This window comes from Myxocyprinus asiaticus, chromosome 28, assembly GCF_019703515.2.
Source record: "Myxocyprinus asiaticus isolate MX2 ecotype Aquarium Trade chromosome 28, UBuf_Myxa_2, whole genome shotgun sequence".
Lineage (NCBI taxonomy): Eukaryota > Metazoa > Chordata > Actinopteri > Cypriniformes > Catostomidae > Myxocyprinus > Myxocyprinus asiaticus.
The window spans coordinates 35,871,832-36,016,010 of NC_059371.1; the positions used below are offsets into that span (position 1 = coordinate 35,871,832).

Consider the following 144,179-nt stretch of genomic DNA (forward strand, 5'->3'; position numbering starts at 1 on the left):
TACCAATTTGAGCCCAAGTCCTATAGTGATATATCGGAAGATCAACCTGAACCACCATCGCAAGTACGACGATAACAGTACATTTCTCTGTGGTAAGTTTATATGTAGTTTGATAGTAATGTGAGTTAGCTGGTTAGCAGAGGCTAACAGCAAACAGGCTAACAGCCTGCACTGGCTGTACATGTAAACAGACCATAGGCGGGTTTTTTGTTACCAAATTGCGTAGGTTAGTACAGGAAGTAACTACTAACGAATTACTAATGACTCATTTCAGGTGTTCAGAATCGGTTCTTTCTTTTGAGTGTCAATAACTCCATATTTCGTGCACTTTGATTTTTGAAACTTTGCAGACTTTTTTACATTCACAACAGCTATATAACACTACATGAAAGGTAATATTTGAAAAACCATAATAGGTGCTCTTTAATAATTGGTGATTCTCTTGTAAGGAACGTGGAAATAGAGACTCCAGCCACCATTGTTAAATGCATTTCCGGGGCTCGAGCATCTGACATCAGATCAAATTTAGAAAACGTAGATTTTCTAAAATTGTTATTCATGTCGGCACTAATGATGTCTGGCTTCGATCAGTCGGAGATCACTAAATATAATGTTAAATAGGTGTGTGAACTTGCAAAAATTATGTCAGACACTGTAATATGCTCGGGCCCCCTCCCTGCTTGTTGTGGTGATGAGGTTCATAGTAGATTAGTGTCACTGAACGGCTGGATGTCTGAGTGGTGTCTGGAATATAGCATAGGATTTATAGACAGTTGGAAGAGTTTTTGGAGGAGATCTGACCTGCTAAAGAGAGACGGACTCCATCCCTCCAGGGAAGGTGCCGCTTTCCTCTCTAATAGAGGTCGACCGATAGTGGATTTTACTGATACCAATAACTAAGTTGGGCAGTACCTGTCGATAACCGATTAATCAACCGATAGTTTTAAAAAATTGATACTGAATGAAAAAATAACACTCAAAGTAAAATAGTACTGACGGTATCATGAAAATGTATTGTACTTTTTTAAATGAAATAAATAAATATTAATATACAGTATATGAACTAATATTTTCATTTTAAAAGCTGATTTTTAAATTGTTGTTTCCTTAGTCCACAAGAGGGTGCAATAAATACATAAACCATACAGCACCATTATATTATTGCATAGAACATTCCTAACCTAGCTGTTAAAAAAGAGCATTTCATTTTCAACTAATGTGCATAAAATAAATAAATAAAAAGTTTTAGTTAGTCCATATTCTCAAATGTTAAGTCAAAAGTGGGGGGGCACGCTTTAATAGGCAGTTCACATGGTGTTACAATTGCAGTGATGACACAGTATACTACCGCAGACTTGAGCTTCATAATAACAGCGAAATACCAAATTGTTTTTTATTCAGTACAGTTGTATGTAGATTAGCAATATTCCCAGATAGCAGTGGTATTCGGCTGAACTCAGTGGTGAAGCGGCTCAGACTATGAGCCCAGACCAAGGGCTGTTCAAACAGACGGATCACAGCAGACTGGAACCAAACGCGAGGATCTCGAGATAGACACACATTTCCAAGTTGAACATCTTTCCTGACAAAGCATTTAAACAACTCATTGCTTAATCTGAGAAACGCTTATAAGAGAGCAAGACGCAATGGCCAAAGACCTCCACCAACTGTAAGGTCTGTTCACACTGAACGCTTTTGCAACCATCCATTTGTTTTTCTATGTAAACGCATGCTAGATGAATGTCTTTGTTTCCCTTTGTTTTGTTTATTCAGTGTCTCGTGCAGGAGTGCTGTTTTTTACATTTGGGTAGGACTTGCGTGTATTTTTGTCACATTGTTCTAACTGCTTGAGGTTAGCTTTACTGTTAGCGTCCTCTCAGCCTTGTCGGAAACATACTGCTGTTCTCTACAAATGCAGCATCTAGTCAACAAATGAATTACTTCATAATGATATGACAACGTGTACTGTAGTGTACTGTATGCATACCTTTTCTTTGCTGATGTTTTAAATCCGCATCTGAAGTTTATTCAGGTTTATTCAGGTAAAAATTCAGGTTATTGTTATAAACATGAGCCTCGTCTGAAGGGTCAAGGAGGTGGTGTTGGAAATTTACAGTGAAGTTTTTGGTGTTACTTAGAGGACAGGATATAAGTTTAAGTCTTTTGAACTAATAATGCTTAATGTGACACTGTCAGATATAAATAAAAAATCTCTGTCATCTTTTGCCCTTGCTGCAGTACTGTATATAGATCACCCAGGCCGTACTCAGATTTCCTTGTTGAATTTGAAACATTTTCTATCAGATCCAGTAGTTAATGTAGATAGAGCTTTAATTGTTGGTGACATTAACATTCACATAGATAATGAAAATGACAAAATTTGACCAACTAATTGCCATAATCATACGCTAGATTTAATTCTGTCATATGGAGTTGATGTTGATACTATAGAAATTCTACCACAGAGCGATGATATCTCAGATCATTACCTTGTCTCTTGTTTGCTGCGATCAGCTAATGTCACTCAGTCTTCACCACGCTATCGTTCAGGTAGAACTATTCTTTCACTAATAATCTTCCAGAATAGTCTCAGATACTCAGTAAGCCCAAAAGTCTAGAAGAACTTGATGTAATTACATAAAATATAAATACAGTCTTCTCTAGCCCTCTTGATAGTGTCGCCCCTGCCCCCCCCCCCCTTCGATTAAAGAAAATTCAAGAAAAAAAGCCCTGCACTATGGTACAATGATCACACTCATGCTCTCAAGAGAGCAGCTCTGAAAATGGAGCGCAAGTGGAAGAATACAAAATTAGAGGTATTTTGCAGTGCATGGAAGGATCATGTCTGTAGCTACAGAAAAGCTGCCAGGTCAGCATATTTTAGCAAACTCATAGAAAATAAGGAATAAAGCATCGACTCAACCAGATATTCTGTTGCAGCACAATAGTAATGAATTTCTTTACTGTTAAAATTGAAATAATCAGAAATAAAATTGGAACTATGCAATCAACTGTCATAGCATCTTAGAAAACAGTGTCTCATAATTTTCCTCACGAGCAACTTCAATCCTTCGCTGTCATAGGTCATGAAGAGCTAACAAAACTTATAAAAAAATCAAAAGCCTCAAATACCATCTAAGCTCTTAAGAGGTATTCCCTGTAATCTCAGAACCTCTTCTTAATATTATTAACTCCTTGCTATCCTTAGGACATGTCCAAAGAATCTTTAAAATGGCAGTTATCAAACCACTTATTAAGAAGCCACAGCTTGATCCTGGAGAACTGGCTAATAACAGACCGATTTCCCATTTATGTTGAAAATACTAGAAAAGGTAGTGTCCTCCACTATGTTAATTTCTACAGAGAAATGGAATATATGAACAATTTCAGTCAGGATTTAGGCCCCATCACAGTACAGAGACTGCACTAATCAGAGTTTCAAATGACTTGCTCTTATCATCTGATCGCGGCTGAATTTCTCTTCTAGTTCTTTTAGATCTGCTGATCTGCTGCCTTCGATATGATAAATCATGACATTCTCTTGAATAGGCTGGAGAATTATGTTGGCATTAGTGGACTTCCATTAGCATGGTTTAGGTCCTATTTATCAGACAGCTACAACTTTGTATGTGTAAACGTTGAATTGTCAAATCAAACAAAAGTTAAGTATGGAGTGCCACAGGGATCAGTTTTAGGGCCTCTGCTTTTCTCCTTATACATGCTTCCCCTGGGAGATATTATCCGGAATTATGGAATAAGTTTCCACTGTTATGCTGATGATACCCAATTTTATATTTCTTCTAAACCCAATGAAAATTCATAATTCTCCAAATTAGCAGAGTGTATCAGTGAAATCAAAGATTGGATGGCCAGAAATTTCCTTCTACTCAATTCCGACAATTCAGAGGTACTATTTATTGGACCAAAAACCTCTTAAAAAATGAAGCAGCTAAAATATAATTAGACTCTCGATGGATGTACTGTTACATTGTCTTCTACAGTGTAGAACTTGGGTGTTATATTTGATACCAATCGGTCCTTTGAAAATCAAATTTCCAATGTTTGTAGAACAACATTCTTCCACCTCAGAAATATTGCTAAATTACGACACATGCTCTTTGTTGCTGATGCCGAAAAACTAATTGATGCGTTCATAACCTCAAGACTAGATTATTGTAATGCATTACTGGGAGGATGTCCAGCAAATTCAATAAATAAACTTCAATTGGTTCGAAATGCAGCTGCCAGAGTGCTAACGAACCAAGAAATATGATCATATTAGCCCCTCTTTATTGTCGTTACATTGGCTACTTGTTAAATTTCTCATTCATTTTAAAATTCTGTTAACTACATACAAAGCTTTGAATGTTCTAGCTCCACAGTACTTAAGTGACCTTCTGACACGCTTTATTCCATCACGTTCATTACGATCACAAAATTCTGGCCTGTTAATAGTTCCTAGAATATCAGAATCCACAAAAGGAGGTAGATCCTTTTCCTATTTGGCTCCTAAACTATGGAATAATCTCCCTAACACTGTTCGGGACGCAGACACACTCACTCAGTTTAAGTCTAGACTAAAGACTCATCTATTTAGCCAGGCATATACCTAATTTATCCATCAACTCACAATTAGGCTGCTTTAGTTAGGTCTGCCAGAACCAGAAATATCTATCATGATCTATAACTTTGCATAAACTTCAGTAACATCTACGCTAATATTATTCTATTTGTGTCCATGTCTCAACCTTGGGATTCATATCCTGAGGTTACCAGAGCCGGCTAGATCAAGCTCCGTTCCTGCTTGGTGTCAGACTCCACGGCTATGTGTCTCTGAGTGATGATGACTAAATGCAGCCGGTGCTAGCCAGACATCACTTCAAACTTTTACGATGGACTTCAGAGAATGAACTGATGCCAACTCCAACTGGAAGACATCGGATACTTCATATGCCACTGCCTGAACCTTGGATTTAGGATGGACCCCACCGAACCTCACCGTAATGACCTGCTGGTTGAACTGCGATGCACCTCACTGATCTCTGCCTGCATCACCTTTGTCTATTGATGGACTACACTCTTGAAATGGAATACATAGACTATAATTTAATTGCCAGTAAAAGCCTTCATCAGCCAACTAACAAAGGACAATGCATCTATGCATTCTGCAGTTTATCCAGGATGGACTTCAAAGACATTAGTCATTAATCTTTTTTTTAACACTGGACCTTAACACTTACTTAGTTTACTAATCTTAAACCATGACCTGCACTGCACATAAATAAATAATATTGGCATTATATTCATGCTGGTTAGACAGGGGAACTGGCCCCCATAGTGAGCCTGGTTTCTCCCAAGGTTATTTTTCTCCATTAACCAACAACTTATGGAGTTTTGTGTTCCTTGCCTCAGTCGCCTTCAGCTTGCTCACAGGGGTTCTAAAAACAATTATTATTTATAAAAAATGTATACACAATTTACAATCATAAACTCAGCAAAAAAAAAAAAAAACATCCTCTCACTTTCAACTGCTTTTATTTTCAGCAAACTTAACATGTGTAAATATTTGTATGGGGGGGGGGGTGTCAAAATCAAAAGTGGTGTGGCCACCAGCTGCATTAAGTACTGCAGTGCATCTCCTCCTCATGGACTGCACCAGATTTGCCAGTTCTTGCTGTGAGATGTTACCCCACTCTTCCATCAAGGCACTTGCAAGTTCCCGGACATTTCTGGGGGGAATGGCCCTAGCCCTCACCCTCCGATCCAACAGGTCCCAGACGTGCTCAATGGGATTGAGATCCGGGCTCTTCGCTGGCCATGGCAGAACACTGACATTCCTGTCTTGCAGGAAATCGCGCACAGAACGAGCAGTATGGGTGGTGGCATTGTCATGCTGGAGGGTCATGTCAAGATGAGCCTGCAGGAAGGGTACCACATGAGGGAGGAAGATGTCTTCCTTTTAACGCACAGCGTTGAGATTGCCTGCAGTGACAACAAGTTCAGTCTGATGATGCTGTGACCCACTGCCCCAGACCATGACGGACCCTCCACCTCCAAATCGATCCCGCTCCAGTGTACAGGCCTCGGTGTAATACTCATTCCTTCGACGATAAACGCGAGTCCGACCATCACCCTTGGTGAGACAAAACCACGACTCATCAGTGAAGAGCACTTTTTGCCAGTCCTGTCTGGTCCAGCGAAGGTGGGTTTGTGCCCATAGGCGATGTTGTTTCCGGTGATGTCTGGTAAGGACCTGCCTAACAACAGGCCTACAAGCCCTCAGTCCAGCCTCTCTCAGCCTATTGCGGACAGTCTGAGCACTAATGGAGGGATTGTGTGTTCCTGGTGTAACTCGGGCAGTTGTTGTTGCCATCCTGTACCTGTCCCGCAGGTGTGATATTCGGATGTACCGATCCTTTGCAGGTGTTTTTACACGTGGTCTGCCACTGTGAGGACGATCAGCTGTCATTCCTGTCTCCCTGTAGCCCTGTCTTAGGCGTCTCACAGTACGGACATTGCAATTTATTGCCCTGGCCACATCTGCAGTCCTCATGCCTCTATGCAGCATGCCTAAGGCACGTTCACACAGATGAGCAGGGAGAGTCAGTAGAAAGGTCTCTTTAGTGTCCCACATTTTTATAACTGTGACCTTAATTGCCTACCATCTGTAAGCTGTTAGTGTCTTAATGACCGTTCCACAGGTGCATGTTCATTAATTGTTTATGGTTCACTGAACAAGCATGGAAAACATTGTTTAAACCATTTACAATAAAGATCTGTAAAGTTTGATTTTTACCTAATTATCTTTAAAATACAGTGTCCTGAAAAAGGGACGTTTCTTTTTTGCTGAGTTTATTTAATCAAACTACACAATGATCACTCAAAGACTTTATAGATATTACAGTCTTATTTTTTTGTTAATGCATGATTTTCTGTAAAGCTGCTTTGAAACTGTTTTGTGAAAAGCGCTGAACAAATAAAAATGACTTGACTTATAAATCTGCTAGTTTAATATTAAATAGTTAAATGGGTAGTTCACTCAGAAATGAAAGTGGTCATCAGTTACTCATCCACATGCTGTTTCAAACCTGAAAGACTTTCTTTTTTCCATGGAGCATAAAAGGAAATGTTTTGAAAACTGTTCATGCTGCTCTTTTCTATACTAAGAAAGTAATTTTGTTTTATTTTATATTATTTTATGCTTCGGAAGTATACCAGGGCTCAAGGAAATAACAATGAATTTTGGTCTGTTCCTCACAGAAATCTATCATGTAGCTTCAGAAAACTTGTAATATAGCATGCAAGTTATATGGACTACTTTTATGGTGCTTTTATGATACTTTTTGGAGCTTGACAGTCCGTGGTCACTACAGTATATGCTTTTATTATATGGAATGCAAACATTCTTCAAAACATCTATTGCTGTATTTAACAGAAGAAGTATTGGTGTGAGAGTGAATAAATGACATCATTTTTATTTATGGATGAACTAACCCTTTTAATGCATGTTTACACATAGTTTGGTGCCAATACATTGTCTAAAGCATTTAATGTCTTTAAAATGCTTTGTCCGAATTTTAATGTCATTGCACCGATGTAATGTGAGGATGTATGTTTTGGGCGGGTAATAAAATTATCTTGAATGTGTCACCAAATCTGTTTGATGTGAGTCTTGTGAGGGCGTACTGCAGGTGCATCCAGCAGACAGTATTAAAGTGTGTGTGTTTTTACTGATTATGTGTGTGTTCTCTCTTAGGGAGGGTGACTGGTGGCTGGCACGCTCGCTGACGACAGGAGAGAGTGGCTACATCCCCAGCAATTACGTGGCACCGTCTGACTCCATCCAGGCTGAAGAGTAAATCCTCTTCCTCCTCGCTGTTCTTTTCTTATCTTTGCTGTTCTCCTTTCCATATCTCCTCTGGTTTTGCACTCTTTCCCTCTTTGGGATCTCAGAACTCTCCTCTCAGACTCTCGTCCAATTAGATCACTCGATTAAGCCTAGCATGTGTGACGTGACCAATAGAACGATTCATATTCCTCCCTCCCTCTCTCTCCGTCCTGATCTGAGTACATATTTTTTCATGGTTCATCCTTCATGGTTTTCTTTATTTCCCTCTTTCATATTCTGAAATGGTCTCTCCTTCATCATTAGTTAGACAGAAAAAGCCTTCCTCATGCCCTGAAGACCTTTAATTTCCTGAACAACTGTTAGTAAACGTTACTGTAATACTACTGTTTGCCCCAGGCCACTCCTCGCCTACTATTGTCGGTCTTGTTTTTTTTGTTTTTTATCATAGACAACTCGTAGTTTTTCCTGAGACACACACACACACACATGCTGTTGCTCAGTCTATTGCCACATTAAACATATATACACAGGCACTCCTTTGAAAACCTGTAATGACTCATTTTTCCACCCTTGCCTTGCCAGTCATCTCAGATTGACTCTGGAGAAAAGGTAAGATTCAGAGGGAGCTCTTTCCATGAGTGGCAAAGAACAAACCACACTCTTCCTGTTCTTGCAGAGACTATGTCAAGGGGTCAGTCATGAAATCCAAATACCACCCTTAAATGCAGCTTATGTTGTGCTGACAGTCAACATACTGCTATTCTACAGACATTGTTTAGGGTTTTTCCAAAATCCTTAAACCAAGACCAAAATTATCAATTGAAACTCCTAAAGATTTCAAGTTACATACATCAAACTTGGCACAGACCTTCAGACCGTTCTGCCTTAGTGTGCTATGTCTGTAGTGTCTGATCGGACTGAGTTTCACCCAGTGGACGATCAAAACTCTAAAAATCTCATTGACTTACATTGAGTGCATTTATGGTATTCGCAGTCATTTTTAATTGGAAGGGTCAGATTTATTTTTGATGATGATAATGACACCATTTCTCTTCTATGAAGTAAGAACAATAAAATTATGCATTTCTTTTGGGATTTTATGCTTATTTACATGTAAATTCCTAAATTTTACCATTAATTTGTATATACAAATTAGCACATTTTTGGAGAAAAAAAAATTCTGAACCTACATTGCTATAAGTTGAAACATGAAGAAAATATGAGAATGTGACATAAATTGGAGGTAGATTGCTGCCATCTGGTGAATAGAATATAAATAACTTGACTTGAAAACCATGTCATGACAGTAACAGCCAGTAGATGGCTGTAGCCACCTACTGTGTAGTCTGATGGCTTGTAACCTAATTCTATATTTTATCACAATATATGCATTTAGACATTATCACTATTGTTTGTCAAAGTTTAGCATTTTATAATTGATTTGTTTTTGCCGTTAATTTCATTATGCTTGCAATTAAACCTGACCATGGTGTTACAAAGAGAAGACACAAAATAACCATTTTTCACCAAAAATTTATTTCAAACAGAAATGTAATAACTCAAGTAAATGCAAAATAATGCAAAGAAAATGAACATCAAGAAACAGAAATGAATGCAAAATTCTGAAAATTCATAGTATAGTATAAAACAGAAGAGTAAACATTTTGCCATTTCAAACTTTCTATAGTAAAAATGTATTTTGCAAACGTGTGTGTGAGTGTGTGAATGTGTCAGATTCCTGTCATCAGCTAGAAAACAACAGATGATTTTCAATGCCAGTAATGACAAAAAAGATGGCTGTAGAGCCCTGGTTGTGTGTGTGTGTGTGTGTGTGTGTGTGTGTGTGTGTGTGTGTGTGTGTGTTGTGTGTGTTCTGCATTGTATGTTATAATCTCACCCTCTCATTTGTATGTGTTTAGCAATGTGAGTGATTTTTTTTTTACAGTCTCACCAGTTCATTTGTGTGTGTGTGAGAGGGTGTGTATGTTTTGCACTAAGGATGTTTTAGGGTCTTACCCTGTAATTTCTGTCTGTTTTTCTTTTTTTTTGTGTGTGTGTGTTTTTTTTTTTTCTGCATTGTGTCCAAATGTTGTACTGCTCAATTTTTTATTAAAAGAGTCAAATTTATTTCAGTCAAAAAATACCAAATACCATAGGAGGGTTACATCCGCACCAATATCTGTCAAAAATCAGCTTATTGAAATAATCTGTTTGTAACAAGATCCTTAGGTCCAGGGAATGAGGATGCGGGAGACGGTGAATCCAACTCAGGAAAGGCTTTTATTTTAAACAAAAACACGTTTGCTTGCAGCGACAACCAAAAAAAGCTCACACACAAATCAAAGTCTTAGAAACAAGGGAACGGCAACAGGCAACACATGAGCAGCTTGTCAGCTGGGCTCTTTCCCTCTACTGCCACTGTCTCCTCTCCTTAAAAGCCCCCGTCACTCGTCACTGAAACACAAGACAGGTGTTAAGCACAGGTGGAGATCATTCACCACTCGTCTCCCCTGCTTCACTCTCCACAGCACAGAGCTCGGCGACGCCCCTGCCTCCACTCTGTTTTACAGGTTTACATTTCAAATCAATAAACCGGCAACGCAAGAAAACGTGTTTAAATGAGACTTGAAAGCATTGGGTTATTCTCTGCTAAACAGGCATGTGCAACACTTACACACTTTGGATAACACACAAGTTTAAATGACCACACAAGGTGTCGGCTTATTAAGTATAATCGGTGTAAGAACGTGCTTGTAAACGCGATCATTGATAGAATGTTCAAATGGGCCAACTGTCATAAAATTCAAAAGTCTGCAGAACTTTTAAGCTTTTAAAACTAGTTTAAACTTTGTCAATGCTTTGTCTCGACATCTAGTTTGAATTATGAAACCTAAATCATTTTCAGCATCTCATACAGCATAAGTCAGATGAGGATATAGTAGCAAAGGTGGTGTGGTGTTATGATTGGCCAGCTGCATGGTCTCAGACATGCTGGTACATACATGTGATTTCTTCTTTTAAACCTCTTTCTCTGTCTCTGTCCAGGTGGTACTTTGGGAAGATTACAAGAAGGGACTCTGAGCGACTCCTCTTGAGTTTGGAGAACAGGAGAGGAACTTTCCTGGTCAGAGAGAGTGAGACCACCAAAGGTGAATGAATGTGAACAATATGTAAGAGCTCCAAACACCTATGGATGGATGATTGGATGGATGGATGGATGGGCATTTCTTATGTATAGTATCTAGACTGAGGAAGTTTGTGCCATGTGGTTGACTTCCCCTTTGCTCTCGATGTATGTCCTATTCCTCAACCGTTCCCTCGCTGTCATCCGTCTTTCCTCTCTCTCCAAACATTGTTATGATCTCTGCTCCTTGTTTAGATCAGTATAGCCTGTTGAGCTGATTCTGCATAAATGAAGTTTAAACCGATATTTGAGATGATATGCAAAGAGTAAGGGTCTGTTCCAAAACCTAGTAAACTGCCTTGCTGTCTACTGCCTATAGACTATTTCAAGGATGTAAACAATAACAATGGAATTAGAATGCTACTGTGCAAGCATGTCTTGCCCTGAAACATTTACAGTAGCGGCATTTTTATAGCCCAGAACCGTCAACTAGCGCGTACTTTTAAAGTCTAACCAAAACAGAACAAAATGCGATATTTGCAAAAACTGAAAATAAACAATGAAGTGTCATTACTGGATTCTTTAAATAAGACACTGAGTCAGCAGATTTTCTCAATGAACATCAAAAGTTTACCTGAAGTGACTTATCCAGACGTGTTGTTGATACCGAACATCTACGCGAGAGAGGAGATGAAAGTGCATCGTAGTTCAGATGCTCATAATTATTTCCTCAGCGGCAAGGCTGGGAATATTGAATCACTCCTATTTTAATCAATGAAGCTGTGGCTTTCAGACAAGGTAAGGTTTTTTATTATAAAAAAACTTTCTTTGAGTGTCCCTTCTGCACTTGCTTTTATACTACTCCAGCTACTCTGAGAACTCGGCAGTGCAATACTGCAGATATTGTTGACTTTTGTGAGACAAATTGCTTATGTTCCTCATTTGTAAGTCGCTTTGGATAAATGTAAATGACCTGCGCAGCATGGTTCATTATAATGGGAGCGATCTATAGTCTCTTTTAGAGCCAGCAAACAAATACTCCAACTTAGGTAGAGTTTAGCTGGCTACTTATCAAATTTACTATTAGTTGGCAAAAATGTCATTCACTTAAGAGAGATAAGACGTGTGCTGTTGCATTTCCTACACTTGTTAATACTGCATGTATCCAGCCGTCTCGCTTCACTGATGCGGTTTATGCATCCATTCGTTGTTGCTCTTTCTGTAAACACTTTAATTTCCGTTAGTTCCAGGCATCCATGGGGCATCCAGCCACCGAACAGCGTGGTCCAATTTGTAATAATGACATTCTATTGCAGTAGTAATTAGTAATATTAGTAACGTTAATCGTGTTAAAGGCACTATGTTTGAAGCGCCTCCCACTGTTGTTTTGAATGAGTTTGACAACTACAGTAGCTGAAAATATTCAAGGGACATAGACGTCACTTCCTTAAACCGACGAACAGTACTTGAAATGGTCTATATAGGCAGCTGCCTTCTTAAGGCCAAAGTATCATTTACATGCCAATTTCGTCATCAGCAGAGTAAGTGCTGACTGACCACCTGCAGCCCAGTTTTTCTAGACACTCCCATTCAATTTAAAACAAATGGTCTGTCTCGGGCTAAACAATCTCTGGCAATACTCTTAAAGGCATAAAAATACATAGCACACAGAAATATTGGTAAAATTGTAAATATTTTAAGGAATATTCTGGGTTCAATACAAGTTAAGCTCAATCGACAGCATTTGTGGCACAATGTTGATTTCCATAAAAATGGATTTTGACTTACTCCTACTTTATCAATTATAGTGAATTACATTTTTGACACTTTTCTGTATTATATTAAGAGTATGTTTATTGACATTTCTGTTACTTCATCCATGATTTGTTTTTTCACTGAGCTTCAGTTATGACATTGTCTTCATAGCGAACAATACACGCAATGCTGCTATTGGATTTGGTCTAAAGAAAAGTATCTTGGAAGGTAGCAGAATCATGCAGCCTATTGCAATCAACCTTTATGTCAGAAATAATGAATTTTTGGGTGAACTATCCCTTTAAAATACTGGCTACATAGGCAGCTCACTAGGTTTTGGAACAGAGCCTTAGAGTGAAAAAGGTTAGGTTGTGTGTGTCCCCTCTGGTTGAGTGGGAAACACAGGTCAGAGTACCGCTTGCAGGGATGTGAAGAGAGCGAAAAAAGAATTAGGTCATCCCGAAGCCGTGCCTATAACCTTGAGCCATATCTCACAGTTCATACAGTCAGCAAAGAGGTGGGCGGAGCTACTGGGCATGTGGAGGGGCCGAGATTGCCCAGGGAGAGAGAAAATGAGTACGATCGAGACTGAAGGATGAGTCAAACCCCAAAGAGACAGCACTGAGAGAGACTGCGGTGGGAATGAGGAAGCAAGTGACAGAGAGAGAGAGAATGAATGAATGAGCCTTGAGGAGCGCCCTCTGCTGACTGCTACCCCTATCTTTTCTCTCGATTTAAGCAGTTCAGTATATGAAATACAGGATTTTCCTAGTTCTTTTGACGTAAGAGTTTGATTTAGCCTACTGTGTAGAAATTATCTAATGATCGCAATGCAAAGCTTCCTTTCCAGTCGATCTGGACCATTTATTGAAACTTTAAGGAATGTTCCGGGTTCAGTACAAGTTAAGATGGCTATTTAGAAGTCTTCGTTTTTGCCTACATGAGCATAAACATTCTGTTTAATTCTAAGTATCAGAGAGAAGGTAGAAAATGGTGGTGACATGGTCGTGAAAAACATTATAAGTGGACCTTAGGGGGAAAAAATTATTTATAAAATGTTGCAAAATTGTAAAATATGGTTTCACCACAGTAACTGTGCAGTTTTAAAATCTGAAACATGTCAGAGTTTATTTTTCCATGTCGACCAGACCCATTGACTTATCTCAGTTCATTCCTCAAATCTGTCCTTTCTTTCTCTTTAGGTGCTTATTGTCTTTCCGTCCTGGACTATGACAATGTCAAAGGCCTAAATGTCAAACATTACAAGATCAGGAAGCTGGACAGCGGGGGATTTTACATCACATCACGCACACAGTTCAGTACGTTACAGCAGCTGGTGAATCACTATCGGCGTAAGTCTTTTTCTCACACAGAATCTGCTTTTGTTTGAACGTGTGAAAATGAGAAGTGATTTTCTCTTATTTTTGGAATTGGAAACTTGGGTTGTTGAAAAAAACTGTACCATATATGGAATTTAAAGCCATAAAGCCACTGCATGATGAAGTAACTTAATTACTCTCTTCTTCATATGATAATAAGCCAATAAGCCGGTAAGGCTGTGCATGAGTGACTTTACCATGGGAAAGGGGTGTACAGAAGCATGACACAAAGCAGAGTGCCTAAAAACCCCTTAGGCAAGGCAAGTTTATTTATATAGCATATTTTATACACAATGGCATTTCAAAGTGCTTTATATAAAAGGATAAAGAAAATACAAGATATATATAAAAAAAAAAATGAATTTAAAAACCAGTAAAGAACGAGAAATAAGAGTAAAAATGATTTAAAAGGAATAAAACAGAAAAAGAATACAGAAATAAAATGATGCAGTGCAGTCAGTGAGTGCAGCACAGTGCTCATTGAAGAAATGCACAGCTGAACAGATGTGTTTTCAGTTTGGATCGGAATGTGGCTACTGTTGGAGCACACCTGACTTCTTCAGGAGGCTGGCTCAAGCTGTGGGTGGCATAATAGCTAAACGCTGCTTCACCTTGTTTTGACAGAACCCTCTGTGTTTTTAACTGACTTGACCCTAATGATCTAGAGGTCTGTTGGGTTTATATTCAACAAGCATATCTGCAACATATTTAGGTCCTAAGCCATTGAGTGCTTTATAAATGAGTAATAGCACCTTAAAATCAATTCTAAATATTACTGGAAGCCAGTGTAAAGACCTGAGGACTGGAGTAATATGTTCAGATTTTTTTGTTCGGGTAAGAATCCTGGCAGCAGCTTTCTGAATGAGCTGTTGGTGTCTAATGGTATTTTTGGGAAGCCCGGTGAGAAGTCCATTGCAGTAGTCCACTCTACTGGTGATGAATGCATGAACATGTTTCTCTAAGTCTTGAGTGGATACAAAACATCTTATTCTGGCTATATTTTTTAGATGATAGTAGGCTGATTTAGTTATTTAGTTAGAGCTGCAGCAGCAATATCAGAAGACATCAAATGTTCAATAAATACTTAAATGTATAAATAAATAAAAAATGTGAATTTTTTTTTTTTTTTGTGCATATAGTGTATGCTGTTTACGGTTGCCAAGCAACTTGGCAAATATGCTGTCTATTTATTGTGCAATCACATGTTTGTGTTTATAAGCATTTTACAACTTTTTTGAGCAGCTCATCCAATCAGAATTCAGAGTTGGAACTAGCAGTTTTATTGTAAAGAAATAAGCCACAGTTAGAGGCCATGGTAAAATCACTATAATGGATACCCTCACATAGTTTATTGCTTTTAAATGTTTAATAAATAATGAACTATTATTATTATTACTGTTTAATATAACAACAACAACATTATTATTATTATTATTATTAACAAAATATTATTATTATTATTATTATTAATAATAATAATAATAATAATGTCTATTGTTTTATTATTAAAATTATTTAAAAATATTAATATTAATCACAACAAACATTTTTCAACCACACGTGCTTTTGTGATTAGTTCTAACATTTTTCCATGCTACAGATATTTTTTATTATGCTTATAAGATACTGTAACAGTTTGTTACCCTAACTCTTGGATGTTTACAGCTGCCAAACAACTTGGCGCATTAATATAGAATTAATTGCATATACTGTATGTTCACACTTAGCTGATATGGCTATTGTTCAGTTGCTAGCAAGTGGCTCATCCAGTCAGATTTTAAAGCTGGAATTATTCATTTTATAAAAACCGATTTAAAAAGCCTGCTGCAGTAACAGTAAAAGCCATTAACGGTGTCAACAAATATTAATGCATTGTCTCTCTCTCTCACTGTCCGTCTTTCTGTCACAGAACATGCAGACGGTCTGTGTCACTGTCTAACTGATGTGTGTCCAGTCCTGAAACCTCAGACTCAGGGTCTTGCTCGGGACGCCTGGGAGATTCCACGTGACTCTCTGAGACTGGACGTCAAACTGGGCCAGGGCTGTTTTGGAGAGGTCTGGATGGGTAAGACTTCTCTTTTCAACTTCATCTAATGAAAAATGTAAGCTTTGTCAGTTAATTGCATATTAACACATTGCTTGTGTAATCATGATGCAAGCAATGTGTTCACGTTATAGACAAAGCTTGTTTGCTAATGGACAAACTATACTGAACTTAGTCCACCCAAAATTAGAAATGGTCAAAAATGTAAAATCAATTTAGTCAACTCAAAACACATTGTCAATTTTTCTGCAGAACCCAAAATGAATTATGTAGCAGAATGTCCAGGCTTCTCTTTTCCAGACTTTCCATACAATTTAATTCGTTAGATGCTGAAAGTCTTTTCTCTGCCATAGATTATTTTGCATACGTTTCAAATTATGTTAATATTTCTGCATGTTCACACTTGGCACATTCGCGATATTTATGCGCAAACATTATTGGTTACACAGCTTGAAGCATTCCTTTTGTCCGAAATACCAATTGTGTTTTTGTTTTTTTACCCATCAGGTACGTGGAACGGTACGACACGCGTGGCTATCAAGACTTTGAAGCCTGGCACCATGTCTCCTGAGGCATTCCTACAGGAGGCACAAGTTATGAAGAAACTCCGTCACGAGAAGCTTGTGCAGCTTTATGCTGTCGTCTCAGAGGAGCCCATTTACATCGTTACTGAGTACATGGGACAAGGTCAGTAGTGCCGAAGTCGCTCTACTGAACAGAGATTCTTCTGCACTGTTCATGCACTGTTTGTTTTTTTTGTTTTTTTGTTTTTTACTGTTTCTGGACACCACATTTTTACTTGAAGTCCCAGAAAAAAAAAAAATGAATATGGCTTCAAACTCAGAAACTGAAAATATGCTCATCACAGAAAAGGTGTATTCAAGTTTTTATTTAATAGATCTGGACAAAAAAATGAGCGTCACTTCATTGCCCCTTACACATGGCCATAACATGCACCTGTTACCCTCTGTTATTGTATTTTTATGATTAATTTTGTGAAAACAATCCACGTTATGAAAAAGGTTTGCTCTAGATAGTTCATTCATAACCGAACTATAACGGAAGTTTGGGCTGTTTCTATGAAGGATGCTTAAACAGTGGTGCAAAAAGTTGTTCTACACACAAAAGCGATTTTTAGGTGAAACCCTGAAAATTAAAAAGTTTAAAACATGTTGGCTACTTGTTGTAACCTCACTAGTCATAGCAATATCTTACCTTCTGTTCTCTTCTTTTTAAAGAAAGACAAAATATTTCCTTATAGGCTACTGTTCTCTTGGCCATTTTTGAGACTTTTGAAAACTTTTGTACTCAACCCATCGCTAAACACCGACACACCTGTTTCTTTTTTGTGTTGAACAGAGAGCTTGCGCGCTCATGGTTGCCAGATTGCACAACTAAAGTGTCACACTGGCAGAATATTTCCAAACTGTGAAAGTGTAAAGATCTGATTGGAGGATTTCACCTCTTGAAATCTGGGAACCCCAAACATGTCAGTCTAATTGTGATCAGCTAACCGCCATTATTTAACTTGAATTGCATGATTAGTTCTAAGTAATACATTACACAATTACTGTTTTTGAAACAGTCATATACCAGTCAATCAGTCAATACGATTCAAGCTTTGCAAAGGAACTGTTATTGAAGGACGGTGCAGTTAAAAACACTTGAACTTGACCGCAAAAACGTGAGTAAACGGTTTCATTCCTGTTTGACAGTTATGGTGCTGATGTACTTGAGTAAACAGTATAATGAATTAGGATGCAATGTGTTGGATGTGTGTTATTTGTAAACTCTGAAATTTAGCTATGTGAAGTTGTGGAGCTTGTGTATTCGAGGGGCTGTACGATGTTAGCCAATCGGAACAGTGGGCGTTTACATTGAAGTTTAAAGGAGATGCTGAGGCCGAAATGGAGCGTTTCAGACAGAGGGCCAGAAACAGGGTGGAAAATTATCATTTATTACTAAACTATGACTGCTTTAGTGCTAAAAACTTTACTAACATTATCAGTAAACCTCAGGGAAGATAATTAAATTATAAAAAAAAAAAAAGCATTTTATGACCCCTTTAAATCCTACGAAACCGGTCCAAAACATGCCCAGGTCATATTTTAACCCGCAAATATTTTACATATTTATGATGTATTACTTGCATTATTTTCACAATTAAGCACATTTCCCCTCTCGTTAATGAAATGCTATTCTTTTTTTTTTCTTCTTTTTTTTTTCTTTTTCATTTTTCTCCCCAATTTAAAATGCCCAATTCCCAATGCGCTCTAAGTCCTCGTGGTGGCGTAGTGACTCGCCTCAATCCGGGTGGCGGAGGACGAACCTCAGTTGCCTCCATGTCTGAGACTGTCAACCCGCACATCTTATCACGTGGCTTGTTGAGCACATTACCGCAGAGACATAGCGCGTGTGGAGGCTTCACGCCATCCACCACGGCATTCATGCAAAACTCACCATGTGCCCCACCGAGAGTGAACCACATTGTAGCGACCACAAGGAGGTTACCCCATGTGACTCTACCCTCCCTAGCAACCGGGCCAATTTGGTTGCTTAGGAGACCTGGCTGGAGTCACTCAGCATGCAATGAAATGCTATTCTTATTACTATAGCACAATATATAGATCTATATGCTATATATATACAGGGTTGGGGAGTAACGAAATACATGTAATGGGATTACGTATTTAAAATACAAAATATAAGTAACTGTATTCCACTACAGTTACAATTTAAATGATTGGTAATTAGAATACAGTTACATTCAAAAAGTATTTTGATTACTGAAGAGATTACTTTGCATTTTATTGTCATTTGTTTCATTTAATATTTAGTCCTTTCAGATGGAAAACATTTATACATATAAATGATGCGATCCAAAGTGCATTTGAACAGCGGTGAAACACTTTCTTATGATGTGTTACATTCATACGAGCAGACAGAGAAGTAAGTTTGAAGTACGTTTGGAGCAGCAGAAATAGAAATAAACCTTGTGTAAATTGTCAGCTTTACACTAAGCTAAAATGCTATTTCTAGCCATTTTACATGCACGTTACCAGACATGATCATATTTTTTTATCAAGAAAATTCACATTAGATCATAATTTCTTTTTTTCTAGTAAGACCTTTGATATTAGGGCAAAAATCATATTCTTGATAATTTTTTTATTTTTCTCCTGTAAAAATATCTAAAAATCCTTAAAACAAGATCAATTTGATTTATCTCGTTTTAGAATCAACACTGCATAAGATATTTAGGTTTTTCAGAGAATCCTTGTATTTCAATAATTATTTAATTTTTATTTATATTGTAACAGTTAAAATCACTGGATTGCAGAACTGACATTCACCATTGAGAAGAATGGGAATTACATTTAAACTAAAGTACAATGTCCGCCCACATTGAGGGAAATGTGCTTAATTGTCATTAAAATGATGTCACAATACAAAATAATAATTATCGCCTTTGGTTTTGGGGTAAAAGGTAACCCAGAAATGTTTTTGTTTTTTTAGATTTTACTAAAGATGTCTGATAAACAAGAACTGGCAGAGAGGAGTGTAAAAACAGCGTAAAATCTATATATGTTTGTGTGGTCTGCCAAAAAAAGGTGTGAATTCTGATGCCATCGTGTGATTTCTATGTTCACAGGAAGTCTGTTAGATTTCCTAAAGGGTGACATGGGGAAAATGCTGCGGTTGCCTCAGCTTGTGGATATGGCCTCTCAGGTGCTATTTATTTTCCTTTTTATTACACTGCCATAAAATTAACTAGTTATATTTTACAGTTAGGAATTGTTATGCATTTACATTGTATTTTCAAGACAAGCATCAGCATTAAAAAAAAAAAAAAAAAAACTTGTGCACGATAAATCCAAACATTGATGGAGGGAACCGAGCCAAACTACTATATGGAACAGAATATCATAGAGATTTGGGGCTGGGCTCTTTTGACTTGGGCTAGTAAGCAGCTAATGTACCTAGCAACCATCCAGAACACCCTAACAACCAACCACATAGCAACACTCTAAAAACTCTCTGAACACCCTAGCACAGTGGCAGTGAGTTTAGCATGGGCAAGCGCCACTCACATTTTCTGAACAAATCTAGATATATGCTGAGGTTGCTTTAGAGAGCAGCGCTGAGGCCAGCAGGATTGCAATGTATGTGTTGTCCTCAGATTGCCTCTGGAATGGCGTACGTGGAGAGAATGAACTATGTGCACAGGGACCTCAGGGCTGCCAACATCCTGGTGGGTGATAACCTGGTGTGTAAAGTGGCTGACTTTGGCCTCGCCCGACTCATAGAGGACAATGAATACACGGCCAGGCAGGGTGAGGAACATAAAAAGGACTGATTTACATTTACGTTTATGCATTTGACAGATAAAGTGACTTACAGTGCATCCAAGCTGTACATTTGATCAGTATGTGCATTCTCTGGGATTTTTTTTTTTTTACGTCTTTTATTTTCTGAGGTTAAAATGTTTACTTTCAAGACTTAATGCTGTTGCCTTTTATACACTTTGGCCTTAATTAAATCAGTTTCATCGTTTTGACAGATCTCTATTCATCTTTATTACAACAGGAGCAAAATTTCCCATTAAGTGGACTGCGCCAGAGGCGGCACTGTATGGCCGCTTTACCATCAAATCTGATGTGTGGTCATTTGGGGTCTTAATTACTGAGCTGACGACGAAAGGCAGGGTGCCTTATCCAGGTAATACTGCTTTCCATGTCTCTAGTTCTAGTCATTTATTAGAAATAATCAGGATCCAAACAGAGTAACTGGTTTTAGCTTTTAATCTTTGAAATGCTAAAATGCTAAACTTAACAGGACAAGTATACATTATATGCAATCAATTTTCCACATAAAACCAATGCCGGATTTTCATTCAAGTTTGATGCGACTACACAATATTAAAGTATACATTTTTCATAAACAATTTTCCACATAAAACCAATGAAGTATGCTGTGACTAAATGAAATGAAATTACTATAATTCATCAACAAATTTTTCACATAAAATCAATGAAGTACATGCAACTAAATTAAACAAAATTACTAATTATTCGTAAACAATTTTCTGCATAAAACCAATGTCGGATTTTTATTCAGAGAATGACCAAGTTTGATGAGACTGAACAACATGAAAGTATAAAATATTTGTAAACAATTTATCACATAAATCCAAGGACGTATGGTGCTACTGAACGAAACAAAAGTACAAATTATTTGTAATCAAATCTCCATATAAAACCAATGAAATACAACTAAATTAATTAAATTACAATGTATTCATAAAAATGTTCTGCATAAAACCAATGATGGACACTGTAACTAAATAAAACGAAATACAATTATTCATAAACAATTTTCCATTTAAGAACAATGAAGTACCATGCAACTAAATTAAGCAAAATTACAAATTATTCGTAAATTATTTTCTGCATAAATCCAATGCCATGTTTTTTTTATTTAGAGAATGTCGAAGTTTGATACGACTAAACAATGTGAAATTAAATCCAAGGCCTAATAATGACTAAAAAAAATGGAATTAAAAATTATTTAACAATTTTCCACATTAAAACAATGAAGTACAATGCTACGAATTGAAATTACAAATTATTCGCAAATAATGTTCCACATAAAACCTACTAAGTAAGATGCGACTAAATTAAATTAAATTTAAATTTATTCACAAACAATTTTGTGCATAAAACCAACAAAGGACGATCATGCGACAAAAGGAAATGAAATCGCAAGTTATTTTTATTTTTTATTTTTTTTGCATAAAACCAATGCCAGATTTTCATTTAGTGAATGACGATGTTCAATGTGACTAAATGCAAAAGTAGAAATGAAACGTAAAAATGTTTCACATAAAACCAAGGACATATGATGTGACAAAATAAAACAAAAATAGAAATTATTTGTAAAAAAATTTTTTTACATAAAACCACTGAAGATGTGGTTAAACTGAACAAATTTTCTAATTATTCACATACAATTTTCCATGTTAAACCAATAAAGTACGATGCGACTAAAGGAAATTAATTTACACATTTTTTGTAAACAATTTTCAGCATAAATCCAATGCCAGATTTTCATTTAGAGAATGACTCAATGGGTCTAAAAAACAAGAGTATACATTTTTTATAAAGAAGTGTCCATAAAAGTAAATAAGCAAGAAAAAGAACCTGCACACTGCTGCTGTTTGTGAATATACAATTTAATTAATACAACGTTTCGGTCATGCGACCTTCGTTGGGTATTTAAAAGCCATGAGTGAATCATCTGCAAATTAAAAATATAAAGTGGCCAATCAAAAACAGTTACAAACATTCATGGCCAATGACAATCAAAAAAAAAAAGAGTGGCAACCTAACCTTTACATCGTGGAAAGACAAATGGAGAATATACCTCCTTGTTTTTTGGACATTCCAAAATACACTAAGTTCAAAAATACCATGTCGAGTGGATATCCGGAGAAATTAAACAAATCACTCAAATATAATATCTATCCAAAACCAAAAAATAATAAAATATACAGTATAATCCCTTTAATACAACAGTTCTTCATCCAGATAACAGTGCATAGAACATTAAAACTTAGTATACTATTACAGATACATTTATTAAAAGGAAGTTCAACATAAAGACCCATTGGGACAAACGTTTGGAGAGTATAAATCCAAAAGACCTCACGTCTGTAATATAAGATCTATGTCACCACCTTTAGGTGGCACCTTTACCTTTTTAATGCCAAAGAATCAAAGTGGAAACGTCATGATTAAAATGATTAAAGTGAACCACAACTGGATAATGAATATATTTTCATCTAATTGAACTTTTATGTTCAGTAACGCGGTGTTTAAATTGTCAAGATGTTTTTCCCCACATACCCCAGACCACAAGGGTAACAAATCAAGTAAACTACATGTGTCGAGGTACATGTGATAACACTGGATATTGAAAACCGTTTCCCAGTACAGGGATGGCAGAAATTGTTTGTTTTATAGATATTGTTACACTGGACACAATTACCACATCTAGAATTGCCATTAGGAATAGGGCTTAGCACGGTCTGGTAAGATATAGGCACACTTTTTCGAAGCCGTGCATAAACCAAAAGATCTTTTAAATTCAGTTAGAAGTGGGTGCTGAAATGTGTCTGCTAATTTTTTATACATTTTGAAACTGGGGAGTGAGTAGTAGTTAATGTATAAGAGAACGTATCATCTTTTTTCTTTCTGGCTTGCATTAATTCATTGCGTTTTTAAAAAAAAATGCTGCTTCATAGGCATCCTTAATCCACTTCGGTGGGTAACTGTGTTGAGCAAATGTATGCCTCAATATCTCCACTTTTCTATAAAATCCTTATCTGAGTGGCACAAATGCCTTATTCTAACTAAAAAATTGGTGAAAACTCAAGGCAAGAAGGAGTGAGTTTCTGTCAGTCTCCTTAGTGTAGAGTGTTGTAAAGAGGCTGCCCTCACTCTTTTGGACCTACATATCAAGGAAGTGGATACGTTCTGCGTTTAACTCCAAATTAAACTCCGAATTATTATCAAAACTAATCAAAAGCTTTACAAATTCATACACTTCATTCAAATTGCTCAAAATAAAAATACAGAAAACATCATCAATATTTCTATATCACTTGAAGATTTTGGAACAATTCAGGTTGAAATCATTGTTAAAGGGATAGTTCACCCAAAAATGAAAATTCTCTCATCATTTACTCATCCTCATGTCATCCCAGATGTGTATGACTTTCTTTCATCTACTGAACACAAGTGAAGATTTTTAGAAGAATATTTCAGCTTTGTAGGTCCATACAATGCAAGTGAATGGGTGCCAAAGATTTTAAGCTCCAAAATCCACATAAAGGAAACATAAAAGTACTCCAGATGACTCTGGTGGTTAAATCCTTATCTTCTGAAGCAATAGTTAAGTGCTTTTTACTATAAATTCTCCTCCTTGATCCACTTTCACATTCTCCTTCTTTTGTTTTTGGTCATTCACATGATTCGTGCATATCGCCCCCTATTGGGCATGGAGGAGAATTCATGATTAAAAATGACTTGATCTGATCAGTTTCTCACCCACACCTATTATATCATGTCTGAACACATGGATTTAACCACTGGAGTCAAATGGATTACTTTTATGCTACCTTTATGTGAATTTTGAAGCTGCAAAATATTGGCACCCATTCACTTGCATTGTATGGACCTACAGAGCTAAGAAATTCTTCTAAAAACCTTCACTTGTGCTCAGCAGATGAAAGAAAGTCATACACATCTGGGATGGCATGAGGGTGAGTAAATGATCTGAGAATTTTTATTTTTTGGTGAACTATCCCTTTAAACACAAAAAAAGATTGGCTTGGCATAGTTGGGAGCAAAAATAGAACCTATCACAGTCCTGCTCTTTCTATGGTTTAAAGGTTAGGTTTCTTTCCTCATTGTCATTGATTTAAATTTGCAGGTGATTGCAGGCTTTTAAATATCTGATGAAGTTCGCATGACCGAAACAATGTATTAATAGTATATTTGCAAGCAGCAGCAGCAGTGTGTGGGATCTCAGAACTAATAAAGATAGCTTAAAACCAATGCGAAATGTTTGTCATTCTCAGCAAACAGCTACTGGAGACTTGAATTAATGCTTTTTTTTTATTTCTTTTTTTTTATGTTTTAAGACAATATTTCGAACTCAGTGTGAAGGAGTTCATAGAAATTGCATTGTTTTGTTTTCAGATCTTGTCATGTACTTTTTACTTGAATTTTTGAAAATTTGCAAACTTAAATATTTCATGCCATATTAAAGAGCCCCGCTCCTCATAGGGCTCAGGACTAAATTCTAAGCTATCTCTCCCTCTCATCAGCCCAGGTCCTCTACCTGCTTAAAATGTGTAGTGCCTTGTTTAATGCCACTTTCTGCAACCTTGGGACCACCCTTTTAAACTTCTCTCATCTTCTCAGGCATGGTTAACAGGGAGGTGTTAGACCAGGTGGAGCGAGGTTACCGGATGCCCTGTCCCGCTGAGTGCCCGGACTCCCTGCACGAGCTCATGCTCACCTGCTGGCGTAAGGAGCCTGAAGAGAGGCCGACCTTCGAGTACCTCCAGGGCTTCCTGGAAGACTACTTCACCTCGACTGAACCACAATACCAACCAGGGGAGAACCTCTAGAGGAACCTTTAAGAAACAGCCCGGTGTGAAACCAGAGACACTTGGAGGCTTGGAAATAACTTCACATGGTTTATGTCTTGAAGGGACAGCACGGCAGTTTGTAACCGAAAACAATATTGATCCACAGAGGCACCCAGCTGTGGCTGCACATAGCAGCCTCCGTTCAATACAGCTGCATCAGTTTAAAGCAACTTACTGGTTTTCCAGTGATCTCACTTGCATCGCTCCCTGTAATTATTGTTGCATGTTTTTTTCCACGTGGACGGCGCTTTCATTGCTAACGAACGGTCACGCATCTATCACAAGAAAGGCAAATTGCGTCTCCAGCCATGCAACTCTGTTTTTGCAGATAATCATTACTAGCCGTAATTTCCGAGGCTCTGTAACCAGTACCGATTGATCTTTTGCTGTTTTTCCTTGACCTCATTGTACCGCCACCTCGCTCCGGCTTAACCCTTTGAGCGGATGGTCTAGATCTGTCACTCATTCTTTCTTCTCCTCCCCCTCAATCCATCACTTCTTTCCTCCCATCCCCCTTTATACCACCAATACTTCAAGCTCCTTTTGCTCTGTGGTTCTCCATAAAGTCTTTGACCTTGTTCACTGAGTGCAAAGCAGTCATCCGTATACCGTAAAGTCTGAAGAGACATCGAATGGACGGAACTTGGTTGACAACATCAAATGTCCAATAGGGGGCAACGGCACCTGTGTACATGATGGGAGAGAATTGTGGTTTTACAACTAAACGGTTTTGTTCACCACCCTTTTCTGATTAATTTAATCACGGATGTTCCGATTAATGTCTTCCAATAGATATCCAGGGTCTGTGTTATGATATTTATGCCTTTAACTGGTTCAAATGAAATTTTTGCTGTCCCACTATGTTTCATTCTTGTATGAACCTGGATCAACTGGAATAAAGAATGTGATTGGCTCGATCACTGTTCACATGACATCTTGGCTCTTGCAGATAAAAAACATTCAGACTGAAATATTCGAAATGAACCATTCTTGCTTTTGATATGGATATGTAATCAATTAGATAACTGTAAAGAATGCTGTTTTCATTTGCTATAATAATTATACTCGAAACAACTACTGATATATAGTTTATTTCATTTCAAGCAGAGGTGACTGTACAATCCTACTTTTTGTGCCAATGCAAATAAGAAAAAGAATTTTGTACCATTTATTATGTATAAAATGTATTTTTATTAATGTACTTTTTTGTATCAGAGGATTAGGAGGCTTTGTAACTAGAATTTAAAGAGATAGTTCACCCAAAAATGAACATTCTGTCAATTATTCATACATTTATGATTTTCTTTCTTTTGTTGAACACAAAATAAAGCTTCAAATAAGGACAAAAAAAGTAAAAATACCATTGGAGTAGTCTGCTATGTAATTTGCGTGCTATGTTTCAAATGTTCTAAAGCCATACAATTGCTTGGTGATGAACAGACCAAAATTTAAGTCATTATTCATTGAAAATCATCTGTTTCCTCCACTGCCATCAAATCTCATTCACGTTTCTGCATATTCAAACTTGGCGCATCACAATAGGTGACTAGGACACACTTCACTGACATCAAAAATCAATGTATGAGAACGCAAATGAGATTTTCACAAAAAAAAAAGAAAGTTATGCGGGTTTGGAGCAACATGAGGGTGAGTAAATGATGGCAGAATTTATTTTTGGGTGAACTATCCCTTAAATTATCACACACAAAAAAAAAAATTGTTCAAGATATGCTTGAACTGACTCCTTAAGTTAATTACTTGAATTTCAAATGTTTTTTTTTTTTTCTTTTTAAAATGTTTTGGCTTTTGGAGACAAAATCAGACACTCAAAGTGGAAGTCGCCAATATTTTATATGCAAAATTGCCATCGTTATAACTTATAAAAGTGGGAGCTGGGTAACTATCTCAAGTCTATTGCTACTACTTTATTATCAGATCTTTATAGAAATACACTGTAATGTCCCACAGAAAACCATCAACCTTATCTGTGAGGTGTTTCACATTTGAATCGTGTGTTAAATGATGGTTGTCAAGGCATGACTGTGTCAGGTTATACTGAATGCTTGGTGACGGTATAACTCGGTCACTTTTGACTGTGAAACATGCCCAAAAATAATATAATCACAGCCGAAGACAGTGTAGAATCAAATGGATTTGAGTTCTAATGTGACATTTTTACTGATATGATGATGATTGTATTGTTCATAATGGTTTGGAACAGTGAATAGTTGGTTAAGTCAGGTTCTAACAAGTTGTTTAGAATGGCATGCAATTGCAGTACTCTAGCTGGTAGATATGATCTCCACTGACGCCTGTCAATATTAGTGTAAATACTTTCTTATGCTTACTGTAAATATTCTTTTCATATTTGTTCCTATAGTCTCAGTTTATGATCAGCAGATTGTTTCTCACCTCAAGATCAACATTATGTGTAGACGATCATTCTTGTGTGGAAAAAAACTGAGTTGCATTGCAAATCCTGTTTTTCTAAGAAATGCAACTGATATTATTCTTTAATTAAACGCAGTTGCTTTTTTTAACACTGCATAGAGGCAACCAATCACGAGAAGCTGTCATGTGATCTAATTCGATCAATGTGGATGCCCATTTCTACCACATGAAAAAAGAATTGTGTTCATAATTTGGACTTCCTGTCTCATTTTTATGACTTTTTAATCTCAGAACTATCCCTTACTATCTCAGTTAACTTTTCTTTTTTTTTTATCTCAATTCATAATGACATAATTCATAATCTCATAATGACTTTTTTCATTTGGTGGAAATGGGCTTGCATAGATCTTTATTTTGCTGTATATTTTTCTTCACAGTTCTATCTTTAGCATAATCATTATGTCTTTAACTCTTTTAAATGTTATATACCTGCTGTTGATTTTGACAGGTATAGCGGTTACTGCAAAGTTTAACTGCACTGTATGCATCGCTCTAATTGTAATATGAGTGAAATAACTGACGAAAATTGACAACGGACTACGCCGTGTTGTTTCTTCTCGCGTAAAACCGGGTTGACATGACACATTACATGCGATGGAACTAGGGGAAAAAAAGAAATAAAGCAAATCATCACATGTAATAATAATTAAAAAAAACAAAAAAAAAAACATTCTTTCATCGTCAGATCTACAAGTAACCACAATATCAGTGCAACCCCATCTAATTTGAGGATACAAACTCTAAAGCTGTTTACTTATCTATATTTTAACCACAGCTGTTCCGAATTGAATTCCAGGTTCTTGTTCCCATCCCATTGTACAGTGTTCTGCAATTCCATGACCCGTTTCAAAATAAGAAATAACACTGAAATGAGCTTTGTACTTTAAAAACTTATGAAAAGGTGTTATCTTTTTTTTTTTTTCCAAGTGCAATAAACTGTTTCTAAAGCTTGGATTTAAGCAAAAGACTAATCTTCTTTGTGAGTGTGCCCTGATCTAATTTCCTTAAATATAGTGATTATAAACCTGACTGGTTCACCGACCTTGTTAATGGTTTACAGCTACTGCTGTAGTAAAATTTGGCCTCAAGTGCACGCTGTTTGAAGTTAAGTACATTTTATTACTGAGGAATGTTAAGTCATGATGTGAGGAATAACTTTTTTTTTTTTTAATGCAATGATATTCTTATGTGGCTTAAGTTTCCAAAAACTTTTTGGGTCCACTGTTCACCAAAATAAGCAGTACAATAATACAAATGTAAAAAAAAAAAAAAAATGGTAAAGGTAGACACCATTAATGGAACAAATGTATATATACCGTGTGTGTGTGTATGTATATATATATATATATATATATTATGTCCTCAGCGCACTATATCTAGGGGTTTTAGAGAAGTAACAGGAATGTGGTTATAAGAGCGATGTTCTGTACCCTGCCCCAGCACCACAGACAGTGTTATTTATAAGTTAAATATGAACATTTATTTGGCTCAGAAAACCAAAGTATTAAATAGCTTAAAATAGGAAACATCAAATTCAGGGTGTGGGAAAGGGCTAAATAACATACATAAGAGAGGTCTGCCTAGCGGGAGTAAAACTGTATTTAAACTGTTCAAAAAAAACAAAAAGTACACTAAATCCCTGACTGGCCAAAAAACAGGAGAAAACTAATACAAACAGAAATGGCTCCCCCTCCCTACAGCTTTCATAGAGAAGTTAAACATGAACAACTGAACAGTGTTTAAGCTGTGCAACAGGTTTAAATGTTGGGGGGGGATAAAATCACTAACAATAGTAAATAAAGGAAACAAATAAGCTTGTTGTAGCCTAAACGTGGCTTAAAAGTTGAAGTCACCATCAACAGTTATTAAAGTATTAATAATGCACAGCACAGGAGAACTATCTGAAGGAAGGGATCTCACTCTCTGTGAGTTTCCCCTCTGCTTTTAAGCTGCCTCCCTCCTGATTATAGAGCAGGCTCAGCTGGGAGCAATCAGCTACCTGTCCCAGAGAGTGTGAGACGAGCAAAAGAGGGAGAAAACACAGGGAAAATACACACCACAGTAACTCCAATCATAATTCCTAGACAATATCCACAACTAGTGACAGTGACAGCTATACACAATAACAACAATAAAAATAAACACGTCCCCCCCAAGTAGAAGGTTCAACAATCCCAAGTGATCAGACTTCATTATGTTTGATCTCATTGGACTTGTTAAGGCTCTCTAAACAAAGTAGGAGCTTGTAGGTAATTGACCTTTATGTTTGCCTATTGACCCAATACATGATCAGAAATGATCCAATTGCTTCACCTACTCTAAAAGTATGGAAACGTTACTTCTATTTTTGGAAATTGTACTGGCACTTTTGTAATTTGAACTCAAATAAGCCCTGTATGGCAACTGAAAGCACACCGTTTATCGTCCTCTAGCGCCACCTGCTGTTAAGTTGAAGTAAACTCCACTTTTACATTCGGTTTAATCACAAGCTTGAAAAAACCCCAAGGTTACAAAATCAGTCATTATCTGAATAATCTTGATTATTTCATAAATGAAGGGCGTCACGTCTTAAAAAGAAGAAGAAGAAGAAGAAGAAATAAAAAAGAAGAAGCACAATGGAAACAGTATGTTTGATCTCACTGGACTTGTTAAGGCATTGTTCTATCCAATCTAAAATACTTTTGATATCCCTTTGTATCTTATAATATGTTACTTAGAGATTTTGGGGACGGATCAGAATTTAATTTGGTGTTTAAAACAACTACAAGTACAAACTGAATAAAACTTGGATTTAGGCCCCAAAAGTGAGAGTAGCTGTCTGTGCAGGTGCTAGAAACCACACTTTTAATGCCGAAATAACCTGACAAAAAAACACATACTGTTTCGTTATAAGTTAAAAGTCAGTGTCTAAAAATAATGACGAATCCTGTAAGTGTTTTGGTTTATTTACCGGAAGAGTTGCCTAGTTACGTCCTTTTATTTTTCTTTTATTATTGTTTTTGTTGTTGCTGTATTCTGGCACCTATTTATTGTTTGCTTTTTTGACATTTGAATGAACATTTCTTTTTGTATTGTACTTGTATGCGGCAATTAATAACAGTTCATAAATATTTATTACGATATGTTGCAGCTGGAGCGGCCAGTCACGGACTGTAATTAATATTCATGAGACACGCCTTCGCCTTACAAGTATTCGTTAGCTTGCCAAAACAGCGAACGAGCGCCAACCATATTTTTGTCTGCCTCGCAGCAACGTCACGTCATATTATTAATATTCATGAGCCATCCATCCAGGTTTCGGAAATGCTCGTGCAAGTTCCACAGGTGAATCGAAAATCGCAGCAGTGACAACTGAGACACAGAACGGCGGAGAACATAGAGTGTTAGTGTTGGTGTACAGCTGGTTTTAAACGATTCTGGACTGCTTTAAAAGGTAATGTGCTGTTTTATGCGGTCATAATATCACGTGTCATCATGTCAAACACATGACTACTAAAGTAACATACTAACAGCAATTGTTGTACTTGTGTGATAGTCGTAACTGCTGGAAAATCCAGCTTAAACTGGTAGTTGTGTTTTGGAACATGGTAGCTGGATTTTAGCTGGTCCAAGCTGGTCTTTAGCTGGTCATGAGCTGGTCTTTAGCTGGTCCTGAGTTGGTCCAAGCTGGTCTTTAGCTGGTCCAAGCTGGTCATGAGCTGGTCCAATCTGGTCTTTAGCTGATCCAAGCTGGTCATGAGCTGGTCCAATCTGGTCTTTAGCTGATCCAAGCTGGTCATGAGCTGGTCCAATCTGGTATTTAGCTGGCACAAGTTGGTCTTTAGCTGGCCCAAGCTGGTCTTTAGCTGGTCTTTAGCTGGTCCAAGCTGGTCTTTAGCTGGTCCAAGCTGGTCATGAGCTGGTCCAGTCTGGTATTTAGCTGGCTCAAGCTGGTCCAAGCTGGTCTTTAGCTGGCCCAAGCTGGTCATGAGCTGGTCTTTAGCTGGCCCGAGCTGGTCCAAGCTGGTCATGAGCTGGTACAAGCTGGTCATGAGCTGGTTCAAGCTGGTCATGAGCTGGTCCAAGCTGGTCTTTAGCTGGCCCAAGCTGGTCTTTAGCTGGTCTTTAGCTGGTCCAAGCTGGTCTTTAGCTGGTCCAAGCTGGTCATGAGCTGGTCCAGTCTGGTATTTAGCTGGCTCAAGCTGGTCCAAGCTGGTCATGAGCTGGTCTTTAGCTGGCCCAAGCTGGTCATGAGCTGGTCATGAGCTGGTCTTTAGCTGGCCCAGGCTGGTCTTTAGCTGGCCCGAGCTGGTCCAAGCTGGTCATGAGCTGGTACAAGCTGGTCATGAGCTGGTTCAAGCTGGTCATGAGCTGGTCTTTAGCTGGCTCGAGCTGGTCCAAGCTGGTCATGAGCTGGTCCAAGCTGGGAGACCAGCTAAGACCAGCCACCTGCTTATCGTACCAGCTCAAATTGGTCAAGCTGGTTTTTGGAACATGGTAGCTGGTCGACCAGCTCATGATCAGCTTGGACCAGCTACCATGTTCCAAAACACAGCTACCAGCTTGAACTTGATTTTACAGCAGTTCAGCTCGAATGTGATGTCCAAAGCCAATGTGAAGTGCTCGAAGTTAAAAAAAAATAAATAAATAAATTGTATGAATGCAATGAAATAGTTGTTACTGGGATTATTAGGTTTTTCCAGTATTGCATAGATAATAATTTGTCTCGTTTCGTACATTTGAAACAGTTTTACGAACTGGAATCTTGCAAGACACAGTATTGCCATGAAATTACATTCAAATGAGTGTATTAATCAGAATTCTGGGTCTCTAAAATGATTTACTAGTTACATAAATTCATGAAAATAAGCACTCCTTTACTAACTAAAAAAGTACCATTGTATTTGCATGTATATCTGGACTTGTATCATGTTAGTGCCATGATTTTATTTATTATTATTATTATTATTATTTACATGTATTCTTTAAAGTTCCTTGGAGTGCTGCGTAAATAATATGAAGATGATAATCATGATCCAGCACTGTTACCACCACAGTAAGATTTTGCAAAGGTTCTCCTTCTCTCATTGCTTCTTATGTTTCACTTTTCTCAGTGAAAAGCTATAGAAATTACATGACTGTAGTAAGTTGTTTGGTTTCTCAAAAGGAGCAAGAAGCAATTTAACAAAGGTTTTGCAATCTTAAAAGGCTATATTTTATGTTTTATGGCAGATATGCTTGCTTAAGTTTATTGAAAAAGTGTTGCCTTTGTTTTTACTATTAAAAGCACAGTCTCCTCTGCAAGTGCATGAAAGTCACACTAAGACTGTTTCCTGTGATAAAGTGGGTGTTGCTGAAACTTGTACAGCTGATATGAAGTGCATATAGTGTTGGGTAACTAAAGTCAAAATCGATGATCGGGGAAATGTGCCTATGGGTGGGAAACCAGTATTTACAGTTGCGTGCAGATGAAAATGGAGATTACAGCGTTTGTTGATAATGTGTAGATATTTTGCCATACTTCCTATACTTCTCTGAATCTATCCTGATCGTGAGACTGAGTCACAGGAGTGGGAAATAGTTTTGCTCCCTTCCATGCTGAATCAATAAACCCTATCAAACTGTTAATATGCCCACGGGGACAGAATTTAACAGGAACAAATCCATAAAGGAGAACGCCGTATGCCTATCATACATTACGTGGCAGTCAACTAGTAATATCAACTGACATTTTAAAAACTCGTCCACGCACAAAAGCCAGAACTTGAAACGACACTTAATGCTCAAGCAAGCCTAATTTTAACTGCAGCATGACTGTTTTGTGAAATGAGCGTCTCCCGAACAGACATTCAAAAATCATAATTTTTCATATGAATCTACCAAGGAGGTCTATAACACCTGGAAAAATCGATCTAATAATATTTGCGATTTAAATGTTGCTTGCAATAAATTTCGTTTCGTCAGGGTACACGTTTATGCTGCGTTCCATTCAAGTTGGATGTGGGATATTCCTACTTGATATCTCCGATATTCGGAACTGCAACGCTCCCGTTAGCTTAGCAAGGGTTTGACTCTCATTAGAGATGTCTCCTAGCAACCCAACTGCAGCGCTAGCATTTGTTCTTCAGGTGTACGATTATCAAAAGAGATTATAATTTACCATGTTTTATACACCTGTTTGTTAAACAAGCTTTAATATAATGTAACGTGGAAATGAACTCATTTATCGATATTACTTAATAAAGTGAATGTTTATCACTTACTTTGTATCTCTCCCTGAGTGTCAGCATGTTTGTGTGACATCATGCCCCTGCATCTCGGTGAAATCAGAGTTGAGAGTTTCTGCACGAGCCTACAAGTTGTAATTCTGACTTCAAGATGCATTCCATTGCACTTTTCCTAGTAGGAAGTTGAAGTTGGAAAATCCGACTTTCTGAGTTGAATGGAACACAGCACTACTTTTCAAAACTTGATCTGACACTGAATGCTCAAGCAGCCTAATTTACACTTAGAAAACTCCTGATGTTGCTATAACAATGCAAAAAGCATTTACCAATTTACTTGAAGTGAAAATCAGTTCTCCTTTCCTGTTTAATAAATTAAGTAATCACACGGTCATGCAGAACATCTCATGTTTTTAAATCCATAAGGATCTCTTTCTCAATGGCGATAGCGGCAGTGATGATGATCTCGCGCTCTTCGCTTTCAAATTACGTACATCACTTAAAGCGTGATTGCATCACTCAAGGCCAGCTAGAAGGCCTCGACCGGGACATAGCCTATAGATCACACCCACCAAGAACAAATAAATCTATCTGATTGGCTGATGAATCTGACAGTCTGACTTTAGTTGCTCATTCATTTGCACTGTTGAGGGATTCTGTAGAAAATTCTGAAGGCCTGAGGGGGTGGAGCTCAGACTCACGTGCTGCTTCGGGCATGTGATTTGTGAAAAAGTTGTTACACTTTGCTTGTAAGCATCAAGGAATAAATTCTGACTGGATACATTTTTAGTTTTTCACTATTTGTTTGTAGATTAATTAAGAGTGGAAAGCGATTAAAATACATAGGCATAAAGGTGATTGAGAATGTAAGGATGAAAAATATTTATTTATTTGGCATGTTAGGCCAGCAGAGAAGGCTTTGCTGGCCCTGAGGATTCGCCACTGGGTTCATTACATGTAATGTGGCAGTTTTGAGGTGAAATGTCCACTGTGTGGCGCTAAAAGCGAGTTCAATGTTCTTTTGAGTTTAAAATCAAAACCAAATCAAAACCTACCTTCCTACCTTAAACCTAAACCTAACCTACAGTGTTGATATGATAAGGGATATGAAAAAGAAAACAATTGCTGAAGCATTTTTGGTGCTTTTATGTCACTTGTCTGCTCATGTCTTGACTCATGCTCTTCCGGACTCACACCCCGGTCTTTTACATCGCAAGTGCAATGCTCGATCAGTTGAGTTACCGCACAATTTGATTACACTTGAATAATGCAAACATTAAAATGTATCACCTTGCTTGTCTTGCGCTATAGTAAAAATGTTTAGATGTCATAATATAGCATTGAACGAGGAACAGAATGAAAGTAAGTATTTATGACCTGATAATCTGCAGTTTTACTCGTGATTTGTGTGAAAGGGAATAAAACATTGTTATTGAAGTGCCTCTAGTGTTCATTTCACCTGGAAACTGCTGCGTTTCGCACAACGAGCCACGCAAAAATCCATTTGCAAAAATGAAGTAATAGTAACATGTTTCGAGGAGACCATGTTGCAGAATTTATGGGGAAAATGTGCTTAATTATCATGGGAAAAAAAACAATAGTAACACTTCCAAGGGCGTAGATTCCAGGGGAGATGGGGGGGAGGTAACTCCCCCAATAATAAAAACAAGCAAGTACAACCTCCCCAATATTTACACCATGATCAATGGAAACGTGTCAATTCTTAACACTGTAACCCCCCCCAGTGTTCAAGCCAAATCTACGCCCTTGAACGCTTCCATTGGCTTCATTCCCTTTAACCAAAATTTCTTATTTCCTTGCTTTGATTTAGTTTTAAAACATGACCCAGACATGTTCTTGAAAGGTTTTGTGAGATTCACCCACTAGATCTGTATTTTCAAAGTAGACTGACCAGAGTTTTTGAAACCTGTGATGAATGGCATGTTGTACCTGTAAAGACCTAGATGTGGAGTTGAACGCCAGACAGCTGTTACACATATCAGCGGCTTTTATGTGCAAACACAGCAAGGCTAGTGTGCTGTCAAATAATGAGATTAAAACGTTTGTTAAACTTTGATGTGAACAAAACATGACTGTTTATTTCCAGGAAGTGATGTGTAAAGGATTATTGTCTGTGTTTCATGCTGTGTGACAGTAAAAGATCCAGGAAGTGTGGCAACAGTTGTTTGAAGCAATTTGTTGGCACACATGGGGCTGATTACAGGTTGCAAAGGAAACAAAACATCAAGACATGGGCTGGAGACTAGATATTTTGCATTGTCTACTCTTGGTGTAATCACATGGGAAGGTAGTAACGTGTCAAAACAACAACTCTCAAAGAAAAAGCTGAGTTAAGTTACAGAACTCAAGTAACCAGATTTTGACAATGCATGTTATAGGGTTTTATAGTCAGTGTTTTCTCAAATTACTAATTGTCGAAATACTTGTAATATGGCACAGAAGGTTCATAAAAGTTGTCCTTGCAACTTATGCATCATATTCGAAGTCCTCCAAAGGCATACAATAGATTTAGTTGAGAAACAATCCAAACTTGAAGTCAATTTTCTGCAAAAATTTTGAACTCTGTTTCATGTTCAAAGGGGCTCATGTCCATGCGATAGCTTGCGTTGTTTTAGACTGATCTCACAGTGAAAACGGAAACAGTAGGTTGACTTTTCTTTAGATAAAATCAGTCTGTATGTTCTGAAATTTTAAACACTGCCCCCATTGACCAAAGCGGTAAGTGTTGTTGGGTGAATGGGCATGTGTGAGCGCTAAAAGGAGGGGCGCTAAAACAAGTTGTGAAGTGAGTTGTTTTCAGCTGTAAAGGCTGTAATACACTGATACCCCCTAACCCAAACCCCAAACCTAAACCTAACCATCAATGGAGTAAAAATGTAATGTTAGAGGGAAAATGCAACCTCTGAACCGCGCTCGTCATCACTGATTATGTGGACACAATTATTTCCTGATTTCAACTGGATCTGAACTCGGGTGTCCCACGGTGCTGACACAACGCGCTTCTGCTCACACCACTGGGGAAGGTGACCGGCAGGAGCCCATGTAAAAATGTCTGATGGGAAATGACAGCATTATGTGGCTGATCCAAGGGTACCGCAACCCTCGTAAAAACAACATGCAGACTTTCTGTGTGATCGTGTTGGTTTTTCAGCACTAAAAACAACTCATTCTTGAATATGCTTTCGGAAGTCACATGAGCATACGGTCATAGTCTTGTAAGTAGTCTGCATAGCCTCATTAAGACCATATGTGCTGTTGAAATGCTTTGTGTTTTAGGGAAATGTTTACAGTAACTCAGCACCCTCAGAACTTAACATGATATTGAATGAAAGCTAAGCTCATCATTTCATCTTCCCTGTGCATTCAAGTTTAAACTAGACATTTTTATTTGAACGAGGGCAAATCTTAGGGACATTGTGTTGATAAAGTAAGCAAGTCACCCTTCGATAAAAGACATATATTCTATATCAAACAGAATGAACTAAAATTCAAACTGTTTATTGATCGCAGAAACGTTATGCTTAATCAGTTATTTAGCTTGCAAAGAATCAAAAGAAAATAATTTTAAGATTTACTCATTTCAATTTCTTAACAAAATTCCATCAAGTTTAATTGAGTGATCTTTAATACATTAAAACAAAAACAAAAAGGCACAAAAATAGGCTAAAATATTTTTTAGAGTGTTGGAATTTACGCCAATAGTGTTACTCAACCACCACAGTCACGTATTATAAAGTTCGATTTAATTTAGACCAAGGAAGAGAATACTTTTCAAATGTGATTGATTGATTTAAATGTGACCTTGCTTGTTGATTGAAATTGATTGGGATTTGGCTGTCCTCCAAAGATGATTAAAGTTTCTGTTGCATATAGAGTATAAGATGAATAAAAGTGAAAGAATGTAGAAAATTATTAAAAGGTCTCCCTTAACCTCTTAATGACGGATGGGTCAAAAATGACCCACTTGCGTATTTATTTAAATTTAATTTAAGTTTAATGCATGTTTAAACTGTGAAATTGTAAACTAATATTGACATCCAATACATCATTTGAAAGATCTGGGTCTCAAGATTTTATATTTTAAAGAGATTTTGACAATAGCAAAGTTACAACAATGAGATTTTATTAAATGTGTCAAGAGTGAAAATCAAAACATGGAAAATGAAACCAGAAGTTCTGACATTTATTGTCTTCCAGCCAAACACAGATGAGCACAATCTTCCAAACTTCGGTATGTTTTTCATTGCAAGAGTCCAATAAAAAAAATCCATTAGAGATTTTAGTCCAAAAATGTACAAATATGAAGAAATATTGATCAATCTCTCTTTGTTCAGGTTTTATATATTTAACACAAGTTATCATTCATATCCATTCTCTGTGAAATCTTGCACTCTGTGCAGAGTTTCAGTTGCAAAACACCCAAACATGATATTTGGGAGGGTCTTACGAACAAAATGAGCCCTCCCTCAAAATTTTCTGTGCAGTTGTGATAGTCATTCAAAATAGCCAAACAGGACAGTCGACGCGACATAAAGATTTGCGTCATCCGTGTTTGTTGTGATAAAGCCGGCTAATGAAAAGCTAGATCATTTTTGACTGATGGGTCGTGTAGCTAATGAAAAGATGATATGAGGGTTGTATATATCCCTGATGCCGATTCGCGAAGGTTCGGAGTGGAAATCCGTGTTACTGCCGTACTGTCAACAAAGAACTCTGCTTTTGGACCCGCGATCTGATCCACCCTCCTCGGCTTCAGTGACCATCACTGAGGGTTTGGAGAACACATGCACCTGACTGCATTTTTTCATCAAAACCCCTGTTCAACTGCACATCCAGGGGGCTTGGACATGTCATTCAAGCCGAGATGAGCCAACCTCCCCGGCTTCAGTCACCATCACCGAGGGCCTGCAGGAACCGCTCCTCCCGACTGCATTTTCACTCAAACCCCCTGTTCAACTGCACATCCAGGGGGCTCTTGCATGTCATTCAAGCCAAGATGAGCCACCCTCCCCGGCTTCACTCACCGTGAGTTAGACCCTATAGCACATGCGCTCCCAATGCATTGTCATTTTCTTCCGTTGCTTTTCATTCCATTTGCATTGGGAGCAGGTGTGCTTCAGGCTTCACTGGTGGTGAACGAAGCCGGGGAGAGCGAGGCTCCCTGGCTTGAGGGAGTGGCTAAAGACCCTGGGTGAACAGCAGAGCAAAAGTTCTGAAAAATGACTAGGTCAGTTTACATTTATATGGGGGAGAATTGAAAAGAAGCATCTTATTGTATGTAAAAGTTTATTTCCATTGCAACATTTCAAATTGCAATGTTATTTTCACATTAATACATTTATATGGAATGCATTATAATGCTGAATAAAAACCAAAATTATATCTTCATGTAGATTTTAATTTGTATGGGATTTTTTACATTGAAATATAAACAAATTGTGTGTTTTGAACCACTTTGATAATTGGTTTACGGAGTTTCTATAAGTGGTCTACTGGCACATCCTAGTGGCCTTTTTTATTTATTTTTTTTTTGGAAGTACACTTACATAAATCATTATGGAACAAAGAGTTTTGGTCACATCGACTTCAAAATTATGTCGGACCTTCATCAGACATTTGGCTTTGCGGTCACTAATCAAAATATTTGATAATTTTTTTATACTACAATGATACATTTTTACTCTTGAATAACAAATGTTTTAGTGTCTACTTTCAAACGAGCCCAAGTTTGTGTTTGTAGACCAAAGGGTTCAAGAACTGGAAGAGTTTTACTTTGGGTATGTTGCTCATGCACAAAAAGAGGCCAGATGTTAAGATAAAGTAGCTGCCATGGGTCCAAACAAGCCTGAACACAACACAGACATACATTTTATTTAAAGAACCCACAATTTGACATGCAGGTGACAGTGAGTCTTGTCTTAAAAAGTCCTCCAAGTATATTTGTGGGTTGCTAGTCTAAATTTGTTAACATGAGACACCAGCAACATTTTTCATCTTTTATTTGTACATGTACCCTTAAGCCTAGTGAGTTAGTGTTATCTCTTTCATTATAGTAGGATAATAGGATGAATTTGCTGGTAGTGTGCATGTTTTAGCATAAAACTAATTCTGTGACTCAAAGACAGTCATAACTGTACTTTTTCTCTATGGGAACTTACGAACTGAGTTTTACCACAGTGGCAAGTTCTTAAAGTCAGTAGCCTATTCATTGCTCACTGTTAAAAGTTGTGGAACATGAGTCCATAAAGCTTTGCATTCAGGCCATATATATTCCTTTTGTTCAAGTGCTCGACTGTGGAATTGAATCCTTTGGTTTGTTTTAAAGTGGGTTTGTGTTATACACTGCCTGCCCAAATTTTTTTTTTTTTTAAATTGCCGATTGGATTTAAATAAGCAGATACTTAAGAGCTTATGATTTGATCATTATTGCAGTGATTAATATGTTTCAGCCAGCAAAAATTATTTTAACCTTAACTGATGCAGTGTGTAGCTTCTCATTTCTCAAATAACCATGTCGGAAGGCATATCCCGTGGTCGTGGAAAAGATGTTTCCTGTGTTTCAGAATTGCCAAATTATTGGCCTGCATCAAGCAAAGAAAACAACTAAGGAGATTGCTGAAATCACTGGAATCTGGTTAAGAACTGTCCAACGCATTACTAAAACCTGGAAGTGTAGTGGTGAACCATCAGCTTTGCGACAGAAATGTGGTCGTATAAAATCTTAAATGATCGTGATCGGAGATCACTAAAACGCTTGGTGAAGTCACATAGTAAAACACCGACAGTAGAACTCACAACTATGTTTAATAGTGAAAGTAAGAGCATTTCCACACACACAATGTGACGAGAATTTACAGGATTGGGATGGCCACAAGAATGCCACTTGTTAGTGAGGCTAATCGGGGAAAAAAACTACTTCAGTTTGCTAGGGAGCATAAAGATTGGACTGTGGAGCAATGGAAAAAGGTCATGTGGTCTGAGTCCAGATTTACTCTATGGGTACTCTAGGGTAAGAAGGGAAGCGCATGAAGCGATGCACCCGGTTCGACTCTCCCATCATCAATACAAGATCTCGGCCAAAAATGAATGCAACTCTGGACGTAAATGAATGTTGTGACATTACATAAGGTTGTCGAAACAATGCCACGACGAATGCGCGCCGTAATCAAAGCTAAAAGGTGGTCCAATTAAATATTAGAGTATGCAACTTTTTTTTTTTTTTTTTTGGCCAGGCAGTGGATAATAACGATTGTTGGCTTGTGCTTTATTATTTTTGTCTGTACACGTTTACGACTGTATTAAGTAGCTAACACAATACATTATTTCTGTTGAAAGTATTGAAAAATTTTAGCTTTATCTCATTTGACTGCATGTGTTTCGGTTATGCTTTATGGATATGTTTATAAAAGTTTGACATGTTGAAGAAACTCATCCAATGAGTTTCCAAAGAATTCATCAGTGATAGTTTCGATAAAGTATCACACTTATATCAAAAAGAGCTAAATCTTTCTGAGGAAAATTTTGAGTGGTGCTTGCCTGTGCAAAACTTGTTACAGCAATGCTAGCAGGGTGCTTACTGTCAAGGAAAACCTGGAACTAGCAGGCAATTTGCACTTCTCTTTTTTTTTCTTTTAGATTTACGCATTTCAATTTCATATCAAAAGTCCATCAAATTGAATTGAGAAATCTTTAATAAAATAAAATGATAATAAAAAATAATTTAAGTTTTATTTAATCAATTTTCTTAAACATTACGCAGTTCAATTTGATGGAATTTTGTTATGAAATTGAAATGCGTGGGGGGCCTGGGTAGCTCAGCGAGTATTGATGCTGACTACTACCCCTGGAGTCGCAAGTTCAAATCCAGGGCGTGCTGAGTGACTCCAGCCAGGTCTCCTAAGCAACCAAATTAGCCCGGTTGCTAGGGTAGAGTCACATGGGGTCACCACCTCGTGGTCGCTATAATGTGGTTCTCGCTCTCGGTGGGGCGTGTGGTGAGTTGTGCATAGCGTGAAGCCTCCACACGCACTACGTCTCCGCGGTAACGCGCTCAACAAGCCACACGATAAGATGCGTGGATTGACGCAACTGAGGTTCGTCCTCACTACGCCACCACGAGGACTTGGAGCTCATTGGGAACTGGGCATTCCATATTGGGGAGAAAAAGGGGAGAAACTTTTTTTTTATTGAAATGCGTAAATCTTAAAAGTTTGGAAAAGTAATGGAATTTTATAAAATCTTAACAATTGTGGAAAAGTCATGGAAATTCTGTAGTGAGAAAATACCCTTTTCTAGTTTTCCTCCGCCTACATTATCTTAAACATTACACAGTTCAATTTGATGGAATTTTGTTCTGGAATTGAAATGTGTAAGTCTTAAAAATAGGCTAAAATATATTTTTTAAGTTTGGAAAAGTGATGGAATGTTATAAAACCTTTAAAATTGTGGAAAAGTCATGGAAATTTCTCTAGTGAGAATATACATTTTTTTTTTCTAGTTTTCCTCTGCCTAAAAATATCTCATCATTAGCTAAAAGTTGCTCACAAACCATAGTGATTTCTCATTTGTGAGTTACACATCACCTCAAGACACCCACGTTCGTGGTGCAGCATCTAGCTTTTTTTAGCACAAGGACACATTCGGTGTGCCAGGTGAAAAGTAAGCCTGATCACATAAGCCTGAAACGTTATAGCACACCTCTCAATATGCTATTTGTTTATCTAGAAGCCACAAGCAGTGAATAGTGGACTATTGTAACACTCATTCTGTTCAAAATCACTCTGTAAACTCTCTTTCTGTTTTTCTCTGCAGGTTATCTAGCAGGCTCTAGGCCTCTTCCATCACAATGGCTAGCCAGCCAGACCCTGCCAATCCCAGCCATGCTCTGTTTGACTGCTTTGTCAAGGCTCAGACGTGTAAAGAGGTGCAGCAGAACTTCAGCGAGCTCTGTAGCCACCTGGAGGTGGATCCCAGAGACTACAAACTCTTCTACAGCAAACTGAAGGAAAGACTCAACTACTGGAAGGCCAAAGAGCTCTGGCAGAAGATAGACAAGAGAGCCGCCCATCCGGACTATGAACAGGGCAAAGCATGTCACCAAAACAAGGTACCATAAATTACCTGATAAATGGCAGATATTAACATCAATAAAGTTGCTTATCACAGGGAAAGGGACAAGGGCTATGAAATAGACCCAATGACTACGATGTTTATAATCTGTCTGTTTCCTTCAGTGTTTAGTGTTGGGTGCGGGCCCATGTGGTTTGAGGACCGCTATAGAGTTGGCTCTACTGGGTGCTCAAGTAGTTGTACTTGAGAAAAGAAGCTCTTTCACCAGAAATAACGTTCTACACCTCTGGCCCTATACCATTCGAGACCTCCGTAACCTCGCCGCAAAGAAATTTTATGGCCGATTCTGCTCAGGCTCCCTTGATCACATCTGTAAGAATCTTCCAGCTGCATCATTTTTGTACAATCTGTGTGAATCTCTTGAAGAAAAAATGTCCAGGTCATATTTCACCCAAAAACAATTATTTATAGGCCTATATTTTGCTCAAAGATATGACCATTAAAAACAGTTTCCTGCAAAACTCTCATTACTATAATGCAAAAAAAATTTATTCTAAATGCTCTAATACAGTAATAAAAGTCATCTGTCCGGAGACAGTGATTTTTGATTTATAATGTTTTATGATTTGTTTTATTTTATGTTACAGCAGGGGTTTTCAAAGTTTTAGACAGTAAGCCCGCCCCTCAGACAAAATTGACGGGACGGCTCGTTCAAATTAATGACGAGTACACCGTTTGATTGCCGTCCAATTAAACCACCCGTTCTGGTATTTTTCTCCCTCACTAAACTATCCACAGAGGCAGAATTTTTGTACGAATTAACAGAAGCAGAGCTACTATGTATTAATCTGAAAAATATTAGCTATTAATATTATTCACATTCATTTATCTTTAAAATAGATTTTTATTCTATTCTTTTATCTTTTGTTTTTTCTTTTTTTATTTATCATCATTCTCCACGCCGCCTCTGACATGCTCTGGTTGAAAACTGTTGTATTACAGTAATGAGAATTTGGGTGAAAATTTGCTTAATTGTCATGAAAATAATGTCACTAAAAATAGACCCTTCTTCATGTGAAAAGTAGAGCTGTCAATCGATTACATTTTTTAATTAAATAAGTTACATGATATGCCGATTAATCGCATATAATAAAAAACTATAATTTCATATATAATTATTAATAATTATGAATGGTTAGGTTTAAATAATTATAAATATATATTATTAAAATATTTCATAAAATTAAAATACATTACATGATTGTGGCAGACAAATAAAGCATTGTTAAGACAATAAAAACGTGGCTTTAGAAGGCAATAGATTGTTTATTTCCATATTATTAAACAATAGCCTATTATTGGCCTACAGCAATCCAATTTGCAATTTAATTTGTCAATCTGTCCAAGATAGATTTATTATAAGGGCTTTTCTAAGGACGTGCCAATGTACACATGCATCAGACGTATGCTTTTGGAGCATCTCATTTTGGTTGCGTGGTGTCATAAACATAGTGCTCTTAGTCACTGTATCAAGTAAAACATCGTTTGAAACTTAGAAAAATACATCTTAAGATCCCTGCCTTCATAATTATGTGCCGTCCAGCTGTGTTTGAATGCAAGAACGTGTCCTCATCTTGTGCTGTCGCTAGTGTCAAGCAAGCCTGAGTGTGGTTTGTTCTCTGTACAGCTGTGTGTTGCCAATACAGCCGGAGTTCCGCTCACTGCCCCCTGCTGAAAACAGGTGGTACTTCAAGCTAGAATTGCTCCAAAAGTAGGAATATTATGGTATTGAACGGTCCGGGGACATGATTACATAATTTTTTTTTTTTACACATAATTTTTTAGATTATTAATCACACTGAATTAACACGTTAAATCAACAGCCCTAGTGAAAATATAATTTCTTATTTTTTCTTATGATTTTGGGGGTGAATTATGACCCAGACATGTTCTTGACAGGTTCTTAAAGAAAAACTTTTTTGTTGTCAAACTAGGGTACCCCCCCCACACACACACACACACACAAACTTATAAAACTGTAATTATGAGGTCTGTGTTTGACCAGGTATCCGTCAGCTGCAGCTGATTCTGCTGAAACTGGCTCTGATATTGGGAGTTGAGGTGCACACAGGTGTGAGCTTTAAAGGTCTGCTTGAACCATCAGGAAACACAGGTACAAATCAGCTCTGGTTGGTGATATTTATTCACATAGTGATATTGTTATTTGTGGTGTTACTGTCAAGATGTTGAACAGACAAGTTAGAAACTCTCAAAACTTTGCTGAAACTAGAGTTAGAGTTACTTATTATTCATTTCTCTCTCTCCTTCTCTCAGGATGGAGGGCAGAAGTATCACCTAAGTCCCACCCAGCTGCTTCTTTTCAGTTTGATGTCTTTATTTCAGCTGGAGGAGGAAGATATGTGCCAGATGGTAAAACATACATATACACACATTAATATCTGAGTAAATTTCATTAATTTATTCTACATTACAAAGTCACTTAGCTTTGAACTAAATACAGACATGTGAAAAAGAAAGTACACCCTCCTTGAATTCTATGGTTTTACGTATCAGGACATAATAAAAATCATCTAGTCCTTAGCAGGTCTTAAAATTAGGTAAACACAACCTCAGATGAACAACAACACATGACATATTACACCATGTCATGATTTATTTAACAAAAATAAAGCCAAAATGGAGAAGCCATGTGTGAAAAACTAAGTACACCCTTACTGCTTCCATAGGAATTAAGAGGCTAAGTAGTAGCCAGGTGCTGCTAATCAAATGCCCTTGATTAATTTAACATCAGCAAGTGTGACCACCTCTATAAAAGCCGAAGTTTTAGCAGTTTGCTGGTATGGAGCATTCATGTGTGTGTTAACGCAATGCCAAGGAGGAAAGACATCAGCAATGATCTTAGAGAAGCAATTGTTGCTGCCCATCAATCTGGGAAGGGTTATAAGGCCATTTCCAAACAATTTAAAGTCCATCATTCTACAGTGAGAAATATTACATCTCACACCCCACACCCACTCTGACCTTCACATCACACAAACACCAACACCTCCTGCAACCCCCCTCCTCCCCCCTCCTGCTACTCAACCTGCACTTAATATCTGTGAAGATGATGTGAGCCGCATTTTTCAGAAACAAAAGACAAGAAAGGCTTCAGGCCCAGATGGCGTTTCACCTGCGTGTCTTAGATCCTGTGCTAACCAGCTGGTCCCCATCTTCACACAGATCTTCAATAGATCACTGGAGCAGTGTGAAGTCCCATGCTGTTTCAAACGCTCAATCATTATTCCTGTCCCAAAGAAACCAAAAATCACAGGACTTAATGACTACAGACCTGTCGCCCTGACGTCTGTGGTCATGAAATCATTTGAGAGACTGGTGTTGGCCCACCCGAAGAACATCACTGGACCCTTTCTAGATCCCCTTCAATTTGCTTATCGAGCAAACAGGTCTGTGGATGATGCAGTCGACATAGGATTGCATCATATCCTGCAACATCTGGACAGACCAGGGACATATGCAAGGATCCTTTTTGTGGACTTCAGTTCAGCTTTCAACACCATCATCCCAGCTATACTCCAGAATAAATTACACCAACTCTCTGATCCCATGTCTATCTGTCAGTGGATTACCAGCTTTCTGAATGACAGGCAGCAGCTTGTGAGACAGGGGAAACTCACTTCTAGCACCTGTACAATCAGCACAGGTGCCCCCCAGGGATGTGTGCTCTCCCCACTACTCTCCTCCCTCTACACCAATGACTGCACCGCCAAGGACCCCTCTGTCAAGCTCCTGAAGTTTGCAGACGACACCACTGTCATCGGCCTCATCCGAGATGACGATGAGTCTGCATACAGAAGGGAGGTTGAACAGCTGGCTGTCTGGTGCAATCAAAACAACCTTGAGCTGAACACGCTCAAAACGGTGGAGATCATTGTGGACTTTTGGAGAAACACCCCAACACTGACCCCCCTCACCATTCTAAACAGCACTGTGGCAGCAGTAGAGTCATTCAGGTTCCTGGGCACTACCATCTCACAGGACCTGAAGTGGGAGACCCACATTGACTCCATTGTCAAAAAGGCCCAGCAAAGATTGTACTTCCTTCGCCAGCTGAGGAAATTCAACCTGCCACAGGAGCTGCTGATACAGTTTTACTCCGCAGTCATTGAGTCTGTCCTCTGCACTTCAATAACTGTCTGGTTTGGTTCAGCTACGAAATCAGACATCAGAAGACTACAAAGGACAGTTCGGACTACTGAGAGGATTATTGGTTGCCCCCTGCCCCCCCTTCAAGAACTATACACTTCCAGAGTGAGGAAAAAGGCTGGAAAAATCACTCTGGACCCCACTCACCCTGCCCACTACCTTTTCGAACTGTTGCCTTCTGGCCGACACTTCAGAGCTCTGAGCACCAGAACCGGCAGGCACAGGAACAGTTTTTTCCCTCAGGCTATCCATCTCATGAACAGTTAAATTGCCCCATTGAGCAATAACTATGTGCGATACACAGTTTAGTCTTTTTTTATATTTATCCAACACATCCAACCTCTTATGCCATTTCATTCCTCTGAAAAATAAAAATAAAAAATTTGCGCTGTACATAACAGATTGTATTAGATTTGCACTAACCGTGTGTATGTATGTATGTGTGTGTCTGTACGTATGTGTATGATTATTTTTTATTTTTTATTATTATCTATGTCTTGCTGCTGTTTTTGTATTGTTTTTGTATTGTTGTACACTGGAAGCTCCTGTCACCAAGACAAATTCCTTGTATGTGTGTAAGCATACTTGGCAATAAAGCTGATTCTGATTTTGATTCTGATTCTGATTATTCACAAGTGGAAAACATTCAAGACAGTTGCCAATCTTCCCAGGAGTGGACGTCCCAGCAAATTCACCCCAAGGTCAGACCGTGCAATGCTCAGAGAAATTGCAAAAAAACCCAAGAGTTAAATCTCAGACTCTACAGGCTGTTCATGACAGTACAATTAGAAAAAGACTGAACAAGTATGGTTTGTTTGAAGGGTTGCCAGGAGAAAGCCTCTTCTCTCTAAAAAGAACATGGCAGCACGGCTTAGGTTTGCAAAGTTGCATCTGAACAAACCACAAGACTTCTGGAACAATGTCCTTTGGACAGATGAGACTAAAGTGATGAAGTTTGGCCATAATGCACAGCGCCACGTTTGGCAAAAACCAAACGCAGCATATCAGCACAAACACCTCATACCAACTGTCAAGCACGGTGGTGGAGGGGTGATGATTTGGGCTTGTTTTGCAGCCACAGGACCTGGGCACCTTGCAGTCATCGAGTCGACCAGGAACTCCTCTGTATACCAAAGTATTCTAAAGTCAAATGTGGGGCCATCTGTCCGACAGCTATAGCTTGGCCGAAATTGGGTCATGCAACAGGACAATGATCCCAAGCACTCCTGCAAATCTGCAACAAAATGGCTGAAAAAGAAAAGAATCAAGGTGTTGCAATGGCCCAGTCAAAGTCCAGACCTCAACCCGATTGAAATGCTGTGCATAAACAAATGTCTGCAAACCTCAATGAACTGAAGCTACGTTGTAAAGAAGAGTGGGCCAAAATTCCTCCACAACGATGTGAGACTGATAAAGTCATACAGAAAATGATTACTTGAAGTTATTGCTGCTAAAGGTGGTTCTACAATCTACTGAATCATAAGATGTACTTAGTTTTTCCACATTTTGGCTTTATTTTTGTTAAATAAATCATGACGCGGTGTAATATGTCATGTGTTGTTGGTCATCTGAGGTTGTATTTACCTAAATTTAAGACCTGCTAAGGACCAGATGATTTTTATTAAGTCCTGATACGTAAAACCATAGAATTCAAGGAGAGTGTACTTTCTTTTTCACATGACTGTACATTGAGTACTTTAATATTGCCATATTATTTGAAAGAGCCAATAAAATGGTTTGAACACAGTTTGCTGTGACAACATATTTCTTATTGAAGCAAGAAGTTGGAGCACAACATATCGTAGGGTTTTTTTTTTTTTTTTATAGAGCTTTTTGTTTGACATGGACTAAAAGCCACAAGGCTCCAATTTTGATTTCACAGGGTCTTTTGGTTTAATTCAGTAATGCGTAACTTCACTTTAAAATTGAAGACATTTTTTCCCCTGCATGTCGTTAGGTTTTAAGATAAAGGAGCTAAGGGGGAAGTTGGCCATCGGGATTACAGCAAACTTTGTAAACCGTCACTCTAAAGAAGAAGCTCAGGTACCGGAAATCAGTGGAGTGGCCCGAATATACAATCAGCAATTCTTCCAACGACTGCAGTCTGAGACGGGTATACATGAGAACAGACCTACACACACAAGCACACACATTTATTTGTACCTATCTAAATGGAAAGGAAAACATTTTACATTTTTTGAATAAAAATGGATGAATCATTTTTCCAATTGATGATTTAGCTCAAGCAGTGAAGTAAATAGCTACAGATTAGTAAAAAAAAAAAAAAATTCCAATTGAATGCATCTCTAGATGTCCCCAAAAGCGGTTTTGTCCGATATACACTATATTGCCAAAAGTATTCGCTCATCTGCCTTTAGACGCATATGAACTTAAGTGACATCCCATTCTTAATCCATAGGGTTTAATATGACGTCGGCCCACCCTTTGCAGCTATAACAGCTTCAACTCTTCTGGGAAGGCTTTCCACAAGGTTTAGGAGTGTGTTTATGGGAATTTTTGACCATTCTTCCAGAAGTGCATTTGTGAGGTCAGACACTGATGTTGGACGAGAAGGCCTGGCTCGCAGTATTCGCTCTAATTCATTCCAAAGGTGCTCTATCGGGTTGAGGTCAGGACTCTGTGCAGGCCAGTCAAGTTCTTCCACACCAAACTCGCTCATCCATGTCTTTATGGACCTTGCTTTGTGCACTGGTGCGCAGTCATGTTGGAACAGGAAGGGGCCATCCCCAAACTGTTCCCACAAAGTTGGGAGCATGGAATTGTCCAAAATCTCTTGGTATGCTGAAGCATTCAGAGTTCCTTTCACTGGAACTAAGGGGCCAAGCCCAGCTCCTGAAAAACAACCCCACACCATAATCCCCCCTCCACCAAACTTCACAGTTGGCACAATGCAGTCAGACAAGTACCGTTCTCCTGGCAACCGCCAAACCCAGACTCGTCCATCAGATTGCCAAATGGAGAAGCGTGATTCGTCACGCCAGAGAACGCGTCTCCACTGCTCTAGAGTCCAGTGGCGGCGTGCTTTACACCACTGCATCCGATGCTTTGCATTGCACTTGGTGATGTATGGCTTGGATGCAGCTGCTCGGCCATGGAAACCCATTCCATGAAGCTCTCTATGCACTGTTATTGAGCTAATCTGAAGGCCACTTGAACTTTGGAGGTCTGTAGCGATTGACTCTGCAGAAAGTTGGCGACCTCTGCGCACTATGCGCCTCAGCATCCGCTGACCCCGCTCTGTCATTTTACGTGGCCTACCACTGCGTGGCTGAGTTGCCGTCATTCCCAATCACTTCCATGTTGTTATAATACCACTGACAGTTGACTGTGGAATATTTAGTAGCGAGGAAATTTCACGACTGGACTTGTTGCACAGGTGGCATCCTATCACAGTACCACGCTGGAATTCACTGAGCTCCTGAGAGCGGCCCATTCTTTCACAAATGTTTGTAGAAGCAGTCTGCATGCCTAGGTGCTTCATTTTATACACCTGTGGCCATGGAAGTGATTGGAACACCTGAATTCAATTATTTGGATGGGTGAGCGAATACTTTTAGCAATATAGTGTAGCTCACTTCTGGGGACAATTTTGTCCCCAAACTATACCGTGTACACATACATGCATGCAGTTCATTCTCATCCTCCTCTTTCAGAATTCTTCTATTTCTTTCTTTGCTCCTTCTGCAGGCATTGATCTAGAGAATATTGTCTACTACAAAGATGACACTCACTATTTTGTCATGACTGCCAAGAAGGCAAGTTTGTTAAAGAAAGGAGTTATAAAGCAGGTATGATACACACACTCAGAGACTCTACACTTCAAGAATATCTTGTATAAAAGCTAAACAGTGCTTTGAGCATGTAGAAGCAGTTGAAAAGAACTGGGGATATCAGCATGGGAGAATGATGGAGAAATTCAGACATGTTTCAACTCCGATGGTGGGCCGTGCATTTCAAGTCTAGGTGTGATTCATGCCATTAAGAAAACAGTTTCACAATGAATAAGACAGCCTAGATAAGATCTTGTGCTTTTCGCTCTTGAATTACGTACATCACTTAAAGCGTGATTGCGTCACTCAAGGCCAGCTAGAAGGCCTGGACTGGGAAATATCCTAACTAGGATCACACCCACCAAGAACACATAAATCAGTCTGATTGGCTGATGAATGAGTCTGACTTTAGTTGCTCATTCATTTGCACTGTTGAGGGATTCTGTAGAAAATTCTGAAGGCCCGAGAGGTGGGAGCTCAGACTCATGCGCTGCTTTGGGCATGCGATTTGTGAAACAGTTGTTACACTTTGCTTGTAAGCATCAAGGAATAAATTCTCACTGGATACATTTTTAGTTTTTCTCTATTAGTTTGTAGATTAATTAAGAGTGGAAAGCGATTAAAAATACATAGGCAAAAAGGTGATTGAGAATGAAAGGAAGAAAAATATGTATTTATTTGTCATGTTAGGCCAGCAGAGAAGGCTTTGCTGGCCCTGAGAAATCGTCACTGTTCAACTCGTATCCAGCTCACGTATACACTTACAAACACGCTTATCACACTACACACTGTTGTCCAGCTATTCTTTGCTTTCCCAGTCACTGTATTCTCACAGGAATAGCCAATACAACAATACAACCTGTATATTGTAGCTCAGACAGTGTAGAAATAGGATTAGACAGTATTAAAGTGCAACCTCCTGCTAATGGTTTTGATCCCACTTCAGTCCTGCGGGTCAAAACCCCTGGCCAAAGCAGTGAGCATATAGTGATCGCTCTCATATACACAAAAAAAGGTAAAAATAACATAAACATGAGAATACTGAATGCACCTTTATTAATGAAGTTAACAAGCTTATTTTTACCACAGACTCTCAGAAACTTCAGAAAGTTTACACGGCTCAATGTAAATAAGTAATCTGTTATACATTTCTGTATTGTTGTCTGTTTTGATCAAAAACTTCTCTGTTCCTCTTCAGGACTTCACTGATGCAGAACAGCTTCTCGCACCAGCAAACGTCAACCAAGAGGCCCTGCTGCAGTACGCCTATGACGCCGCTAACTTCTCCACTGAACACATGCTGCCAGATCCGGAGTTTGCACACAATCACGCGGGCCTGCCGGACGTGGCCATGTTTGATTTCACAAGCATGCATAGAGCAGAGAACGCCTCTCTCGTGAAGGAGAGGAAAGGAAAGAAACTGCTCATCGGACTGGTGGGAGACTGTCTGGTGGAGGTGTGTTTTAGTCACTGAATAGTAAACAAATGCACTTAGATACTTCACATGAACAATATGGACAACATTCATCTAACATGCAGTGTTTACATTAGTTTGTATGAGGGACATACTGTAATGTATCAGCCAATATTAGCATTATTTTAATCTACATTATTGACATTATTACAGTCTGATTAGGCCATTAATGGAAGCAAAAACCACATGGGCTTATTTTTTTTCCTATTCAAACAGTTAATTCTAAATATGCCTGGTTACAATAGTATTAAAAGTATTACAAAATAATTTCTACAGTATGCTAGTCTGCAGAAGGTCAGTTTTCTAGTATACGGTAAAATGTTTCGATGCTTGATTTCACTTGAAGCATGTTAAATTCGAGATAAGAGCTTTATTATAAACACTCTAAATTAAAAATTAATTAAGATGATATGACAGTGTAGATTTATAATACTGGCCAACTTATTGGTTATCGGCTATAACAAAAAGAACTAGATAGGTAAAGATTGGTAAGACAAACTTTGATGTTGGCTTGACAAAGCCAAAGTTTTAAAGTTTAAACTAGTTTTATTAATTTGATGGTTATACAGACGTTACAGAAAGACAAACAGTCAACTACCTACCTAGCTACATAGAGAGAGAGAGCGCGAGAGAGAGAGAGAGCACAACTTAAAGCAGATTAAAGGCCTGACAGTTAGAGTTTGAACTGATGAGCATTCTGTTGGTCCATTTGAATAAAAGGCCTTGTGTGGGTTTGTTTACATTTGAATTTTTTACATTTTCAGTTTGAATTAACGAGCATTCTGTTGGCCCGTTTGAATATAAGGCCTTGTGTGGGTTTGTTTACTTTAAAAGTTTTGACAGTTGGAGTTTGAATTAACGAGCATTCTGTTGGTCCATTTGAACATTCCACATATGTAAGTCTGAGATTTTTCAGATTTTTCATTGTCTGCTGTGTGAAAACCGTAAGTCTGATCAGTTAGAACAGTCTGATGGTCTGTGCCGAGTTTGGTAGATGTAGTTTAAAAAGCTCTAGGAGTAGTTAGTGTTAGAAATTTTGGTATCGGTTTAGGGATTTTGAAAAAAAACATAAACAAAGTTTGTAGAATAGCAGTAAGTTTGCTTCCTCAAGCCAGCATAATAATCAGCCAAAGGTATTGGCAGAATTGTCTATATAAGTGCATGTTCTCAGTCAGCTTGGACTTAATTATGTAAGTCCTTATTATTTTAATAATGCTTTTTTATTCATTATAACTTTTGTAGTGATGTTTTTCCTTGTTTTGTTTTTTTCTGGCAGCCATTTTGGCCTCTTGGGACCGGCATTGCTCGTGGTTTCCTGGCTGCATTTGACACCGCATGGATGGTGAGGAGTTGGGGCAAAGGTGTGTCACCCCTGCAGGTGCTGGCGGAAAGGTAGTCAACCACTTGTTTGTTTTTTGTCTTTATTCGCCAGCTACCACATGACCTCTAAACCACCAAAGCAAAGATGTCACTTATTTTTATACACACAAAACACTAGCGTAGTGGTTAGCACATGTGAGTACTGAGTCATGGTGTTCATGTGGGTGATGCAAGCCAAGTTCTAATCCAGCTTGCAACTGTTTTCTCGATCCCATTCTCCAAGTTTCAGTGAAAAAATGAGTATCATTACAGAGAACATTTATAAAATGTTTTAAATGGTACTGTATGTCATGTGTATTTTTCCTAGGGAGAGTGTGTATCAGTTACTCTCTCAGACGACACCAGAAAACACAGGCAAGAACTACAGTGCATACAGCATCGATCCGTCCACACGATATCCAAACCTCAAACTGTCCTCTATCAAACCAAAACAGGTGACGCTACATGCATACAAAAGCTGACTGCAGTTAAATCACTAACTTGCACTAACTTAATAAGTAACGGAAGTGTTTTTGTATTATAATGAAAGTCTTGTTTATATGTGTCTTCAATTTAAAGGTCCAGCATCTGTATGACAAAGAGGAAGATGATCACATCAGCAAAACCACCAAGCAGAAGGAACCCACCAAAAACCCAAAACCTAAACAAGGTAAATGCACACCATTTTAACTGCTCTAGTACATTGAGCATCATTGTTTTTTGTTTTAATTACCATTTATGGGAATAGAGCATACATTGAAAAAACGTTTTAGTTTTTCTTCCGTCTAATGGTATTTCTGAGTTCATTCCTCAGATTCAAATTAAGACCCTTCCTGTAATGTAAATTGATTGATTCCTCCCAGTTCTTCAGTTCCTCACAATATATGAATCAGCCCTGAAATTCACAGTCACACACTTTGCTTTTAAAAGATTAACTGAATCTGTGTTTAGAGTCTATCAGGCGTCTGGAGGAGCTGTTGTCTTGGTGTCAGAGGAACACAGCGGGGTATGAGCAGGTGAAGGTGAAGGATCTGAATGAGTCCTGGAGGTCTGGTCTGGCTCTCTGCGCTCTCATACACCACTTCAGACCTGAACTGATGTAAGACCAGCTCTTACCCTGGATCATGAATATTAACACGCTCATTTAAGCACACAGAGATTAAGTATTAAAACAGTACTGTGGTGCTACCACGATCCAGTGATGGTATTAAATGTTAATATCATGGTACTTTGTTATATATACACTATGCATACTGAAACCAGATAGATAGACAGACATACAGACAGACAGTCTTTTAATAACACAATGTTTTGTAACATAAATTGCTGCACTATTTAATAAAAGTTCAATTATATTTACATTAGTGAGGTATGTACCTCTGTCTGCTCTAGTTGTGAAACCTGCCGCACTACAATAATTGTCACAATGTCTGTAAATACGATGCAGTATACATAATAATGTAAATGATATGCAAATAATATTCTTGCTGCTCTTTCTTTCAGTGATATGTCCCATTTAGATGAGTCCACTGTCGCTAAGAACATCCAGTTGGCCTTTGACCTTGTGGAGAGAGAGTTTGGCATTGCTCCCGTCATGCCTGCCAGTGAAATGAGCATGTGCCGTAAAATCGACCAGCTCTCTATGGTGGTCTACCTCACTCAGATCCGCAACGCTCTCACAGAGAAAGAGTCACCGGCAGGTAAAACGGCTCTCAAACGCATGCAATCTCCGGTGTTTTGCAAAACACATACAGAGCATCTTACAGATAGGAAGTGAAGTGTCTTCTGAATTATTAATTATCAATAATTAGGAAATTAGCAAAACTTTTAATGACCCAGTGGTTCAAAATAGTGCCTGACCGATTTATCCGATATTAGCCTTTCACAGATATATCATAACGGCATATATGCTTTCCAATATGCGCAGATATGAAAATGTTTTTCAGAACATATAATGCAGAAAACAATGCCTTCTGAGTAACTTTGCATAGTCGTATTGGTGCAAAATCGGTGCACAATCCACATAGAAAAGGTCTAAATGAATTATATTGGCCACCATATCGGTAATCTGTGAATTTCCCCCCTCTAAAATCGGTATCGGTCTCAAAAAACAAATATCGGTCAGGCACTAGTTCAAAATATACAAGGGTGAATCTCACGAAAGTATGTCTGGGTCATTTTTCACCCCAATTTTTGCATATAGAAACAGGAATCCATTTTAAGTTTTGTAAGATTTTTGCACTTGTCAAGTCATTTTTATTTGTATAGCGTTTTTCATAACACACATCGTTTCGAAGCAGCTTTACAGGAAATCATGCATTAAATTTTAAAAATAAAATGAAACTGTAATATCTATAATGTCTTACAGTGATCATTGTGTAGTTTGATTAAATATGATTGTGAAATATGTATAGAAATTGAATAATTAAATAATAATTGTATTTAGAACACCTGTGAGCAAGCTGAAGGGAACTGTGGCAAGGAACACAAAACTCCATAAGATGTTGGTTAATGGAGAAAATGAACCTTGGGAGAAACCAGGCTCACTGTGGGGGCCAGTTCCCCTCTGGCTAAACAACATGAATATAATGCCAATATTAGTTATCTGTGTGCAGTGCCAGTCACGGTTTTAAATTTGTAAATTAAGTAAGCATTAAGGTCCAGTGTTTTAAAAATAAAATATTTTTTTTATGAACTTTAAGATTAATAACTAATGTCTTTGAAGTCCATCCTGGATTAACTGCAGAAGTTCACATAGATGCATTGTCCTTTGTTAGTTGGCTGATGAAGGCTTTTGTTGGCAATTAAATGGTAGTCTGTGTATTCCATTTCAAGAGTGTAGTCCATCAATAGACAAAGTTGATGCAGGCAGAGATAAATGAGGTGTATCGCAGTTCAACCTGCAGGTCATTTCGGTGAGGTTTGGTAGGGTCCATCCTAAGTCCAAGGTTCAGGCAGTGGCATATGAAGTATCTGATGTCTTACAGTTGAAGTTGGCATCAGCTCATCCTCTGAAGTAAAAAAACTGAAGTGATGTCTGGCTAGCACCGGCTGTAGTTTGTCGTCATCTCTCAGCGAAACGTAGCAGTGGATTCCGACACCAAGTAGGAACGGAGCTGGATCTAGCCGGCTCTGGTAACCTCGGGATATGAATCCCATGGTTGAGACATGGAAACAAATAGAATAATATTAGTGCTGATGCCATTCAATTTTATACAGATTTATACATCATGATGGATGTTTCTGGTTCCGGCAGACCTAACTAAAGCAGCCTAATTGTGAGTTGAAGGATAAATTAGGTGTTTGCCTGGCTAAATAGATGAGTCTTTAGTCTAGACTTAAATTGAGTGAGTGTGTCTGCATCCCGAACAGTGTTAGGGAGACTATTCCATAGTTTAGGAGCCAAGTATGAAAAGGATCTACCTCCTTTTGTGGATTTTGATTTTCTTGGAATTATTAACAAGCTAGAATTTTGTGATCGTAATGAATGTGACTGAATATAGCATGTCAGAAGATCACTTAAATACTGTGGCTCTAGTCTAGACCATTCAAAGCTTTGTATGTAGTTATCAGAATTTAAAAATTAATAAGAAATTTAACAGGTAGCCAATGTAACAACAATAAAATTGGGCTAATATAATCATAGTTCTAGTCAGCACTCTGACAGCTGCATTTTGAACCAATTGAAATGTATTTATTGAACTTGCTGGACATCCTCCCAGTAATGCATTACTATAATCTAGTCTTGAGGTCATGAATGCATGAATAAATTTTTCGGCATCAGCAACAGAGAGCATGTGTCGTAATTTAGCAATATTTCTCAGGTGGAAGAATGCTGTTCTACAAACATTGGAATTTTATTTTCAAAGGACAGGTTGGTATCAAATATAACACCTAAATTCTTTGCAGAAGATGATGACGTAACAGTACATCTATCTAGAGTCAAATTATATTTTAGCTTATTTTTATCTTATTTTTAGAGGATTTTGGTCCAATCATTAGTACCTCTGTTTTGTAGAAGGAAATGTATAGCCATCCAATCTTTGATTTCATTGATACACTGCTAATTTGGAGAATTGTGAATTGTCATTGGGAAATATAAAGTTGGGTATCGTCGGCATAACAGTGGAAACTTATTTCATGATTCCTGATAATATCTCCCAGAGGAAGCATACATAAGTAGAAAAGCAGAGGCCCTAAAACTGATCCCTGTGGTACTCCATAATTATCTTTTGTTTGATTTGACAATTCCTTGTTTACACAAAGTGGTAGCGTTCTGATAAATAGGACCTAAACCATGCTAATGCAAGTCCACTGATGCCAACATAATTCTCCAGCCTATTCAAGAGAATGTCGTGATCTATCGTGTCGAAGGCAGCACTAAGATCTAAAAGCACTAGAAGAGAAATGCAGCCACGATCAGATGATAAGAGGAAGTCATTTGAAACTCTGATAAGTGCAGTCTCTGTACTGTGATGGGGCCTAAATCCTGACTGAAATTGTTCATATATTCCATTTCTCTGTAGAAATGAGTGTTGGCTCATCATGACCTATGACAGCGAAGGATTGGAGTTGCTCATTAGCAAAATTATGAGACACTGTTTTCTGAGGTGCTGTGACAGTTTATTGCATAGTTCCAATTTTATTTCTGATTATTTCAATTTTATCAGTAAAGAAATTCATGAAGTCATTACTATTGTGCTGCGACAGAATATCTGGTTCAGTTGATGCTTTATTCCTAACCAATTTAGCTGCAGTACTGAATAAACACCTAGGATTGTTGTAGTTATTTTCTATGAGTTTGCTAAAATATGCTGACCTGGCAGCTTTTAGTGCCTGTCTGTAGCTACAGACACTGTCCTTCCATGCACCACAAAATACCTCTAATTTTGTATCCTTCCACTTGCGCTCCATTTTCCGAGCTGCTCTCTTGAGAGCATGAGTGTGATCATTGTACCACGGTGCGAGACTTTTCTTTAATCGAAGGGGGGCAACACTAGCAAGAGTGCTACAGAATATTTTCTGTTATTTCATCAAGTTCTTCTAGACTCTTTAGCTTAATGAGTATGTGAGACAATTCTGAAAGATTATTAGTGAAGCTATCTTTAGTGGTTGAATGAATAGTTCTACTGAACGATAGCGTGGTGTAGATTGAGTGACATTAGCTGACACAAACAAGAAATGAGGTAATGATCTGAGATGTCATCGCTCTGCGGTAGAATCTCTATAGTATCAACATCAACTCCATATGAATTAAATCTAGCGTATGATTATGGCAGTGAGTTGGTCCTGTCACATTTTGTCTAGACTCCAAGAGAGTTGAGAATATCAATAAATGCTAATCTCGATGTGTTATTTTCATGATCTATGTGAATGTTGAAGTCACCAACAATTAAAGCTCTATCTGCATTAACTACTAGATCAGATAGAACATTTGCAAATTCACCAAGGAAACCAGAGTAAGGCCCGGGTGATCTACAGTTGTGCTCAAAAGTTTGCATACCCTGGTAGAAATTGTGAAATTTTGGCATTGATTTTAAAAATATGACTGATCATGCAAAAAAAACTGTCTTTTATTTAAGGATAGTTATCATATGAAGCCATTTATTATCACATAGTTGTGTGGTAAATTAACCTTTAATTGCCATTTAAACCTGTGTGTGTGTCACCTTGTGTGTCTGTAACAAGGCCAAACATTCAAGGGTATGTAAACTTTTGATCGGGGCCATTTGGGTGATTTCTGTTATCATTATGATTTAAAAAGGAGCCAAACAACTATGTGATGATAAATGGCTTCATATGATCACTATCCTTAAATAAAAGACAGTTTTTTTGCATGATCAGTCATATTTTCAAAATCAATGCCAAAATTTCACAATTTCTGCCAGGGTATGCAAACTTTTGAGCACAACTGTATTTACTGTAGCAAGGGCAATATTTTTTTAATTTATATCTGACAGTGTCACATTAATCATTATTAGTTCAAAAGACTTAAACTTATATCTTGTCTAATGAGTAACACCAAAAACTTCACTGTAAATTGTTGCAACACCTCCTCCTCGACCCTTCAGATGAGGCTCATGTTTATAACAATAATCTGGGGGAGTAGGTTCATTTAAACTAATATATTCATCTGATTTAAGCCAGGTTTCAGTCAAACAGAGTGCATCTAAACTATGATCTGTAATAATTTCATTTACAATTATTGCTTTGTTATAAAGAGATCTTTATCAAAGTTTGACCTTAATCAAATTTTTTCTAAATGATTTAGTGAGAGTTTTGTGTTTGGTAGTTTGAGGAGCAGACACAGTCTCTATATGATATCTAGGTGATGCAGTCTCTATGTGTTGTAGTTTATGTGATCTATGTGATGTCTCAAGGCAGCTAGCAGATGTTCGGATTAACCAGTTTGTCTGCTTCCTGACCTGGGCCCCAGTTAGTCAAATACTATCATTATTAAGACTATGAACCAAATTACTAGAGAGGAGAGCGGCACCTTCCCTGGAGGGATGGAGTCCATCTCTCTTTAGCAGGTCAGGTCTACCCCAAAAACTCTTCCAATTTTCTATAAATCCTGTGCTATTCTCCAGACATCCAGCCATTCAATGACACTAATCTACTATAAACCTCGTCACCACAATGAGTAGGGAGGGGGCCCGAGCATATTACAGTGTCTGACATTGTTTTTGCAAGTTCATACACCTCTTTAACATTATCTTTAGTGATCTCCGACTGGTGAAGCCAGACATCATTAATGATGACATGAATAACAATTTTAGAAACTGTAAGTTTAGCATTAGACAGCACTTGTAAATTTGATCTGATGTCAGATGCACGAGCCCCCGAAATGCATTTAACAATGTGGGCTGGAGTCTCTATTTCCATGTTCCTTACAATAGAAACACCAATTATTAGGGCTCTTTCAACATGATTCTCAGTGGGTGCATCACTGAATGGGGAGAATCGATTGGAAACCCTAACAGGTACAGGAGAGTGGTGTCACTTTGCTGAGCGAGTATGCAGCCCTGCTGCGGGGGCTCTAGAACCGGAACCAAAGTGTGTGTGTTGCTCGCTGTTCTACCCGCATCTGAAACAGTATCTACCAGCTTCTCTTTCTCACTGACCTCCACTAGCGTTCGGATGCGTGTCTCTAACCTTCTCCATCAGCCTGACTAATTCCTTACATTTATCACATGTGAATCCCTCACTGCTGACAGAAGAAGCTATAGTAAACATGTGGCATGTAATGCAGGAAGCTTAAGTATACACATACTGTATAAACATGAAGAGAAAAAAAGGGGGTTTCTCTCCACATGGCTCTCACCGAGAGCCTTCCAGAAAGGTCATGTATTTGTCCCATTTCTTACCATATGCATCTAATCTGCCAAGCTGTTTGTATAACATATTTTCGAATGCCACCACCCTGCCCAATTTGGAGAACCATTCTTGACATGAGGGAGCGCCAATTGACTTCCATCCTCTAAGAATTATTTGTCTGCCAATAATTACACTAGTTTGGACCCCACCTACTTTTATAACTGCCCCATCACCCAAAATACATAGTCTGGGGCAGAATTAAATTTGAGTATCTAAAACCTCATAGATAAAATTCTGGACTCTTAACCAGAATCCTTGAATATTGGCACAGAACCACAGAGCATGGGCCATATCTCCATCCTCCAACTGACGTTGCCAGCAGGTATGTGTGTCTTTTAAACCAAGCCTGAACAATCTAGAGGGAGTTCAATAGACATTATGCAAAATCTTAAACCGAATAAGGCGTACCCTTGCATTCCTAGACATAGTTTAAAAAAAAAAAAAATCTTTCCCACTCCCCATCCACCAATAGCAAGTTCAGATCTCTTTCCCATAACCTCTTAAGAGCTGTTAAGGCCCCATCACCAAGACTCTGTATCAATGAGGAATAATACACTGTAGCTTCATGCCCCTTTCCAAAGGCTGTGAGCACCATACAATGAGTGTCTGCAGCTTTAGGGGGTTGTGTACTGCCACCAAAAATAGTACAAAGTAAATGGCGCAACTGTAAATACCTGAAAAATTTAGACCTAGAAATCCCCAATTGCTGTGTTATATTTTCAAATGATCTCAAAGCTCTGTTTTGTAGCAACACCCCTCTCCATCCTTTCTTTCCAGCAAAAGGAGGACTGTTTAAAATAAGAAAGAGGAACTTCTAGAGCTAGAGACTGCAGTAGACCTTCCGAACCATAGCCATAGTGAAGCCCACCTATCAACATCACACAAGAACGTTTTCATTAATGGGTCAAAATTAACTCTAACTAAATCTCTCAAATTTGCTGGAAATAAAATGCCTAAATACCTAATGCCTTGCTTTGGCGATTGAAAAGCGCCAGGTTGGAAGGCTGTGGTAGGGCAATATGCTGTCAGAGCAAGAGCTTCCGATTTAGACCAGTTCACCCTGTATCCTGACAATTTGGAGAAGAATTAATAAACCTGTGGAGGCTAGGCATAGATCTTCTAGGGTCGGAGACAAATAAAAATATGTCATCTGCATAGAGTAAAAGTTTATGCACCGCACCTGCTACAATACCAGGAGAATCATCCTCTTTTATTATTGCAGCTGCTAATGGTTCCAGGGCAAGACAGAACAGCAAAGGGGAGAAAGCACAGCCTTGCCGGGTTCCCCTACCAAGACAAAAATAATCTGAAATGAATCCATTAGTTTGCACTGCCCACTAACAGAATTTGCCAAATTTCAGCTAGAAAAGGCTGTTTCAGTTTACATCTCTGCTAACTTTCATCTACAGTGCTTATACAAGTCTCTAAATGTATGTTTAATTTAAAGTGTCGTTAAATTTGCATAATTATTCAAGGTCAGGGTTTTTAAGAGAATCTACTCAGCAATTTATTCTTTCAGACAGCGCACATAGTAACCACATCATCACCAGGGTCTCTGCCTGAAAACAGTGCTGCTGTCTCTTTAAGAGCTGTTCCCAGCATGCACTGTTATGCATGGGCAGTGATCTGCTGTCTGTAGTCTGACAGCTGCGGTTGCAGCAGCATACGTGCTCGGCTCAGGAGAAATCAGCTGCTTATCGCCAATACAGTGAGACTGGATCCCATTCCAGCAATAAAGAGCTCTGCCAAATGAGGGATTACAAGACAGCATCTGCAGAAGAGGTATCGCAGCCATCAGAGGGGGTTTAGGGGTTTGTGTTCAGTGTATAGTGTCGGATGCCGTGTTTGTTGGGAGGGGATCTCCGATGTGCTCCAGGTTGTGCTGTCACACTTTCATGTGGATTCTGGGGAAGTAGGTGGGGTCCGATATAGCCCGTCTCTAACATGATACTGCAAAGAGCATATTGAATGTGACGACTCACATCTCCACCAATTTAAAGGGTATGAAATTATTATTATTATTATTATTATTTATTATTATTTATTTTTTCATGTTTTTTTGTTTTTTTTCTGCAAATGATCTGGTGAATTGCATCTAAAATGCACAGTTTATATTCAGTTTTGTTAGTCTGATTTTTTTTTTTTTTGTACATTTTAGTTTTTGTGTTTTGTATATTGCTTTTGTGTTTTGATTTAGTTTTTTGTTTTTTTAGTTTTGCTGCAAATTATTTGGTAAATTCAATCTAAAATGCATCATTTGTATTCAAGGAATATTCAAGGAAGTGCATAATTATGTAATTATTTACATAAATAATAGATTGTGTTTTAGGAGAGGTTATAAGTGATGGCTTTATTTTTCCATCTTTTTCAATACATTTTTATGACATTGTTGATGTTATTCAAATTTGAATATATTTTTACTTCACAGTTTGGTGCATTCAGTGTAGATTGTTCATTTTATCCTTTATTTGAAACTTGTTTCTTTGCCACATTAACTAAACTGAATTACATTTTTAGTATTGCTTTGAAAGAGTTGGTGAATTGTACCTAATATACTGTTCTAGAAAGTTTTTTTTTTTTTAAGATTATGCAGAAGTATGAAAAGCTGAAGTAATTGCAAATAAATTTTAGGACCGATAAAAAGGGACATCTTCTTTTTCATTCATTTGTTTTTATGATTGAATTGTTATTCAGGTTTTGAATATACTGTATTTTCATACAGATTTATTTAAATTTAGGTGTATTCAATGTTGATTTGTTTGATTTATCCTTCTTGTACTTTGCATTTCTTTGTCACATGAACAAAAATGTAATTTATGCAGTTCATACTTTGCCATTAGTGCTGAGTGAGCTAACTTGTAAACAAATAAGAGAACATACAGTTTTTCTGGCAGACTGACTTTCTGATCTCACTATTTTCACTCCTATTGTCTACAGATCGCTCAAACAGTCTCTCACCCCACAACAAGACCCTCTCCCTTTCCAGAACCCGATCGGCTGTCTTCTTCATCAACAAACTCAAGCACAACTCCCTCCAAAGACGCAAAGTACGCAAACGCCATCATGTTATCATGCACAACAACCCCCTATCTCGCTGATATACATCAATGGTGGCCATTAAAAGTCATGCATGGCACGTTGGGTTAAATAGAGTGTGCAATCAGCTGTGTTGTAACAAACCACAAAAAAATTGCCCCTCACACAGCTCTTGCCAAAGGCAATTACTGCCCCACAGTTGCCACTATGAGGAAACACGGTTGTGAAATTTAACGAGACAGAATAAAATAAAAGGTCTTACAGGTGAAAGGCATGTCAGTGTTCGCCTATGCAGGATAGCAGTGAAGTCATTGTTTATTTCTGCTGTCGCCACATTATGCAACCTGAGCCGTAAATGAGATCATGTGACTTGCATCCCGCAGGAGCGACTGGCATCAGAACGAGTGTCAAGAAAGGAAAATATGAAGGAGAAAGAGGAGGAGAAGGAACTGAAACAGGAAAAAGTAAGTGGTGAAATGTAGTTTCTTAATAAAATGGCACAGCAGTGTTTGTTGTCAAGCAGTTAACACCTGTAAGAGCGAGGGGTAGCTATTATGTTGTCGTTTCTGCAGTTTACAGCATTATACACTGCAGATGATGAGCCCTCTGACATGTAAATATGGGTCATGTGATTGTATACCTCTCCTCTCCCGCAGCCTGTACCGCCCATGCCATCGTCAGATACGGGCGGCAGTGAGCTCTGTTATTTCTGTCAGGAGCGTCTGTATGTGCTGGAGAGAGGAAGCGCTGAGGGCAAGTTCTTCCACCGGAGCTGTTTCAAATGCAATCAGTGTGGCACCACCCTGCGACAGGGCGGATACACTTTCCACTCCGAAACGGGTGAGCACAGGCCTGGGGTTCATGGTAATGTCAGGGTCAAGGCCCTGGATACGAGGTCGGACTAACTGTACAACGTCTGTAATGCACTGTTTATGCACATCTTTAGTGGTGATCTTTATTTAAAATGTTTTCTTTAAGAAACTAAATTAATTTAGAAGATCCGGAGAAAAACTTTTTATTAAAGGATTTAAATGAAAACATTTAATGTTCTATATTTGATTTAAAAAAACAGAAATATACAAAGAAATATAAATATACTAATATATTATATTAATTCATTATATTTAACCATACAATTATAAATCTTGATTATACACCTGAATATAAATCCTGACAAATAATACATTTATATTTTCAGATTTATAACTCAGATTTGCTGTAATTGATTATATTTAATCAAAAACAGAAATAATTATATTTAATCATATACTGTAATTATAAAATTATATTATATTGTATTATATATTATAAATTATGATTATACACCTGAATATAAATCCTAACAAATAATACATTTATATTTTCAGATTTATAACTCAGACATAAAAACAGACATAAACCAATACAAATAATATAATATTATAATTATTTTTAATTTTATAATTATAAATCCTGATTATACAACTATAAGAAACTATAAAAGGTAAGATATAAATAACCATCTTAAGACAAATGCTTTTGTGAAACATTTAATGTTAGACTCCCAAACATTACTTTTGCAAATACAAAAGATTAGAATAGAAGAACAGGGAGCCCTGCAACAGATGTCATGGCCCCCACAAAGCCCCCCACTGAACATCGTGTTAGTCTGAGTTTACATAAAGAGACAGAAGCAACTGAGACAGCCTAAATATATAGGATGTTCCAAGCCACAGTTCTTCTATCTGCCAACAACCAAGAAAAACTGTGTCCAGGTGTACCTAGGAGAATTGGTGCTATTTTAAAGGCAAAGGTGGTCACACCAAATATTGATTTAGCTTTTTTTTTTCATGTTTACTGGACTTTGTATGACATTAAGTGATATTTATGTCATTATTTTTGAAGATATCCTCACTATGCAACATTTTTCACAAGTGCCTAAAACTTTTGCACAATACTCTCTCTCTCTCTCTCACTCTCTATCTCTCTCCCTCTCTCTCTCTCTCTCACACACACTCTCTATCTCTCTCCCTCTCTCTCTCCCTCTCCCTCTCACTCTCTCTCTCTCTCTCTCTCTCTCTCTCTCTCACACACTCTATCTCTCTCCCTCTCTCTCTCCCTCTCTCTCTCCCTCTCTCTCTCTCTCTCTCTCTCTCTCTCTTTTTTATATATATATATATATATATATATATATATATATATATATATATATATATTATACATTCACACAGTTGAAGTCAGAAGTTTACATACACTTAGGTTGAATTCATTTCAACTAATTTTTTAACCACTCCACATATTTAATATTAGCAAACTATAGTTTTGGCAAGTCATTTAGGACATCTACTTTGTGCATGACACAAGTAATTTTTCCAACAATTGTTTACAGGCAGATTGTTTAACTTTTAATTGACTATATCACAATTTCAGTGGGTCAGAAGTTTACAGTACATACAATAAGTTAACTGTGCCTTTAAGCAGCTAGAAAATGCCAGAAAATGATGTCAAGCCTTTAGACAATTAGCCAGTTAGCTTCTGATAGGAGGCGTGCTGAATTGGAGGTGTACCTCTGGATGTATTTCAAGGCCTACCTTCAAACTCAGTGCCTCTTTGCTTGACATCGTGGGAAAATCAAAAGAAATCAGCCAAGACCTCAGAAAAAAAAACTGTGGACCTCCACAAGTCTGGTTCATCCTTTGGAGCAATTTCCAAATGCCTGAAGGTACCACGTTCATCTGTACAAACAATAGTGCGCAAGTATAAATACCATGGGACCACGCAGCCATCATACCGCTCAGGAAGGAGACACATTCTGTCTCCTAGAGATGAACGTAGTTGATCTAGATGTAGAAGATGCTGGAGGAAACAGGTTGACAAGTATCTATATCCACAGTAAAACGAGTCTTATATCGACATAACCTGAAAGGCTGTTCAGCAACGAAGAAGCCAGTGCTCCAAAACTGCCGTAAAAAAGCCAGACTACAGTTTGCAAGTGCATATGGGGACAAAGATCTTACTTTTTGGAGAAATGTCCTCCGGTCTAATGAAACAAAAATTTAACTTTTGGCCATAATGACCATCGTTATGTTTGGAGGAAAAAGGGTGAGGCTTGCAAGCTGAAGAACACCATCCCAACCCTGAAGTACTGGAGGGGTGGCAGCTTCATGTTGTTGGGGTGCTTTGCTGCAGGAGGGACTGGTGCACTTCACAAAATAGATGGCATCATGAGGAAGGAAAATGATGTGGATATATTGAAGCAACATCTCAAGACATCAGCCAGGAAGTTAAAGCTCGGTCACAAATGGGTCTTCCAAACAGACAATGACCCCAAGCAAACCTCCAAAGTTGTGGCAAAATGGCTTAAGGACAACAAAGTCAAGGTACTGGAGTGGCCATCACTAAGCCCTGACATCAATCCAATAGAAAATCTGTGGGCAGAACTGAAAAAGCGTGTGCGAGCAAGGAGGCTTGCAAACCTTACTCAGTTACACCAGTTCTGTCTGGAGGAATGGACCAAAATTCCAGCAACTTATTGTGAGAAGCTTGTGGAAGGCTACCCAAAATGTTTGACCCAAGTTAAACAATTTAAAGGCAATACTACCAAATACTAACAAAGTGTATGTAAACTTCTGACCCACTGGGAATGTGATGAAAGAAATAAAAGCTGAAATAAATCATTCTCTCTACTATTATTCTGACAGTTCACATTCTCAAAATAGTGATCCTAACTGACCTAAGACAGGGAATGTTTTCTACGATTAAATGTCAGGAATTGTGAAAAACTGAGTTTAAATGTTTTTGGCAAAGGTGTATGTAAACTTTTGACTTCAACTGTATATATCAGTATATTTAATAAAAAAAAAAAAAACAGGAATATACCAATAAAAATATAATATAATAATAAAACCCAGATTACGCCTGAATATAAATCTACATTTATGTTTACAGATTTAAAACTCAGATTTGCTATAATAATAATAATTATTATTATTATTATTATTTTTATAAAGTCTTGAATATATCAGCATATTTTTTTTTTCAATATTTTACATAATATCTTTTTTTTGGCAAATTAAATTGGCTGTTATCTGCTGTCAGTCATTAGGACTAAAAAATCTTGATGTTATGTAAAATATTACATAAGCTTTTAAAGCCATACATAACTCATGCAGTGTTGCACACCGTTTTAATAGGGTGCATTAATCACAGTGCATTTAAATTACAATCAACAGCCTGTGAACCCCTTCAAATTCTTGACTAGCTTCTATAAAGTCACTTCACTAGTCACTTTAACAGTTGATTCACCTGTGAGCAATGATTCATACTTGATTCTGCTTTCGGGGTTTGTTAATATTTCATCCTGCAGCAATGTATGTAAATCCATGTTGCATCCTTCAGTATTTTATGGCCTATATTGAAGTCATGATAGCATGCCACCTTCCTTTATCCAGAGCTTTCAGTTTACTCTTGAATTCGATGCATCTACAGGGAGGTTCTACTGTGAACTGCACTCAGAGGCTGAGGAAGAGGAGGGTGATGAAGATCACAGAGACTCACAGGTATGAAGCTCATCAGAGCTAATGAGATGCTTGATTGCCTCTATTACTGTCAAATGTGTTGTGTGAGGTACTGGAAAGTGTATTTATTTTAAGTGTCGATATGGAATTGAGGGTTTGGGTAACGCTTTTAGAATAACTTTAATTAAAAGTGCACTCAGTAATTTTCACTGATTAATTTACACATAAATAAATGCGCAGTACTCAGAAATATGATTTGAAATTGTGTACACTCACATGAGATTAAGGCTCCAGTCATAGCAGTGGTGTAGAAAAAAAGAGTTTGTTCTCTAGTTTTCTGTGAGCTATTTTTTATTTTTTTTTGTGTAGCAAACGGCAACTGTTTCAATTACCTAACTTGAAATCTGGCAGTTTTTGTAGTGCTAAATTTAAGCCAGAAAAATGCAACGCAAGTATGCAAATGCAGATTTGAATGCTTAGTCAATACAGTGCAAGCATAGTGCCCCATTGTACTTTATGCAATGGTCCACATGATGGTGAACGTATATCGCAAGCCCTTTTGGCATTTAATCGTGCATTTTTACTAGTTGAATTTCAGTTGTTGATACCAGGAATAGACATCTGCACTAGTAACAATGTAATTAATGATATCAGGAATTATAGTTTTTAGTAGTACGAAGAACATAGCTGATGTGTGAAACTGAAATTTCGAATAGTTAAAATTCATTATAGAAATCTGTAATTGGGTTTTGAACAGGAAAGAATGAAAGATAATTGTAAAAATGCAGTTGAAGACATGAATAAATTTTATTTTATTTTTTATTTTTATTACAAGGGGGGCCTGGGTAGCTCAGTGGTAAAGACACTGACTACCACCCATGGAGTTCGCTAGTTCGAAACCCAGGGTGTGCTGAGTGACTCCAGCCAGGTCTCCTAAGCAACCAAATTGGCCCTGTTGCTAAGGAGGGTAGAGTCACATGGGGTAACCTCCTCGTGGTCGCTATAATGTGGTTCGTTCTTGGTGGGGCACGTGGTGAGTTGAGCGTGGAAACCGCGGTGGATGGCGTGAAGCCTCCACACGTGCAATATCTCCGCGGTAACGCGCTCAACAAGCCACGTGATAAGATGCGCGGGTTGATGGTCTCAGACGTGGAGGCAGCTGGGATTCATCCTCTGCCACCCAGATTGAGGCGAGTCACTACGCCATCACGAGGACTTAGAGCACATTGGGAATTGGGCATTCCAAAATTGGGAGAAAAATAAAAATAAAATTTGTTTTTTACTAGATGAAATTAAATTTTTGATATCAAGAATGGGTATTTCCACTAGTAATGATATCTATTCTGCACGTGATTAAATCGGAAAGTCTTGCGATTAGTATGTAAAGTTGTACCCGTACTTATAAATTGTACCGTAAAGCTGACCGTTGATGAAATTATGCCAATGCCCCTTGTGGCAGTGCTGAGAATTCAACCCGTGCTTGCGTTGCGCTATAATTATAATTGTGTTCAGACACATTTCGCAATGCAACAGTTCGTGAAATATTGCGTTGTTTGAAGTGTTTATGTTTGTACTTATGTAGTATGCCTACACAAGGCCTAACACATATCCTAATCAGATGTGACGCAATAAAGCTATACACAATTAATTTCTTCCAAGCCACGACTGTGACTTGACTGATTGTTCTTCTGTGCGCAACATCATCGTGTTCAGTGTTGACAGAAAAACTACTTGTCGCTGGAGTCTTATCGCATCTGGTTAGGACATACATTGTAAACCTTTTACTTTTACAATATCATGATGATTTGATTTTTCTAGGATCATGCTGAGAATGGCCATAGTGATAGAGAGAATGAAAACAAGACACAAAAAGGTGAAATTTTGCAGATCAGATCCCCATTGCATCCCACCTCAGTCAGACGGAAGGGCTCTTATAAGATTTCTGTTGATCCAGACTTTGAAGAATCAACCGAAAGCCCTACTCCCACAGAACAAGATGACCAACCATCATCTAATCATGAGGACACCTCCAAAGAGCTCAATCTAAAGAGCCAACCAGAAACCTCAAGTGTAGAAGACCAACAAAACAATGGCAGTCCGTCCATTCCTGTTCCAGGCCCTCGAAATTCTCGAAGTGCACAGTACACACCACTCCCAAAACCTCGCACAGTCTATAACGTGTTACCACAAGCTTCAAACACTCACCAAGACCAGAAACTAGAGGAGAAGAACAGTCATCATGACCTTACTCCAGACTCCAAACCTAAACAGTCTTTGCGCAAACTTCAACTGAGCGTCGAGGAAAAGACAGACTTGCTCAACCTGAGCTTCAGACAGGACTCCGACCCTGAAACTCCTGCCTCATCTTCTGCTGCCTCAACTTCTTCCTCCAAGCAGCATGAGGGAGGCGAGGAGGAAGGTTACTGGAGCGGCGGTATAGCGGCAGGGAAGAGCTTGTGGGAACCGAAGAACCGCCGTTGCGTGAGGAGGAAGTGTGAGCCACCGGCTCCTGTCCAAGCACAGCACAGAAAGATCCGGTCCAAGTTCTCCCCCTGGAACCTGTCTTCACCACGGTTACAACAGCGGTTCAGTGTGCTCCGAGTTGGACCTTCAGGTTGGGCGGCCAATATTTTAAACCACTTTTGGTGCTCAATCATTTGATAAGATGCACCCTTTAAGCATTTTGACTAAACTCCTGTACGTAAGTCTAATTTTAGTGTGAATTGCTTCATTAGGACAAGCTCAGCCAGACCATTACATATCAGAAGATGACAATGAAGAAGATGTTTATGATGAAGAAGAGGACGAAGAGGATCTTGAAGCAGAAGATAATTTTCTGGATTGTAAAGTGAGATTCTATTAAAATTTGTCTCACAGACCTTTTTACTTTATACTATTCCACATCGTACCTTATTCTGGCCAAGCATTGGGCATTTTTACAGGTGGGGGTTTAAGCCACATCCACACAAATACGTTTTGTTCGAAAATGCATTGGTTTTGCTACACCAAAACAGCGTTTTCCTCCACCGACTTTCACAAACACTCTCTAGTACCGCATACTTAAGAAAAAGATAACGTTAGGAATGTTTTCATATGAAAACAGATTAGTGTGGACATGGCCTATGGTCAGAATTTCCAAGTGTACAAATTCCAAATTTCGATCCATACCCAGGGTTTCTACAGGTCTGAAAAAAGTCTTAAATTGCCCTCCTGCAACTTATGACCTTAAAAATGTCTTAAATCCGAGCAGCAAGTCTTATATTCATAAGGTCATGGTATTAAATGTTGCATGAGGGATTGGTTTCTCGTTGCATTTAAGTCATTTTAAAGTGAAGAGTAATTTCTGGGCACAAATAGACCCCATACCAAATCTGCGGTCTCTAGGACACACTCTATAGTGCTGCCAGTTAAAAAAATTAACTTTTCTTTTGTGCGTATCTTTTGAACCATTTGTCCTAGAAACAAAATTCTTTTGCATGTACCGGAAGCTGGTACTCTTCTCCTGATGATACAAATGGACTGCTTAAATTAAAACTCTGCCCATTACCGTTCCACATGTATACGAGAGTAAAGAGAAAGCCGCGAACACAGTGCATGTAAACAAGCTCATTTACTGTAAAGCACTCGAGGAAATTGTTGACTGTTGCTGTGTGTTATTTTGAGATTTCTGAGGCTGAGAAACGAGACCTGATGAAGTTGAGAACTCTGGAGAGGAAAGCTAGGACAAGTGAAATCCAGCGTTTCCACAAGGCTCAGGTGAACATTCATCACTAACAGTTGCTGGGCATGTTCACTCAAGATCTGTTTTTGTTGAATGATATTAAAGGGATACTTCACCCAAAAATTTTAATTCTTTCATGATTTACTTACCCTCCTGGGATCCTAGATGTGTATGACTTACTTTCTTCTGCAGAACACAAATGAAGATTTTTAAAAGAGCATCACAGCTCTGTAGGTCCTCAATATGCAAGTGAATGGGTGCCAATATTGAAGCTCCAAAATCCACATAAAGGGAGCATAAAAGTAATCCATATGACTCCAGTGGTTAAATCCATGTGTTCAGGCACGAAATGATAGGTGTGGGTGAGAAACAGGTCAATATTTAAGTCATTTTTTTTATCATAAATTCTCCTCCTTTCCCAGAAGGGAGTGATATGCATGAAGAATGTAAATCACCAAAAACAGAAGGAGAATGTAAAAGTGAATGTAAAAAAAATGGACATTGACTGAGCAGGGAGGATAATTTATAGTAAAAAAGGGCTTAAATGTTAATCTGTTTCTCACCCACACCTATCATATCGGTTCTGAAGATATGGATTTAACCACCAGAGTCATCTGGAGTACTTTTATGTTGCCCTGATTCACTTGCATTGTGAGGACCAAAAGCTGAGAAATTCTTCTAAAAATCTTCACTTGTGTTCAGCAGATGAAAAAGTCATACACATCTGGGAAATGATAAGATAATGTTAATTTTTGGGTGAACTGTTCCTTTAAGATGAAAGAAAAGATCTGATTTTATTTTTTTGTTTTCTTCATGCTGTTCTGGTTCTGATGGACACAGTCAATTCAGAGGAGGCTGGAAGAGATAGAGGTGACCTTTAAAGATCTAGAGGACAAAGGAGTGGAGCTGGAGAGAGCTTTGAGAGGAGAAGCTGGTATGATGATCTCTTCTATCTACAGACTTCACAGAACTTTCCAGCAGACAAAACGCATCACTATAAATGTTTTATTTATGATGAAATATATATTATAAATGAAACTTTGTCATATTTTAAACCCTGTTAGGCTGTATATGCACTAATTTGTCTCTGTGAAATTCCTAGACCTTGCAAATGGACAACACCAATACATCTATTCAGTGTGTGCTTTTCATCTGGATGATGTATTATTCTGATAGTTTCCTCTTGTGCAATATGTGTCTAAAATGTTTCCTATTGGATTTTCAGTGTCTCATATCTAGAGAGCAGGGTGAAATGAAAGCAAATGAGATGTAAACTCAACTATTATTATACACATTATTTACTGAAAACATACTTAGTTTATTGTCTATTAACAAGGCTGTCGGGAGAGTTTGGAACTGACACAAGGGTGTGGTTACGCTTCTGTTAATCGGCCAAGTGGATACGGTTATCAGCCGATGGCAATAATCTCAAAATTCGCCAAATATCAGCCGATTAATATCGATCTATTACTATTGTACATACAACTCATGATCTACCCTGCATATTATGTATCAGACTGTACACACCATAAATTGTAAACCTGTTAAGGGATAAATTACATACCTGGAGAGATGCATGAAGATGATTATTTGTATGTTTTACAAAGCTGTTGTAACTTTTTGTGTGGATATGTGTGTGTGTTTTAGTGTCAGATGACTCTGAAACGATTGACCAGTGGATTGATCTGGTCCAGCAGAAGAACACTTTGCTTTCTGAGGAGTCGGATCTCATGGTGGCGTAAGTCTCAACACAGTCCATATTTCTAAAAGCTCAGGGACTTAAAGGGATAGTTCACCCAAAAATAAAAATGATGTCATTATCTACTCACCCTCATGTTGTTCTGAACCTGTATGACTTTGTTTTTGTGAAACATGAAAGGAGGTAAAAGGCACAATGTTCATTATTCACTTCAATTATATGGACAAAAGATGCAATGAAAGTGAATGGTGACTGAGGCTAACATTCTGCCTAACATCTATTTTTGTGATCCACAGAAGAAAGTCATTTGGGGTTTGAAATAAAATGAGGGAGAGTAAATGATGACAGAATTTTAATTTTAGGGTGAACTATCATTTTAAAAATGGGTACTAGTTGAGCTGAATGAATATGCATCTCTGTGACTAACTATTAACTAACTATTAACATTTTAAGGAATTCATTAAGAGCTGTTATTGCACAGAGTGCATCATTTTGTTAAGAAAATCATGCAAGCCTGCCTGAAATCCAGTTCACCCTCTTGTTGCCCCTGGCAACCTCTCTTCTGCATGTCTTTTGGCAAGCACTAATGCTTTAGTTGAATGCTTAGAGTGGCCTTGTTTATTTAACCCAATGCTTTGTATGTCATTAGCATATATTTGCTCCATGCACAGTTGGCTTCTCTATGTTAAACTAAATTACAGGCTATGTGAACAGCAGTGTAATACATTTGTGTGACTGTGGTTTTGTTTGTTTAAAGGTCTCGACAGCTGGAACTAGAAGACAAACAGAGCATGTTAGAGATGGAGCTACGGCGATACATGGATATGGATGGTGCGACATTAAAACTAATTACCATGAAATTAGTTTATTTGTTTTTGAGTCTGTAAATAATGCTGTGAAGTGTTACTTTTCATTATATAATCTTTAAATATCTTATGTAGTATTTCGTTTTTGTATTTTCAGTATTTTGTATTTCATTGTGTTTATCATAGCTAAACCGAGTTCAAAAATGTAATATGAATTTAATAAGGAACTTCGATAAGTATTTAATAAAAGCAATGTCAGAGGCAAAAAAAAAAAAACAAAAAAGATTAAGGACAAATTTTTAAAACTAATTTTAATTAAATTAATATTAATATTAATGTAATATTAAAAGTAATTATTATTAAATTACAATTATTTATGATTTTTTTTTATTATTATAAAATGTTATTGTTATTATTAAAAATGATAACAAATATTATAACAATATTAATAAATGTGTGTAAATTCTGCACCATTATGAAGGGCCAAAATACTCCAAATGAACTCATTAAATAATTTTAAAAATAATTAAATACATAATGAAATCGTGAAATGTATTAAATCAATAAATAAATCAATAAATGTCCCTAGTATTTAATTTTAGCACAAGTTTGCGTCCATTTTCATTTTAGTATTATCTTTGGGCTGATTCTTCATTTAAGCACATGCTTAGAATTAAGTTATATTTAAATATTAATATTAAATTAAATTAGTATTTAAACAATGTTATGTGTAATTTTTTCAATGTTAAAAGACAAGTGATAAGTAAACCATTCGAAGGTTGATTTCACCGAAAAATTTAAACACATTGTGGTGCTTTCAAAACATTGCTCTGTTTGAGCATCCTGTCCAGCCAGACAAAAGAACATTGGCTCAACCAATGGCTTGAATTTGGGGCAGAACTATCAGTTTAGTTGACCAATGGAAGACAGGGGAAGTGTTTGGGAAACCCAGATTATTTTTGCAATTCCATTTGGTTCCGCTAGTTTATGGAGGGTCAAATCATTCAAAATTAAATAAATGTTGGGGCCTTATGTCTTACGCCATGTGAGGATCAGATGTGTGAATGGCGAGCTCTGTGCACTTTGCTGGTTTTGATACCTTTTAATGACATAAACCAGTGAGATTCGATACACTCTTGTAGGAGGACAATATGTCACAGAATTCAAAATCCTCAGGCTCTGGAGACATTAAAAGACACTTACATGCTCAGGCTGACACCCCTGAGCAGCAGGCTGCAGGCCCGGGAGCCAATTTGGTTGGAGAGTTCCGGGAAATTCGGCGAGAGATGCTGAACATGTCGGCAATGCTGACGAAGCTGACTTGGAGGATCTTGCTGTAATACATCAATCGATCACTGCCATGGAGGCGAAATTTACTGATGTGGTCACAAGAGTGGGGGATGTCGTCATCTGATTATCTGGAGTCATCGGAGAGGGAATTTTCTGCTAATCTGCTAGCATCCAAGGTGGATTTGGAGCATGTCTGGGAGAAGTTGGAGGACATGGAAAACCGTAACCGGTGGAATAACGTCCATATCATGGGAGTCCCGGAGAGAACAGAGTGACAGAATATGGTGGAATACCTGGACGGCCTCTTTCCGAGTCTGCTCGACATAACAGGCCATAAGATGGAAATCGAGCGAGCTCACAGGGTTCCAACTCGGCGATCCGCTGAGGGAGACAGGCCCCGATCAATTCTGGCCAAATTTCTGAGATCATCCGATAAAGATCTTGTGTTACGCAAGACGAGGAGTAAAGGAAGGCTTTCTTGGAAGAACCACAGCATTTTCTTGTTCCCAGACTTTGCGAACTCGACAAGAGAGAAACATGATCGATTCAAGGAATGCAAGAAACTTTTACATTAACAAAAGGACGCTTTTGCACTGATATTACCTGCCAAATTGAGAATAGATGCTAAGGATGGCCGTAAAACATTCATATGCCCACAGCAAGCGATGTCCTTCATAAAGTCAATGGAGTGAGTGGGTCGTGTTGTGGTGCTCACGTTGCCGCCGGGTGGGCCGGCTCACTGAACATCCGCTTGATTGTTTGAAGATTCTGCGCGCTCTTTTTGTGCTGGTTCCACCTCTTTGATGGACTTAGTCCTTGATGATAGTGAAGTAAAAGTGTAAAAGCCCCCTAGACCAACAGTGACACTTCACAGGATATGTAAAAATCTTGGTCTTACAGATATTTGGAGACTTTTGAACCCATCTGGTAGGGACTATACATTTTTTCTTCGGTCCATAAGATTTACTCTAGAATAGAGATATATATATATATATATATATATATATATATATATATCTGTATCTAAGTCCCTCACTTCATCTGTTGTTGATTGCTCAGTTGGAAACATTTTAGTCTCAGATCACACCCTGGTGTGTTTAGAGGTGTTTCCACATACAGATAAAAAGAAATCATATAGTTGCCGCTTTAATGTATCCCTTTTGCAAAATCCTGAATTCCAACAAATGCTAAAGGCTGAAATCAATGTCTATATGGAGACCAACTGGTCCTCAGTATCCTCTGTGGGCGTGGCTTGGGAGGCACTTAAGGCGGTTCTTAGGGGCCGGATCATACAGTATGCCTCATTCACCAAAAAATCCAAAGCACAAGAACTCGTGGAATTGGAAGGGAATATTATAAGTGCCGAGGCAGAACTGAAGTGCCGAATGTGGCCTCAGAGAATTGACCTGATTGAAATACAGATATAATACTATTTTGTCACGGAAGGTGGAGTTTTGGCTATTCAGGGCAAGACATAGTCATACTTCGAGTCGGGGGACAAAGCAGGGAAGCTTTTGGCTAGATACATAAAACAGAGAGAGTCTTTTTGTACCATTCCCTCAGTGAAATCTGCTGGTGGTGAAATATTTACCTCAGCCATTGATATTAATAATGCTTTTAAAGAGTTCTATCTTGATCTCTATAGTTCCACATTTTCGTCTACTGATGAAGATATTAGAAACTTTGTGGAACCATTAGAACTTCCTAAACTTACAACTGAGCAGAAAATTGATCTTGATTCTGAGATAACCTTGGAGGAGCTTTGCGAGCCGAGGCCAGATGGCTTTGCCACTGAATTTTATAGATCTTATGCTACAGAATTGGCTCAAATTTTGCTAGGAGTTTATACGGAATCATTAAAGAATGGAAAGCTTCCGCCAACCATGACGCAAGCCCGGATCAGTCTGATTCTTAAAAAGGACAAAGATCCAAATGAGTGTGACATCCAATTTCCCTGATCCAGCTAGATGTTAAAATATTGTCAAAAATTTTGGCTAACCGATTAAGTAAAGTTACGATATCTCTTATACATATAGATCAGGTGGGGTTTATTCGGGGCCATAGCTCTTCTGATAACATTAGGAGTTACATCAATATCATGTGGTCAGTGGCGAATGATCAGACTCTGGTCGCTGCCATCTCACTTGACGCCGAAAAGGTGTTTGATATGGTAGAATGGGATTATCTTTTTAAGTGGTTGGAAATGTATGTGTTCGGGAATACTTTTATTGGATGGATTAAGTTACTTTATAGACACCCGGTAGCGGCGGTACAAACAAATGGATTAATTTCAGATTATTTTACTCTGGATAGGGGCACCTGGCAGGGTTGCCCTCTTTCCCAATTATTGTTCTGTCTTGCCCTGGAACCATTAGCAGCCGCGATAAAACAGGAGGATTATTTTCCAGGGGTGGTGGTGGGAGGTGTGGCGCATTAGCTTTTGCTTTACGCAGATGATATTTTATTAATCGTCTCGACCCTACTAGATCTGTGCCTTGCCTCCACAGAATTATTAATTCCTTTTCTAAGTTCTCAGGATACAGAGTGAATTGGTCTAAATCGGAAGCTTTAGCTCTGACAGCGTACTGCCCAGTAATGGCTTTTCAGCCAGGCACCTTCCAATGGCCCAAACAGGGCATTAAGTATTTGGCCATTTTATTCCCAGCATATTTGGTTGATTTAGTTAGAGTTAATTTTTACCCTTTTAATAAAAAATGTTTAGAGTGATTTGGGCTTCATTACATTTATCTATGATTGGGATGGTTAATGTTATTAAAATTAATTGTATTCCTAAATTCAACTACCTGCTACAATCTCTCCCTATATATGTCCGCCTCTCTTATTTCAAGCAATTTGGTAGCATAGCGAAGTCCTTCATTTGGAATGGTAAACGTCCCAGATTACATTTCAGTAAATTGCATAGGCAGATTGACAAAGGTGGGCTAGGCCTACCCAAGATTTTGTTTTATTATTATGCATTCTGTCTCAGACATTTGGCTCATTGGTCGCTTCCACCTGAGAGAGCCCCTCCCTGGTTTTGTATTGAACAGGAAGTTCTTGCCCCTATTTCGCCATTGCAAAGCATTTCTATCAAACTAACCGGAGAACCGGAGAAGTTACAACCCGTTATCTCGCATTTGCACGTGGTATGAACAAAAGTGTCCAGAATGTTTAATTCAGACATTTATTTAAATGCTGCTTTGATCATATGGCTGAACCCAAAATTATGTATTAATAAGTCCCCTGACAGAGTGGATTGTGAGGGAGGTTAGTACGCTCGGTAACTTGTATGAGAGTGGAGTGTTGATTTTTGGGAGTAGCATACACCCCCCTAAAGCGGCAGATACTCTGGAAGTGGTGATTACTGCTTTTGGAAAAGGCCATGAGGCATCAGTGTATTACTCCCTGCTAATTCAGTGTCTGGGGGATGGAGCTTCAACTTCTCTCAAGAGATTATGGGAGAAGGATTTAAGGATTCTAAAAAAATGTCAGTTCTACATCTAGAGATGCAAGGGTGCACCTTATGCAATTTAAGATTTTACATTGATTCTACTGGACCCCATCTAGATTGTATAGGCTTGGTCTTAAGGACACACCCACTTGCTGGCAATGCCAATCAGAAGATGGGGACACAACCCATATTTTTTGGTGGTGTGTTAAGATCCAAGAATTTTGGTTGAGGGTTCAGAGATTTGTGTGTGAAGTATTGGCACTCAAATTTCATTTTGCCCCAGACTCTGTATTTTAGGCAATGGGGCGGTCATTAATATAGGGGATAAATACATAAAAAATTGGGTCCTAGCCAGTGTTATGATCAGCAGACAGGTCGTTCTTAGGGGATAAAAGTCGGCAGGATTGCCCTCATTTCAAGAGTGGCACACAGAGATGGGCAGGGTAGCTGCATTTGAAGAGATGTCATATAGAAGGCTAGGCAACCTAGAGATATTTAATAAAAAATGGGGCAGTTATTTAGCCTTTTTAGAAGGCTCTCAGGGAGGGGCAGTGGAGAGAGTTTTATAGTTTTAAATGTGAATATGATTTTTGTTGAAATTGTATCCTTTGTGGGATTTTTATTTTCTCCTTTTCTTTTTTTATTTGTTGATTATTATATTTTTATTTTGTTTAAATTTTATGTGTAGCAGGCTTTGACCACTGTGGCATTTGTTGGGGGATAGGGTGTGGTTGGGGATTTGGGATTGGGAGGGGAATAGGGAATTAATGGGGGTTTAAAAGGGATAATAGTTGATTCTGTTCATTTATAGTGTTTTATTTTTTATTCTGTAAAAGAATCAATAAAAAAATGTTAATCTGAAAATGTAATGTTAAATATTTAAATAAATAATTGAAATCATAAAAAACAATATATATATATATATATATATATATATATAATTACATTAATCATTAAATCACAAAATATATCAATAAATGTCCCTTGTGGGGCCTGGGTAGCTCAGCGAGTATTGACGCTGACTACCACCCCTGGAGTCGTGAGTTCAAATCCAGGGTGTGCGGAGTGACTCCAACCAGGTCTCCTAAGCAACTAAAAAATTTGCCCGGTTGCTAGGGAGGGTAGAGTCACATGGGGTAACCTCCTCATGGTCACAATTAGGGGTTCTCGCTCTCAATGGGGCACGTGGTAATTTGTGCATGGAACGCGGAAAGTAGCATGAGCCTCCCGTGCTGTGAGTCTCCGTGGTGTCATGCACAACAAGCCATGTGATAAGATGCGCGGATTGACTCTCAGAAGCGGAGGCAAATGAGACTTGTCCTCCGCCACCCGGATTGAGGTGAGTAACCGTGCCACCACGAGGACCTACTAAGTAGTGGGAATTGGGCATTCCAAAATTGGGAGAAAGGGGGATATAATAAATAATAATAAAAAATATATATTTTTTATAAATGTCCCTTTTATTTAATACACACTTGTTTGCATCCAGAGTGGGATATGGAGAGTTCACTCAAAAATGAAAATTCTCTCATCAATTACTCTCATGCCATCCATGGTGTGTATGACTTTATTTCCTCTGCAGAACACATTTGAAGAAGGAAAAAAAAATCTCAGATTTTTTGGTCCTTAAAATGCAAGTGGATGGGGATCAGATGTTTAAAGCTCCAAAATCACAGACAGTCAGCATAAACTTCATCCATAGGAATCCAGTGGATAAATTAATGTTTTCTGAAGCATTTGCTTTTGTTGTGAAGAAGATAAATATTTAAGTACTTTTTTAACTATAAAGCATCGCTTCTGGTCAGCAGCAGTATGCGCGTGTGACGTAATCACATTGGCATGTTCACATAAGAACTGATGCATGTATATCACACCCAGAAGAGCAGTGCTGTTTACAACTGAGTAGGAGGAACGTTGTACAGAAGCTTTGTTGGTTTTGGTTTAGATCTGTATTTGTATCTCTGTGTTTTTCAAAATTGTGTGTTTGTGTGCTTATCCTGGATGTCTCAGCCAAGAGAAAAACGTGAGATTACGTCCGTAACATGCCAACGCAAATACATCACATGAGAGACCACGTGAACTCAGCCCTCTTAAATATTGATCTTTTCGCACCAAAAGTGATCGTGTCACTTTAGAAGACATTACTTTAACCGCTGGAGTCGTATGGATGATGATTATGCTGACTGTGTGTGATTTTTGGAGTTTCAAATGTCTGATCGCCATCCCCTTGCATTTTAAGGACTTACTGAGCTGAGATATTTTTCTATTTTTTTTTTTTTTTTTTTTTCAAATATGTTCTGCTAAAGAAAGAAAGTCATACACATCTCGGATACCATGAGGGTGAGTAAATGATAGAGAAAATTTTCATATTTGGGTGAACTAAGCCTTTAAGCACAAGCTTCGTGTCTTTTCATTGTCATTTTTAGGGTTATGGTTATCGGGACATCATTTAACGACAGTGACCGTCACCTTTCAAAGAAAGATATCCTTTTTCCGTAACCATGAAAATAGTTTGTAAATTAGTAATAAGTTAGTATTAATTTCTAAATCATTCATGTTCATTTTTACTCATGTCATCAAGTTTTTTTAATGAGTTTGTGTGAATGTGCATTCATGCATTTTCTGTTCTTACATGTAAATGTCTTGTGTGGTTGTGTAGATTCGGAGAAGACCCCTGAGCAGAGGGCATATGAGGAGCAGATCCTGCAGGAGATGCTGGATGTGGTGGCCATGAGGGATTCACTTGTGGCTTTCCTAGAGGAGAAGAGATTGAAGGAACTTGAAGAAGAAACGCTGGGAAACACAATACTGTTGTCCAAGAGACGTCCTACTGCAGGATCACAGGTGCACTGGGCCTAAGAGACCATAAACACACACACACACACATGCTTACCGTGACATCGTATTTGAGTATAAACACACTCAACAAGATCTTTCTGATATACAGATTGCATTAGCCTATGTAAACCAAATGATTTGCTGGCATAAATGCATGCATTGCACAGTGTTGTGCAAAGACTCTGTACCTTTAAAACCAAAGACATTTGCTTGGAGTTCAAGCTCCAACCTCACAATTTGCGTGCAAAAGCTTTTGCCAGGCGTGGCGGTTTCACTCCTATAGAAATCTGCGTAAAACGGATGTCGAATTCTGACTGAATTCTGAAGAGTACCGAATGTTCTGGAGTTACACGACCGTCTCAGCATTCACTGCCCGGACACAGTGTTGCATGAGACCAACGGGAAATCAAATACACACACACTTTGATGCTCAAACACAGCCGCAGCAATCATGCAGCACTTTTAATGAGAGCTGGACTTCACGTGACACTTGACTTTTGCGATTATGTAACGTCTCCCTTTTTTAAAGAGTTGTCTACTATAGTCAAAGATGTTCTAGATATCGAAATGTCCATATGATTATTATTGAAAGATATTCTATAAAAAAAGTATATCAGATTGACAGTAATACTGAAACCTTATGCCAATATCATGTCTTAAACAGCACTTGCATTGTAAAACGATGAGTATATTATGGCTTTGCAACACTGAGATATTCAATATCAAAATGGGCTTTTGTGCAATGTACTACGTATTTTTCTATGTAAGTCATTGTATTTTGTTATTACTATTATTTATATCAAGCTTTAGAAATTATTATTATTATATATTGTTTTGGTATTTTTTGCATGATCATGGTTTTGATTCTCAGGGGAACATCTGCCTGGCTTGGTCTCCATTTATATATTTGGAATTACATATGTTTTTTTTAGGGAGGCACAAAGGAGGAAATGCGCTGAAATCTAACTAGGCCTGTATCTGCACTATGGGATTTTAGTGACATTAACAAATTTCCTTTTCTGTTAGAAATTGGTACTTTGGTACTTTTTTTTGCATGAGATCTTTGCAGGACTGAGAATAATTCATTTTTTGTCCGAGAGGAATTTGTGGTACTAAAGTATTTGGGGAACAGTGCTGTAATTTTGCTGTTTGCCTTTGGTCCATAGTTGTGTTTCTTTCTTTTCTTTAAATATTTTCACACACCGGCAGTTTTTCTTTTCCTATGGGTGCAAATACTCACTGAATACACAAATAAAAGTATTTATCACTTTATGTTTCTCTGCTCAGTTGAGTTTCAGTGCTGTGAAAACACCAGTGTGTAATATGTCTGAGTTTTTTGCGCTGAAAACGGCGCGTGAACACGCACGCCACTCTGAACAAGCTTCTCTCATAGCGCTTATGAACGCGCAACGGACGTCCAGATTTTCATCTGTGAAATGACTTAAATTGCGGGTTGTTTCTCACCAAAACCAATTGAATGCCTTCAGAAGACTTGGAATTTGATGCACAAGTTGAATGGACTACTTCTGACTTTTCAGCTCTTTTTTAACCTTTAAAGTGAGGCACTCTCCACTGCCATTGGATTGAAAAGACGGTCTGCGATATTCATTAAAACATCTGCTTTTGTGTTCTACTTAAGAAAAATTCTTGGACATGAGGGAGAGTAAATTACACTAAAAAAATGATTTTAAGATTTACGCATTTCAATTTCATAACAAAATTCCAGTAAATTGAATTGAGTAATCTTTAATAAAATAAAATACAAACTAAATATTACAATTGTTATTAATTTAATTGCATTAAACAATACACAATTACATTTTATGGAATTTTGCTCTATGAAATTGAAATGCGTAAATCTAAAAATAGGCTAAAATATGTGTATGACATTTTTTTGTGTGTGAACTGTCCCTTTAATCTCATTATATGTGCTGAATCTTAAATCTCTTTTGCAGGAAACAGTTACAACAGAAGCGGATTGTAAACTCATGACATCATGGCAGGTTTTATACGAATATATAATGCAACAGGATATTCTTTATGGAGGGCCAAATTACTCAAAATTAAATAATTAAATATTTAAATATCAAATTTAAATCATTAAATACATAGTGAATTAATTAAATGCATCATTAAATAAATATTTACATAAATACATGTAGTTAATTAATTATATGCTAAATTAAATATATTAATATATTATTAAATACATAATTAAATTGAATGAATATATATATATATATATATATATATATATATATATATATATATATATATATATATATATATATATATATATATATATAATTATTTTTTTTTTTTTTTATTTTTTTTAATGAATGAATAAATCATTAAATAAATAAAATGTCCCTTTTATTTTAGCACTATTTGCGTCCATTTTGTTTTTAGGGTTAATTTTACATTTATGCATGAGCTTTGTGACTTTTCATTTTCAGGGTTATGGTTATCAGCATGTCACTCAACAACAGTGGGTCACCTTTTAAAATCGATTTCTTTGGACCTTCTGGTTAGTTTAGGTCACAATACAACTAATTTACTATGTATTTAATTATTTCATTTTGAGTAATTTGGCCCTCCGTAATTCTTCAATGATGCAGAGTAACTTGGCAAAATCTGATTTTGGTAGTCTCTCTGGCTATGTCTACTAATATATCTTTATGAAATCTCTTCAGAAATTGAAATATTGTTTAAACTAAGTTCCTACCAATGAAGGGGGTATTTTTCTGTAATTGGCCGATTCATTTTTGGTGTTGTGGTTGTAGAGGTGTGTCCCACCACTAGAGGGCATCCTACAATAGTTTTACAAGGTGCAACAGGACGCTTTTCGGTGAATAAGGATCTTGTCAATATTTGAATTTGCAGTATGAGGGTGAGTAAATTATTAAGTTTAATGTTTGCGTGAACTATCCCTTTAAGTTGTCAACTCTCTCATGCAGTGCATTACAAGGATCTGAAGTCTGAAATCAACACATGATCTCATTCTCAGATTTATTCAACAGCAGATCTCAGATCAGTTGAACTTGGACGATTGATGGAAACAGCTTCAGGTACATACAGTAGATCAGTCTATTTAAAGATGCTGCAGGTTAAGCCAAACTGGCCTATTTGGTTGGCATCCATTTGATGGGTCTCTTACAGGGTTATAGAGGGTTAAGTGGGATGAAGATCATTCTAGATCAGTCAAGATACTGAATTAGACGCAGGTCAGATCTTCTTAGCTGATGCAGAAACCTCGAATTATATGCCATCATCAGGGTTGGGAGGGTTACTTTTGAAATGTATTCCACTACAGATTACAGAATACATGCTGTAAAATGTAATTTGTAACGTATTCCATTAGATTACTCAAGGTCAGTAACGTATTCTAAATACTTTGAATTACTTCTTCAGCACTGGCAGATTTTTTCACTTGTTTTGACTATAAAAACTCTGCCAGTACAGTAAGACAAAATACACATGTTAAAAATACATTCTCTGAAAAACCTAAATATCTTATGCAGTGTTGTTTCTAAAACAAGATAAGGATTTTTTAGACATTTTTACAGGAAAACAATACAAATATTATGATCAAGAATATGATTTTTGCCCTAATATCAAAGGTCTTACTAGAAAAAAAGAAATTATGATCCAACGTGAATTTTCTTGATGATAATATATTATCATGCCTGGTAACATGTGCATGTAAAATGGCTAGAAATAGCATTTTATCTTAGCGTAAAGCTGACAATTTACACAAGGTTTATTTCTATTTCTTCTGCTCCAAACTTACTTCAAACTTACTTCTCTGTCTGCTCGTATGAATGTAACACATCATAAGAAAGTGTTTCACCGCTGTTCAAATGCACTTTGGATTGCATCATTTATATGTAGAAATGTTTTCCATCTGAAAGGACTAAATATTAAATGAAACAAATGACAATAAAATGCAAAGTAATCTCTTCAGTAATCAAAATACTTTTTGAATGTAACTGTATTCTAATTACCAATTATTTAAATTGTAACTGTAATGGAATACAGTTACTTATATTTAGTATTTTAAATACGTAATCCCGTTACATGTATTCTGTTACTCCCCAACACTGGCCGTCATACATCACGTTAGAGCAGATCGATCTTTGTGCTCTACAATCAAGAGTTTTACACCTGCATTTTATGCTCATCTCAGTTAATGAGTATTTGCCTGCTCACCAAATCATACTCTGATATTTTTTTAATTACGTTTCCTTTTTTGCACAATAGACTCAAAAAATGAGAATGAGGTTAACCTTTAAAGAAGATAAAAAACTTTATTGGGACAAAAAAAATAAAAAAATACTGCAACTCTGGGACAGTCGTAGGTTTTGAAAAATTAACAGAAATAATTTCCACACAATAAATAATTAAAATGGTTAATGTTTATTTCACTCTGTTTAGATTATCATTGTTTTAAACATGTAATCATATGTATTTTTATAATGGACTTTTTAGTGTAATATGGAAAGTCTGGGTCTGGGACAAGGCTTAAACATTAAAATGTGTACATGAAATGCATTTCCTAAAATAGATTATGGTCTGGTGAAAAGTCAGTTCAATGTGAACTTTCTATGACTTAAAGAAAAAAGTTCTGTCTAACCAACCTTCACTATCGTCAGTTTTACTTAATCCTCCTATGTTCATATTGCTCAAATAAATAATGTAACCAAGGGAACTTAAATTAACTGAGTTGATTTAAGCTTTACTTAATGCATTTGCATATGAATATTTTTTGTTTTTTCTTTTTCTCTTTTTTCTTGTTTTTCTCTTTTTTCCTTTCTTTCTTAATTTCTTTTCTTTTTTCCTTTCCTTCACTTTTTCTTTCTTTCCTTCTCTCTTTTTCTTTCTTTATTTCTTTTTTCTTTCTTCCTTCTCACTCTCTTTTTCTTTCTTAATTTTTTCCTTTCTATCCTTCCTTTCTTTCCTTCTCTCTCTCTCTCTCTTTCTTTCTTTCAACCTCAATCACCCAATCTATCCGAGTTACATAATACAGTCACTCATCGATACATCATTGTTTTGAAGAGGGTGAGGAATGGTCTTTAAGTGACCCAGTGACAGGTGCAGTGACATCAGTGTCAGATTATCAGTAGCTTTACTGCAGAGCTGATTTTTACTGTTTAGCAGAAGCACAATAGAGGTTTGTCAGAAATAATCAGCTTGGATTTTGCTTAAGAGAATTGCTTTAAGTATAATGCAGTAAACAAGAGTGAAACATGTAATACATAAGACGGTGCTGCTCAAAATTACATTAACAAAGAGGCATTTTCGAAGACAGTTTCTGTTAGTCCTGCTGTGCTGGCAGCACATTTTTTTGTTTCGGCTTGGCAGAATGACTGATTAGTTTGCAGGTGGGATTTACAGGAAAGACGACCGAAAGACGCCAAAGGAGGATTCCTTAAAACTCATGCAGTTGAATATAGAAGAATAATATGTGATAAAGATTTGATTAGTTTTAACCATTTAAAGAGCCCCATTAAAAAGGCGCATACTGTGCTTGCATAAGTCACCTCATCTCAGGTGAATGGCACTAGATAACCTTGTTAAAGGAATATTCTGGGTTTAATACAGCATTAGTGGCAAAATTTTGATATTAATTTGGACAGGTCCTTCATTTTCTTTAAAAATAAAATAAAAAAAGCAAAAATCGAGGTTACAGTGAGGCACTTACAATGGAAGTAAATGGAGCTAATTTTTGGAGGGTTCAGAGGCAGAAATGTGAAGCTAACTTTTATAAAAGCACTTGCATTAATCTTCTGTTAAAACTTGTGGATTATATAAACTGTAAAATTGTCTAAATTGTCATTCTTACGGTCATTTTTGGGGTTTACGGCTTTACTCATCATGGCAACGAAGTAAGCCAGATATAGGTATCTGGCGCAAACCGTATACTAAAGAGTGCAGTTCACAATGTGATTTCGCAGTGATTCCATTTCTTTGATTGCATCTGTACAGGGTTTGAAATATTTATAGAGAGTGATTCACATCTTGTGTGAGACCCTCTTACGTGGAAACAGGTTCCATGTCTTCACATCCAAATTCCCATTTACGCAAGTCGGCCTCCCTGAAATAGAATTATCTAGAGATCTTCATGTCCGGTTATCTGCCTTGCATCCTTTTTCTTCCATGGCAACACTGTACACAGACGGTTTTAATGAGAGAACTGTCTCGCCCAGGTTCCTTTGCCTCCCAGGATACATACGACAACATCTTAAGAGTAAGACAGACTTCCACTTGTGTTCCTTAAACTATAACGCCTCGCAACTTCCTAGTGTTTTTGACCAGCAATGCCATCATATTTTATTAAGCAACACAAAGCACTCGTCAGTAAAAGACATCAACACAAAGGTAAGCCATGCAGATGAGACTTCTAACTTCTATTCTTCTATTGAGGCATAATCATATAATGTACACTACCAGCCAAAAATCTGGACACACTTGATTGAATGTATTTTTTGGTCTTAAAATTTTTTGATATATACGCTTGTGCTTAAATGCTTGACATTCGTTTTGTAGACGTACAGTATATAAATTTTACCCAAGGTTTGGTTGTTGTTTTTTTAAATGGATGTATTGGAGTGGATAGTGAAGGAAAAACAGACAACAAGTTCCCAGAAAACATGGGAACTCCTTTAATACTATTTGAAATGGAGGCTTAAATACAGTGTTGATTTGTTTAATATTTTTGGTCTCTACACAATTCCCATACTTCCATTTGCGCTTCCATTTGATGGTTTTGATGTCCTAATCACTCTTCCCCACATTTAGATATTGTAAATAGTAAAGAATTACTAGGTGTGTCCATCTTTTTGACTGGTATAAAATGTGGAGTTCTGACTCTGAACTATGTTTGGATGAGGCGTTTTTGAAGCTGCACATTCTATTAATGCATCAAGTTGCTATGATGCTTGGCAACAGCAAACAGCAAGGCCAGAAACATACTTTACGCAAGTACGCATGTGCAGATGCGAGCACTTGGCCAACGCATTGCCAACGTGCGGCCCGGTTGAACATGCTCAAAGGCAGGGGCGAACTGGGAAGAAAATTCGGCCCGGGATTTTACATAGAAACTGGCCCAAAAGTTGTTGGGGGGGGCTGTCCTTTTCTGCATATCGCCGTCCCCTTCCGCATATCGCGGCGCCGTTTTGTGGCACGTTCTGCATAACGCGGTGGCCCCATTTCACGGCTGGCCCACTGGGAAAATGCCCGGTTCTCCCAATGGCCGGTCCACCTTAAATCGCTTAAAGGTGCACTCAGTAATTTTTTTCCTCATTAAAAAAAGTTTAACTTCTAAAGACATGAATTGTAATTTTGAAATGTATGTAGGAAATCATAACCTCTCACATTAAAATGAAGACTCCAGTCATATCAGTAACCTTATAAAAGCTGTTTTGTTCTACATGGAGAGGGTCCGTACATGGGGGCTGCCATGTTGGAATCACATGACCAGCCAAATACTACTCGCTTAATCTCAGTAACCGTCCTGTTATTGGACACTTTCACTCATTGATTGGCTGACTGTGAATACTAAATTTCTGGCATCTGTAACTAAAACTATTGATTTTAAATTATGCTGCATCCAAGCCACTAGGTGTCAGTGTGAGTCCAAGGTGACACAAAAACAAAAGTTACTGATTACACTTTTAACGTGAGCTCTTGAGTTACTGTGGCGGTAACAAACCTCAGTACTGAAAGGGGCGATAGAGTTTCCTTCAAAAGTTTGTGCAATTAAAATGGTTATTATTCAGGTAAATTGCTATAAATATTTTGACTAACTTACATGCTCAGCAATATTCTCTTCAAACAGTTCCTCCGCCATGACAGTAGTTGACTCAAAAGAGAAAACTCACCGTAGAAGCGGAAAGTTCACACTAATGTACGCTATATCAAGTACTTGTGTTGAGTTATGATTTGCGGCCTGACACATTTTGGAACGCAACTACACAGTTGAGCTTGTGTAGCTAGAAGTGTCTGCGTTTACAAACTTTCATAGAGTATGTTCTTAAACTATTTTACTTGGGGGAAGAATTGTGTTTCCCCATAATTATTATTAATAAATGTAACCCTTTATTGAACATTTGTGCCTTTTATCATATTGCTTTTACCGCAATTTTATAAAAGCTTTAAGCCACTTAAGTTTGTGTGGTTCAGTGATTTTATCACGGTTAATAGAGTTACACCCCTTAATCATGATAGAATCAATGTAGCACATGGCCTCATATTAATAATTGCTTTATTCAACTATTAAATCTAAAAGCAAAATATAAATATGATTTTAGATTCAAACTTTTGCCATCTTAACTGTTGTTACAACTGTTAACGAGATCTAAAATTCCAGTTTGAGATTAGCGCAAGCCTATTAAATCAGGAAGTGTCACACTGTGTACAAGTTTGTGTGATTATCCAGTGTGGCCCAACAGGTTTCATGTAATAATCTCACCCTTCAACTTGGGTTAAACTACAATATACACGAGTAGAGAACTCTGATTTGACTAATTGCAAAGCGTCTTGAGTTTTTAGATCTTTCTACTTTTCATTTCACAAATCCTTATGTCTTTTCCGTGCCTTCTGAATGTATGATTTAAAAATATGGTGTGCATTTGCTAAAGCCTTAAGTAATCCTGTAACCTCACACTCATATGACACTGCTAGACAAGATGAAGATCTGCCTCAATACTCTTCCTCTTTTTAATTGTTGCCATGCAGAATTCATAATAATTGTTGTTTGACTTAGTACAGGACCGTTTCATTATGATTGTTTTAGTGCTATCATGTGTTCGTCTCTTTCATGCTATCTGCATAAATCTCTTTTATTGTGTTTGCGAAAATAGTTTGTTGTCTAGCTGAATGTTTAAAGACCTGGCTGGTTACCAAAAGGTTGTCGGTTCAAATCCCTCAAGGACTGATCCATGAAATATCATCATTGTGCCCTCATTGCTCAAGAGACATTTGGATAAATGTTTGTTCACTGTTAGCCTACTATTGCCCATACTTGGTTAGGGATTTTTCAAAACCCCTTACCCGGCCTAAGTATTAAACTTGCATGGCATGAAACTCAGAACCATGAGTTGGGTGACTATTTTCAAATGTAAGTGCTTTATATATCAAGAAAGGTGTTCCTTGAGGTCAAATTGTACTTGTTTAACAAAACCAGAGCAAATAATTGTTATGGTTGTTGTTACTACGTCATATATTCAGGTCACTGGCAAATGCCCACGGTCCCGTAAAAGTATTCACACTGCTCACCTGCATAACTAAAGAACATACCTTTTTTAACGGCTGAGAGGTACGTTCTTTTTCAAATGCAGTAAATATTCTGACAATACACAAATTTGGACGCAGCGCTAGACTTGCATTGAAGGAGGAACCGTAGTCATATACAGTAGAGACCAGAATATCACAGAGACTTGGGTGTGGCCTTTTTTTTTTTTTTTTTTTTTTTTTTTTTTTAACTTGGGTCAGTATGCAATTACTTAGCAACCACCTAAAGCACCATAGCAACTGCATAGCAACACCCCAGTAACCACTTAGCTGTGCACTGGCAACCACTTGGAACACTTTAACAACCGTACAGTGTTCAATTTAAAAGTGCAAGGTTCCCAATGCAATTAAATTTGTTCCTAAGTAACTTTACAGTGAAATGGTAAAACTCCCTAAGATGTTATGTAGATGAAGAAATAACCTTGGCAGGAGACAAGACAATATAGACAAATGCAATGTGGTGATATCACATATTTAGTACAAGCAACCTTGAGGATGCCTTTCACCCCTCCTTCCTCATTGACAGTACATGTAATCTCCAAACTGTTAGTTATTTCTGCACCAGTCGCCAAGCTTAATCTGTCCAGACTGCAGCAGGCTTTTGGTAGGAGAGTCAGAGCGGAGCCGTGTAGCGCGCTTGCCTCTAGGTAAGTCAAAGGACGGGACCCTGGCCCAGGTAAAGAGGATTGCTGTCCCATTCACAGGAGATGTCACCGAGACTTCTGCTATAGAACAGGTCACACGTTACCTTTACAGTGTTCATGTTACTACAATATAGCTACTTATCAGTTACAATGTAGTTAATGTGTATTTATTTTTATTGGTCACAACTGCTATTGAAATTAATTATGTGTGCATGCAATGCATGTAACATGGACATTGTAATGTAAAGTGTTGTAGATTTTGTCAGTATAGGATAATGAATGTGTTCATTTTATTCCTTGAATGCACGCACCAAATGATTAACAAAAGCATCTGACAGTATTTTGCAATATTCATTTTGCACCCCATTGTCTTTAATTTGAGGGTGCATATAAAAGATTTTTGCATATTGACGATATTGCAACTATTGCAGTAATTGCACAGGAATGGGCATCATTGTATTTTGGATGCATGTCTTCATCCTTGAAATCTGTGCGCCGTGCCTTCTCTTCACATGTCATTCTCTGTCAGTGCTGTCCTTGTTTGTGCTTTGATAGTTTCTGCAAGAGGCAAAAATCGTGCTGGATTTGTTACTGCTCCCTGAAATAATCACACTTGCTTATAAATGCACCAGAATGCATGTTATGATAAAAGATCATTAATGCATCAAATTATGCCGCATCACCTGTGCGGGTTTAAGGTGCATGCAGGATTTGTGTATGGATGTACAGTAAACCCTTTGGATGAGGCGATGCATAAGTGATTAAAAACTAGTTTGAAGTTATTAATTTAAATTTTTAAATATTGAATGTATAATGAAAAATAGAAGTATTTCTATTAGATATATATATATATATATATATATATATATATATATATATATATATATTAATTATTTTTTATTTACAGTTAAGTATTGAATAAATATTTTATTTATTTTTATTTATTATATTTTAGTTATTTAAAATAAAATAGAACAAATATTTGTAAAAAAAAATGATAAAATTGATACAATTATAATTAACAAAATATTATTGAATCAATTACAAATAAAATGATTATCAAAATATAATATAAAAAAACTGTAATAATTATACTATGTTTTATTCAAATCAGAATTTTTTGTACATTTAAGAATGCATCTCCAATTTAATATAAAATAATTCTGTGATTTTTGATAATAAAATGTTTTATTTTATTTCATATTTTATTTTGTTTTAATTTTATTTTTAATTTGATGTTTTAAAAATAGGCCTATATTTATCAAAATATAAGTATTCAAATATGGCATTAATTGTAAATGAAATAATTAACAATGTAATATTTTGTTTTTTAAATATAAAGTTTATTTTTCTAATTATTGATAAGAAATAGGAGAGAATTTTTACTAATTTTCTAATTATTACTAATTGCTAATTATTTACTAATTATTATGTTTTTAGTTAATAACAGTTAAAAGTAACAAGTAATCATAAGGGTTTAATAAGGGTATGATAATGAGGAAGATGACACAACCTTTAAGTTCAGAGGCCTGCTGTTTTTTTGTAGTTCTCTTATGCCTCTTAATTGTATATTCTTTTTCTCTGTAGGTTAATTCACCCATTAACAAAATACCCACCCCATTGTATTCAATCACTTCTTAGTAACAAATTGGCAATATTTTTGGCTATTGCACTTATATAAAATTCAAGTGACTTCATGAACTTCGGTGGTGAATTGTTTTAAGGTAATCTCAAAAGATCAAGTGTCTTTAACCTGTTATGTAAGTGGAATGAGAGCAAGATTTATGAACTTAACAGAGCCAAAAGAACTGCTAATCCAAGAACAACCTCTTTATGTTGGTAGACAACATTTTACAGCAATTTCTGGCATTTGAAGAACATCTTTTATGAAGAAACCTTGGAATAAACAGAAATAGACAGGGTGCATGGCCGATCATTCCAGACATCCTAGCAATTTCTGCTGTCTTTGTGCGCCGTTGATGGGTTTGATTTAAACATATTGCTTTTTCAGTTTTCTGGGTGTATTTTGTTGAAGATGATGACAAATACATTCATTCATTTTACACATGTGGATTCCTTTGTGTTGAAATTGGACAGGTCAAGGTAGTTTGAAGACAAATCTAAAAATGCATTTGTCTGTATAAACCAAAGACACCCTCTTTGAATAAATTTGATCAAGCCAGAGATTTCAGTTAAAATAGGATCAGGTATATATAAAGATGTTGCCTTTGAAGCATTTTAAAAGAAAACATTTGAAAAATATTTGCATTAAGATGCACATGTTTTAGCTGTCTGTATATTGACCTGCCAACACATGATTGGCGCTTTCGGACAACAACAGTCTTAAAGCCATATAGGAAAGCCAGTAAGGATCTCTTTAAACAGGACAGCCCATGAGACACACAAACACCTAAACAGATAGTTAGAAGAAAGAGTGGGTTCAAATACCCGATAATGGGTTAGGGGCTCAAATTGAGCTTCATCACGGATTGTAATCTTACACTAGAAATCCTAAGAATCTCAAAGGATACAAAGGAGTTCTGATGTTTGATCTTGATTTGGAATATTGATTGGGATTATACACCAACACAGGCCTAATGGCTCCAGGAATATTAGGCAGCCAGTAAAGGTATCTTAACACATTTTTGTTTAACTGTGAATTTTGCTAACTTTTTCAGGACAGACTGTCATAAATCACAGATGTAGTTCTTTATGGGCCATTTTATAAAGGGGTTAAGTTTCTTTTTGAATCTGTTCTCTCTCCTCCAGAAATCCCTGTTGAAGCACACGCTGAAATGGGCCGAAAGCAGAGTGACTTTGATTGGAAAAAGAGCACGGATAACATCCAGGATGTGTTCGAATTCATGGAGGTGCTCGGATCGTAAGTACATTTCTTCAATTTGCACAATATTATAATATTTCTAAAAACTGTTAATGGTTTATTAACATAGTAATGTCAATAGGATACATTCGTTTTTAAAAGGGAATGTATTCCGACTTTCTGGGATACTGGATTCTGAATAGTCAATTCAGCTGTCAGTATATGTAAAATTATTTTTAGATTAAAAATTGGAAGAACCCTCTTACTGGGCTAAAACGTTTATATTGCTTAAAGGAAATGTTTCTGGTTCAATAACAATTAAGCTCAATCAACATCATTTCTGGCATAATGCTGATTACCACAAAAAATAATTTCAACTCATCCCTCGTTTATTTAAAAATAGATTGCAGTAGGGGCCTGGGTAGCTCAGCAAGTAAAGACGCTGACTACCACACCTGGAGTCGCAAGTTAGAATCCAGAGCGTGCTGAGTGACTCCAGTCAGGCTTCCTAAGCAACCAGTTGGCCCGGTTGCTAGGGTGGGTAGAGTCATGTTGGGTTAACCTCCTTGTGGTCGCTATAATGTGGTTCTCGCTCTTGGTGGGGCGCGTGGTGAGTTGTGCGTGGATGCCGTGGAGAATAGGGTGAAGCCTCCACACATGCTAGGTCTCTGTGGTAACGCGCTCAAGAAGCCACATGATAAGATGCGCGGATTGACGGTCTCAGACGAGGAGGCAACTGAGATTCGTCCTCCGCCACCCGGATTGAGGTGAATCACTACGCCACCACGAGGACCTAGAGCACATTGGGAATTGGGCATTCCAAATTGGGGAAAAAAGGGGAGAAAAAAAAAATAACAATAAATAAATAGATTGCAGTTACAGTAAGGCACTTTCAATGGAAGTGAATGATGCCAGTCCATAAACAGTCAAATACACACTGTTTAAAAGTATATCCACAAAATGCTTGCTAACCTCATTTGTGTAAAGTTATAGCTAATATTACAACTTCATTGTCAACCATGTAGGTTAACGTTGTAAATCCATGATTTCATAATACTAAAATTATGTTAACACATATAATGTTTACATCTTGTGGCTATACTTTTTACACCATGTGTTTTTGAATGTTATGCACTGGCCCTATCCACTTACATTGTAAGTGCCTTACTGTAACCATGTTTTTTTTAAACGATGAACGAGTCTACATTTTTTGTGGTAATTATGCCACAAATGCTGTCGATAGAGCTTAACTTGTATTGAACCCTGAAAATTCCTTTAATATTTTATCGAAATGAATGCACACAAACACAATGCTATTAGTAGCACCAGTTGGGCATTATTAGTGCTACTGGAATAATAGAACACAATTTTCAAAAATTCTCCATTTTAAAACATAGTTCTGAGTATTTTAAGTGTGTTAAGCACCACAGCATGTGCTTTGGATTGACCCCTTAAATGCCCCCTACCAAGACTGTAGATTTGGCTTGAACATTGGGGGGGGTTACAGTGTGAAGAATTTACATGTTTACATTGATCATGGTATAAATATTGGGGTGGGGGGGGGGGTGTACTTGCTTGTTTTGATTATTGGGGGGTTACCACCCCCCATCCCCCCTGGAATCTATGCCCCTGCCCCCTACACACATAAACTGGAGTGTTAACCCAACTTTACCGGATTTAACACAGGGCGTTTTAGCGATTTGTAAGCTTGTAAATTTAGACATTTGGGAGATAAGTGGTTGATTCAGAAAATTCTGTCATCATTTACTCAACCTCATGTTGTACCAAACCCGTATTACTTTCTTCATCCAATGGATGACAGGAGGAGTGTTTTGGAGACCTGTTTGCCATTCCTTTTAATGACGTTACTGATGCAGTAAATACACACTGTAAATAATTTCAAGTGGAAAACTACCATTTATTTACAGATTGTTAATCTTTGAAACATTTCAAATGTATAGGCCCAAATGCACTGACCCATCTAAATTACTTAACCGGTCTCAGACTATAAACCAGATGGCAAACATTTGGCCCTGTTGTCCTGGACATGTTGTGATGTCATTGCGAACACAGAAAGCTGACTAGACTATTAGCTCAGCAGACGTGAGCAGCTGTACGTTGACTTTGCTGACTGCACGGCATTCATGAAGCAGAATAATCTTTTGTTATGGCTGTTGTGCCTTAGGACACAAACTATATGACACCAGCAAAAGGGACATGTTTATTTATTTGAGACTTTGGCTTCTGTCTATGTTTTATAGAAATTCACACTGAAATTGCAACACTGCAAAATAAACCCCAAAAATCTATGTAGGAAACATTGGTTGCTCAGTCAAGTGGTCTTTTATACAGTGTCACCATGGTCAACGGATATTATTCAGAATAATTGATTCATTTATATTTATAATTTTTTATTTGAATGCTGTGATTGACCGATCAGAATCAAATATTCCAGAAAGACTTCTAATAATTTTGGGAAATCCTGCAAAATGACATGCAAAACTCCATCAAAAAATGTTTTGAACATTTTTGCTCATTGTGCATGACACCGCGGAGACTCACAGCATGTGGAGGCTCATGCTACTCTCCGCAATCCACACACCCCATTGAGAGCGAGAACCACTAATCGCGACCACGAGGAGGTTACCCCATGTGACTCTACCCTCCCTAGCAACCGGGCCAATTTGGTTGCTTAGGAGACCTGGCTGGAGTCACTCAGCACACCCTGGATTCAAACTCGCGACTCTAGGGGTGGTAGTCAGTGTCAATACTCGCTGAGCTACCCAGGCCCCCGAATATCTGTATTTCTAAGCATTCTTTTGTCACAGTGCATTTAAAGTGAACTAATGAAGGCAAAAAATGGCTGTCACAAAAGTAAATATTTGTATATATTTATTAAATAAATGTATTTAACTAAAAAAATGTATACATTTCCTTAAAATATTGTATTAAATAAACTATATAAAGAAATGTATATATTAAAATTATTATTTTCAAAATATTGTAATTATTATTTTATTTTTATTATATAATTTATTCATAATGTATATTAATTTATTTATTGTAATTTATTAACTTTGTGCAATTTATTCTAAATATCTTTATAAATTAAACATAAATATTAATAATTGTTAGGTTTATGCTTAAAATAAGTAGAAAACTGACTAAAGCAAAATATTATTTTATAACGTTTAATCTTTAGTTATGCATGCAGCTTCTTTGGCATAAGGGACTGTGGAATATTTGTACTTCTAAGCATTATTTTGTCACCCCAGGACCATTTAAAATGTTAGACTAATGAAGGCAAAAAAGGTGAAAAGCTTAAAAGAAAAAGTGACCAGTTACAGGTCCTAAAATGTACACTTTCGGTTATATATTTACATACATTTTAGCCTAATATCATTTGAAACATCTGAAATTAGAAAGCTGAAATGCCCATGCCACTGACCATGTTTATTGTAAGTTGTATTCAATGGATTCATTAGCATTCAGGTCACCCACTGTAGAGATCCTGGCTGTAGGTGAATCAAGGGTAAAGCTCAGGTTAAGACACTTTCAGACATGAGTGTGTTAATCACTTTGGCAGACAAGAACAGGGATCACACATTCAGGGAACAACTAACAGGATGGAGACAGATTTGTGGTAATCTATCGGGCACGGCCTGTAATGTGCAGCCCTTATACATTACTGATGGTGGCTCTTTCCACAAATAGGAGACAAAATACTTTTCTTTCTCAAAAAATGATCAGTGAAACGAGGTGCTGAACCTTCAGAAAATGATTATTGTCAATCTCAGGAGGTCAAACTAAATATTATATGAGCTGTATTCATTTTAAATTAAGTTGCAACACTGTTACCAAAATTTGGGACATGTCTAAATACAGTTTTAAAATTGATTTGCATGAATTTGTAATTTTCTAGCCGTTAACATGAAATAAACGTCAAAATTAAATAGACAAAATTCATAAAATTATTTTAAATATATATAACATAAAAAAAGAGTAAGGAAAATCCTGCGATAACAGGTTGAACACAAAATGTGGGACAAAGCTAAGCTACTGTTAAGCTCAATCGACAGCATTATTGGCCTATTGTTTATTACGGCAAAAAATAATTTCGTCCCTTGTTTTAAAAAAAAAAACGAAAAATAGGGGGCCTGGGTAGCTCAGCGAGTATTGAAACTGACTACCACCCCTGGAGTCGCGAGTTCGAATCCAGGGTGTGCTGAGTGACTCCAGCCAAATTTGCCCGGTTGTTAGGGAGGGTAGAGTCACATGGGGTAACCTCCTCGTGGTCGCTATAATGTGTGGTTCTCGCTCTCGGTGGGGTGCATGGTGAGTTGTGCATGGATGCTGCGGAGAATAGCGTGAAGCGGTAACGCACTCAACAAGCCACGTGATAAGATGCGCAGATTGACCGTCTCAGACGCGGAGGCAACTGAGATTCGTCCTCCGCCACCCGGATTGAGGCGAGTCACTACGCCTCCATGAGGACTTGGAGCGCATTGGGAATTGGGCGGTAAATAAGAAAACAAAAAAAAACTGCACAACTTTAGAGTTTTTAAATGAGTGAAGTTACACTTGTTATTCCATAAAAATTACAACCAAAAAAAGAAATACAGTAAGTTAGAGTAACAATAAGGAACTTACAGTGAAAGTGAATGAGGCCAGTCTATAAACATTTAAATACACACTGTCCCCAAAATGTTTTATTTTTAAACATTTAAACTTAGGTTACAATTTTGGTTAACCCCTTGGCTGTATGAATCCACATAAATGTCAGCTTAACAAAAAAAAAAAAAAATTTTTTTTTTTTAATTGAGTTAAAGCTTGTGCCATCTTTTTGTCACTGGTGTTACTTTATAATTTTTGGAACAATAAATACATTTTAGAAATGTTATTTCTGCACATGTCATTAGAGGCACAGAAAGATTATTCTAATGCAAAAATAATAAGCTTTTAAAAGAGATTTAGCTTTACTCATTTAAATCAGGTCTGTGAAAAGTGTGATTGTGTGGTGTTTACTCATTTGCACCATCAAATCTTTGCTATAAAAATATTTTTTTTTGAAGGACAGTCATAAAAATAGAAAGATACAATCCTTAATATTCTTACCTTTTAATTAAGTAAGAGTCAATTAATATAAAATCAGTTATATGTCCAATATGAGAAAAAAACACTGGTAACACCAGTGACACAATGAAGCTCCAAAGACTGTTATCCTCCAATATTAATTACTGAGATTAGATTAGAAATAGAGTATTTGTTATAAAATTAAAGATCATCACTGACACTTAGAAAAAGATCTTTAACAACTGGCTTTGAGTGTTTAAAAAAAAAAGCTCTTATGTCATTGTCTGCTACTAGTATGTTGCTGGATTAAGAGGGGGTAATTTAGGACTGTCCTCAGCTATTCATAAAGAATGAAAACATGGCACCTTAACGCCTTATCCACCACCTCTGTACAAGTGCCCCATGATGAACCTCCAGAACCCCTACTCAATCTGAACTGATCACTTGATCAGTGCCAGGGGCTCTGAAATTATGCAAATAATCTGTTTGTCACTTTACCAAATAACACCATCTCTAGATCTTGCCAGAAGCTCCTCTATATGTTTGGCAATACTGTACCTGACTAAAACAATGATAAATACAAGTTATAATCATGACATGTGTATTAATAAGTGCTATTTTATGCATAATAACACCATTAACAGCTTTATTAAAGCTTTTCACACAAAGTTGTCACTGGTGTTACTGGTCATCACTGAGGAGTGGGAACACCAGCGACAGTAACACCAGTGACGATTTTCATGAAATATGCATTTTATAAAAAGGCAGCTGCAGTACCTAAAACAACATGTTGCTAATCATTCTGTACTCTCTAAAGCATGTCATTTAATCCATTTGTATAAAAAAAAAATTGATAATTCCCTTATAATAAAATAGGTCATAGCAGTGATGTCATTCAAAAGCCTCAAATGAAATTATGGAACAAATGAGGAAATTTCTGATAATTGAAAAGGGACAGAAAATTAAGAATGTGACTTTCTTGATAAAATTAAGCAAGTAGTATGCAGGATGTAGTAAGTGATGTCTTGCAAAGTGATTTTTTCCAAACAAGGGTTTTTTGTTGAGTGGTAACACCAGCGATATGACTCCAGGGGACAACTATTTCCATCATATTATATATAAAATGTATTTGGAATTTCATTTAGTTATGTCATCCATGTAATACATGACACTGAGGTATACATTATTACATTTAAAATGGGAGAGAAATTTATTTTTAAACTCAAAATAGGGCCCTGAATCTCAATACATGGTACAATTTTATGGTACTTGGAATTTAATATAATTGCTTAAAAACAAATATTGCCTAATTCATGGCTCAAACAGGTATAATTGTTCAAAGAACACCTTATATTAAGTTCGCAAATAAATTATGCCTAAACAGCGCATTTAACGTGTATGCTTTCTGTAAAGGCTAGGAACAGAAATGTGGACGTTTCTGTAGAATGACCCATTTACTTCCATTGTAAGTTCCTCACTGTAACCGTGACGTTTGTACGTTTTTAAATAAACTAGTGACGAGTCGAAATGATTTTCTGTGGTACAACATTATGCTACAAATGCTTTCGTTTGAGCTTAACATGTATTGAACCCTGAACCTTCCTTTATAATTGACAGATATTTAATGTGTTTAAAACTAGCTACTTTTCATGCAAGGTTAATTTTTGTTAGGTAAAAATTTATCATAACACAATGCTTTGTTGTTGTAGTTGTTGTTTGGTTTGAGAATATTGCCACTGTTTTTTGAGACCAAGTTAACATGTAAGTTAACAACCTCAAATGTAAGGTGCAAATTCAAAACCAAATCTGAGAAGTTTTTAATTTACATGGTGGTAAAGAGAGTGACTTATCGATATACTGCCATTCTGCTGGCCGTCAGCTAGTTTAAAGCGCAAACAAGTGTGTCTAGAGAACTGTAGCCTGCCTTTGTGTCAAAACCTGCCCTTGCCTCTGGGTGTTACTGCCACCAGTGAGCCATTATGGGCCTTGGGGAGATGAGCACATTGGCTTCCTGTGACAAAAACAATCTGAATTACACTCCCTCAATCCCCCAGCAGTCTTCTGTGGTGGTTTATGCCCATTAGAATGAGGAACTGCATTTAAATGGGTTTATATTGATAATCAGTACTGTTTTGTGATGTTTTTATGGGTTTCACTGGCAGTTCTATCAGCCTTTGGCTGCTGTCTGTTTTGTGACCTTTGGTTTGAGCTGTATTTAGTTTATTTATTATTGCTGAATGTTTTGAATTGAATACTCTTTCAAGCATTCATTTGTGAGTCACTCATGACCATGGGTGAAGGTAAACCTACATCTCTCAGCTTTTGCATTCATCACTGAGAATACATTTGTAGTCAGAAGTTTACATACACTTAGGCTGAAGTCATTAAAACTCATTTTTTTAACCACTCCACATATTTCATATTAGCAAACTATAGTTTTGGCAAGTCGTTTAGGACATCTACTTTGTGCATGACATGAGTAATTTTTCCCAACAATTGTTTACAGACAGATTGTTTCACTTTTAATTGATTATATCACAATTCCAGTGGGTCAGAAGTTTACATACACTAAGTTAACTGTGCCTTTAAGCAGCTTGGAAAATTCCAGAAAATGATGTCTAACCTTTTGGCAGTTAGTCCATTAGTTTCTGATAGGCTAACTGGAGTCAATTAGAAGTGTAACTGAGGATCGCCCAGCCGCAAATGTGTCTTCCAAATGGACAATGACCCCAAGCATACCTCCAAAGTTGTGGCAAAATGGCTTAAGGACAACAAAGTCAAGGTACTGGAGTGGCCATCACAAAGCCCTGACATCAATCCGATAGAAAATTTGTGGGCAAAACTGAAGAAGCATGTGCAAGCAAGGAGGCCTACAACCCTGTTTCAGTTACACCAGTTCTGTCTGGAGGAATGGGTCAAAATTCCAGCAACTTATTGTAGAAGCTTGTGGAAGGCTACCCAAAACTGAGTTTTAAGTCAGAAGTTTACATATACCTTAGCCAAATACATTTAAACTCAGTTTTTCACAATTCCTGACATTTAATCTTAGAAAATATTTCCTGTCTTAGGTCAGTTAGGATCACTACTTTATTTTAAGAATGTGAAATGTCAGAATAATAGTAGAGAGAATTATTTATTTCAGTTTTTATTTCTTTCATCACATTCCCTGTGGGTCAGAAGTTTACATACACTCTGTTAGTATTTGGTAGCATTGCCTTTAAATTGTTTAACTTGGGCAAACGTTTTGGGTAGCCTTCCACAAGCTTCTCACAATAAGTTGCTGGAATTTTGGCCCATTCCTCCAGACAGAACTGGTGTAACTGAGTCAGGTTTGTAGGCCTCCTTGCTCGCACATGCTTTTTTAGTTCTGCCCACAAATTTTCTATCGGTTTGAGCTCAGGGCTTTGTGATGGCCACTCCAATACCTTGACTTTGTTGTCCTTAAGTCATTTTGCCACAACTTTGGAGGTATGCTTGGGGTCATTGTCTATTTGGAAGACCCATTTGTGACGGAGCTTTAATTTCCTGGCTGATGTCTTGAGATGTTGCTTCAATATATTCACATAATTTTCCTTCCTCATGATGCCATCTATTTTGTGAAGTGCACCAATCCCTCCTGCAGCAAAGCACCCCCACAACATGATGCTGCCACCCCCATGCTTCACGGTTGGGATGGTGTTGTTTGGCTTGCAAGCCTCACCCTTTTTCCTCCAAACGATGGTCATTATGGCCAAACAGTAACATTTTTGTTTCATCAGACCAGAGGAAATTTTTCCAAAAAGTAAGATCTTTGTACCCATGTGCACTTGCAAACTGTAGTCTGGCTTTTTCATCACGGTTTTGGATCAGTGGCTTCTTCCTTGCTGAGCAGCCTTTCAGGTTATGTCGATATAAGACTCTTTTTACTGTGGATATAGATACATGCCTATCTGTTTCCTCCAGCATCTTCACAAGGTCCTTTGCTGTTGTTCAGGGATTGATTTGCACTTTTCACACAAAACTTCGTTCATCTCTAGGAGACTGAATGCATCTCCTTCTTGAGCGGTATGATGGCTGCGTGGTCCCATGGTGTTTATACTTGCGTACTATTGTTTGTACAGATGAACGTGGTACCTTCAGCCGTTTGGAAATTGCTCCCAAGGATGAACCAGACTTGTGGAGGTCCACAATTTTTTTTTCTGAGGTCTTGGCTGATTTCTTTTGATTTTCCCATGATGTCTAGCAAAGAGGCACTGAGTTTGAAGGTAAGCCTTAAAATATATCCACAGGTACAACTCCAATTAGCCAATTAGCCTATCAGAGACTAACTGGCTAATTGCCTAAAGGCTTGACATCATTTTCTGGAATTTTCTAAGCTGCTTAAAGGTATAGTTAACTTATTGTATGTAAACTTCTGACCCACTGGAATTGTGATATAGTCAATTAAATGTGAAACAATCTTTCTGTAAACAATTGTTGGAAAAATTACTTGTGTCATGCACAAAGTAAATGTCCTAAACGACTTGCCAAAACTATAGTTTGCTAATATGAAATCTGTGGAGTGGTTAAAAAATTATTGTCTCAACATTTATATTTTGTCAACATTGATTAAAGGCCTGTAATAAGAGGCATAAGCTAAATGATTGGGTTTTGGGTGGGCTAAATTTTAAGTTAAACCAATAAAATTAAAGCCAATGCATACAGTAGCCCAATAACTGTCAAGTTTTAAGTGTAGGTTAAGTTTAAGGGCAGCCAATCCAGTTTGAGATAAATTACCAATTGGGGTGACCATTTTATCCAGAAGGTGAAAAATGGAAATGTGACTCAGGTGTGAAAAAGTCCCCTGACAGACAACTTAAGAGGATTACTTAGCATGGCAACAAATGGCCATAACAGGGAAGGAATCATCAGTCACTAACATCCAAAATGGTATATAATCGGATTTATTCGGGCCTGTTGAATTTTACTCTCTCGGCCAGTACTTTTCTGAATACATCCGAAATTCAGCAGTTTCTACAGGAGTCTACTGGTCCGGATACAGCTCTTTTCATGCAGTGATGTTCTATGAAGTTGCTAGGTGGTTGCTAATGTGATGCTAGGCGGTTGCTTAGCTCTAAGTCAAAAGAGCACAAGTCTCTATTCTGGTCCCTAGATATGGCTCAGGTCTCTCCTTCAATGCATGTCTATGTGATTTTTTTCATCCGTTTTATGGTCCACAGATGTGAAGTGTAATTGCTTAGAAAATTAATAGCACACATTTGTCATTTGGGTAAACATAATCAAATATTTACGTGTTTTGTGGGTGTTTCAGCTGTTCTAAAAATAATTGCTTCAGATATTATCTGGCCCGAGCCCTGGCAGTCTTTGTGTTTTTTTTTTCCATCTGCCTTTACATTCTGTCAGCAGTACAAGCGGTTCTAGCAGTTATTAAGTGAGTAACATGCATTGCATGCCAAGTTCTCGGCAGGTTTTAAAAGGTCACATCCTCACCTTCATTAAAACCTGCTTTACTCTCTGGAGGAAATGCCACACTGTCATTACATAAACCCAGATCATGCTCTCTCAGATCCGCTGATAAAAACCTATTCCCAGTATTTGCACATCTGACCTTATCCCACCCTTATCCTCTTTCTTTCTTTCTTTTCTTTTTCTTTCTTTCTTTTCTATCTCTCTATCATGTCTCTAGGGGAGCATTCTCAGAAGTCTTCATGGTGAAGGAGAGAAAAACAAGGAAGCTTTTTGCCATGAAGTGTGTGAAGAAGAAAAACAAAAGGGACTTGAACCTGGAGAATGAGATTTCTGTGTTGAGGAGGTGAGACTGTGAATGAAACAGACACTAGGTGATGTGCATACATGTGTATATACAGTATATACTGTTTGTTGAAATTGGAAATAAAGCTTTATTTTACTTTGGTAATAGAAGTATATAGTACTCACAGAAATACAACAATTAGACACAATAAAATAAAATACAAATATCTACAGAGCAACACAGGCAAGATCAAATATGTACCGAAGAATTGCTATGTACAGAAATGTGCAGAGGGCAATGAGTATGTACAGTTAGTAAATATAAATATGAATATATCAAATTGAAGTTGAAATGGTAATTGAAAGTGAAGCTGAAATTAAAACATCTAATATAAAAAAAAACTCAACATTATTGTTCTTATACAGTATTAATATGTTTTATTGTCATTTAGGATCAAACATGACAACGTTGTCTGCTTGGAGGATTTCTATGAAAGTCGGACGCATTACTACCTAGTCATGCAACTGTAAGTAACCTTTATGTATTGTATCTTGCAAAACTGTATATTGTATCTACAGTATGCATTGTATTATTGATCACTAAACCAGAAACTTTATTTTACTGTAAAACTGATGTTTTTATGGCATGCTAATGAATTGCTTTCCTCTGCTTGAATTCCTTCAGAGTTTCAGGTGGAGAATTGTTTGACCGGATCCTCGACCGGGGCATGTACTCAGAGTTGGATGCTAGTCTGGTTATCAGACAGGTGCTAGAAGCAGTCAGCTACCTGCACAAGAACGGCATCGTGCACCGGGATCTCAAGGTAAACAGCCACCACAAACACATGAATATCTCTCTCTCTCTCTCTCTATATATATATATATATATATATATATAGTGTATTCAGAAAGTATTCAGACCCGTTAATTTTTTTCACATTTTTTATGTTGCAGCCTTATGCTAAAATGCTCTTTTTCACATCAATCTACACTCCATACCCCATAATGACAAAGCAAAAACCAGATTTTTGATAAATTTGCAAATTAATTAAAAAGAAAAAACTGAAATATCACATTGACATAAGTATTCAGATCCTTTGCTATGACAGTTGAAATTTAGCTCAGGTGTATCCTATTTCTCTGGATTATCTTTGAGATGTTTCTACACTTTGATTGGAGTCCAAATTCAATTGACTGGACATGATTTGGAAAGGTACACATCTGTCTATATAAGGTCTCATAGCTGAAAATGCATATCAGAGCAAAAACCAAGCCATGAGGTCAAAGGAACTGCCTGCAGATCTCAGAGACAGGATTGTGTCAAGGCACAGATCTGGGGAAGGGGGGTGCAATCAAACACAGTTGAAAGCTATTTGGTTCATTAAATGAAGCTTAACATTGTCTTTGTGTTTGTTTTTGAGTTGCCACAGTATGCAATAGACTGACATGTCTTAAGGTCAATATTAGGTCAAAAATGGCATAAAAGAAATAGCTTTATCTAGAAACTCATCAGTCAATCATTGTTTTGAGGAATAAAGGCTATACAATGCTTGAAATTGCCAAAAACTGAAGATTTCATACAAAGGTGTACACTACAGTATTCAAAGACAAAGGACAACTGGCTCTAACAAGGATAGAAAGAGATGTGGAAGGCCAGATGTACAACTAAACAAGAGGATAAGTACATCAGAGTCTCTAGTTTGAGAAAGACACCTCACATGTCCTCAGCTGACAGCTTCATTGAATTCTACCCGCTCAACACCAGTTTCATGTACAACAGTAAAGAGAAGACTCAGGGGTGCAGGCCTTATGGGAAGAATTGCAAAGAAAAAGCCACTTTTGAAACAGAAATACAAAAAGAAAATGTTAGAGTGGGCAAAGAAACACAGACATTGGACAACAGATAATTGGAAAAGAGTGTTATGGATCTTAACCCCATTGAGCTTTTGTGGGATCAGCTAGACTGTATGGTGTGTGAGAAGTGCCTGACAAGACAGCCACATCTATGGCAAGTGCTACAGGAAGTGTGGGGTGAAATGTCACCTGAGTATCTGGACAAACTGACAGCTTGAAATCCAAGGATCTGCAAAGCTGTCATTGCTGCACGTGGAGGATTTTTTGATGAGAAATCTTTGAAGTAGTTTAAGAAGTTCTGACATTTTTTTTCAAATTGTAATAGTCATTTTTCATGTTATTAATGTCTTGACTATACACTGTGATCAGTTGAATGCCACTTTGGTTAATAAAAGTACCAATTTCATTCCATAAGAGCAAAATCTGTACATTATTCCAAACTTTTGGCCACCAGTGTATATATATATATATATATATATATATATTTATACCACGGGTCTGTTGAATGCTTGATTCTACAGCCAGAAAATCTGCTGTACTACAGCCCTGATGAAAACTCCAAGATCATGATCAGTGATTTCGGCCTGTCTAAGATGGAAGACAATGGCATCATGTCCACAGCCTGTGGGACTCCAGGATATGTCGGTAAGAACATTCTGTAGTCAAAATACAAAAGAGCAAGTGTTCTATCACGCCGTAATGAAAGAAAAGATTATCAGTGAAGCTTGATGACATGTTGTTGCTATAAATACCATGTAAGATTCCTGTAAAAATCAGATTGTGACATCAAGTAGTCAATTAGCTAGTAGTAAATTTAGCATATGCATCAGATTTTTCGGCCTGATCTAATGAAAATGACATTTCTTTTTTTTTGCGACATTTTTGCGAAATAATATTATGTGGTTCCTTACATGCATTGCGGCAGTTTCAAGGTGAAATTTCTACTATGTGGCACTAAAAGCGAGTTAAATTTTCTCCCAAACAGATGAGGTTTTTAAGGTTAATGCTCTGTCGAGTTTTAAATCTGCAAAATCTACCTTAAACCTAAACAACCGACAGTGTCCATAAAAAGCAAAGTGACCTGAAAAACACAATTGCTGAACCAACCGCATCATTTTGCGGTGCTTATATGACTTTTTTATTTTTAAGTGAATTGTGCCCAATCACATTTCTTAAGCAAGTAAATAGGGTCAATTCTATGTTGCTTTTAACAGTCTGTATTTTCTCCTAGCCCCTGAGGTCTTAGCTCAGAAACCCTACAGCAAAGCTGTCGACTGCTGGTCTATCGGAGTCATCACCTACATCCTGTAAGTCCCTCCCTAAAACTCTTGTCATTTCCAAGAAATAGATTTTTGGACCATGTGCTTTCCATACTACACTGCTAGGCAAAATGCACTGTAAATAGCACTTTTATTTGCAGAAAGCGATAGGCAGATGCCAGGTTCTTTATTTGTAAACCAAAAGCTTAGAGATTAGCAGTTTATTCAGAATGAGTCACTGGTTAATCAAAGACCATTTAGCTGTGCTGTTTAGTACCACTCAGAATTACCACAATGTAACACTTGCATGAAGACTTCAATTCATCTGTTAAATTATACCCTCTGGTGGATTGTGAATGAAGTGTACTCTATGACTACCCTGCTGAAAAAACAAAACATCTTAAAAATGGTGGTTTGCCTGTCATATTAGCTGGTTTAGGCTGGTCTTGCTGGTGTTACCAAACAAAAAACACAGCTCTAAAATCATCAAAACAGACCAGTGCAGCCAGTTTGCTCTAAGCTAACAACCTCAGGCTAGTTTAAGCTGTTTGTTATGCTGAAAATGATTATGCTTCTCTATCTTCTCAGTCTCTGTGGATATCCTCCGTTCTATGAAGAGACCGAGACTCGTTTGTTCTCTAAAATCATGAAGGCCCACTATGAGTTTGACTCGCCCTTCTGGGATGAGATCTCTGAGTCTGGTTAGCATCTAACATCACCTTAATTACCTCCTAGCTCTACCAGATTAATCTAACCCTCTTATATGATTCTGTAAAAATGCATGCAAACATAAAATCTGCATACTGTGCACAGCAGAAATAGTAAGAGAAGTATGATAGTATTCTATTCCGAATATAGGCAAACATTTTATTACTTAGTTTGCCATACACATTTGTACAGTGTACTGGATGTTTGGAATGAGGAGGTTTTGATTCCGCAGAAAATATAGGCTTAACCTTTTTGTCATTTTTACCTTTCTAGCGAAGGACTTTATCCGCAACATGATGCAGAAGAATCCAAAGATGCGGTATACTACAGAACAGGCTCTTAGACACCCCTGGTGAGTGAGTCATTCTGTTCCTTGATTCTGTGCTCCAGAACAGAGTGCAAAAGTCTGTTTCTGGAAGAAGAAAAAATCCCAATATTTTGTTCCAAAGGTTAACTTATTTTAATGGTAACTTAAACATCCATAAAGACAGACCCAACGTGTGCGTCGAGGTTGTTAATCGATGGTATATGCTTCTGTTAAAACCATGCATGGTTTGCATTATTAAAACTATATTTTAAAACATACTTTTAAAAAACAGAAATTGTGCTGAATAACTACACTACCCATGATCCTGAGGGGGAAAATCCACCAATCAGAGAATCACGGCAAACAAAGCTCACCAAAAGAGCTTTGCAGCGACCGCCCACTCCTATAACGTACTGTGAATGTCGCAATTGAGTCGGTCTCCCTACATTACACTCTCAGACTACTTATACATTAGTTTATATCTGAATATTTTGCTATAAACTTTGAATATATTGTTTTTGTTTTATATTTTTCCATCAGTTTACGTCAGTAGCAATGTTTCACGGCACTGTAGTTCATTCCCTCATGAAAGACATTAAGTACACAAAAAGTTATTTTTGTTTCAAATCAAAATGTGTAATGTTGGGATTCACCTCGGTGCTGGTTGGTTTGGTTAATGGTTTAGAACTCTTTCGAACGATGAAATCCCTATGAATGGAAAAAATGAATGGGAAAAATACTTCTATAACCAAGACGGCTGAAAAAGTCGGTGGGCACTGTTGCGCTCTTTTGTTAGATTAAACTATTTTTAGTGAGAATATGAAGGGCATGCACTGAAATTGTATACTGTATGTGGATGATGTATTGTTTATGAATCCGGCCTAAAGCCTTTAAACGCTGAACATTTCACCCTGTCTCCTATCTTAGATTGGGGTGTCTGGCTAAAACAGGAAATCTCACTGTTTTCCATTGGCTCTGGTTTTAAATCCAGCTTTGTCTTGTAGGATAATCGGAAAGACGGCCCGAAGTCACGACATCCACCATTCCGTCAGCGTACAGATCCAGAAGAACTTTGCCAAGTCTAAGTGGAAGGTAAGGCTGTGTTTCTTATGACTTAAGAGTTTGTCTCTAGTGGTTTGGCCCTAGTGGTTTAATCTCAGTTCTTCAGCTGATCTGTGGCCTGATTACACAATTCAACTTTAAATTTTGGTTGTTGATTTTGCCCTCTATCTTGCCTATTATTGCTCCATCTGTTTGTATATCTGGAACAGACCAGTTTTGGTTCATTTTAGGCACTGACTTGTGACATTTAAAGCTTCAACGAGTCGTTTTCTATTTCCAATTTTCCAGTTTTCGCATTTTACACTAGTGACTACCTTGCTAATGCAAGAGCTTTGACATCACAGGCAATCGATAAGGATAAATAAATAGGCCTATTTAATGCAACTTTAATTTAATGTCAAAACAACTTTTAAAATTGCAAAAGTGCATGCATGTTCATTTTCGATGCAGGGTGCAAATACAAACAGCTCAACATTTATTTGTGCATGGTACCAAATTAATTTATCGAGGAAAAAAAATGTCCTGTGTGTATTTGTTCATTTGTATTGTGAGCATTCAAAACTTTGTATTACATTTTGATACATGCATATGTTGGACAAATACCTTTTAATGATATAACGGAAGGGAAAACACATTAAACTTAATTCGTTTCAAGTAGCAAAACTTCACTCAAAATAATCAGAGAAATAATTTGCTCTTCTCTTTTTTTTAAATTCTTTTCTGCACTGTACTGACTATGTGACATGCTCTTTTAACTCCAGCAAGCCTTCAATGCTACAGTGGCTATAAACCACATGATGAAGGTGCAGCTGGCCCATTCTGAGGCCTGTGTCCGACAGAACCAGACTCCTCCATCTGTACCTGAGATCAAGGTCATTACAACATCCACACCCGAATCTGTCCACAAGAAGTTGGTCACGGAGACCCCGGAACTGAACAGCAACTCGGCCAGTAATCAGATGAACGTGCCAGCCAGTTCCACTGAGTCCAAGAGCCAGTATCACTCTATTCGTGTCAGCCACAGTGAGACCACACATGTTGGAACACTCACTATTGCAGAGAAGAACAAACATGTGTATCACTCAGAACCAGCTGATCTCATTGAGTATGTATTTGTGTGAACAATATAGTTAAAAGGGCCATTTAAAAAATGTCCTTGCTCTTTTGAAATAAAACAGTTTGATGTACTGTGTAGCCATGACTGTAAAATTCTCAAAACTGACCCTTAGAATTAAACAGGCTGTTTTTGTTACTGTCTTTAAAAATTATTCTGGGTTCAATAGAAGTTCAGATCAATTGACAGTATTGGGTGCTTTACTAAAATAATAAGGTTAATATTTTTACCATTTTAACCCTCAAAATCTTTGTATATCTGGATATTTTTAATTTATTTTTTACAATTTAAGGATTCTAAGGAAGCCATTTGCTTTCCATATCTCTCTTAAAAATTCTATACGTTGAATTTTTAGGTATGCAAAAAGAAGCTCCAATCGTAACGGCCAGAACCTGCAAACTGGAGTTTGTTCTGTGATGTGATTGGCCGCAGGGAAATCATGTGATTTTTGACAGGTGAGTTGACTGCTTGAATTTCATATTTAAAGGGATAGCTCACATAAAAATAAAATATTCTCTCATCATTTACTCACCCTCATGCCATCCCAGATGTGTATGGCTTTCTTCCTTCAGCAGAACACAAATAAAGATTTTTAGAAGAATATCTCAGCTCTGTAAGTCCATACAATGCAAGTGACTGGTGATCAGACCTTTTAAAACTCCAAAAAGCACATAAAGGCAGCATAAAAGTATTCCATACAGTAATTCCTGTGTTTAAATCCATATCTTCAGAAGCAATATAATAGGTGTAGGTAAGAAACAGATCAATATTTGATTCCTTTTTCACAATAAATCGCTCTCCAATGCGCGTTAATGAGAGGAGTTCAGGCAGCCTCTCGCGTGATGTAAATGTGGCGGGGATGGTATGAGGGTGATGAATTTTTGGGTGAACTATTCCTTTAATTTATACAAATAATTTCAATAAGATGTTTGCATTGTGACATTGCATTGTATTATTTATTAATGCGTATAACAATATTAGTTCTTAATAATAATATTAATGGGGGCCTGGGTAGCTCAGTGGTAAAGACGCTGGCTACCACCCCTGGAGTTCGCTAGTTCGAATCCCAGGGCGTGCTGAGTGACTCCAACCAGGTCTCCTAAGCAACCAAATTGGGCCCAGTTGATAGGGAGGGTAGAGTCACATGGGGTAACCTCCTCGTGGTCGCTATCATGTGGTTCATTCTCGGTGGGGCGCGTGGTGAGTTGAGCGCGGATGCCGCGGTGGATGGCGTGAAGCCAACACGTGCCATGTCTCCGTGGCAACGCGCTCAACAAGCCACGTGATAAGATGCTCGGGTTGATTGTCTCAGACGTGGAGGCAACTGGGATTCATCCTCCACCACCCAGATTGAGGCGAATCACTACGTGACCACGAGGACTTAAAACCGCACTTGGAATTGGGCATTCCAAATTGGGTGAAAAAAAATAAAATTAAAATAAAATAATAATAATATTAATTATACATGAGAATTAAGCACAGCAATGCAATTTTTTCATGGCAATTTTTTATAGCCATGATGTAATCATATTTACTATTGTAAATTACACTTTATTTCCACATTATAATATAATAGTCACAATGCAAAAAAAAAAAAAAAAAACGTAATAGTTGGCTTCATGTTCTTTATCGAAAATACAAAAACACTAGAGGTGCTACAGCAACAACGACTTTTATTCCCTGTCACACAAAACACAAGCGGCAGATTATCAGTTAATAAACACTTACTTTTCACCCTGTTCCTCACACAATGTTATGACATCAAATCTTATGACATTAAAACAATTTTACTATAGCACATGACTTGTATGGTGATACATTTTAACGTTTGTATTACATAACCAACTACAATTTACAATTTGTTCGAGTGCAGGAGCTCAACCGATAGAGCGTGAAAGTGTCAGAAGCACCACAAAATGACGTGGCTGCTTCAGCAGTTGTGTTTTTCACGTCACATTTGTTTTTTCTGACACTAATGGTTAGGTTTAGATGTAAGGTTTAGGGTTGGGAGGTTGTTTTGTTCATTTAAACCTGGATAGAGCATTAACCTTTAAAACCTCGTCTGTTTGGAAGAATATTTAATTCACTTTTAGCACCACACAGTGGACATTTCACCTTGGAACTGCTGCGATACTTGTAAGGAACCACACAATATCGTTTTACAGAAATCTTGCCACAGTAACATAATTTTCATGAGATCGGGTTTATCTATGCAATGAAAATGCTAAATGCACACTTTGCTATGCTAATGCTAAATGCCTGTTTCTCTTGTTCTTTCAGGTCTGTGACCTTTCACCCAGCAACTAGCTGCTTTCTGTGGGCAGGTCCTGCTGCTCTTAGCCCCTGGCAAGAGTGTTGACAAGACAGCTGGCCACTGGCCCGCACCGTTGCTGAAATACTGAAATTTAGTGGAGTCCCTCCATATTTACAAACACACAGCACAAATACAACCTGTTACACACTTGCTGCAAGGTTTTTCACAATTCAGTATCCCTGTAATAGCAGAAATGTCATCTTAGGTGCTGAACTTCAAAGTTTGTATTGTCCCAAAGGGAAACTGTTTCACACATATCTTGATCAATTAATCTCTCTGTATTGAAACATTTGAAACAGGAGTCTGTGTTACTGGACGCTTGTGTATGGAGTGATAATTTAGTGCTTTTGTATGCATATTCTGTGATTACTGCAGTAATTCATATGCAATATGACAAGATATGTGGTGTGTAAGTCACTTTTGCTTCTCTGCGAGCCGTATATATTGATAGATGATTGGATTTTATTGCTGGAATTAATAAGAAACACTCTGAAGGAGATTCCAGCCTTTTTCTTTGTTGATTTAACTAGAGTGAATGTTTATTTTTCTAATGCACAAATGAATTATTAATGTACATTATATGTATTTCTGTTTATGTTTTTCATAATAAAATGAATGAAGACTATTTAATGCTGTCTCACCACCATTAACATAATATATCACCCTTGTTCTGTGCACCATAACGTAGTAATATACTTGGCATATATTAACTTTACTGCTATAAATACCTTTCATTAATTATCTTGTAAGATATTATGGTTAAGTGTCCTCTGAACTACAGAAAAGGTTGATGTTCATCTAGGTTGATACTGTCAGTGCTTTGTGTAATATTTTTTAACAATAAACCCACAGATATATCAGTTTCAGTTTTTTACTGGCCTGATTTTTGTGTTTTCTCTTTGTCTGCATGCTTAGATTAGATTATTGTTCCACTTAAATAAGTAGTCCACCCTAAAAATTTAAAATTCTGTTATTATTTACTCACCCTGCCTCATTTCCTTGCACTATATTCCACTATATACTCTTTTTGAGCCATATGATAGCTTTGTGTAAGGAACAGACTTGAGAATTAAAGGGATAGTTCACCCAAAAATTAAAATTCTCTCATCATTTACTCACCCTCATGCCATCCCAGATGTGTATGACTTTCTTTCTTCCGCAGAACACCAACAAAGATTTTTAGGAGAATATTTCATCTCTGTAGGTCCTCACAATACAAGTCAATGGGTACCAAAATTTTAAAGGCACAAAAACAAATAAAGGCAGAATAAAAGTAATCTTTATGACTCCAGTGGTTAAATTCATGTCTTCAGAAGCGATATGATTGGTGTGGGTGAGAAACAGAACAATAATTTTTGTCCTTTTTTACTATCAATCTCCACTTTCACTTTCACATTCTTCTTTTGTTTTTGGAAAGTCATACACATCTAGGATGGCATAAGGGTGAGTAAATTATGAGAGAATGAAATATTTTGAGCAAACTATCCCTTTAAGTATTTATTCACTGAAAATCTTGTCTTGAAAATTTTGCTTTTGTGTCAAGGTCACTATACTATGTACTTTGTATGAAAAAAAGCAGCTTGGACATTCTGCTATAAATAACTACCTTTGAGCACCAGAACAGTCAGGCACAGGAACAATTTTTTTCCCCCAGGCTATCCATCTCATGAACAGTTTAATTGCCCCATTGAGCAATAACTATGTGCAATACACAGCTTAGTCTTTTTATATTATCCAACACATCCTACCTCTTCTGCCATTACATTCCCTTGCACTGTACATAACCGATTGGTATTTAGATTTGCACTACGTATGTGTATGTGTGTGTGTGTATGTATGTATGTATGTATGTATATGTATGCATATATATTCATATATGTGTATATGTATGTATGTGTGTATGTATGTAAATATATATATATATATATATATATATATATATATATATATACAGGTGCATCTCAGTAAATTAGAATGTCATGGAAAAGTTCATTTATTTCAGTAATTCAACTCAAATTGTGAAACTCATGTATTAAATAAATTCAATGCACACAGACTGAAGTAGTTTAAGTCTTTGGTTCTTTTAATTGTGATGATTTTAGCTCACATTTAACAAAAACCCACCAATTCACTATCTCAAAAAATTAGAATATGGTGACATGCCAATCAGCTAATCAACTCAAAACACCTGCAAAGGTTTCCTGAGCCTTCAAAATGGTCTCTCAGTTTGGTTTACTAGGCTACACAATCATGGGGAAGACTGCTGATCTGACAGTTGTCCAGAAGCCAATCATTGACACCCTTCACAAGGAGGGTAAGCCACAAACATTCATTGCCAAAGAAGCTGGCTGTTCACAGAGTGCTGTATCCAAGCATGTTAACAGAAAGTTGAGTGGAAGGAAAAAGTGTGGAAGAAAAAGATGCACAACCAACCGAGAGAACTGCAGCCTTATGATTGTCAAGCAAAATCGATTCAAGAATTTGGGTGAACTTCACAAGGAATGGACTGAGGCTGGGGTCAAGGCATCAAGAGCCACCACACACAGACATGTCAAGGAATTTGGCTACAGTTGTCGTATTCCTCTTGTTAAGCCACTCCTGATCCACAGACAACGTCAAAGGCGTCTTACCTGGGCTAAGGAGAAGAAGAACTGGACTGTTGCCCAGTGTTCCAAAGTCCTCTTTTCAGATGAGAGCAAGTTTTGTATTTAATTTGGAAACCAAGGTCCTAGAGTCTGGAGGAAGGGTGGAGAAGCTCATAGCCCAAGTTGCTTGAAGTCCAGTGTTAAGTTTCCACAGTCTGTGATGATTTGGGGTGCAATGTCATCTGCTGGTGTAGGTCCATTGTGTTTTTTGAAAACCAAAGTCACTGCACCCGTTTACCAAGAAATTTTGGAGCACTTCATGCTTCCTTCTGCTGACCAGCTTTTTAAAGATGCTGATTTCATTTTCCAGCAGGATTTGGCACCTGCCCACACTGCCAAAAGCACCAAAAGTTGGTTAAATGACCATGGTGTTGGTGTGCTTGACTGGCCAGTAAACTCACCAGACCTGAACCCCATAGAGAATCTATGGGGTATTGTCAAGAGGAAAATGAGAAACAAGAGACCAAAAAATGCAGATGAGCTGAAGGCCACTGTCAAAGAAACCTGGGCTTCCATACCACCTCAGCAGTGCCACAAACTGATCACCTCCATGCCACGCCGAATTGAGGCAGTAATTAAAGCAAAAGGAGCCCCTACCAAGTATTGAGTACATACACAGTAAATGAACATACTTTCCAGAAGGCCAACAATTCACTAAAAATGTTTTTTTTTTATTGGTCTTATGATGTATTCTAATTTTTTGAGATAGTGAATTGGTGGGTTTTTGTTAAATGTGAGCCAAAATCATCACAATTAAAAGAACCAAAGACTTAAACTACTTCAGTCTGTGTGCATTGAATTTATTTAATACACGAGTTTCACAATTTGAGTTGAACTACTGAAATAAATGAACTTTTCCATGACATTCTAATTTATTGAGATGCACCTGTATATTGTCTATTGTGTATTCTATACATACTTTTTTCTTTTCAATATTTATCTATTTTTTATTCAATTTTAATTATTTTTTAAAAGTCCTGTTGCTGATTTGTATTGTTGTGTACTGGAAGCTCCTGTCACCAAGACAAACATCATTCTGATTCTGTTTCTGATTCTTTGTATTCCACAGAAGAAAGTCATAATTGTTCAGAACATTATGAGGGTTGGTAAATGACAGCAAATTTTCATTTACTGGGTGAACTATCCCTTTAAAACCTACCCAATCACTGTACAGACTTTCTTTTCAAGCTGACCCCAGGCCCAGTTCAGGACATAGGTCTAATTTGCCACCAGGATTAACCAGCTGTGATAATTGCAATTTTTTTAGAGTGCCCCAGCTAACAAATTATGACTAGCCATAATCCACCTGAACTATACTGGTGATTAATCTGTAGGCGCTGTGCAGGTCACTCACCTGAGTGCAGATTTGCATGAGACTGTCAAGTCATCACTGTCATCCTTATTGCTTAGTGTGCTCTTCTGTGTCAAGGGCGCCAGCTGATGTCGTCTTACAGTAATTCAGTGCCATCTATATATTCTATCGTGCCTTGACACCACCATAAAATAAAAAAAAAGGTAATTCTGACTTTATATCTCACAATTCTGACATTTTAAACTCAATATAGTCACAATTGTGAGTATTAAAATAATATATAGTATATATATATATATATATATATATATATATATATATATATATATATATATATATATATATTTTTTTTTTTTTTTTTTTTTTTTTTTTGCACATTTCAATTTCATAACAAAATTAAATTAACAACACTTAAAATATTTAGTTTTTATTTTATTTAAATTTATTTAGTTAAAGATTACTCCATTCAATTTGATGGCATTTTGTTGTGAAATTGAAATGAGTAAATCTTAAAATTAATTTATTAAAGCCTATTTTTAAGATTTTATTTAATTAAAGATTACTCAATTCAATTACATTTTTTTATTAGATTGAAACGCTTAAATTTTACAATTATTTTTTGAGTGTATCTCGTAATTTCGACTTCATATCTCTCAATTGTGATTTTATATCACTTAATTGCAAATTAATATTGCAGCTGTGAGAAATAAATGTACAATTGCGAGATATAAATTCAGAATTGGGCCTACTTTTTTACCCAACTCAAATTTTCAGGTAAACAAAAAAGTAAATAACATAAAAAGTTAATACAATGTTTGTCTGTGTTTCAAAACCTAGTGAGCTGCCTACGTAGTGAGCATTTTTGGGCATCATAAACATGTCGACTGCAATTTTGGGCATAATTGCAATTCAACATTTGATTCAACAGCATTTTGGGTAATAGTGGCATTTAAAAATGCACTTACAATAACATGCTTCTGAATTATGTTTAAATAAAAAAACAATGGCAAATAATTCCTATAATAATCTGCAAATAATCTAGCGTCAGTTTTGTTATTTTTTAATGTTTTGTTTCTTCCTGCACCATATACAGTGTGAACTGTCACGTCTGTTGAGCTGCGTGCATTGAATGGCGTTTCTCAACCCTGTCTGTGCATGCTGGATAGAGTGCATGGCACACATCACAGCAAACTAGGTCAAAAGTATGTTATGCGGTCGTGTCCTCAGATTCACTTAAGCATGTCTATACAGAGAGTCAAACAGCAGTGTTGCCCAATGTTCCCCTCTCAACTCATACACAGACAGCATCTCAAGAGACCCATTAATGATGATTGCTACTCCATTTAAAGGACTAGAGTTTGAATATCACAGAAAGTGAAAGGTCACTGGCAAATTCTGTCATAATGCAATAGACAGATAAATTAGAAAGCTGAAGAATCACATTCCCCCCAAAGCAAAGCAAATACTGTACTAACCATTTGACCAAATGCCATTGTGCATCTTGCTTTTGGAATATTGATAACTTGGTTTAGTTTTGGAATAACCTTATTCACAAGGCACTATACAGAATAGAATAAAAATCAAAGTTAAATCACCTTAGTTAAGGAAGAAAAGTAGCTTACACTCTATACTAAATAGGAGTAAAGTGTCATATTGTTATAAAGTCTAAAAGTTAAATATTTCATTGATATCTTCTGTAATATTCAATGAAGCATAGTTTATCAGTTTTCCAAATCAGCCTTCAAGAGCATGCACAGGGCAGTGGAGTAACGGTCATGCACTGAGTGATGTGGCATCTAATCATAGTCTAATTTCCTGTATTAAGCAAAGAGTAGCATTCAGTTTACTATTATGGCTTTCTGACATTAATTGATTCCCCTTATGTGTATATTTTTAACTGTCTTCAATTGCAAAGTGCTTTTACCATTTTATTTGTTAATTTATTTTAAGAAATGGTACTATGGTAATATCATGTTTTTTGGAAAGACAACTTGATTAAATAATTATTTTTGGACAGTTCTATGGTAATTTCATTTTGTTATTGTTGTTGCACATGGTACCATGGTATTAACATATTTATTTATTTATTTATTTCGACATGTACCATCGTAATGTTGTTTTTTTTTTTTTTTTTTTTTTACAATATTGTGTTAATTATCTTGATGCATGCTGTTGTTTTTATATTACATTTATATTTATATTATATATTACCATTTTATAATGCCATGTTTTGTCCATGTACCATGTTAATATTACAATACTGTGGTAATTTATTATTGTTGTTGTTGTACATTTCTACCATCGTAATACCATCTTTTGTTTGGATGTATACCATAGTAAAAAAAAATGTATTTATGTATTTATCATATTATTTATGTATTTATTTATAGTTCCAATGTAAATCCATGCTCTTTGAACATGTACCATGGTTATATCTGTTTTGTTTTTTTTAAATAGTACTATGGTAATATATTTTTTAATTTAATTTAATTAATGTAATTTCATTTAGTTGTTGTTGAAAATAGTACCATTGTAAAACCATGTGTTTTGGACATGTACCATGTTAAGATCATGTTCATTTTAACATAGTATTGTGGTAAATTATTATTTAATTTTTATGTTGAGCATTTCTACCACGGTAATACCATGTTTTATATAGGCATTTGCCATGGTAAAATCATGGTTTTGGAACAAAGTAATGTGATCATTTATCATTTTTATTTATTTATTTATTGGAACAAAGTACCATGGTAATACCATGATTTTTTGACATGTACCATGGTAATATCAAGTTTTTTGTACTATGGTATTTTATTTATTTTTTGTGCATTTCTACCATGGTAATATCATGTTTTTTTTGGACATATACCAGGGTAGTACCGTGTTTTTTGGGTACATATAACATGGTTATATCCTGTTTTTAGAACATTATAGTATGGTAATTAAAGTTTTTGTTGTTGTTGGACCTGGTAATACCATGGTATTCTTATAAATACCATGGAGTATCATGTAATTACCATGGTATATACATATGAATACAGTAATCACTGCCATCTCATGCCTTCACTGGCACATGCTGCTATACTGCAGTACATTTTTGTAAAGGTAGAAGATAGTGTTTTGCTTTGGTGGTGTTTTTGTATATCTGAGTCTTGTAGAAAGCTGATTATATGTTCACTTGGGTATTTGTGTATAATATGTTTAACATCATCTGCCTTCATATGCTGCAGATAATCAAGCTTTACAGTTACACAAATGATACATCCCTCAGTAAAGTGTTTTACCAGTCTACTGACTATACCATACTTAATCACACTATAAAACTTTTCTGAACTTTGAAGTAATCCAAAAGATTTAGCTTGAATTTGTTACACGTGACATTGCATCTACCAAACTGGGTCATCAAGTGTTGGGGAAAAAACCTGGATTGCATCTGTTTATGCACGCTCGTCTCATGCAGTGATGGTAAAAAGTGTTTTGTCACCTGTTTATTCACAACTGAAGTTTCCTCAGCTGTACTGACTCTGTGATCTTGGCAGACAGCAGTTCAACATCTTGCCAGCAGCCGTGCAGTCATCCACCACTCACATGAAACAACTTGGACAAAAGTTGCACCTTATCTCCAGCCTCATGAATATTCATACTGAGTGGGTGTACACAGATGCCCACTATCCTTAAATAGGCAGAGCATCTGTACCTCTGAGCCCACTGAAAACTCTGAGGATAACAACTAACAAGGAGTTATCATCCGAGAGGGTTCTTCTACGTTGTACAAGTAAGGACAAGATATTTTTTCATTGAGATTAATTAATTTCTCTCTCTCTCTCTCACTCTCTATCTATCTCACACACTCACTCTCTCTCTTTGTGTATTTCTACTTTGATGCTGCTTTGATCTTGTCCAAGCATATTAATTGATACCATGCTTTAAAAACATGCTTTGTGTTTCCGAGGTGGCAACTACTCAAGAACAGATTGAAGATATTGCTTGCACCATTAGGCTATGATACTTCATACTAGCAGCATTTACTACAGTTACTCAGTAAAATATGTTGGCTTGACAAAGCCAACATAGGCTACTGCTTTTCTACAGACATTTCCAAAATCCCTAAACCAAGACCAAATGTATCAGTTGTAACCCAGACATTCAGACTGTTCTAACTCGGGCAGCTATGGCTACGGGTTTTGCAAAGCGAATGATCAAAACCCGAAACAAAATCCCATAGATTTACATTGACGGAATGTTCAAATAACTTTAATTAATTTGAGATTATTTAACTTTGTGAGAAGAAATAGAACTAGCACAGCTGTGTAAAAAATCCGTACCCAAGAAACAATGGTTAAATTTGACCACACAATGCCACGATTGACCAATCAGGATCAAGCTTCCATAGACTATGGCATTATATTTGTGCCAAAATTCTGCAAGAATTTACCATTTGGAATCTCATAATTCAAAACGCACCATAATGCTAATTAACTTGATCTCCTTTACAGACGTAACACAAACTAACCAAAATGGATACTTTGCAAGAAATCATCCCATTTGCAAAGGAACTGCTGAGTGCCGGTCCCTCCAAGGGCTGCCTGAAGGTTTACCTAGTGGGCGGCACTTTTGCCGTCCTGGGAATGGTTAGTGGAGTGGTGCAGGTTGCCTCCTCCTTCTTTCCCGGTCAAGATGAACCTGACTTTGACATTCTAAAGGCCCGGGAGATGATAACAGTAAAACAGCAGCCCCAGGAACCACAGACCACCATCCCAGAAGACGACGAAATGGATGCTGTGATGGAAGCCAAGGCAAAGGAGCTGCCCGAGACCAGAAAGAGGCGTATGAGCTTCAGATTACATGCCTGATAAGGCTCCAGCCCTGCTGCTGTCGTACGCCCATATCAAGAGAGTTCAGCCTTTAAGATGTTCTGCTTTTAGCACTAAGTTGTGGAACACGCCAAGAGGAACCGTACGGACTCTGTTACTGTACCGAGAGCTGCAGAGCAGCAGAAAGAGGGAATTGACTTGATAGTTTGACTGTTACGTATGTGTGTTTAGATGGTGTAATGATTTTCTATAAAATGACAACTATTTATAAAGGATGTATAAAAGTCATGTGAAGAGTGTGCTATCTCTGATTGCCATTAAATAAATCCAGATTTGCTCAAAATGTGATTGTGTCATATGATAACTGGGTTGTTGAAGTAACATCCAGCATTGTTCAAAATTTCCTATTCATTCTTTTGTTGCCATGATTATCACATAAACATGATTCAATTTCTTTAGAGGGACATTAATATAATAATCCAATCTTCTTCATTCTCCTTTAAAATGTAATGAAACCCCTCTATTTCATCACCAATTGTTTACACCTCAGACTGAAAAAAGGCTCATCAAATGGGTGTGAAAATACGTAAAAATGTGGGAGGGTGGGAAGAGGAAGGACGGGAATGGCTCAAGAGTTACTTCCAAAACACTCTCACAACAGAGACGGCTGAACAGCACTTTATGAGTAGAGATGAAAAATAAAAGAGTTTTGGGGATCTTTGCTGTATATAAGTCATGGGACAAGAGTGTGAAGTGTGAAGACAATAGAACAGTTTGCAAATCTGCAAAAAGTCTTGGATATATTTGTTTCAAACTTTTGAGAATGAATTGAGAACAGCACTCAGAGCAGATATTACTCTCAAAACCAACACTGCTTTTAACTTTACATTAATTCATAGACATTTATTCTTACGAGGAGTGTTTTGGGTTTAAAACAATTTCAACTCTACTGACAGCATTTGTAGCATAATGTTGATTACCACAGATAATATTTTCAACTTATTCCTCTTTTTCTACAGAAAAAAATCACATGTAGTAAGGCACATACAACGAAAGTAAATGGGTCCAATTCACAAAACATAAAATACACACTGTTATTAAAAAATATAGCCACAATACTTAAGCATAATATGTGTTAATATAACTCTAGTGTGATAAAATCGCTAAATAACATTGTCTGTGTAAAGTTTGAGAAGACGTGATGGAAAATGCGCACCTTCCAAACACAACAGCCTCCCCTCATACACAGCTGCTTTATGTTTGAAGCGCGACAGTGGCCGGCCAACAACAAACATGCTCGCTTCGGTATGGTTATGGTCCATTCTTTTTTTTTTTTGGGGGGGGGGGGGGTTCTCCCATTTTTCTCCCAATTTGGAATGCCCAATTCCCAATGCGCTCAAAGTCCTCGTGGTGGCATAGTGACTCACATCAATCCAGGTGGCAGAGGACAAATCTCAGCTGCCTCCGCGTCTGAGAACGTCAACCCGCACATCTTATCACGTGGCTTGTTGAGAGCGTCACCGCGGAGATATAGCGCATGTGGACGCCATCAACTCACCACGCGGCCCACCGAGAGCGAACCACATTATAGCGATCACAAGGAGGTTACCCTGTGTGACTCTACCCTCCCTAGCAACCGGGCCAATTTGGTTGCTTAGGAGTCCTGGCTGGAGTCACTCAGTGAAGCCCTGGGATTCGAACTAGCGAACTCCAGGGGTGGTAGCCAGCATCTTTACCACTGAGCTACCCAAGCCCCCGGACTGTGGTCCACAGGTGATTTCGATCACACCGCAATGTTTTGTGAAAAAGCCCCTCGCATTACTGTTTCCCGAGTGCCTTTGCAGTCTTGCGCCTGCCCGGAACAGCTGTTACGTCTTTGAATGTCTGGAACAACATGAGGGTGAGTAATAGACAACAGAATTTTCATTTTTGGGTGAACTATCCCGTTAAAGGTGCTGTAAGTGATTTGTTTCATGGAGAAGTATGCAAAAAAATTGTCCTACTCCCTTAAAGATGTTAATCAAATAAGTGTCTTGAGATATCTCACCGGTCTCTGTGACAGATGTAGACTTTGTAAACAGCGGACCGCAGACACTGATGCTTTTCACCTGTCAGTCATTTTGCTTGTTTTCATAGTGTTGTATTTGAAGCGGATCGAAGTATAGGTCTCTGCGGAACAATAATGGGCATTTCTCAAGCTGTGGGTGTTTTCAAATCGGGATGGGCATTTTTCAACTACCCAATGAAACTAGGGAATCTCAATGTAGTAATCAGTGGGCATTTCCAAACCAGGATGGGCATTTCTGAACTATCCGGTGAAACTAGGGAATCTCAATGAAGTAGGCAAATCGTGTAAAGTGGTTGACAAATGCCCATCCCGGTTTGAAAACGCCCACTGATTGGAAAACGCCTATTTTCGTTCTGCAGGGACACAAGTCTCATCGGGTCATTGAAGCTATGATTCATAATGTTTGTCAGTTGAGGGTGCTATTGAGCCACTGTTGAATTTGACAGCCACAGGAACAAACAATGCAGCTCTTTTGCTCGGTTTTGGTCTCAAAATTATCTTTGGAGGGCGGGGTTTGGAACAAGGGGGCGTGGCTAATTCAACGGCTCAGTCACTTGAAAGCTTCAGAATGCTAAAATCGCTTACAGCACCTTTAAGATCTACTTACATTAGTAGATGCACTACCTGCACAGGGTATATCATAATAACTGTATGTGGAGTTCTTTTCATATAAAATGTTTTGTTAAAATAGCTTTACAAACAGATTAGTGAAACATATAAATATGCAGTTCATGACTCTAGGGGATAGGAATAAGAAACACTTCACCAAATGTTCAAAACAACTCAATAATATAACATTTCTATTTATTTATAATACCTGTAATAATTCGACGCGCGAACTTTTATTTTGAAAGCACAACCGGACACGGAAGTGAGCGCGCCGCGCACTCTTCAGGATGTAAACAACACGTTGACAGCTCATACACAGTGAGATTCTGTGAACTTGTGTTCAGATTCTTCATGCAGTGATCCTGTTTATCTCTGTCAACTGATAATGTGAGTACAGACAATCATTTACTGTCGTGTCTCTTGAATAAATGTCTTCATTTAGTTGTAGGAACTCTTCCAAACTAGACGGTGTTCATGAGTTACGCGTCACATACACATGACTATTATTTTACTACTTTTCTATCCTTAAATTGTCTCTAATTCATAAATCAGATGGATTTATTGCTGTAGTTTATTAACTTTTAGTGACTCGGCCTAGACGGACAACAAACAATTCCTGAAATGTTTTGAAAGTTTCTTACACATTTTGAAGGACATTTAGATTTATATATCAAATATTAATATTATTATTAAAATAATAGTAAGGTTATTAATATGGTACGTTTATTCACTATATCTGATCATTTATATGGTTTTGTTTGCTGTCAACATGTAACACATTTTTAGAACAAATGATGTAATAGTTAATTTTACAGGCTATTTGATGATTTAAACCTACTTGGAATCCCCGCGATCACAGATACACCTTTCCACGCATCATTTTTCTTAAATATGTCCCTGGACGTTGGCAGAGACATGACATATATAACACTGGTAAATTGCTAACAGCAAGGATTAGCCTTTCCTCCATCTTTCCGTCACTGCAGGAGCTAAGAGAGAGAAGGATCACGTGAGCTCTACAATCTTCTCTCGTATTGGCTGTCGCTCCCGAAAGTCGCTCTTCATTTGCATAAAGTTAAACATTTCTCAGCTTTGTCGCGTCGCTGGACACGCCCACATCCGGTCGCCAACGGTAGCTCGTGTCACCGGAAGTCGCCAGCTCTTATTGGGAAAAAATGAGATGAGGTCGTTTTGTCACTGCGTGTCGCTGATTGTGTGAACGCAGCTTTCTGAAGTGATCCAATCGATTTTGGGTGAGAACAGACCACAATATTACTTTTTTTATATACTATAAATCTTGTCATCAGCAGTCTCTTAGCAATCATGATTTCAAGCTCAATTACACTTTCTAGCGCCATCTAGCACTCTGCACATGTGTCAAGCACTAGGACGTTTAATAGAGCTTGAAATCATGATCGTGCCTAGAGGCTGCAATGCCAAGATGTACAATGAAAAAGGATCACTTCAACCAATTGGGTCGCTTCAGAAGACATGGATTAAACTACTGGAATTTTATGGATTACTTTTATGCTGCCTTAATGTGCTTTTTGGAGCTTCAAAGTTCTGGCCACCATTCACTTGCACTGCATGAACCTACAGAGCTGAGATATTCTTCAAAAAAAAATCTTTGTTTTCTGTAGAAGACAGAAAGTCACATCTGGGATGGCATGAGGGTGAGTAAATAATTAGAGAATTTTAATTTTTGGGTGAACTACTCCTTAAATTTTTATGTGAATTTAAAAGGAAAAGTGTATATTTTATGTGCTGTGACTTGTCACCATTTCTAATCACCGTTTATTTTTTTGTAAAAAAAAACAATTACGTTTATAAACACTATTTGAGGTCATTTTAAAAGAGCTGTTTAAAAGAGAATGGTTGTTTGAAAGGGCAGGATGTCATCTGCCCAGTTTGGTATGACAAAACTATGGCTACTTTTTGTAAGGAATGACGACAGGTGGATTTCAGGAGATTTAATTGAATCTTTTGCTTGCATCATGAACTGTCACTTTTTACTTTTGTTGTGCAATATTGTATCTTATCATTACTGACTTTATGCTGTTATGGTGTTGTGTTTTTGTAGGTTGCAGTTGTGCTTGTGTGAAAGATTTATGACCTCATCAGTGTAAAACAACATCGCAACCATGTCAAGGAAACAGTCGGGGAAGCCCATAAGAGGAAACCGGAAGTGTGAATTAGAGAGGAAGAGAGATGAGAGGGCGGCCCGCAGAGCTCTGGCGAAAGACAAGAAGAACAGACCTCCAGGAGATGAAGGGGAGGAGTTTGTCAGCTTCTCCAATCAGCTTCAAGCTCTGGGTCTCAAACTGAGAGAGGTGCCTGGAGACGGGTATGTCTGGAGATAGGAGGGTAATGACAGTCCTATACAGTCTGCATTCTATGAGTTGTTCATGTGTTCTCCTGCAGTAACTGTTTGTTCCGAGCTCTTGGAGATCAGCTGGAAGGCCATTCACGAGGTCACCTGCATCTGCGACAGGAGACGGTGCTGTACATGACAACGCACAGGCAGGACTTTGAGCCGTTCGTTGAAGATGATGTGCCATTCGCTCAACATTGTAAGTCTTTTGTCAGCTTCCTTCAAAGTTGAGCTACTAAAAGCATCTGCAAAGGTGATGCTTGTCATGCAACCAAAGTTGAGCAATTTTTTGCTGCAGTGCACTCTGACTGAACTTACACATTCCTATCTGTCAAACAGATAAGCTCTTGCATCAGCTGCTATACCATTACAGTAATCTATATTGTTTTCATTTATCTTTCGCAGTGTCAAACCTCTCCCAGCCGGGCACGTTTGCCGGCAACGATGCCATAGTGGCCTTTGCTCGCAGCCAACAAGTGAAAGTGGTTATTCATCAGCTGAATGCTCCATTGTGGGAGGTGATGGATAATTTATTTATTTATTTATTTATTTGATTACTGTATTTCTAAAGCATTTGCATGTTTTTATTAAAGGGATAGTTCACCCAAAAAGGAAAATTCTCTCATCATTTACTCACCCTCATGCCATCCCAGATGTGTATGACTTTCTGTTTTCAGCAGAACACAAATGAAGATTTGTAGAAGAATATCTCAGCTCTGTAGGTCCATTCAATGAAAAAAAGTTGTTAAATCCATATCTTCAGAAGCAACATAATAGGTGTAGGTGAGAAACAGATCAAAATGTAAGTCCTTTTTTTACTCCAAATCTCCACTTTCACTTTTACATCTGAAAGTGAAAGTTAAAGTGGAGATTTAGAGGGAAAAAAGGACTTAAATCGCTTCAGAAGATATGGATTTAACCGCTGGAGTCATATGGATTACTTCTATGTTTCCTTTATGTGATTTTTGGAGCTACAAAAGTCTGATCACCATTCACTTGCATTGTATGGACCTACAGAGCTGAGATATTCTTCTAAAAATCTTTGTTTGTGTTCTGCTGAAGACAGAAAGTCATACACATCTGAGATGGCATGAGGGTGAGTACCAGTAAATGAGAATTTTATTTTTTGGGTGAACTATCTCTTTAAAGGCAATTCTCTCCTCATTTACCCACCCTTATGCCATCAAAAACAATGACTAACTTTCTTATGCGGAACACAGATGAATATAATTTTAAAGGATGTATGAGGTGTTTTTGTCAATACGATGTAAGTCAATGGGGTCCAAAACTTTCAAGCTTCACTCAAGTCACGGGACACTATCATTCTGTGGGTGTTAAGATTTATAGAGAATAAGGACTTAAATTTTGCTCTGTTTCTCACCCAAAGAGATCGTACCTCTTCAGAAGACATGGATTATACCATTTGAGCTGTATGGATTACTTTTTTGCTGCCTTTATGTGGTTTTCAAAGCTTGAAAGTTTTTGACCCCAAAGACAAAACCACATCACACATCCTTCAAAAAAACTTCATTTGTGATCTGCAGAAGAAAAAAAGTCATACCAGTTTGAGATGGCACAAGGGTGAGTAAATGATGAGAGGATTATCATTTTTGGTGATTTGTACCTTCAATTGTATTTGTTTCCTTTTTACTTTCAGATAAATGGTACAGAGAAGCCATCATGCCGTGAGCTTCACATTGCTTATCGCTATGGAGACCACTATGACAGCGTCCGAAAAATTGGAGATAACTCTGAGAGCCCAGCACATCTATGTATAGAGGTCTGTAGACTAAAACATAAGAATCAAGACAGGTCAGCCCCGCCCACAGAGAAAACTCATTGGTCTAAATATTACACAATGTTTGTATATTTAATATATTAAATATTTAGATATTAGATATTAATATTTAAAAAAGCATTTCAGTTTCAAAAATGCTTATTGTCTGTCAAAATGTATTTTCTCCAGTTGCTTATACATTAAAATAGAGTGTCTACTTAAAGGGGCCTTACACTTTTGTAGCATTTTTTGTTTTGCTTTAAAGGGATAGTTCACCCAAAAATGAAAATTCACATTTACTCACCCTCATGCCATCCCAGATGTGTATGACTTTCTTCTGCAGAACACAAATGAAGATTTTTAGAATAATATCTCAGCTCTGTTGGTCCATACAATGCAATGAATGGTGATCAGACCTTTGTAGCTCCAAAAATCACATAAAGGAAACATAAAAGTAATCCATATGACTCCAGCGTTTAAATCCATGTCTTCAGAAGCGATATAATAGGTTTGGGTAAGAAACAGATCAAAATTTAAGTTCTTTTTTTAATTTAAATCTCCACTTTCACACCTGAAAGTGAAAGTTAAAGTGGAGATTTAGAGTAAAAAAAGGACTTAAATTTTGATCAGTTTCTAGTCCACACCTATTATATCGCTTCTAAAGATATAGATTTAATGATTTATTTATTTTTTTACAATTCAACTTTTTTTGCAACTGTACCTTCAACACGTCTATATGTAATTGAGTTACGCTTTGAATGGCTAACCTCTTTGCGTGTAAATTTCCCATCCTTTCTTGTTGTGGTAGAATTTGAATAATTCCAGACACTTTGGAGACGGTCAGAAGAAGCAGAGAGATGCCTCCCCCGCCAGATCTGTCTCTGAAGATGAAGAGCTGATCTTGAGTTTGCTCTGCGCTGACAGTCAGTACATTTCTAAATCGTTCTGCTTTCTTTTTCTTTAACTTTTTCTTTACTCACAGCTTTGTGTTGTGCACACAGGCCAATCAGAGAATCTGTGTCAATCAAGTGCCACATCACAGAAGTGCCAAAGTGACTGGCTGGAGTCTGATCTGAATTACCAATCAGCACAGAGAGACTCTGCATCAGGGACACACCCTCTTTGTCAGGGCATGCAAGCTGAATGTAGTGACAATGTATCGCCAGCAGATAGCAGCAGCTCACACAAACCCAAGGTAACTGATGCTACATTGTTTTGAATGACCAAAAAAAAAAAAGTGTAATCTGTGAAAATATCAAATGGAAAGAATGACAGTGATAATGGTTTGAGTAATAATGGTGGAGAACTATCCCTTTAAGAAATTTAAGGTGAAAGTTTGAAAACCTCCCAAAGTTGTTGAAAATGACAATTATAATGGTTTCCTTTGTTTTTCAGCTCTCTAACAAACAAAGAAAAGAGCAACAGCGCTTGGAAAAGAAGAAACGTCAGGAGGAGAGACACAGACAGAAGGTTTTGCAGGGGAGAGGGTCACATGACCAGAATCAGAACGTAGCAGAACCTGTGACTCTTGTGCCAGCGCTTAACACCCTGAGTATCTAGATGGGCATAACTGACTCTGAGAACTGTTAAAATGAATGAGGAACTTTCTTGTAGTTTAATGTACAGCGAACTGTGTTGAATGATTTGAGCGTGTTTCTTTAGCATGAAGGTGACATGTCAAGAATTGTCGAGCTGTACACTCTCCTTGAGATTGCTGGCGGTTGCATTTTTGTAAGGAACATTCTTGTAAGTCAAACATTAACCGAAACTATTTTCAGTTAATCCATTAGAACTCAGCTGAAGAACTTTTGGAAGGGGAGCCAAAAATATTGAGAGAAGCAAGAGATTAATTAAGATTAATGATGGACGTATGGTTAAACCTTAGTCATATAGGACTTTGGTTCTGTCCATATTTTCGGTTTCTAAACGCTCCTCATGTAAAAGAGCATTTGATTTATCTTGGTTTGAGGTAATCTTTTTTTTTTTTTTTTTATATATATATAAGAAAATTAAGCATCCTCATACTGTGGTGAAGTTCTACAAATAAATGGGAGAATCTTTTCAAATGGGATTTAAATTGTTGTCTGCTATTAATTAGTTTGTTTACTAAAAGGGTGAATCTCACAAAACCTATCATGAACACATCCAGGTCATATTTCACACAATAAATAATCATATTTTGCTAAAAGAAATTGAAGCCCTTTTGGATCCTTGAGATTTTTTGCATTGTGAATTTGTATTTTTTTTTTTTTAATTTTAAGCACAATTCCCCACCTCCAATTCGCATTACCGTTAGGCGAAAAATATAATAATAATTTAAAAAAAATCTTTAATTCTCATTTATTTGAAAAAATTAAAATAAATAAAAAATATATATATTATTTACATTTTTAAACATATATATATATTTATTTTTTTATAATTATTTTAAATACAATATTTAATAATGTATTTATCATGGTAGTATTTGTTTTACTTTGATGCTTATTTAAATAAATAAAAACATCTTTGTATTACAGTAATATTTTTACTGTAATACAATAAAAAAGTGCTTTATAACAGTAATGAGAATCACCATGTGAATGTGCTTAATTGTCATGAAAATAATATCAAATGTCAAAATAGGCTTTTATAATTATTAATTATTAGTAATGCAATATGTAATTATAGGAAACGAAAAATAAAATAAAAATAATAATAATAATAATGACTCGGACACGTTTGTGTGAGATTCATCCAAAATCAGTAAACATTAAAAATATCATGAATGCGTCATTTGTAACAAAATATACATTTTAAAATATGTAAAAATCATCAGGTGTAATTGCCTTTACAGAGGTTAGAAAATAAAGTGATGACACAATTTAAAATGATTTATTTAAAAACGACATTTTAAAAGCAGTGATTTGTAAGACGTGCACCCAAGCTGGGAATGAACAAGCACCATTTCATAATGCAAAAAGCTGAACTTGCCATTATGATGCAAAACAAATAAAGACAGATCATCTGAAATGTTATGAATAGCTTTAAAAAATGGCCTAAATTCTTGCATTCCTCTATGATCCTGAATTATGCTTGAAAAAGCTTTTTTCTTTGGTTTGTTTTGGATGGAATAATGTAGAAAATGTTTAACACATTTAAACACCTGTATAGAGATAATCTATCCACACAAAACATCATTTTAAGTCCGTGATCCTGCCTGTAACATGGCCTGCGTACATATTTCTCCCAGAAAAACATTAAAAGATCAATGCAATCGATGCATGCTCAGGAAAAAGTTAAGGCTACTCGAAGTCAATGTTCTTAAAACAAACCAATAATGACCCATGGCCACAAAACATCTGCAATATCTTAATACTCTAACCACCATCATCAGGGTCCATGCCAGATTTCCAGGGTTTCACCACTGAGAAAATGTGCAGATATGGTGAAGAGTGCAACTTAAGCAGGTTTAAATGCTATATACTGACCTTAAAGAAAACAAGTGACAAAAGTAGTTCAGATTTCCATAAAAAAATGTCTTGTTGTTCCCTTTTCAAAGATATAAAACTGGAGAAATCTGGAAAATACAATCTCCAAATATGTCTCATAGTTTAGCACTCAAACTAAAAGCATAATTATGTAAGATATTTACAAACTATTACTTAAGTGCCCTAATTCTTAATACGTTTAATCAAATATCTTATGCATAAACATTCTAGTGGCATTTTAAATGAATGTTTTAGGGAAGTTTATATGTAAGTTAAGCACCTGTGGCATGCTGTTGACTAACATAGAAAATCATTTTGCCCCACAGTTAGTAAAAACAACCAAAAATCGTTTTTTGCTGTGATGCACTTACAATGAAAGTCTATGGGGCAAAATACTGAACTGGATTAAATCGGTAATATACCTTGTCTGTGTAAAGTTACATCCAATATAACTCCTATTATGATCATTTAATTCTGTTTATCCACCTAGAAATATAGACCCATCCCTAAAAGGACAATTTAGACTTTGCAGCTTAAATAAAACACATTTTATTACCGAAAAATTAATACAAGCTGTGCATTTTTTGCTTTTAAACCCACCGGTACACTTGCCCCATAGACTTCCATTGTAACTGCATTACTGTAAATGCAATTTTTTGTGTTTGTCAACTTAGGGATGAGACATAATTATTTTCTGCAGTAATCGACTGCATGCCACACATGCTGTGGATAGAGCTGACCATGTTTTGAACCCAGTACATTCCTTTAAAAGTAGGATGATTCTTCCAATGGTCAGTTTTGAGTTCAGACTCGTTTAGTCTTTGTTGAATATAAGTGTATCATTGTGTATCAGTATTCAGTGCATGTTGTGTTGGTGTGTTTTAAGATCCCCATCTATGGGTGTTCAGACAGTTACAGTGTCATGGACTCCCTTTTCCTCCCATCTTTCCATTTGAGGAAAGTTTTACATGTTGTTCGTCCCTCTATGTTTCGTGTTTGGCAGAGCACCGCTCAACGGTTCCAGGAAAATGCAGCTTTGTGGAAAAACAAACAAAAGGTGATGTTTTCATTTCTACTATATAATGAAATTGCATTAACACATTGCATAGTGACAGGCACTACTGCACAATGTATTTTAAAAACTTTTAATCACAAACATGCCTCCTTTCTATGTAAATGAAACTTATATAATCCCCTTGTCACACAGATGGGTGGCTCACCTAAGATGAACTAAGCAGTGCAGCAGAGACCCTCCCCTCGAGTGGTGCGGTACACCGGAGAGACGCAGACCCGGGCGCTGGGGGGCACGTGATTGAGGGTGGTGGACAGTAGGTTGGGTGGTAAGTACAGGGTAGAGCGCTGACTATGACCTAGCTCCCATGTGACCCAGTAACCACGGAGGCCGTCAGCGCTCCCCTTCCACCGCAGCTGCACTGACTCATTGCCCACTGTGGTCAGCTGAAGATCAGATAGAGCGGGCAACACTGAAAAAGAGAAAGAGAGAGAGAGAGAGAGAGAGAGACAGACATTAAGCTTCCCACTTCTTGATGGAAATTCAGCAGGAGTCAAAGGAATGTGGGAATGATACTGGCAGGAATACTAAAGGGTGTGGTCGGAGTGCTATTCCACAAGCTTCTAATAAATAAATAAACAGGGAATTGATCATCTAGGCTTCTAATGTTACATTTTATTTTTCAAATCTGTAGTTCCGGTCCTGGTTCCAGCCATGCTAAAATACACAATGTAGTAACAAGTATGATGCTAAAGCACCTCTTTTCCTATAGAGGCCAACTATTAACCTTAGTGTCAGAGATTCTAGATTCTAGTGGAAGAATGATACTTCATGAAAAAGGTTGTCCTTAATTTGTTTATTGCACTACTAATATAGAATAAAAATCATTTTCTTCCTCAGTATTTTTTATCTTCCTTTCTAGTAAAAATATCAAAGCATCCTTAAAACAACTATGTTTTTATTGACAAGCAAAATGACATACAATATTAAGTCTTGTTTTAAGAGAAATTTAACCAAATTTAGTGAGGTTTATGCTTAAACCAAGCCAAAAAAAATAAATAAAAAAATACAAAAATATTGCTAATGGGGTATGAAAAAAAACTTTCAGTTTGAATTTAGTTTATTCTTGCCCCATTGGCAAATAGATTTTTTCTGCCACTACATTTTGATAGATTTCTCTGAAAACAAGACTTGCACTGCACAAAAGCATTTTCTTAGCCTGTATTTTTGTCTTATTTTCTAGTAAACAGCATCAAAAACCTGTAAAACAAGAATAAATAAATAAATTAATTAATTAAAAAGTAAAGGCTTTTTATGCTAAAATAAAAGTAGAGGTTTAAAAACTCTGCTAATGGGGTATGAAAACTAAACTTGTTTTCCCTTTGAATTAAATGTATTTTTTTTTTTTTTGACCTATAGGCATATATATTTTTTTTATTTTTTTTTAAATAAGTTATATAAGTATATATATATATATTTATTTATTTTTTTCTCCTCTCAGAGTAAACCTAACTAAATTTAGTTAAATGCATGCTTAAACCAAGAAAACAAGAATTTGCCAATGGAGTAAGAAAAAATAAACAGTAATTCATAATATATTCTCTAAAAACATGTCTTATACAATATCTAATGCAATTTTGCTTCTCAAGTAAATGAATCATGTTATAGGGAGGATATTTTTACTGAAAAACAAGACAAAATATTGATATGATAGTATTTCAGCAGTATAACATATTATGCAATATTGCTTCTCAAGTAAGTGTGTCTTGTTTTAAAGATATTTTTACTGTAAAACAAGACAAAAATACTGAGTAAGAAGGTTTCCACAGTGTACGTAGTAACTGTTGAATAAAACCAATAAGGATGCTGACTACCATCCCTGGAGTCGCGAGTTCGAATCCAGGGTGTGCTGAGTGACTCCAGCCAGGTCTCCTAAGCAACCAAATTTGCCCGGTTGCTAGGGAGGGTAAAGTCACATGGGGTAACCTCCTCGTGGTTGTGATTAGTGGTTCTCGCTCTCAATGGGGCGTGTGGTAAGTTGTGCGTGGATCGCAGAGAGTAGCATGAGCCTCCACATGCTGTGAGTCTCCACGGTGTCATGCACAGCGAACCGTGTGATAAAATGCGCGGATTGATGGTCTCAGAAGCAGAGGCAACTGAGACTTCTCCTCCGCCACCCGGATTGAGGTGAGTAACCGCGCCACCACGAGGACCTACTAAGTAGTGGGAATTGTGCATTCCAAATTGGGAGAAAGGGGGATAAAATAAATAAAACCAATAAGGACAAAAAAATAAAATAAAGGCACAGCTGAAATTAAAACCAAACAACTGAGAACAACATGGTTACAACTTGTTACGAAAAAGAAATCTCAGATTAACATGAAAAATCGTTGTTGCTTTATTACGTCGCACCTGGTTTGGACATGTTTTTATATATATATATATATAATTTTTATTTCAATTATACATTTTCAAAAGACAAAAAAAGAAAACGCATAAATACACACATAAATAAATAAAATAAAAAAGGACACAGACAGAGTAACCCTTCATATCCAAACAATGCATGCTGCTTGCAGGAAAAGAAAATACATAGCAACAGAAATTAACAAGAAGTGAGGTGGTTGTAACAAGAATGACGTCCTGTTACTTTAATAACCGCAACAGTCAGACATCATAGATGATAATTGCACACAGGAAATTAACAAACAATTAGTCCTAGTTAGGCCGCAGGAAACTAAAAAGGGGTTCCAACAGTTTATCAAATTTAGCTGCAGTTCCAGATAAATTGTATCTAATTCTTTCCATGTGTAAGGTGGAGGTAGCTCTGCAAGCCAGGCCTGGAAGAGAGGCCTTATTTTTTATTCCACAGGGACAAAATGACTTTTTTAGCAACAATCATTCCATATTTGGACATGGATTTAACCTCAGGTTGATCCAGGTGTACCGTAATAAATGTACTGGAAGTAGCTGTGGATGACAGTATCGATTAAAGGAATATTCCGGGTTCAGTATAAGTTTAGCTCAATCGACAGCATTTGTGACATAATGTTTGATTACAAAAAATGTAATTTCGACTCGTCCCTCCTTTTCTTTAAGGCAGAAATGTGAAGCTTATAATTCTATAAAAGTACTTACATTAATTCTTCTGTTAATACTTGTGTATTATTTGAGCTGTGAAGTTCTTTAAATGTCAATTTTATGATCGTTTTAGGATTTATGGCGATATGTTGTCATGGCAATGAAGTTGTTAAATTGGATATAATTGGTTAGTAAGCGATTTTATCACACGTTTACAGTGAGTTTTACTGTTTACGGATTGGCCCCCATTCACTTCCATTGTAAGTGCCTCACTGTAACCCAGATTTGTGCTTTTTTAAAGAAAAGGAGCACGCAATATTATAGTAGTAATCAATATTATCATGCCACAAATGCTGTCAATTGAGCTTAACTTGTACTGAACCCAGAATATTTGTTTAACTGTCAAATTAGTTACTAGATTGTAATGTTTCTGTGCAAAACTCTGCACCCACTCAAAAGTTGTTTGCTAAAGTTTTCAGAGTTGTTGTTAGCATTACTATGTAGTTGCCAGGGGTGTTTTCGGTAGTGGTGCAAGGGTTATGGATGGTTGCTTACTGGCCCTAAAAAAAGAGCTTACCACGCCCAAGTCTCTATGATTTTCTGGTCCCTAGATATGGCTCGGATCCCTACTTTAATGCAAGTCTATGAGATGTTTTGCCTTTTTTTATCAACCAATTGCTTGGAAAGTAATAGCACACCCTTCTTAATAAGCCCCATGATCTGAGGAATCAATCGTGTCTGAGTATACACTAATAAAGACATGCATGACACATCCGTTCATCCTTACCCTCCTGTGTACAGGCTTTCACAGACATGGCTCTCTCTTTGCCGGAGAAGTGTTTTGCGCTCACAGTGACCAGGTACTGAGAGTCAGGATAGAGATTGGGCAGGACGGTAGAGTTCTGCAGGTTACTGACACTGATGACTCGGAGCTGTCCGGTAGGAAGTGCTGAATACTCAATCTGGTAACCCTGAATGAGGTTAGGCTGCAGCGGACCCCAGCTCACCCGCACACTATTAGTGGTCGACTCAGACACAGTGACTGTCGAAAGGGTCTGGACCTCTGGCTGGGGCGGATTGACTTTGGATGAAAACATGAGAGAGAAGAATGTTTGAACAAGCATCTAAACTGCATATGGCCACAATTCAGTTATAACGGTCTGTTTTTGTCCCTTAGAAATGCTTTATTGTTTTTTCGATCAAAATTTATAGATATTATATTATTTATTATTATTTATTTACAATGGGGCCAGTTCAGAAATGTTAAAATACACACTGTTTTGGGGGGCCTGGGTAGCTCAGCGAGTATTGATGCTGACTACCACCCCCGGAGTTGCGAGTTCTAATCCAGGGCGTGCTGAGAGACTCCAGCCTGGTCTCCTAAGCAACCAAATTGGCCCGGTTGCTAGGGAGGGTAGAGTCACATGGGATAACCTCCTCGTGGTCGCTATAATGTGGTTCGCTCTTGGGGGGGCACATGGTGAGTTGTGCGTGGATGCAGCGGAAAATAGCATGAAGCCTCCACATGTGCTGTGGCTCTGCTGTAACACGCTCAACAAGTCACGTGATAAGATGCGCGGACTGACGGTCTCAGACGCGGAGGCAACTGAGATTCGTCCTCTGCCACCCGGATTGAGGCGAGTCACTATGCCACCATGAGGACTTCGAGCGCACTGGGAATTGGGCATTCCAAATTGGGGCGAAAATCAAAAAAATAAATAAATACACACTGTTTTAAAAGTATAGCCAAGAGACATAAACCTTATGCATGTCAACATGATTTTAGTGGGGTAGAATTCCTTACTAACCTTATCTGTGTAAAGTTATACCCAATATTACAACTTTGTTGCCATAACGACACAATGCCATTTAACCCTGTATACAATTTTATCACACTAAAATAATGCTAACATGCACATTGTTTACATCTTGTGGCTATACTTTTGAAACAGTAAGTATTTTAATGTTTACAGATTGGTCCCATTCACTTCCATTGCAAGTGCCTCATTGTTTTTTAAATAAACGAAGGACGAGTTGAAATGACTTTCTGGGGTAATCAACATTATGCTACAAATGACGATTGAACTTAACTTCTATTGAACCTGGAACATTCCTGTAAGTTCCCATGTTCATATCATCCAGGTTAATCATAAAGGTTAATACTACAAAAAACATTTTGTACATCCATTATTAATATATATGTGACATGATCCATCATTCTGAGGTACTTTGAACCAGAAACACATTTTGAGTTTAATGCAATAAAGTTTCAGATTTTTAATGATATTATCCTTACGTTTCTTTCTACTCCAAACCGGTGCCGATAATCATTTCATTGTATTTTTTTAGTGCATACAACTCAGTCAAACTCTGCTTTCTGGGTCAAAGTCACTCAAAATGATGGAGCAGGTCACATATGTCTATATAATGGATTTAACAATAAATATTGGATGTTCATGGTTTATATTTATGCAAATGTTGATTAAAAAGAACAAAGAAATAAAAGCCAGCATTGTGTCTTTGTTCCCCCTTATATACTCTCTAGATTGAAGTTGACAGTGTTTTATCATTGTATTATACAAGCTGTGTCCCCAGGTTATGTGTCTGTCAACCTTGTTAACATACAAATAAAGGCCTCTGATCGAAATCAAAGATTTCTCTCAGAATGGCATCATCATCGTTTCAGGAAGTAAACACTGCAAAGTCAAGTTAATATCTCCTCTGTTTTTATCTCTTTTTTTTAACGTTTTGTTATTTGTGTTAGTAGGGGACAAGCTTATAATGTCGACCCTGTTGCAATAACTGTATAGTAAATAATACATATTTGAGAATTATCAGCATTAAATTATCTTTCTGATAAACACCTAGTAGTGTAATGTCTTTGCGTTAGCGGTTAGGATAGAAATGTCTGTTTGAACTGTAAAACCCTGCACTCAATTTGCTTAATTAAAATGAATAAAAGCAACACAATTCTAGAACATTTGGTCACAACTTAATTTTGTAGCATTTTAACCATTTAAATTTGTAAAATGGAAGATTACTTAATCCATTTGAGTTGGGACAACTCAAATTTCCATTTCCAGTTTCACTGTCTTTACATTTGCTCACCTGGGATTTACTAATGATTAATAAATTAAGTTGGACCAACATACGAAAATGTGTTAAATAAACCTTTAAAAATGTAGTTTGACTAACCTAGTAAATTTGAGTTAAAACTACTATAGTACATTCATTTGACCTAATCCAACTAAATTATGTTGCCTCAATGACCTCATTCACCTGTACTTAAGAAAATGGTTTATTCCTGTTTTTTGCAGAAAGCGGTGTTTTTAAACGGCATGTAAACAAGAACGGCAATTTCCCTAATACCCTTTGAGGGATTAAGAGAAAGCGGTTTAACACACCCAGGTTTCTCCCAGAGAACACGGCTTAATGTGGCCATGTAAAGGTATAAGCAGTTTTCTTACAGGTTTTTGTGGCCTGCACATGTGCATTGAACAGACTGGTTGACAAACGTCATAGGATGGAGCCCAACAACAAGTCAACACAGTGAAAAGAATACAAGATTCCTACAGTGGGAAGAGCACATACACAATAATCTATACCAATGTATACACACCAATGTAAAATACTGACTGTCCCTCATGTTCGCATATGCGCTGGTACATTTGGGAAATCCCAGAGTTTTACGTTAGAGGTAAACCCCACTACTGCATCGCAATTCAGCTGCAGGTCACGATAGAAAGTGAAGGAAACAAACACAGCAACAACTCAGGAATATCTGGAAATAAAGCCATGTTTGTCATTTACACAAGCGTTGCAGGGAAATTACATTTCTGTGGAGAAAGCTGCTTACTGACCGAGCCACATGTACTGTATACGGCAGTAAAGAGTACGCCGCATACAGTATATCGCGCATGTAAACAGAAACGTTGCTTTCTCACAATAAGTCACTTTCTGGTGTCCATGTAAACATAGTCACTGAAACTGACTTAATCTGAATGAAAGACATTAAATTACGTGCAAAAACTTTTTACAATTCAATTAAGTGTAATGACTTAATTTTTTGAGTGTGCAATGGACAAGTCACCCATTATGTAGCCCAAACACCTTTAAAATTAAAAAGATTTGGCTTTTGAAAACATGCCATTTTTCCCTTAATGACTCTGCATATTAAGCACCTCCCACCTGGTTGAGTGGTAAAGGTAGCCGTAAGCGTGTTTAGGAACTCCAGGTTAGCCTTCGGGGTGAGCAGGACTTTATACGTGGTGTCTGGATGAAGGCCAATCAGCTGAGCCGAGCTGGCATCTCCAGGCCGAGTTATCCTCTTAAAAGGTTCCATGCCAGTCCCAGGGCTGGTTCCTGAACCCCCTGGCCCTCCAGCTCCTTCTGTTCGGATGGGCCCAAATTGGATATCATAGTAGCCGGTGCCAGCCAACATTGGCCTCCATTCCAGCAGGGCAGAATTAGTGGTGACCGACTTCACCTGTAACCTCTTGGCACGAATAATCTCTGTTTTTGATCAGAGAGAGAGAGAGAGAGAGAGAGAGAATGTGTGGTTAGTATTGAGTATGAAATTCAGGAGGACCCCAAGACTTAACTGACAAGCTTTAAAATAAACAAGATTTGTACACTTTCTGAAGGAATGGTGTATGCTGTGTACCCATGCAAAACTCACCATCATAATGCTGGGGTGTTTTGGGTGGTTGCTCAGTCCCTTTGTCAATGTAAGACTATAATTTGTTTCACCTGTTTTATCATTCTCTAAGTGAAAAAAATGAGTCTGACCACTTAAAACAAAAGCACACCTCTCCACAACAAGCTGCATCAAGTATCACTCACGTAGCAAAAATGTTTAATACTTAGTGTTAGGAGTTTGTTCAAATCCCTAACCCTAAGCAATAGCGATGCTTGCCATAATAGCTAGTCTTAGTTTACACTGTGACTAAATAAATTTTTATGGATACAACTAAAAGGGCACCACTTCACCTGGACTGAATTTTTGTGTATGACTGATGCCTTTGTTTTTATAAATGTCTGTAAGTGCACACATATGTAACGCCTTATATATGCAAGGAGGAATGCCCGCTATAAATAGCTACGTCTAGTGCTCCGGGTGGACTCCGGGGGTCGAAAAGGCCAAAATAATTTCTGTATTAATAGCCCACCATCTCTCATTACAGTGTCTCTCGGTTCCTGTCCCCACTTCCTCCAATCCCCTCTTCTCTTGGAGCCATCTCAAGCTATTTGTGTCAGAGTGGACTGGCATGGAGACCGAGATTCCTTCGGGACACTAGAAGGAACCCACATAGGATCACTCGCCCTGTTTAGAAAACTCTCTCATCAGAATATGATTATTGTTATTTTGGATGAAATATGAAATCATGGTTTACAGATGTTTATAAGCTGTCTGTCTTAATATGGTGAGCTTTATGTGAGAAGACTGTGGGTGGTACTCATTTGGCTAGTGGGGTATTTTATGTTCACATTTGATTCAGTTACACTTCAGATTAAAGAAATTGTTCATGCAAAAAGTAAATCATGTCATCATTCACTTACCCTCATGATGATGATGTTTCTTCAGTGAAACACAAAAGGAGATATTTAGCAGAATGTCCATGCTCTTTTTTTTTTCCCAGACAATGAAACAATAGCCTCAAAAAGTGTGTGTGGGGGGGGGGGGGGGGGCATCTTAAAAGTAGTTCTGTATATTCCAAGTCTTTTGAAGCCATACAATAGGCTTGCGTGAGAAACAAATTTGTTAGTTGCTGAAAAGCTTGCCGTTGTGACGTCAAAATGTGTATGCAATGGTTCGCATGCCAAGTTTGAACATGCATAATATGACAATTGCGGTAATGATCTTCAATAAATACTCATTTAAATGGATAGTTCACCCAAAAATTACAATTCTCTCATCATTTACTCACCCTCATGCCATCCCAGATGTGTATGACTTTCTTTCATCTGCTGAACCCAAATGAAGATTTGTAGAAAAATTTCTCAGCTCTTTTGGTCCTTACAATGCAAGTGAATGGGAGCCAAAAATTTTAAGCTTCAAAAATCACATAAGTCAGCATAAAAGTAATCCATAAAACTCCAGTGGTTTAATCAATGTCTTCAGAAGTGATATAGGTGTGGATGAGAAACAGATCAATATTTAAGTCCT

General features: G+C 37.4%; 6 protein-coding genes across 14 annotated transcripts in view; 5 read left to right on the forward strand and 1 right to left on the reverse strand.

Annotated features, from left to right (window-relative positions):
* src (v-src avian sarcoma (Schmidt-Ruppin A-2) viral oncogene homolog) overlaps positions 1 to 28,091 on the forward strand; it is an 80,443-nt gene extending 52,352 nt beyond the window's left edge. For all 3 annotated transcript variants that reach the window (XM_051659605.1, XM_051659603.1, XM_051659606.1), the window contains 9 exons: positions 7,757 to 7,855; positions 10,895 to 10,998; positions 13,931 to 14,080; positions 16,017 to 16,172; positions 16,659 to 16,838; positions 19,804 to 19,880; positions 20,332 to 20,485; positions 20,739 to 20,870; positions 25,139 to 28,091. In XM_051659605.1, the coding sequence (XP_051515565.1) occupies positions 7,757 to 7,855; positions 10,895 to 10,998; positions 13,931 to 14,080; positions 16,017 to 16,172; positions 16,659 to 16,838; positions 19,804 to 19,880; positions 20,332 to 20,485; positions 20,739 to 20,870; positions 25,139 to 25,347 (1,261 nt within the window). In that variant the 3' untranslated portion in view covers positions 25,348 to 28,091. The remainder of the gene's footprint in view (positions 1 to 7,756; positions 7,856 to 10,894; positions 10,999 to 13,930; positions 14,081 to 16,016; positions 16,173 to 16,658; positions 16,839 to 19,803; positions 19,881 to 20,331; positions 20,486 to 20,738; positions 20,871 to 25,138) is intronic.
* Positions 28,092 to 31,077: 2,986 nt separating this feature from the next.
* Positions 31,078 to 83,949, forward strand: LOC127418738 (F-actin-monooxygenase mical1-like). Of its 5 annotated transcripts, none has more exons than XM_051659502.1 (24): positions 31,087 to 31,252; positions 42,855 to 43,149; positions 43,277 to 43,484; positions 45,178 to 45,285; positions 45,447 to 45,542; positions 49,297 to 49,452; positions 51,048 to 51,148; positions 52,329 to 52,586; positions 53,881 to 53,996; positions 54,292 to 54,418; positions 54,543 to 54,633; positions 54,915 to 55,062; positions 55,467 to 55,663; positions 64,278 to 64,387; positions 64,760 to 64,840; positions 65,033 to 65,216; positions 68,844 to 68,914; positions 70,691 to 71,486; positions 71,608 to 71,720; positions 72,536 to 72,628; positions 73,434 to 73,527; positions 74,241 to 74,331; positions 75,050 to 75,123; positions 82,499 to 83,949. In XM_051659502.1, the coding sequence occupies exons 2-24, from the start codon at positions 42,889 to 42,891 to the stop codon at positions 82,696 to 82,698; spliced, it is 3,774 nt and encodes a 1,257-aa protein (XP_051515462.1). In that variant the 5' UTR covers positions 31,087 to 31,252; positions 42,855 to 42,888; the 3' UTR covers positions 82,699 to 83,949. The 5 variants fall into 5 exon arrangements, with proteins under 5 accessions (XP_051515466.1, XP_051515462.1, XP_051515464.1 ...); XM_051659503.1 differs by lacking the exon at positions 31,087 to 31,252 and adding an exon at positions 37,076 to 37,258; XM_051659504.1 differs by lacking the exon at positions 49,297 to 49,452.
* A 1,297-nt stretch (positions 83,950 to 85,246) lies between these two features.
* Positions 85,247 to 115,700, forward strand: LOC127418793 (calcium/calmodulin-dependent protein kinase type 1D-like). 3 transcript variants are annotated; one of them, XM_051659622.1, is made up of 14 exons: positions 85,247 to 85,567; positions 85,685 to 85,745; positions 95,382 to 95,493; positions 106,172 to 106,297; positions 106,689 to 106,763; positions 106,922 to 107,060; positions 108,612 to 108,735; positions 109,322 to 109,397; positions 109,938 to 110,050; positions 110,331 to 110,409; positions 111,369 to 111,456; positions 112,188 to 112,531; positions 112,896 to 112,995; positions 114,821 to 115,700. In XM_051659622.1, the coding sequence occupies exons 1-13, from the start codon at positions 85,562 to 85,564 to the stop codon at positions 112,960 to 112,962; spliced, it is 1,410 nt and encodes a 469-aa protein (XP_051515582.1). In that variant the 5' UTR covers positions 85,247 to 85,561; the 3' UTR covers positions 112,963 to 112,995; positions 114,821 to 115,700. The 3 variants fall into 3 exon arrangements, with proteins under 3 accessions (XP_051515582.1, XP_051515583.1, XP_051515584.1); XM_051659623.1 differs by lacking the exons at positions 85,247 to 85,567; positions 85,685 to 85,745 and adding an exon at positions 92,522 to 92,615; XM_051659624.1 differs by lacking the exons at positions 85,247 to 85,567; positions 85,685 to 85,745 and adding an exon at positions 92,560 to 92,644.
* A 7,628-nt stretch (positions 115,701 to 123,328) lies between these two features.
* LOC127418527 (G0/G1 switch protein 2-like) lies at positions 123,329 to 123,664 on the forward strand. The gene has a single exon (XM_051659111.1). It carries the CDS (start codon positions 123,329 to 123,331, stop codon positions 123,662 to 123,664), a length of 336 nt encoding a protein of 111 aa, XP_051515071.1.
* A 2,890-nt stretch (positions 123,665 to 126,554) lies between these two features.
* On the forward strand, positions 126,555 to 132,527 carry LOC127418804 (OTU domain-containing protein 3-like). The gene is made up of 8 exons (XM_051659637.1): positions 126,555 to 126,689; positions 128,383 to 128,646; positions 128,724 to 128,872; positions 129,079 to 129,191; positions 130,331 to 130,453; positions 131,259 to 131,373; positions 131,452 to 131,645; positions 131,846 to 132,527. The coding sequence occupies exons 2-8, from the start codon at positions 128,444 to 128,446 to the stop codon at positions 132,008 to 132,010; spliced, it is 1,062 nt and encodes a 353-aa protein (XP_051515597.1). The 5' UTR covers positions 126,555 to 126,689; positions 128,383 to 128,443; the 3' UTR covers positions 132,011 to 132,527.
* Positions 132,528 to 133,308: 781 nt separating this feature from the next.
* Positions 133,309 to 144,179, reverse strand: part of LOC127418790 (von Willebrand factor A domain-containing protein 1-like) — a 19,152-nt gene continuing 8,281 nt past the window's right edge. Inside the window, exons 3-6 of the mRNA XM_051659615.1 lie at positions 142,202 to 142,525; positions 138,801 to 139,094; positions 135,141 to 135,404; positions 133,309 to 134,954 (exon numbers count right to left, since the gene is read on the reverse strand). Of these exons, the coding sequence (XP_051515575.1) occupies positions 135,151 to 135,404; positions 138,801 to 139,094; positions 142,202 to 142,525 (872 nt within the window). The 3' untranslated portion in view covers positions 133,309 to 134,954; positions 135,141 to 135,150. The remainder of the gene's footprint in view (positions 134,955 to 135,140; positions 135,405 to 138,800; positions 139,095 to 142,201; positions 142,526 to 144,179) is intronic.

Bases quoted from the DNA above. Each gene is read 5' to 3' on its own strand.
- LOC127418804 (XM_051659637.1), top strand. From the start codon at position 128,444: ATGTCAAGGAAACAGTCGGGGAAGCCCATAAGAGGAAACCGGAAGTGT. The intron at 129,192-130,330 runs GTGATGGATAAT...TTTTACTTTCAG, and splicing joins TGAATGCTCCATTGTGGGAG to ATAAATGGTACAGAGAAGCC. The intron at 131,374-131,451 runs GTCAGTACATTT...TTGTGCACACAG, and splicing joins GAGTTTGCTCTGCGCTGACA to GCCAATCAGAGAATCTGTGT.
- LOC127418738 (XM_051659502.1), top strand. From the start codon at position 42,889: ATGGCTAGCCAGCCAGACCCTGCCAATCCCAGCCATGCTCTGTTTGAC. The intron at 45,286-45,446 runs GTACAAATCAGC...TCCTTCTCTCAG, and splicing joins TGAACCATCAGGAAACACAG to GATGGAGGGCAGAAGTATCA. The intron at 45,543-49,296 runs GTAAAACATACA...GCATGTCGTTAG, and splicing joins AGGAAGATATGTGCCAGATG to GTTTTAAGATAAAGGAGCTA.
- LOC127418793 (XM_051659622.1), top strand. The intron at 109,398-109,937 runs GTAAGTCCCTCC...CTATCTTCTCAG, and splicing joins GGAGTCATCACCTACATCCT to TCTCTGTGGATATCCTCCGT. The intron at 111,457-112,187 runs GTAAGGCTGTGT...TTTTAACTCCAG, and splicing joins TTGCCAAGTCTAAGTGGAAG to CAAGCCTTCAATGCTACAGT.
- LOC127418527 (XM_051659111.1), top strand. From the start codon at position 123,329: ATGGATACTTTGCAAGAAATCATCCCATTTGCAAAGGAACTGCTGAGT.